We start from the raw sequence: 121,896 nt of genomic DNA on the forward strand, positions 1-121,896 counted from the left end.
GCGCATTTATAACCTAATTAAGTTGCGCATTCTCAATGGTATACCATTGAGTCATTATCTTTCCGACGCCATGTGTCATTTAAAATTGTAGATAAGCAGATAATTCATTTGGCGTTTATTTCCTTCAATCACTCAAAAGCCGAAAAGAAGAACATCTGCGACTTGGGAAAATATAGCACCCCTGGAAGTCCACAAGCATTACCACTGGATGATGTCAACAATGTCAAGATAGTGTAACCAGGTGTAAACCAAACAATGCGCTTCTGGAGAACGTTCTTTATAATAATTGGAATGTAATACTACATATATAATAAGAAGTGGGTATCACAGAAACGTGATTTTCTCTGACGATTTTTTTTATCTTATCAGTCACAAGTTGCAGCACTCGAATATTGTATCCCTCTACATCTATCTTGCTTTTTCTGTTTCTTTTTCTGCATTTGTTACTGTAATGACAAGAAACATCAGGTAACTTCCAATTATTATTTACTCTGTCATACGAATCTAATCGATTTTGCCGAGGACTGATTTTGTTATCAGCAGTGAACGAAGGTTTAGGGCTTTATCTAAGAATATCTCCCAATCGGTTGGCACGAGTTCCACTGCAAAGCAAAGCCACTTAATCTGGTTTATTTTTTGTTCGCCTTGTGACAATTTGATTATTGGCGACGACTTTCTTTTAGCTTATTTATCAAGGGCTTTTGCTAATTGACCAGTAATTGCACAACTCTTAAGTGGGCGCTGGTGTCTGCACTTGACAATACTTGAAACTACTGTTCATTGCACAATTGTGTTGCAACGAGGTTCGGAGGTTCTTTTGAATCAGCTAACATCCACGGTGAACCTGGCTAGGGATTCGTGCAGAACCCAGCCTCTTGTGTTGTTCAAGCGGCTGCATCATTCAACCGCCCATGTGGTGAAGTCTCCACAGATGATCACGGGGCTCAATCCCAGTACTGGTCTATCGGTTAGTTTCCGTCTGGACCTGGGCCTTACCTACGCTAAGGGATTTTGCAAAACCCCGCAAGTTCCTAATCGATGACCCTTCCCTCATCACCAGCCCCCAGTCCTCAGCAGTCTTACGAAAAGAGGCCAAGGACTAGGATCATGACGCGGAAACCCTCGATGATCCCCTTCAACATCTCCGGAGAGTGCTCTGGAGAAGCCATTACACCTCTTGTCTCGGTTATCACGATCCTGTAGGTATCACCCCACGGACTCACGGTCTTCAGCGCAACTTTGATTAATTTGGTAGCGTCAGCCGGTGGTCTCCCATTTCTAGGGTGGACTCGCCATGGTCGCATCGCATGCACGCGAGGGCACCACTACCAGTTCGTCTCCGCTTAAACCGAGTAGGCGATGAGTCCTCACCTCTATCGCTTCGCCAAGGACCTCTTCCGCCAAACTTTTGTAGGCGGCTCCCTTGCGTTCCTTATCGCGCTTCTGCTCCAGGATCATCTTGCCCGTACGAGTGCGTCTGATACTGCGCACATCGGTTCCTAGATCCACGAGCTTCACGTCACGTCGCATCGCCTTCAAGACGTCAGAGTACTTAGACTGTCCGGTCTTGATGACGAGCGCGTCGCCCATGGCACCTTCTCTTTTACGCCTTGACGTCTCTGACTTCCTCTTCCGCTCGACTTTCATTCAATGAGGGTCCTTCACCTGGTTCACCCTACTCTGTGGTTGCTGAGGGACTAATAACGGTCCCAACCCCCTGTTCCCTTCCAAGCGAGACGGGCCAGCCTTTCCAGGCCCGTATCCTTCTGGCACACGTGCTTCTGGCCTTGCGAGCACCGCCAGACAGCTCCTCATCTGACAACTCCTCACCTGACGGCTGCCTTACCCGCTAACTTTAACATTCACCGGTTCCACAGCACTATGGGGCACTATGGCCAAAAATATTTTTTTTGTTTTTCCGCATTTTTTGAAAATATTCTAGTAAGATTAGCATAACATTAGTCAAATTTATGTGATTTCATCACATCTGGAAGGTGTAACTAGTATTTAACCCAGTTAGGAACTACTTATTCCTGAACAATAAACTTAAACGTTTGTTTTTAATTTTTGAGGCAGTTCAAAGGCAAATCAAAACTAGAATAAGATTGCCATGCATAAGATAAAATAGGAGAGGTGGAGGTGGAAGAACTTGTTTTATCAATCAGATATTTTAGTAAAGAATTGCTAATCTACAAAGAGCCCCCCACCTCCAACTTGTGGAACTGAATACTTCAATTTAACTTGAACAGCTTTTCTGGAAATTTAAGTCTTTAAACGAACCGAAAAAAATGGTCTTATTTTAGATATCGATTCACAGAAGTCAATTTTAGACTAAAGACGTAGTCACGTGCTTGCTTCCAGAAATATATGAAGTATTAATCTTTTATTTCTTACGACTTTCAACAGCCCAAAAAGCGTACCCGGTAAAAACCTGAACAACATTTTCTGCAAATTGGCTTACTCTGAAATAGTTAATAGTGTTTTAATTTTTTAATTTTTTTATAATGGTTTCACTATTTAAACAAGTAGTTAGTAGTTAACCCAAAACTAATGGGGTAACAATAATATTCTGAAAACTATTACATTTAATTCCGTTGTCTCAAGTTCTTCGAAATGGTAAATATTCTGATCAAAAGATACAATCACAGACAAACAGACGTCCCACTCTACTCACTTCTCATCGTTACCCTTTTTAACGATTAGTTCAAATATTTTGTAGTTCGCAAATCGCCCGGTCACGGCGCTCGCATCGTTTTTGCTCCTGTTTGACGTTTGGCTTGCCACCTACTGAGTGGTTTGCGTAACACAGCCTGGTTAGCATTGGGCGATTATTTTTTCGTGACGATGATTTATATCGCAATTAGTTCCAAGTGGTACGTCTGTTTGTCTGTAATACAATTTTTTCTCTTCAAATTCACTTTCAATATTCAACCCTCTACTTCCCATGGTTGCTCTAGGAGCATCAGCGATGTTCCGCGAACTCGAAACAAATGGAATTAAATAAATAGGATGCAATAGTTTTGACAATACAATTGTAATCTGATTAGGTGTAAACCCAACTACCAACATACGTTTCAATAGCAGAACTATTGACAAACAATCAAACAACTAATGATTTACAATTGTAAAACTTTTTCGTTGATTTCGAAAACTTTGGCCAAGTTAGAAAAAGTCTTGCACTTTTTTTTCGGAAACGCTTCCTTGACATAGAAATAGTCGTTCAAAATCATGAGAAGGAAAGGATTAATCCTCTATGAAATTGCTTATGTTTGAAATGATGCTGAAGTTCTAAATTTATTCACAAATTCGGTAATGAATTAGCATAGTTTCGAGTAAAGCAAGGTTGTACAATGTACAGAATCGAAATCGATAATTTGAATTAAGCTTGCTTATACAGATTATCGTTAAGTTGTATGAAATTCAAATATGTTAACCAAATTTCTCTCAACAATAATTTTCCCGATAATCATCTCAAATTCCCGGCTTTTTCCCGCTTTTTTCCCGCTCGTTCTGAATTCCCGTCTTTTCCCCGGTTTTACCGGTCCGGTGGCCACCATGTGCTACGTACTTCAACTTTTGAAGTACAGTAGACGTTCGATAACTGCAACATGTGTACGTTTCGCTTAACGAATAATATTCAATAACTGCAAAAACTGGCAGATGTCATAAAACTGTCGGTTGCTGCAGAACGCAGCCAATGTGCATTTGAAAAACATCGCATAGCAGCAAAAGTGCATGAGAAAAACATTGCATCGCTGTTGACATTTCATTATGACGGATAGCAGTGCGATAACTGCAAAATTGTTGCACTTAGCGGACTTGCAGTTAAAAAGCATTGCAGTTAAAGCGTTTGCGCCGACCGAACGTCTACTGTAGCCGTTCTTCTTTAGCAAGATCAAAATTATATTTTGCCTTGATATATTCAAATGCTTTTGTTGCATTGACTATTTGAGATCTTTTTAGATCTAATGTAACACCACAGACAAACAGACGTCTCATCCTACTCAGTTCCCATCGTTTCCCTTTTTTAACGGCTCCGTGGTCGTGTGGCTAGGGTCACCAAGCTCTTAGTCGCATCGTGCTGAGGGGCGCGGGTTCGATTCCCGCCGCAGCTGTCAGGAAAAGTTTTCGGCTGTGCCACTGGGCGTTACATGCTAGTCCGTTGTCTAGTGTCGTGTTTCCTTCAAAGAGCGAAAAGCTCACTGGAAGCATTGAACGTGTCCGTGTCTTTTTGGGCTAGTGCCTTGTAGGAGGTGCCTTTTTGTGCCGTCTCCTTCTTCAGCGCCAGCAGCATTTCCCTCTCATGGCCCTTAGAACCTCTGGCTACGCAACCGTCTTGGTCTTGAAAACCAACGTGCCTGTCACCCCTGCCGTGTCTGCGGGCTGGGTTAGTCTTTTTACTCATATATTTCTTTTTCCATATCTCTTTTCCCTTTACGCGCTTTGTAACCGACTTAGATACCTCGTTACCAGCGTTACACTTTTATGAAGATATGCGAGGATAAGGAATTGGCAACCAGCTGGTTGGATGGTCCCATATGTTCAATCTACAAACAAGCAAACCTAATTTAATACTAGGAATTGCAGTATCAAAGCCATCCATTAGAAAACCAATGATCCATTCACAGACAAAGTCACTTCATTTTACAATTCGATTGCCAGCAATAAAAACTCACTTCATCATTAATCATCTTTTCCGACTCACTTCAATAAATGCATAAACAAATTTGAAATTGCTCAAAGTTTCTTATCAGGTGAGTTCTTGAAATAGCTGAAAACCTCGTCAAACCTCTGCGCAAGATTAGTCGCATGCAGTCGAAAAATCAACATAGAAGCCGCATTCGAAGTTCACACACGTATCGGCTAGAGCTAGAGAGAGCGCTGACGTCGAATGCGTCCCCGTGCGGTTTTAATCAAATGTGGGATCCCTTCATTCGGAAGGAGACTCGCAACGCAACACACGTTGACGAGGGCGGCCCCCGGTGCGATGTTACGCTATAGCGATATCAGCTTATCAGCTCCGAATATCAGAAGAGCTCCGCAATCGATCCGCAAGTTGCGATGTTCGATTTTACACACCTTTGCTCAGTGTTTAACCGCGACTAGAGCCATCCGGGGCGTTCTTTGCTGGTGAAAGAACCAACTATGGATTTCAAATCTCGACCGTGTTCGGTAGTTTCGGTAGTGCTGCTGGTGATATTGGGATGTGCTTTGGGGCAGGCCAGTGTTTTCGAAGGGAGTCAACAGGAAGTTAACGTGAAGGTTCGTTCGAGGCTAGCTATAGATGAGTCAACCGGAGGAGGGTGATCTGATAATGAATCGATTTTCTCCAGAGCTTCCTGTCGGAAATATGTGATAACAGTTCTCCGTTGATGAGCCTCACGGTGAAGTCATTCGATGTGGATCACACGGACCGAAGTTTGGAGCATGTGTGCAAGGAGAGCGCCCATGGACTGCTGCTCTGGGTCAAGTCGGCGAAATTCGGAGAGCTACCGGAACTGGACACCAGTGTGAAGTACATCGGAAGGGCCTCTTTCGACGAAGACTTCAGCGGGTATTGTACGTATGATGCGTCAACGAAGGTTTGCTCGAACGAAGCCGGCGAAGTGGTATGTTTCTGGCGTTATACTTGAATGTAGAGACAATCTTGGAAAATGTTTGCCGAGAATCCATCGATCCATCAGTCGATAACTCAGAAGTTTATCAGCTACATGTTCTCAAATATTCGAACGATATCTCTGTAAAGGTCCATCGATTTACACACAGGTTTACCAGGACTCAAAGTTTTTGGATTCGGTAAAAAATACAGTGCAAACAAGGCTGAAAAATTATGAAATTATGACTAACCGAATATAAAGACCTTCATCTTTATGATTGGATGATACCTCGGGTTAACCTTCCTAGTGCATCACGTTTGGAACAGCTTACTGACGTAGAGCACGGTTTGGGTAAAAAATTACCCTAATGCACAATAATTGTTAAAAAAAAAAAAAAATTAAACGGTGATCCTACTCGAACCTTCTCAGTGTAAGTCCACAACCAAGCTCTAATCGAGGCTGTCTCATGTTGAAGAGAAGTCGATTAAAAGATCAACACCTTCTTGCATAAACTGCAGACCTGATTCGGGATGTCATCGTCTATGATATACAGGGTGTTAGGCTCCTGAGTGCAAACTTTTTAAAGGGTGATAGAGGACTATATTGCATCTTGCTTTGTTTTTAGATTACCGTGCAAATGTTCAATCGTCTAAAATATTTGTTCACACGTCAAACACCAAAGAAAGTAGCAAGTAAACGAACCGATTATTCCATGCACCACCCAAAAAGTGTAACCGACGCTTAAAAGTTCTAGCAGCGAAACGAACCAATGTATGCTAAAACTGGTGGGAACATAAGCTGCTAGTACACAGGGTCAAATATTTGTCCAAAAAGAAACCAATGCTCAAACATCTTGTTTGACTCGATCGAATTTTCATTAGTGTCAAACTGATGTTGTTTCTTGAGTTCTTTCCTTGTCAAATATTTGACCCTGTGTACTACTGGCCATATTGTGACAAAACATTTCTGCAGGGGGTCGAATACGGTGCAAAAAAAGCAATAAATGGTGAAAAAAATGTTCTACGCATATGGTCAAATCTCAATAGTTACGTAGCTATTGAACTTCCCATGTTTCTGACTCTTATTGCCTTAACTGGCTATAACTTGAAAACGGTCAAACTTATCGCAGTTTTTTTTACCCTTATTCGAAAGATTACTGAATTTTCTATCAAATGGCATCTTTGAACCGATTGGTTTAGTTAAATAACAAAGTTTTCTAGAGGAAATAGCTCAAAAGTAGTGTGTTTTAATTTGTTTTTGTCAATTATCTTTAAAAAATGCGTAATAATTTAAAATTCTTTTTTAGGCAAAGTTGTGGCCCCTGTTCCACTCTACAATTCGTTCTTTGACATCAAACTTCTATCTCTTATCGTTTTCTTGCAATTTCGATTTAAACATCTCATTTCAGATCATAAATTTGCAATTGTCATGGTAAGCACTTTTTTGCGCTCTGTGCCGCACATTTAATTCAAAATTGCAAGAAAACCATAAGAGCTAGAAGTTTGACTTCAAAGAACGAATTGCAGAATGGAACAAGGGCCACAACTTTGCCTAAGAAAGAATTTTAAATTATTACGCATTTTTTAAAAATAATTGACAAAAACAAATTAAAACGCACTGGTTTTAGCTATTTTGCTCTAGAAAACTTAGTTATTTAACTAAACCAATCGATTCAAAGATGCCATTTGATAGAAAATTCTTTCTTAAATAATCTTTCGAATAAGGGTAAAAAAAACTGCGATTAGTTTGACCATTTTAAAGTTACAGCCAGTTAAGGCAATAATAAACAAAAACATGGAAAGTTTAATAACTACGTAACGGTTGAGATTTGACCATATGCGTAGATAAATTTTTTTCACCATTTATGGTCCTCTATCACCCTTTAAAAAGTTTGCACTCATGAACCTAACACCCTGTATAAGTTGCCTGTACCAGTTATCATACTCCTAAGGAAAATTATTTCCACACAAATAAGAAGAAGGCCGACGAATGTCGTCTGATTGATGATTGATTTGTTTTCATACTTTACAGAAAAATATAGAAATGGAGACAAAACTACTTTTAGTATTTATTACGGCGTGTGCCAATAATAGGAACCATTGCCGAAATTTTAAGGAAAATTATTTATTTCTATCATAATTTGCGCAGACCATGAAGTTTGAATGAGTGCAATCATCTTTTGTGAACGTGATCTTTTGTTCAAAATTTTTTTCTTGTTGATTTACTTTAACGATGGTTGAAAATCAACTATGGCGAATTTGAGTTACTTATAGCCACAACTGGTACACTGAGCCTACATGAAAATCAAAGAAGTCACCTGATTGGTACCAAGTAGAGCGGGTTGAATCATTTTACGGCAATTGCTTGTAATTTAGAAAAAAATGAGCATTTTTTGCCTAAGGCGATTGTATTTTGTATAACACGTTGAATAAAGTTCGCATGTTGTACACAGCATGAGTGTGGTTCTGACCGTGGTATCAAGCATCAGTAGGTCGGCTCCAGAGGCACGTTCTTCTCCATTTGGAGAATTTGTGCCATCGGCACGAACCCGATCCTGTTCATCATATACATGAGGAAGAGGAAGAGGGAATGAAGGATGGAATGGGAAAAAGGACTGGAGGGGAATAGCATCGTCATTTTATAAGAGGGCTCATAAGCGTACCACGATGGATACAAATAGGGCCCTAAAAAGGGCACTGCACTGTAATTACACATGAAAAATGATAATTTTAATTATTTTCATCCATATTTTCGGTCTTATATCATAAAATATTTTCATTTCATTTCAAAATTTCATTTTCAATATGCAAGGATTTTTTTTATTAAGAAAAATATTTTTTTGTTTCATAACGCTAAATATGTTACTGACCAGTGACGGCAATTGTCAAATTACGGTCGTCTAAACCGACGCCCAGCGGCTCCAGCGTCGTTGATTTGTTTTTGTTTTGATAGTCGTCTTGACTGTTGGAGCTATCACACAGCGGAACTACACAACAGCGGGACGAGTAGCAAAGCTTTCCGGACCGGAGTAAAAGTAAAACGCTTGCGTACGGTTTGACGATCACGAACGACTAATTTATTCAATATTTACATTTTTAATATAAACAATAACATTGCTCGACAACACTTAACATGATTATGGTGCATCCATGAACATAGATGTTGTCTTCTTAACGAGGGGTGCTCGAATGCACACATTACTAATTCCCAACACCCCCTCTCAGGTCGACAACCCGAGTAACTTTACAAACAAATGTCACAGATCCTATCATCAATAGTCCAAATCATCGTCAACATTTAAAACATCTAGGTCAGATCGCCAAATTTAGGCTCCAATTAAACAAAATCATCAAACTAATACAACAACAGTTCTCTCGCACACATTTTCTTCTAATTCTCGCGACTTCATCACATTCTTCCCGTTCAGCGCCATCTTCGGGTTCTCCGCATCAGGTCGCCTGCGTTCACACCAAACATCCAACTCGTACAGCTTTCCTGTATGGTGCCCGACAGCCACTACTTCTTCTCTCTTTACAATTTTCACTCTGTCGCCGGCAAAGTGGACCTGCAACCCGGATCTCGCCACACGATTCACCGAAAACAAATTGCTCCGTAATCCGGGGAGGTACAACACTTCCTTCGCTTCACATCTCTTCATCTTTCCGCCGACGTCAGCAAGCAACACTACATCGCCACAGAATTCCGCCATTATCTTCTCGCCGTTCGCCACAAGCACTGGCACCGGCTGCTCCAATCGTCGCATCACTTTAAACAAACTGGGATCGTTCACCATGTGGTCCGTCGCACCAGAGTCTAGGAACCACTGCATTTTCACCAGCTCTTCTTTTTCTTCCTGCGACGCCATGAAGCAAACGTCCGCACGATCCGAGGTACGTTTTTCTTCAATCACCATGTCAGATTTATTGTTTCGTCGTTTCACAACTTCGTACTCACTCGGATTCATCGGCAAACGCACACGACAGTCGGCTTGTTTATGTCCAATTTTGCCGCACCGAAAGCACTTCAACGTTCTCCACACATGCCTGCTCATCATGGCAACACCCTCACTTTCTCGCTCATTTTCGGCCGCAGGGGCCAACATATTTTTCTTCAGGTTCACATCGAGCAACCGCTTCTTGACAAACGCCAGTGTAACACCACCGGGAAGCGTCTCGATGGCCGTCACTACCGAATCGAACGACGCAGGCATTGTCAGCAACAAATGGCAAATTGCATCAGCCTCTTCCACTGCCGCACCACTCTCCTTCAACTCGCGAATCAAACGATCAAACTTTAACAAGTGTTGCGGCAAATCACTATCAGCCCCCTCTTCAAATTTTAACCGGAGGAGCTGTTTTCGAATAAATAACTGGCCGGCGACACCACAACGCTCGAACACCGCCTTTAGCGTGTCCCAAATTTGTTTCGGATTCGCGCAGTCTTTCACAAGCTCCAGCTGATTATCCGCGATGGCCGAAACAATAATCGCTTTACACTTTTTCTCTGCGGCTCTTCGCGCCACCATTTGCGTTTTCTTCTCCGTTTTCACTTGCGCGGAATCGTCGGCCATCTCACGCAACTCGTCAATTTCACCGATCTCCCGGTAGACACAATCCAGTAGCCCGTACATGTCGAGGACGGTCTCCATCCGGAACTTCCAGTTATGGAATCCGGACCCGTCAAACGCGGCGACTTTCGCTTTCTCGTCCATACCTGGACCCATAGCCTGTTGGAGCTATCACACAGCGGAACTACACAACAGCGGGACGAGTAGCAAAGCTTTCCGGACCGGAGTAAAAGTAAAACGCTTGCGTACGGTTTGACGATCACGAACGACTAATTTATTCAATATTTACATTTTTAATATAAACAATAACATTGCTCGACAACACTTAACATGATTATGGTGCATCCATGAACATAGATGTTGTCTTCTTAACGAGGGGTGCTCGAATGCACACATTACTAATTCCCAACATTGACAACCCGAGCGGCATTCTCAGAAATGTATGCATTCGAAATTCTTTTGACTGCTGTCTGCTGAACTTCAACCACCTACTGATACTCAAAGTCAGTATTTCCAATTTCAACTGATTCGTTTTAATTGAGTACGATTTAGAAGCAAAAAATGCATTTGTTTTGCATCACTCACTAAAAGTAACTATAATGCAGTTAATTTAGGTAACATATCGGTATTTGCATGCCTAAAACCATAATAAATCAATACCAAATTGAAATATTCATATTCGAATTCATCGAGCTGAAGTTCAGCTGAACTGAACTTCAACTACAGTGGATGACACCACAAGACGCCGCTTTCTGTCTCGTCTCTTCTTTGTCATGTCCATTCTCGGCCTCGTGTCTATTGGTAACTGTGTTTGTTCATTTGTGTTCGTTTTCGCCGTTTTCGCACAAGTTGAACATCATTGTGCTGATTTTTTTCGACACTGTTACTGACCCAAGTAACATTTTTAGTCAAATAGACTAGAAGAGGATCTTAGAACCATCATAAAACCAAATTAAAAGGAATAAGGTTATATGACGATTCTCAAAGCCTCTACAAGTGTAATTGGTCAGCAAAATGTTACTTGGGCAGTATATGATTTTAAGTTAAAACTGCCAAAAAACTCTTTACATGAACATTCAAATTATGCGCAGTGCCATAAAACCCAGTAATTAGGGACAACCTCTTGCATATAAAATCATCGCATATGGAAGGAACCAGAGATATGAGTTTACACGCAGCTACATAGATTGAGCGAACGCCGATTGCCAATGAGAGCAGCATCTGGATTTTCTTTAAAATTGTTCGCTCATCAAACCTTTACTGCATGTTACTAAGGGTCTGTTTCAATTGGAGAAATAAAATTAATTTTCACTGAAACTTGACAGTTCGATGATTATTTCCTTAGGAGAACTGTCAAGTTTAAGAAATATCTCGCTGTATTTTCGAAGTACAGAATAAAATTTTCTCAAAAGTGCCTCAATAATGCCTGCAAAGATTATTTCAGTGATTGTTTCAAGAATCTCTGCAAGAATTATTTGTGGAATCTTTTGAGGAATGCCATCAGACATTTTTTTCAAGGAATCGAAAATTGATTCAGAATCTCCAAATGAACCCTCAAAATAATACATTCTGGGATTTTTATATTGATCTGGGCGATGATTTCGGATTTGTTTTGAGGATTTCTTAGAGAAAAACACAAAGAAATTCTAGAAATCTTTAGAAAATTCCTAAAGCGAATCTAAAAAAGTTCCAGTAAAAAAAAAACAAAAAATCCGGGCCGGGATACTTGAATGAAACTCTCAGGCAGTTTCGTTATGGTCTAAGCAGAAATTTGCAGAGGAAATTTTAGGAGAATTTGCGAAAGAACCCTTGGGGAAACGTTTCTAAAGTAATCCTAGAAAGTATGCACGAGGGGAGGTTTCAAAGCAATCCAGCTTTCCACGCTCGCCATAATGGCGGATGCTATAAAACAATTTGACAATATCTGTGCCCCAGCTAACGCAACGACTTATTTCACCCATAGCAACCATTGATAAACAAAATTTTCTCTTGTCAACGGAAAACAGACCAGGCAAAAGATTCATTATCATATTTAATTTAAATTATTCAGTTTTCAAATAAGTATTTTTCTTCTAGCCTGGATAAATTAACTTCTTATTTCGCTTGTTACTGTTGCCTCTCTTAGCCCTCGAGGATAGACACCGGAAACCAGTGAGGACACCGATTAAAACCCCAGGTTGCTGATGTGACCAACGGCAGCCGGTGGCCTGGGCTCAAAAGGCATCTTTTCACGGGGTCCTTGAGAAGCTTTGCGGAGAAAATTTCGGACGATATCATTGAATGATTGTGGGGTTTAGTTCAAGAGTTTTAATTTAATCATGAAATGTAAAATGACGTAGATGCTGCTGGGACGATTCCAACGGCGAGGAGGGCCAGAGATGGAAACCGACGGTGAAGGCTAGCACAAGCACAGACCGTTGATGATGCCCTAGATAGGCTTTGCCAACGAGGGTCATGGCTAGTCAACGCGACCGATGCTGGGAACCTAAACGTAGGCCAGCGAGGATGGCCAAATGGGGTCAGTGAGGGAGGCCGGTGGTGGGGGGAATCCCGGGAGGAATTTCCGGGGGAATCCTGGAATAAATTCCCGGGGGAATCCTGGAATAAATTCCCGGGGGGAATCCTTTAAGAATTTGCCGGGGGCAATCCTTTGACAAATTGCCGGAAAATCCTCGAAAAAATTCCGGGGCAAATCTCGGAAGGGACTCCCAGAAGGGATTCCCGAGGAAATCCCCTAACGGGGAATCTTGGAAGAAATTCCCAGGGAAACCCGGATGGAATTCTCGGGGGAATCCCTGAGGGAACTCCAGGAGGAATCCCTGTGAGAATTTTGGATAGAATCCCTGAGGAAATTCCTAAAAGAATCCCTGAGGGAATTACTGGAGAATACGCCGAAGAAATTCCTTGAAGATTCTTCAAAGGAATTACTGACGAAATTTCTGGAGAGATCCTTGAATGATCTCCAGGAAGAACCTCTGACGGAACTCCTAACGGGCGGATTTCTAAATGATTGGTTGTATTTTTTTTTAGAAAATTCCTGACAGAACTCTCGGAGGATTCTCCGAAGGCACTACTGGTGTAATCCATGAATAAACTCCTGAAGGATACCCCGAAGAAATTCGTGAAAGAATCTCTTGCGGAACTCCTGAATCCACCATGAAATTCCAGGAAAAATCCCTGAAGAATGGCGGGATGTCTTTTGGAGAAGCACTAATTTGCGGACGAGTGTTGATTGGCGCCATGCAGCCAGCAAATTTGCTGCCACTACTCGGGGCTTGCAGTTCTGGATTCCAACAATCAAATCTTGGGACATATCAAACCTCTTTTATAAATAAGTATGTGTCCATTTATGACAAACGCAAACTTAAATGAATGAGAGGACAACGGTTTCATAGATTCTCAACGGTATTGGTGGATGGATACAGTCTCCAGCCTTCGTTACTATCTAGGATGTTACTACATCTCCACATGGACGGACAGTTGTGCCGTTGCTTCGATATAGATGTTCTACGGAAACCACTGTCAACGGCTTCCCATTGCCGCTCTTCTTCGGCAGTCGCCGTCGTTGGCATGCGTTTTGTCTCCGAAGCCGTTCTTCTTTGATGGCCACGGACTGTCGATCTGGATAGATTTTCTCGCCCTCGCTACCATAGACCTTCTGCAGTAACCGCTGTTATCGACCTCCCTCCACCGGCTTCCCACCACCGGCCTCCCTCGCGGTCCTACAGTTTGGTTTTCAGCATCGACCTCGTTGACTGGCCATGACCCTCGTCGGCACAGCCTATCAACCTAGGTCATCATCAACGGTCTGTGCTTGCGCTAGCCTTCACCGTCGGTTTCCATCTCTGGCCCTTCTCGTCGTTGGAATCGTCCCAGTTAATTTGTCCAGGCTAGAAGAAAAATACTTGTTTTAAAACTGAATAATTTAAGTTGGATCTGATAATGAATCTTTTGCCTGGTCTGTTTTCCGTTGTCACGAGAGAATGATGTTTATCAATGGTTGCTGTGGTGACGAGTGTCTTATCCGTTCACATTTATACAGTGCATTCGTCTACATACATGCAGCCGTGCGGTGGCGACAGACGGTCCACGCTCTGCTGTGCAGCAGCCGAACATTTCAAGCATAATTTTTCAAATCGACGTATCTAACTTTTTCACTGATCTGAGTAAATTCATGGTCAATGTTGACGACCATTTTCACTAAAATAGTTTTTTTTAAAAAGACTTTTCATAAGTTTTTTCGTGCTTAACATCACCAGGGATATAGCACGCACTAGGTAAGAAACAAAACCTACTCATTTCATATCATTTTCACAATGAATTTTGATAAAAATACACATACACCGGGTTGGTTAGAGATACGTCATGCCAGATACGTCGCTTTTGTATGGTGCCAGTTTGGTGTATCTGTTACTTTTGATTTTGGCTAGATACGTCGTTTGGTTTTCTCATATATCAAAACGGTGTATCTATCAGTAAAGTTGTAAACATCAAAATAGTTAGATACGTCGTTTCGAATAATATGCTTAGTTAAACAAATTAAGCAATAAATCATCAAACAGTGATGTGGATTCTTCAATTTGCTTTATGAATCATGCATGCAGCAGTTAACCCGGATTTGTTTACATTCTCGAGTTACGTCGGATTGAAAAGTTATGCTTGACTTAGTTCGTTATACACTCTTGTGCTTATCACACGCGGCTACCACAGTTGCTATGGATGAAATAAGTCGTTGCGTTAGCTGGGGCACAGATGCTGTCAAATTGTTTTATAGCATCCGCCATTATGGCGAGCGTGGAAAGCTGGATACCCTTAGGAATCCCCGTTGATATTCCCAAAGGACTTTTCTCCTGAGACCATTTCTAGAGGAATAAACATGAAATCTCTGGAGATTTTTTTCAAGTGTTTCCTGGAGAATACTTAGAATATTCCAATAGTTTCCTGAAGGGATTCCTCGAAAAATTTCTTGAATAGTTCCCTAGGAATTGCTGGAGAAATCCTCCAAAGAATTCATGAAGAAATTCTTGTTCAAAATATTCGGAGAAACCCTCGATTGCTTCTCTAGATGTATTCTTTAAAAAAAAAATCGATAAATTTCCCAAGAAATTCTTGAAGAAATTCCCGATGGAATCCTGGAAGAAATATTCTTTGAAGACGTTCTCATAGAAGCCCTTACATAATTTCTGGTTGGAATAAATTGGAAATCGATGGATGAACTCCTGAAAAAATCACTGACAGCATTCTCCAACAAATGTCTCACAAAATTCCACTAGGAATCCCTGGAGAAATAGCTCAAAGAGTTTCTTGATGGAATCTCTGTAGGAATTCTCTATGGCGTCTCAGGAGAAATTCGGTAAGGAGGATCCCTCAAGAATTCCTTGAATAATTTAAGATCCCAAAGACTGTCTGGATGAATTCCTCAAGAATTCTTTGGTGGTATGCCCCTGAAAGTTATTCCAGCAGAAATTCCCAAAGCAATCCCAACAGAAACTTTCGATTATTAAATGGAGAAGTATTCGATTGAATTCTTGGATAAATTCATGGAGGAATCTCTGAAAAAATCTTCAACGAATCCTTTGGCAAATTCCTTAGGCTATATGGAGGAATTCCTCAGAGAATATCTGGAAAAATCACAATGAGGTTCCTCGGGAAATTCCCGATAGAATTCATGAATCAGCTCCTCAAGGAATCACTGGAGCAATTCTGCAACGAATCCCTTGAATCCCTGGGAAAATTCTCCAAAGATTTAAAAAAAAAACTGGAAAGAATATCTGAAAATACTTCAACAAATTCTTGTTGGTAAACTTGTAAAAACTGCCGAAGGAATCTCTGGACGGATTTCTGCAAGACTCTCTGGTAACATTTACAATGACACTCTTAAGAAGGTTTTTTAGGTTTCCTTGGAGATATATTTCGAAAACTACCAAAATATTATCCAGAATATTTTAAGAAAATCCTGATTAAACCATTGGGTGAATTTCATAATAAAGTATCTGGATGAATTTCATGAACAATTCATGTAGACATTTCTAATGATTTTTAAATGGATAAGCCGAAAAAATACGTGGATGACTTTACATAGGAGATCTCTGGAGGTACTCCCCTATAAGTCACTAAAAAAACAAGTAATTGCTGTAGAACTTCTGCGAAAAATAGTTGAAAAAATATCGGTGGGTGGAATACAGTCATGACCCGCTGGTTGGGGGTTTAATAGTTGGGTGACTTTTTAGTTGGGGCTCCGTTAGTTGGGTTGTCAGCCAACTAAAAAGCACCTGGATGTCAAATTTCAATGTCAAACTGAAAATGACAACCAATGTTACTCTTCCGAGGGGTTAGCAAATCCGTTTTGAGTTTTTCTAAATCTTGGCCAATATGATTGAAAAATAATTGATAATCGATTAATAATTTTCAACATGTAAATACAATCAAAACATAAAAACAAATGCAAAGCATTGTCGACCAACTTGTTGCGCAGTGATTAAAAAAAAGTCATACCCGAAAAACATGTCAGAAAACATTGTCAATGGACTGCAGCAATAAACAAAACTGGCGTTCGATTTGAATAGGCCGAATCTACATAGGAATTACAGCAAACATACGACCTATTCAAATCGAACGCCAGAAAAGTATTGCTTATCTGGAGGTTCATGTGTTAGTCATTTGCTTACGATGATGACTTACACCACTTTCCGCGTCTGCGGAAATCTTGACTTTGTCTATAGGTATACCTGTGAAAGCGTTGTGTGCTTGCATTTTGATCCTGGTGAATTCATAAACATCTCCATTTTCACCAACTATGTATAAATATGTGAAGATAATTAATTCTCGCAAGATATAGATCTCTTGCAAAACGTTCCAATAATGTTGCAAATGGACACAAATTGAAAAATTTAAAATATTTTTACTTTTTATTCTTAATCTAAGCGGTACCAAAACGAACAATGCGCACGCCCCTCAAGAATTTTTTTGCTGCTGTCATTTGGCCCAACCAACGAATCGAATTCGTTAGTTGGGTGGAGGTAGTTGCTCAACGAGCGGGTTCCGACTGTACCTGGAGAGGTTCGCAAATAAACTCTTGGACGAATTTCTGAACAAATCTTAAGAATAATTATTCTCTATAGAACTCTCTTATTCTATAGGAAAATTTTCCAAAGAATCCCAAAAAAATCCTGTGAAATTGTAGGAGAAATTCCCGATGCAATTCATGAGTTTTCTAATGAATGGCTGAGAGAATCAATCGCAGCATTTCTGGAATAATAATTCAAGGAATTCCGCAAAGAATCATTTAAGGTATTTCTCATCGAATTCCAGGAGAAATTCTCCTGGACCTGGATAAATACCTGGAAGAATTTGCTAATGGAACCCGTAGATGAATTCCTGAAGAATACTTTGGAAGAAATCTTATACGAAATCTCTGCACAAGTTTCGCCAAAGAATCCCTAAGTAATGGAAATCCCTGATGGAATCCTGCCAAGAGGATGCTTTGTACAGTGTATCATTACAGAAGCTCCAGATGGAATTCTTGGAGGAATGCCCCAAAGAAGTTCCTGAAGGAATCCGCTAAAAACTGATTGAAATCCTTTAACAAATTTCCGATGGAATCTCTAAGCGAAGTTCCCAAGTAACATCGAAAAAAAATCAACAAATCTCTTTAGAATATAGCAAAGAATCCTAGTAGCAATTCCCAAAAAAAAGTTCGAGAAATTCCCCAAAGAATACCTTTAAAAATAGTGATGGCGAAAAATTTCAATAATTTTCTGGAGGAATCCCCAGAATAGTTTTGAGAATTCATAAAACAAAATGCATGGATGAATTTCTTAAGGAAACCTTAATGGAAGGCATTACCACAGTTATTCTTACAATTTCCGATGGAATTTCTAAAGGAATTAAAAAAAAATCCCTAAAGAAATTCTCAAAAAAAAAATCCCTAGAGATTCCTGGAGGAATTTCTGATGGAACCATTGGTAGATTTCCATCAAACATCGCTGAAAAAGTTCCCATAAAATCTCAGGAGGGATTCTCAAATCTCCGTTGGATTTTATTGAAGCAAACGTTCAAGCCGAAAAGAGAGATGGAATTATTAAAATAGGAGTGTTCATGGTGTGGCTCGGAATCAGTTTGGCTTTCTATTCCACAGAACTGTTACCTGTTCTGTGGCTTAGTTGGTTAACGCGCCGGTCTATCGAATAAGGAGTTGTGTCGAACCCCACCAGAACGCGATTTTTTTTCACAATTTCATCTCTCAATTTGCCAATTTATCAACATTCTGTGTCTTCTAATTTTCAAAATTTTGCTTTTAAATTATTGTTTCTGACTACGCGATGTGATATTTTTGGTTTTATAGATTCTAACCGCGGAAGAAAATCATGACAGGCTTGCAAAGCGACACTGATATATTTTTTTATTTATATGCTTGGAACACATAAATGGGATGCCCCCCATTTGCCTTTCTCCTTGCTACGATTATGTTCCATATGTTTTCTAGGAGGATGAGTGTAAACAATAGTGTAACGGTGTTTTGTAGGCACCGTCTTCTGATGCTACTTTTTTAGCACCGCCACCTGAGAGTTAATCGCTGCTTGACGTAATGTCCACAAGAGATGTCGGGAAAATCATTGGAGATATACCATGACTCCATGCCATGTGGCATCGAAAGACACGTTGTCAAAGGTACCTTCAAATGTCTAAGAAAACATCCAAACAAACCTGCTTTTGAGTGAATGCTTTCTCGATATCGTGAATAAACTTGTGTAACATTCCCTTACAGATAATTTTGATGGATTCTCGCAATATATTTACCACTGACAATTAAACAACACATTACTAACTAACCACCTCTTCCAAATCTTATAGTCCGGCTCGATTGTCATCCTCGGCGAGAAGTACCCGGAGCGGTACGAGCTCCGGGACATAATCTTCAAAAAGTGGACCAACTCAACTCGGCTGGGATCGCCCATTCTGGCCTATGCCACGCTGAAGAACCGTGACCCGAACTACAAGTACATCGATCAGGACATCTCGTATCTGTCGGACACGCGGCTGGAGTACCTGCTGCCGGCCTGGGTCATGTCTGGCCTTCCGCTGTCCGTGTACCGAGGCAAGGTGGAAACCTATAAAACCATTTCCGGCGAGACGTACTACGGCCGAAGTTTCAAGGTGAGTGGAAGTTCTTCGGTAATCTTTGGCGGCCCCGCTGACGATAACAGAGCTGCAGTGGTATAGATTAGGAGTTTTCTTTTTGAACTATTTTTTTGGGAGTTGCGTGTGTATGGTTTCTGGCCTGGCAGGGAACGTCATTGATTGGAATTTAACGATTCAGATAAGGGACAAGACACGGCTACTGCAGATTGGTTGGTTGACGTGGTTAAATGCTGATAAGCGATATCTGCTGCAGTCGAACCGATTTCACAATGTGTCGGTAGATATACTGTGCCTGTTGTTTCGAAAATAACCGGATTCTTATTTATATGAAACATCAAGATAATTTTGCCTCTGGGTCAAACAGATTCGATTGTTAATTGGTGATCTTGACCGTGGGAAAAACGGTATCAAATTTATTTACCCTAGACTGGCTATTTATTACTAGATCTATTAGGGTGAAGGTCTCTTGCGTCCACTTTCTAAATCTAAATAATTTTTCCTCATAATTTTGAGAGTACAAATCAAGAGATCCGTAAAATGTAACTCAATGTTTTTTGTGAATGAGCAAACAACAACTCGACATTGATTTTTCATAAGGGTCTAACTGACTTGATCGATTTCTCTTCATAGACTCTCTCTTTCGTTAATAACTTGATCAAAACAAATAAAATCATTATTCTTTTTGTTTCTACAGCAACATGTAGTCGTCTTCTTCGCATTTCAACCAAAAAATCATTGGAAAACTCAATACACATTCTGTGATAACACAAAGAGAGGATCGATGAAAAGAACTCGAAAATGTCAGTTAGGCCCAAATGAAAAATCAGTGTCGAACTAGCATATTCAGTTTGGTGGCCCACATTTATATAAAAAACCCGATTTAATCCACCTATGGTGAACAGAACCCTTCTTACACTTATTAAAATTATTGTTTATTATTTGTATTTAACATATTCATTTTGAGTGATGGACCAAAAGTTCTAGAAAATATTGTGGATTTGGCATCTAGTGGATTGGTTTCCAAAATATCATCATGGACCATGGACTAAACTACCAGTAATGCCAGACAAAAAAAAATATCCTACTTATTCTGGAATTATGTATCTTTTGTTAACTGCCTAAAGATCTTGAATCGATTAACAAATGGATAAGAAAATCAGCGAGATATACTTTGTCTAATATCTCTTAATCAGTCGATTAAATTAGCTCCGAAGTACTTGGTATTCATGGTTATGGTGCGAAAAGGACAAAAATGATATATCTACTAAGTTAATCAGTTTTGGCATTAGCTAGTTATTTTCGCTGTCCGGTTCTTGCATTTTTCCCACAATATATAAATTCAAAGCTTTCATTTAACATATTGTTAGTTTTCATAACATTCCTGTGTATTTGTAATTTGTTATTTATAATTTTATTGAAAACAACAATACACTTTGTCAGCATTATTTATTGAAAAATAATTTCCCAGAGACTGGTCAAAAACTCGATTTCTCTTCATAGACTCATCAAAACAAACAAAATCATTATTCTTTTTGTTTCTACAGCAACATGTAGTCGTCTTCTTCGCATTTCAACCAAAAAATCATTGGAAAACTCAATACACATTCTGTGATAACACAAAGAGAGGATCGATGAAAAGAACTCGAAAATGTCAGATAGGCCCAAATGAAGAATCAGTGTCGAACTAGCATATTCAGTTTGGTGGCCCACAATTATATAAAAAAAACTAAAAAAAATACCAAGTCTTACCTTCTAAATAAGTTGTTTCGGACTCCCAGAAGCTACGTTCAAAATTTGTGCGAAATTGGTTAAGTCTAAGGGGACGCTCAATGAGCTTGAAGTTTATAAATATGAGAAAACTTAGCCAAATGTGTGCAGAAATCTTAAGTATTTGATTTTTGCCGCTAGGTAGTGCTGTAAGCGTTCAATAATAAAAATCTTTTGTATTCTTGTAGGTTACTATATGCCTGACAATGATTCCTTTACATGGAGTGGAAAAACAACAATGTTTCGCCTCACTTTACCTAGGGTATAACTTTTTCACAGGCGTCGAATCACTTTGCGGTCTTCGACGAAGTTGTTTGGCATTTAGTCAACTACAAAATACCGAAGGTTTAAACTATTGGACTCTTCTTACAGCGTTAGCTAGCGGCAAAAATCGAAAATTTTAGATTTCTGCATACATTTGACCAAGTTTTCCATACAAACTTCAAGCTCATTGAGCGCTTTCTATAGACTCAACCGATTGCGCTCAAACTTTGAACGTAGCTTCTGGCAGTCCAAAACAACTGATTCAAGAGGTGTTTTCATTCCCATTCCAACAATCAATCCGGAAGTACACGCTTTTTTTTATCAAGCTCTGCTATGGGTCATGGGCTCTGATTGTAACTGGAAGTTCATCAGAAAAGCAAGATGCCAGCGAATGGAAGAAGTTCTGGAATTCAGCAAGGCGACGAAAAAGGAAGTCGCAGCGAAGCAGGAAACGTTCGGGTAACGACCGGATCTGTGATTATGCCGGCTAGAAAGAAGCTGAAGGGACGCGAGAACTATTCGGCATGGACATTTGCGATGAGGATGATTTTGATTCGAGAAGACAGAGTGCGGTTGAACTGGTGGAAGGTGAAGTCGTATCAAATGACGTCAAGAAGCGAGCGCTGGCGACGATCTTAGCCTGGAAAGTTTCAACTACAGTCTTGTCCAGGATACGGCGGATGCAGCAGAAGCATGGAAAAAGTTAGCGACAGCGTTTCAAGATACCGGGCTGACGCGGAAAATTGGATTACTCCGGAAGCTGACGTCGATTCATTTGGCCAGCAATTCGAGTGTGGAGGAATACGTCAACGAACGATGACCACCGCCCACAAGCTTGCTTCTATTGAATTCAAAGTGGACGACTCGTGGTTGGTGGCGTTGCTGCTGGTGGGACTTACAGATCATTACGAAGCGATGATCATGGGATTGGAAGCCTCGGGAGCCAACCTAACCTCAGATGTGGCGAAAGCTAAGATCTTTCAAGATGTGAAGTTTGAAAGAGTGTCTACAAGTACAATGACGCCAACGACTGAAGAAACAACGATTCAGCATGCCGTAGGAATCGCGAATAACTGAAGCATGAAGGCGTTGGTAAGGAGGTACGATTGATGTCCATGGTGTTCTGAAGATACCGGATTTGGCAACTAACCTGTTGTCCGTAAGTGCGATTTGTAAGCGTGGGCATACCATGATCTTCCCACTGGATAGTTTTGAACGAAGATGGTGAACTGGTCGTTTCTGGTAGCGAAGAAGGTGACCTCTACCGAGTGAACCAGCCGGAACGAACTTTCTTGGCAAACGGAATCCAGCTTTGGCACACCTAAATCAGGCAAGTTTAAAGCAGCTCAAGGACGTGACGGACGGTGTAGATTTTCAAGGCGGAAAGGTAGCCGACTGTAAGCAAGTTCGGAAATCATTCCCGAAAAGTGATTCCAGGGCATTTGATCTGCTGGAGTTAGTGCATTTCGATATATGCGGATCTGTTGAAGTATGATGGAATATACGATGAAGGCGGTAGCCGATATTCTATCACGTTTGTGGATGACGCTAGCAAGAAAGTGGCCGTATATTTCCTGACGGCAAAAGGCGAGGTTTTGGCGGCATTCAAATTATTTCAAGTGAAGGCGGGAGACCGACAACGGATAGGAATACGTTTCTAACGAATTTCGGAGAGCGCTGGAGAAGGACGGCATTCGTCATCAAAAGACCTGCCCACACACTCCGGAGCAGAATGGCGCGGTTGAAAGGAAGATCCGGACCCTGGTGGAAAAGATAAGGTGTTTGTTGAACGAAGCGCACATGCAGAAAGAATTCTGGGTGGAGGCGATATTAGGGTAACGGTCTTCAACAAGAGCCATATTGGAATCAAGACTCCCGAAGAAATTAGGACTGGAAAGAGACCTAATTTGCGGCACCTGAAAGTATTTGGCACGAGTATGGCGATTCACATACCGAAGATCAAGCGTAGGAATTTCGCCCCAAAAGCAACGAAAGGAACGTTTGTCGGGTACTGTGAGGACACCAAAGGGTATCGATCGAGTGTACTGTCCAGAAAGCAGTAAGTTCGAGATCATCGTGATGTCTGATAAAAATCCAGCTAATCATATTCCAAATGCTATCGAAGACGATGATGAGACTCCTGGAAACGATACGTTTAAGACGTCTATTGAAGATTTTGAAGATGCCTATACCGATCCCACCGCAACAATCAAGACCAGTTGAAATGAGTTAACAAGGGTTGAGGAGCACATGTCCAGACAAGTATGATGATTATATTGCCTAATTCCCTTCCAGCAACTTGCTCCGCCGGCGATACTTGTGCTACGAGCTACGACGAGGTCATGCGGCGACCTGTATCAAGGCGATGCAAGAAGAGTTTGCGTCGTTGAGCGAAAATCATACGTAGACGTGGACTAATCTACCCACGAAAGGACACAAGGCTATCCGGAACAAATGGGTTTTCGCAATCAAGCGAGGACCTGATGGAGGTTTGGAACGATACAAGGCACGGCTAGTCGTTAAGGGATGTTCCTAAAATGCGGATTCGATTACTAAGAAGTTCAGGCCACAGAATTTTATATCCAGATTTTCATGTTTTTCTCGCTTTCCTGGCCACATTTTTCATTTATTTCTTCATTTTTTATTCTAGACAATAAACGCCGTTCGGTACATGAGTCCGGCCACGCTTATCAACGTCACCGTTGTGGGCACCGAGGAGCGAGCCTACCGAGAATTCCGTGCCAAAGTTATCACCATCTACACCGATGAGGAAGGATTTGGATGGTCCCGTTATCTGGCCTCCGTTGAAGGGGCGGTAAACGAAAAACATCAATGCTCGTGACACAACAAATCACAATAATTCTACCTTTTTCAGTCGATCGAAACAGCCCTAACGGAGACGCACGTTGAGTACGGTTTGGTGGCCAACCTGTTCGAAGAATCTCAACTGCAGCCGGGAGCGCCGACCCTGTCACCGAGCATTCCCCACACGGACCACAAATACCCGGGCGAATCGATTCAACCCAAGGCGGAGGGCATCCACATCCACATCACCGAAACCGAACTGACCCAGGTCTATCCGGGTTTCCGTAACTTTGCCATCGGTTGTGGTATTTTGTTTTTCTCCGTTCTGGGAATAGCCCTGCTCGACATCATCCGTCGGGTCATCAAAGATCGACGGGCCAAGCGGTTGCGTACCGGAAAGTACAGCAAAGTCAACGCAAGATAGGAGCCACCCTTGGCCTGGCCTGGGATTTCTTTTCCGTTCTACCCGAATAGACGACGCAGCGTCATACGCCCTCTGATGATCGTTGTTTAAATTATCTAGTTTAATCTAAATACGTATAATTAGCGAATATTATTGCCATGTTTTGTTCATCCTAGTTACATTCTCAATAAATAAATAGTCATTTGATCCTCCTCGACCTCTACAAAACCTTCTTTGAACTTATGTAGAATTTTGGTAGAACATTCCCGTTCAATCTTGCCTTCAAATCGAGCTATGAATACTCGATATATTTTAGAAATAGTTAAACCCTTGAAATTCTTCCACGCTTGGAGAACTTACACTACCCGTCATAAGTACGGACTCACAAAAAGTATTACAACAATATTGCATCGCCCTGACTCACCTCGATATCTCCAAAACCTGAGGACTTACAGAGATGCTGTCTTCAGGAAAGTTATTCAGAAGACCAAAAGTAACAACTTTTCTGAAGGTGGCATTTTTGTAGGTGTTCTGGTTTTAGAGATATCGAGGTGAGTCAGGGTGATGCAATATTGTTGCAATACTTTTTGTGAGTCCGTATTTATGACGGGTAGTGTACATAACAACCATAGAAGTGGGAATAATTAAACATCTCTCGAAATGAACTTTTGAATTGGATTATGTATTAACGAGAATGCTCCCCAACCAACGCCCATTAACCTTGTTTGCTCAGCGGTTGAAACACCCCTTCTTTGACCCACGAAAGGCCGGACGAGGGCGGAGTCGAGACCTCGTTCGCCCTGCCCTGCTTCAGCGACTCCAGTACCGGCCCGTGGATATCCTTGTCAAACCGATCGAACACTATGTAGTTGCGATCTTGCACCGGGGCCGGATCGTACAGCCGGCTCTGGCTGAGCCGCACACATTCCTCCACTTTGCGGAGAAATTCCGACCGGTTTTGGCCGTACAGTTCGTAGGCCACATTGTTGGCGCTCTGCTCGGCCAGCGACATATACTCGTCGAAGCTGGCGAATATGTACTGGATAAATTTGAGCAGCTGCCAAACGTGGTTATCGCCCGATTTCCACTTTGGGAAGGCCTCGGTCAGCTCGAGCGTTCCGTTGTACGGATCGATCAGGGGGTGAAACGTTTCGCTTTGGAATACGACGGTCTGGAATAACGGTGATTTTGGTTTTTGATCAGAATAGTAAACATGTTTCTTATTATAGGTTGAAGATGGACCAGCCTAGGGCTGAAAATTTCGTAATAAAGCAATAATGATAATGAAAATTTAATTTTCGGATTTGTTGAAGGAATATTTATCCACAAATTCTAGTGAGGTTTCCAAAAATAAATAATCCAATATATTTAAAATTTTTGTTTAAATATGCAAAGATCAATCGATTTAGCCAAAACACTAGTAGTTTTCAGAAATTCGAATATTTTAGATGAGATTTAAAATTTTAAAGATGAGAAAACCAATGATTGTAGAAAATAAGTAAAGAATGAAGAATTTACCTACAATTATTAGTACCATTAGTATGCATAATTTAAATCCACAGTTCATCCCAAGTACTGCAATACCCACTACACTCACAAAAAAAAGATCCAATAAGAATTTAGCAACGGTATCAGATGAAATATTGAAAATCTTCAAAAAGAAGCAAAAACTGCAATGTAATGAGAAAATTTTTGAGTGAGCGTTACTTACCGGCACGGTGGCATCATTCGGAAATTTTTCCGGCAGACTCAGCGTGAATCGAAAAACACCATCCTTGTAGGGACCGCTGCGAACAAATATCACTCCAAACCATACTGTAATAAATGAAAAAAAGTTCAATTATTCTTCGAAAAATTTCGGAAGTAATGTGAGGTGACTGCAAAACAATCACTGATAAAAACATTGAGACGTATAAAAACCATCCAACAGACTTGCGACACAATTTGCCGAATCGACAGTTATAGTAATTGGTCAACCCCTTTGGGAGGAATTTCAGAGGAATTTCTACAGTGATACTAGAACTGCTCCAGAAATTACTACTGTAATTCCTCATTTAATTACAGCTGACATTCATACAAGAATAGCTGTTCCCAAGTAACCAAAAGTTCCGCTTCCCATGACAAAATGCACTTTCAAGTTCCGCGAAGTTCAGATAAAGTTCCAAACGGAACTTTCTGGCTGCTTAAGAGGCTAACGATGAGCCTTGCTGGAACTTGGGTCACAAGTTCCGGCAAGGCTAATTGTTAGCCTCTTAAGCAGCCAGAAAGTTCAATTCGGAACTTTATCTGAACTTCGCGGAACTTAAAAGCTGCTTAAGATGCTATGTCGGAACTTCGTCGGAACTTTCAAGTTCATAGAAGTTCAGTTCAGTAGCATTGTGTTTCAATGAAGATTAAATTTATTTCTTTTACAGAAAACAACTGTTTAAGCGTAAACGAATAAAAGACAAATATTAATTTATCAAATCAATGAATACTAGGCTTGAGCAAAAAAAAAAAAATTGCCGCCCATCGGATTCGAACCGACACTCGCTGCGTGAGAGCCCTACGCTCTACCACAGTACTACAGCTGCGATTGAGTGGACAGCAGGTAAAGTCTGACTTGAATCGATTTTCTGTCGGCAGCTAGTTTTGCACATTTGTACAGTAGTGAAGTTAGCTTGACTTTGTCAAGTGTCTTCAGCAGCGCAGCGGTAAGTCGACAGGCTATCACGCAGAAGGATCCAGTTCAAATCTACATAGCAGCGACATATGTGAGAATATAATTATCAGTAGCAATTTCCAGATGTGAATCACAAACCAACAGGGTGTGATTCTGAAAAACACATTTTTGTTTCTGCATGAATTTTGACAAAGTTCTGTCAGAAGCTGCTTAGAAGGCTATCCAGCGTGCTTATGTGAACTTTCAAGTTCCAAAATTACTTAAAAATGAAGCTGCTTAGAAGGCTAATGAGCGACCTCGAACAAGTTGTTTAGCTTATAAGGTATCCTTTTATCTGAACTTTTGGTTACTTGGGTTTGGCTTCGCGCCTCTATCTTCTTCCAGATGTTGTCTGTGATACACTGCTTTCTCCGGATGTATAGCTCACACAAATTATTCTCGCCGGTGGCGATGAAGGCGTGTTTGATGGCGCTCCATTGATCTTCTACGTTTCCACCTTGCGGAATATCCGCAGCACGGTTTTCTAGCTCCTCGACAAAATACCTTTTCATCACAGCATCTTCCAGTCAGTGTGTGTTGAATCGGCGCCCGATTTTCTCCTCCTGTCAAAAGATCCTAGCAATGCGCAGCCGGATCTCGCCGATAAGGAGATGATGGTCGGACGCAATGGCGGCGCTACGTTTGTTCCGCACATCAAGAAGGTTTCGTCTCCATTTTCGGCTGATGCAGATGTGGTCGATTTGATTTTCCGTGACGCCATCACGGGAAACCCATGTGCACTAATTGTGCACTGGTCGATGAGGAAAGTGCGATTCCCCAATCACCATGTCATTGTTGCCACAAAGCTCTGCAAACAGCTCTCCGTTTTCACTCATTTCTCCGAGACCATGGCGTCCCATGACGTGTTCAGTCCGAGTCCTCGGAACCAACCTTCGCGTTGAAGTCATGAGGATTTTGATATGACCTTTGAGTTATCTTTGTCTTGCAACTTGCAAGACAAAGATAACTCAAAGGTCATATCAAAATCCTCATGCAGGCATGGAAATGAGACTTTTTTCTGTTTACCGTTCATCGATACTGGCAGTAAAATAAAAACAACACAACGGCAGCACCAATACCATCAGATGTCGCGCCGACGGCAGTCGAGCAGACGCTTGACGGTTTTCGCTTCCCCACGAAAATTTTTATGAGCAGTCATGCTGAGGCGGGTGATTGCGAAAAATGTCAAATATTTTCAACTGCTAATAACTCACTTGTTTTAATAAATAACTTAATTCGATTTGCACAAACAGCTAGAGCACACTCCTAGCTTTGCGATGCATGTAAAGAAGTTTGTCTAGAAGCGGTTTGAAACGCAGAAAAATGCGAAAATGGGAGAGACAGAAATTTCTGTCGTCGTTGTGCTCGAGTACTGGCGCTCTCGCACTTGGAAACCGTTTCGAGGAAAAAGGCTGCAGGAAAAAAAATGTTATGACATTTATTTTTCGAACAGTTTGAGTTTGGCTGGGCCTGTGATGTTCGTGTGGAAAAATGTCAAATGTACAGCCGGTAACCGTTTTTTCCAGTACATTTCTCATCCCTGCTTGCAACATCCTGTAAAAGTTATCTTTGTCTTGCATCATTCGTTGGCGCTCAACATTGGATCATGCTAATATTTCGAACCCGTGTTCTAAATCTGGCTACAATTATCCTCTCATTAGTAGGCTCCCACTTCTTAAGCGCAGCGTGGGCGTGAGCGCTGAGCAGGAGACCAACTCCATGGTGGCGAGGAGCGTGTGCACCTCGTAAGCCAGAGTATAGCAGAATTTGTCCCGACGCCAATCTGTGTTCTCCAAAGTTCCGCCAACGGACTTCGCTCAGTCCTGGGATCTCGGGGTGTACCGTGTACGTCCTCAATCTAGCTGAAGTGAAAAGGATAACAGTGCCCAGGCTGCACTACCAGCTAAGCACACAACTCTTAGCTGGCGGATTCTTAAGAGAAATTACTGAAGAAATCCGAGCTTGAATTGTTTGAGGAATCCCAGCAAGAGTTCCTGAAGAAATGCTTTAGTAGAAATATCTGAAGGAATCCTAGCAGGATATTTTGCTGATTTTCCAAGAGAAATTCCCATAAAAGAGATACCTTGAAGAAATCTCTGGAGAAATAACAATCCCATCAGGAATTTCTGGAAGAATTCCAAGAAGTTTTCTAAATAGATTTCTCGTAGAAATTTCTCTAGGGACGCTGGAGTTCCTGTGAAAAATCCTCCTAGGATTCTCTTCAGAATTCCTCCACGATTTCCTTGTATAATTCCTCAAGGGAGTTCGCTTGAAAATTTTTCAGGAGTTTCAGCTGTAATTCCTCCAGAGATTTATTTAAGGGGTTATATATGTTGGGGTCGAGCACAAAATCGCTTTTTTAAGGTATGCACACAGCAAAATCTAGCCACCGCATTTTGGATAGAAATTTCTCTATTTTCAACGAATCGTGGCAATCTCTGGCGCAAATGAAAGCTTATTGTGTAAGGAATCGAAAAATATTAACTTCGGGATATATTTTGACATTGTGTTTAAAATAGAGTCAAGGGAACAAGAAGTCCTCGAAAAGTTTTTGCACAAACGTGCTGAAAATCTGACAATTTACATTAAAGCGACCGTCCCCGCAGACCTAAGTTAGCTTTCAAGTATTCGGTTCTATACATCATTGCAACCTGGAAAGGTTGCAGATCAACTTAAGAGCAAGAAAAAATCGAAGTTTGGCAAGAAATACATAGTTTGGTCAACAATATGAATTTGTGGTTTGAAAAACCGAACTTTTAGAAATACATGTACAGCAAATCATCTTTTTCACTACGGGAAATGTCGGGAAAAATGGCTGGCACCCCTTATTCAAAAGCTTAGATATTGTGTATTGATTTGAATTGATTTTTGTCCCCTGTTTTTGGCGGAGAATGCTTGCGTTTGTATGCAGAAAACTATGTAGAAATTGTACTGCATTTTTCCAAAAAACGTAAAATCTCATACACTTCAAAACTCAACCTAATTGAAGAATATTGAGTAACCGTGAATTGGAACCTTCAAAAAATGTCAAGAACGACAGTTTTCATCGAAAAATAAGATTGATTTTGACACAAAGGTGGTAAAAATTTCTTGGCATGCGGTCAAAGGTACTGTGCAAAACTTTACGGAAGGACTCAAGCTCAAAACTCGAGATGATGGATATAACAAGTCAAATCAGCAATGTCTTGATGTTGATTTAAAGTAAATTAATGCTGTTTTACGATGAATTGCTTTTGGTTTGGGAATAAGTTGGAATGAATTATTACTGCTTGATTTTCCTTGGCTAGATTTTGCTGTGCGCATACCTTACTCTTTTATTATAAAGTTTATCTTCTTAAGAATGCTGTTTCAAATTGTCATAGAGATCTAAGCAGCACAAGCAAAGGTATAACGTTTTGCGCCTCGCTCCCTTACGGGCGCGTACTGCATACTTGAAACTTTAAAGACGGTTATCTCGGAATTATGTTTTTCCAAAAACGTCCATGCGGTAACTACGATTGCGAAAACAGTTTTCAACCGATTTCAACCAAATTTTTTTGAGTGTTCGCTACGATCAACATTTAAAAAAATCATATCAGTGTTATGATTTTTTTCATACATTTTTTGCATTAAAAGTGTTTTTTTTTTTGGAAAAAATCGTCCCCATTTGAGAACTAAAAACATTTTTTATTATTCTGATCGTTCGAGGTCACTACAAGGTCCTCAAGTAACGGTTTTCTTTTGGGTTTGTGCTTTTAGTTGAGCTGTTAGACTGTAATCATAGTCACGGCACACCTCTTTAAAGAAAACACGTTTTACAGAAAATATTATAACTTTAGTAATTAGTACTATTTTTTCATGTTACAAAAGTTCAAACTTTTCCTTATTTTCACGCACTTATATACGCACAGCATATATAACCTCCTAAGGATTCTTCTAGGAACTCCTCTTGCGATACATCCAGTAAGTATTGCTAGAATTCCTTCAGGATTTACTACTGGATTTCATGCTGAGAATCCCTGGAACAACAAAAATTCCCAACTGTCTGGAAAACATCTCACATGCTGCCTGTGTTCAAAAAGGGCGATAAAACGGACATAGTCAATTACCGCGGAATAACCTCCCTTTCAGCAGGCTCCAAATGCTTGGAAATTATCGTGAACAACGTCATGTTTGCTTCATGTAGCTCCTATATTAGTCCTGCTCAACATGGATTCTACCCAAAGCGTTCGGTTGAAAGTAATCTGTGCGACTTCGTATCTACTTGTATCTGTGCAATGGACAACGGTGGGCAAGCGCAAATTGATACGGTATACACCGATATCAAAGCTGCTTTTGATACTGTCAACCACGATATCCTACTTGCCAAACTCCTTCGACTTGGTGTGTCAGCGAGAATGTGTGTTTGGCTCAAATCGTACCTCACCAATCGAAATCTCTGTGTGAAAGTGGGAGCTGCGGAATCATTTCCGTTTAATCCTACTTCCGGCGTACCGCAGGGGAGCAATTTAAGACCGCTTCTATTTTCGTTGTTTTTCAATGACGTCACCATTTTGTTAGCCAAAGGAGGATTGCTGATTTACGCCGATGATCTATGTTGTACGAAACGAAGCAGATTGCAGAGAATTACAAGACCTAATGGATTCCTTCGCACGTTGGTGTAACCAGAATTTCCTCATATTAAGCGTCACTAAATGCTGCATTATCTCGTACCACCGAAGAAGATCGCCGATTTTGTACGATTACAAGATTAATGGGCAACAGCTTGAACGTGTGAAATAAGTAAAAGATCTTGGAGTGTTGTTGGATGTCCAATTGACATTTAAGTTGCATTATTCTGCCATTGTGGACAAAGCCAACCGTCAGCTGGGATTTGTTCTCAAAATTGCCAAAGATTTTGACGTCCCTTTGTGTTTGCGCTCTCTGTACTGTTCTCTTGTCAGATCCATCTTAGAATTTGCGTCGATTGTGTGGTCACCTTATGAGGCTGTGTGGATTGCGAGAATTGAAGCTGTTCAACGAAAGTTCGTCAGGTGTGCTTTAAGGACTCTACCTTGGCAGGACAGGCATAATTTACCACCTTATGAGCATCGCTGTGCTCTGCTAGGGATCGAGCCACTACATGTCCGTCGTCAAATCAATCGTGCTGTATTCGGGGCGAAAATAATTCGAGGAGAAGTCGACTGCAGCGTTTTGTTAGAGCGTTTGGGTATCTATGCTCCTGAGCGTGTTCTGCGGTCAAGATCAGTGATCCAAGTAGCATCAAGGAACACAGTTTACGGCGCAAATGACCCAATGAATTCCATTTGCAGAGATTTTGATCTAGCTTACCGTGTATTTGATTTTAACATGTCGACTGAAACATTTAAACACCGATTGTATAGAATGCGTAGATTAAATTAACCCAAGTAACCAAAAGTTCAGATAAAAGGATACCTTATAAGCTAAACAACTTGTTCGAGGTCGCTCATTAGCCTTCTAAGCAGCTTCATTTTTAAGTAATTTTGGAACTTGAAAGTTCACATAAGCACGCTGGATAGCCTTCTAAGCAGCTTCTGACAGAACTTTGTCAAAATTCATGCAGAAACAAAAATGTGTTTTTCAGAATTCACACCCTGTTGGTTTGTGATTCACATCTGGAAATTGCTACTGATAATTATATTCTCACATATGTCGCTGCTATGTAGATTTGAACTGGATCCTTCTGCGTGATAGCCTGTCGACTTACCGCTGCGCTGCTGAAGACACTTGACAAAGTCAAGCTAACTTCACTACTGTACAAATGTGCAAAACTAGCTGCCGACAGAAAATCGATTCAAGTCAGACTTTACCTGCTGTCCACTCAATCGCAGCTGTAGTACTGTGGTAGAGCGTAGGGCTCTCACGCAGCGAGTGTCGGTTCGAATCCGATGGGCGGCAATTTTTTTTTTTTTTTTGCTCAAGCCTAGTATTCATTGATTTGATAAATTCATATTTGTCTTTTATTCGTTTACGCTTAAACAGTTGTTTTCTGTAAAAGAAATAAATTTAATCTTCATTGAAACACAATGCTACTGAACTGAACTTCTATGAACTTGAAAGTTCCGACGAAGTTCCGACACAGCATCTTAAGCAGCTTTTAAGTTCCGCGAAGTTCAGATAAAGTTCCGAATTGAACTTTCTGGCTGCTTAAGAGGCTAACAATTAGCCTTGCCGGAACTTGTGACCCAAGTTCCAGCAAGGCTCATCGTTAGCCTCTTAAGCAGCCAGAAAGTTCCGTTTGGAACTTTATCTGAACTTCGCGGAACTTGAAAGTGCATTTTGTCATGGGAAGCGGAACTTTTGGTTACTTGGGAAGTTAGTTTTTTTATTCATTAAGACCATGTTGTCAGATGAAATAATAAATAAATAAGAAATAAGAAAAAAAAAAACAAAAAAAAAGAATTCCCGAAGCAATCTCTTGTTGAATTCCTGGAGAAATCCATGGATGAATCCTGGAGGAATTCCTGCAGGAATACCTGAAGGAAACTCTGGAGAAATTGCCGGAGGAACACCTGGAGGAATTTCTGAAAGTATAGCTGGAGAAATTCCTCAAGAAATTTTGAGAGGAATCACTGGGGAAATTTATGAAGCAATATGTCAAGGAATTTTTGGATTCCACCAAGCAATTCTAGGAGGTATCTCAGGAGGATATCCAGAGTGAATGTCTGGTGGCTGAACGGGCTCGTTTAGAAGTTAACCATCAATGTAAACTTATTTTCCCGATCACCCTAGATAGCTGTGTTGTGTCGGTAGCGGTTATCTCAATTGGCTAAGGATAACACTACGTACCATCTGTTCCGGGGGTAAAAGTCCACTAAACAGGGAACCCCAATCCAAGGTATCAGGCGACCCGTGCTGATGGATGAATGGTTGAGGGGGTTTAAAATATGCTCGATCTTTAACGGAGCCCGTAACGTAGGTAGATCGCCTTTATGTGTTGTGTTACGGTACAAGATCTACCAAACTGAACCCTAGTGACATCCGGTTTGTCAAGTTGGGGTAATGTGTTTTGGTAATAAGGATTCATGGTACAAAGTCCTTATTACTGGTGACAGTTTTCTAAAATTGCATTTATTCTGCCTTGCTGATAGTTAAAGAATCGGACTTTGCCCACCCGAGACTACACTTGATGTTAGAAAAACAAACATGCTTTACGTATTCGAATGAGTGTAATCAGTTTCGTATCTTTTATTTCCGCCCTATGTTGCTTATCCTTTGACAGATACGCGTATTTCGAATACCACTTGTAATCTTCCTCAGTGTCAGTTATCCACTGAGGAAGATTACAAGTGGTAGTCGAAATACGCGTATCTGTCAAAGGATAAGCAACATAGGGCGGAATTAAAAGGTACGAAACTGATTACACTCATTCGAAGAGGGTATTCTGCTTAGGGCCGATTTCTTCACCTACACGGCTTAACGACGTAAGCCTGGTTTATCTTAAACCACACTTAAAGTTAAGCCAAATTCTTAAGCCAGGTTTAAATATTTGCATTTCTTCACACCGGCTTAGCAAATGAAGGCGATGGCTTAAGCTAAGCCAGGCTTAACGAAATTTCCCATGTCATTCCAGTGACTTTCCAATGGAACCGTCAATTTAAGCCGCTGATATTTTGAAATGCCCGTTATATGCAGTATGAAGTAACAACAACAAAACATCCGTTGAAATTTTAGTATGAAAAGCGGAATCGCTCGGTAAATTTTTCGGATGCAGAAGGAAATTAACAATGATAAACTACCTAGACTGTTGATATTTTACCCAACGCTAGTATCACAAACTCATTGTTTGTTTGTGCTAGTATCGACATTGCAGAAAAGGCGTTACAATGTTGATTTTATATTTTGGTATCCAGAATCGCTCTTGCCGTGACAACTCTGGTTGTGGATCAAACAAATGCATTATGATTCATAATACAACCGAAAACAGTTGCATTATGAATCGTATTGCAATTGGCTTCTTTAGCGGTGTTGAGATAATTCCATTTTCAGAATCTGCATGCAAAACTGAGCCGAAATCCAAATTTTCGTGAATTTTGGTGCCCGGCAACCTATTTAAAAATCAGTTTGAAGTTTGTATGGGAGCGATTTATCGAATCACCCCTTGTCGCATTTTATATTGGGCGGAGCTGTCAAGCAGTTGGGCAGCTGTCAAAAGGTGATTTCGAAAAATCTCTTCGAAAGCGATTTTAGGTATCAAAATGAAGTTCTAAAAATCTGAAAAAAATCATGGTGGTTCAGAAAAAGGTGCTCTTTTGTATAAAATCAAAAAATCAATACATTTTTCTTAATTTAAAAACCCGATTGTTTGGTATAATACGAAAAACTAGTCCGGTGTGATACGGCAAGTATAAATCAAATTTCATAGTACTGAGTTGTAAAAAGATATTTAAAATCCACTTGCGTCATTTTTAGGTAGTGGAACTTATGTATAAAATTTATAAATATAATTTGTCATATAATATATTACTGTATTTGTATAGTAGTAAGTACTGAAACCTAAACTAACTTTTAACTTCGATTGCCCTTACATGACCCGGTTTGTTGAGGAAACGTATTAGTATTCACAAGCTAATCGCATACCAGAGGGACATTATGGGTACTCTTTATACAGATTAAATTGTTGCGTAAGCCATGATTTTTTGCTTATTTGAAATGTTTCATGATTTTGCGAATGAAATAATCAAAGATTGCCTTGGTGATCGCGACGTTTAATCAAACAAATTTAAACTGTTAAGTGAATCCCCCTATTCTTTTTTAAATGGTAAATTTTTAATGTAATACAAGTATTTGGAGTTGAAAATCCGGCAAAAAATTTGGTAATCATACTGGGAAAACCGAAAAAAAAACGGGAATTTAAAAACTGAAATTGAGTGGCCACTCTGAAGAAAAAACCGGCCGATAACATCCAGCGTCACCCTAGGTATTCAAAATAAGTCATGTTTAGAAGTACACCACGAATAATACTTTTTATAGCGTAACTGGAAGGGAGAAAGGCGTCAGTGTCAAAATTGGAACAGCGATGGATGATCTGTCAAATCCAGACAAATCCCCGTTCCAAACAAGCAGGAGACCTGTTAAAATTGGAACATGACGCCACTCCTCTCCCTTCCAGTCACTCTAACTTTTTATATTTAGAATTTTGAGTCAAAATACTGAATATTCGATGGGCTAAACGTGCTTTGAACTAAGTTTTTGTAAGAAATCAGTGTATAAAAAGTTATTGGAAGAGTTTTTTTTTTTGAGTGTCATCCTATGTATGTTTGTTAAAAAATAATATCTCTTGAACCATAACAGACAAAAATATGTTTATTGTGACCTAAATTATGAAAGGGCCGGATTAAAATAAATAAAAACTTCAATGCGAATGTACTTTCATCTTCCAAATCAGGATGTCAAATTTCAAAAAACTATCAACACGGTGCCTTTTTGAAGGCTTTCAATCTAATGTAAAAACTTAATTGTCCCAAAAAACGATGTTGAATATTTTATATTGACGACGCGCTGGCTGTAGATTATCATTTTCTTTATTATCACCTCCATCCGTATCCAAACGATTTACAATTGTATCGTTCCAAGTGTATATGTTTTATAAAAAAATATTTTCTGCTGTTTCAAAAATGTATCCATGAATCAGGTGAAGAAATCCAAACTCTGCAATTTGCGGCTTAAGCCTGGCTTATCTCTGCTAAGCCACCTCAGAGCACCGCTTAAAATAAGCCACGCTTAACGTAAACCGTAGCTTTATTAAACCGGGTTTAGTGGTTAAGCCGAGGTGAAGAAATCGAAAAAAAGTTAAGCCCGGCTTAAAATTTTGCTAAGCCTGGTTTAAAATTTAAGCCCGGGTGAAGAAATCGGCCCTTAGAGGGTTCGAAAAGTCGGCACAAGATGCTTTACGTATCGAACTGCGTACTAACCTATCAAGGACTGTAAAGTTCTGGTAATTCAAGGACTCACGTGCATTCTTATTGTAGAACACATTCTCTAATTTGACAGAGTTTTGCAACTAGCAAAGTTCCGGGTTTTTCTTTGTTGGCCTGGGACTAAATTAGAAGCAAGACATGGATGGGGCTAGAGTTCCGATGCATGGACCACCGTTTTGTTTTTCTCAGAATTCAAATAGATTGTGTTTGATTAGGGGCACTCTTTCACTGGGATTTAAATCTCTATGATAACGGGACCTTTTCATTGCAATCGATTTCTTGCACCTCTGGGATAACAAAATAGGAACTGTACTTAAATCAATGCTTCATTGCCTCTCAATGACAATGGAGTAGTACGACATGCACTAAATACTAAGGATACGGGTAATGCCACAAAAGATCTAAATACTGGTCGCAGTGGCTCACCCGAATAGAAATAAAAATGTCTGGAGGAAGTTCTGGGAAAATTCCTGGAGGAGGCCCTGCAAGAAATCATGGAGGAATTTCTGTAGAAATTTCTGGATTAATCTCTAGATGAACTGCTGTCGAAATCTCTAGAATTCTTGGACGAATCTCCAGAGGAATTCATAGAAGAATTCTGGAGGAACCCTTGCAGGAATTCCCTGGTAGAATTCCTGAAGAAATCCCAAGAGGAAATACTGAACTGCCGGTGGAAACATAATTGTCCCATGTGCATTTTTAGCAATATTGAGATTTTGCAGCCCATGAGCATGTATCGTGGGGTACTATCATATGGGGAAATAAAAATAGATAGTTTGTTCCGAAAATTGTTGAAAAAATGCATGGCCGATTTGTAATATTCTTAAAAGTGGACGTATAAGCGTCACGTTTCATTGGAAATCCTATGGAACTATAAAATCGCTCAATTTCTTGGGTTTGTGCACACGTAAGAACTATTTACACCCACGAGACGCGACAACGAGAACGGACACAACACGTTTTGTTCTTACTAACGATTATAAAGGATTAATAATTACATTTTTTGCCGACCGGTTTCGGGCTCGACGCAGCCCATCGACGGTCCCGTCGATGTCGATGTCCGACTAATTACTATTTACTGGTTGCTCACACGACACACATATTCATACTGTATACAGTACACGTCGAGAAGAGATGAAATTAACTGCATTTTCAGCTTCGTCAAACGGAAGAGGGATGATTGTATGGGAGCATCATCCTCATTCATCAATGGGGAGTTGACAGTAGCTATGTGCATTGATTCCCAAGCATTGAGGTGAGAGGTTTTTCTAAAAGTTTTTAACAGCTTAGCTTGTTCCCAATTAACTGTGTGATTTTCGGCCAAAGCATGTACTGCCACACTCGATTCATTCAGCCTACCATTCTCAACCGCATTCCTATGTTCCCGCAGGCGAACTTTCAATTTATTTATTTATTTATTTATTCAGTGTCGTCAAACAACGTAGACTAGTACATATACATACAGTTTTTGTTTCATTTCTTAAAGCTATAGTACATATTGTTAATAAAATACATATAAGAAAATATATAAATAGTGTATGCTGGTGGATGTGTGTATAATTTGTGCTTTTTAAATATTTTAAGTACTACTACTGATGTTATTTCTTATAGTGTTCAAATATTTCTTTAAATTATGCCGCGACATAGTTAAGTCAATAGTTTCACAGTGTTGATTATAAAAGTTCATGATTTGATTCAAAGGTTCATTTTTGGCATAGTTTGTGCGACTATGGGTAGTTTTAAACAAGTGTCGATTTCGCAATTGCCGTGAGGGTATGTAAAAGTGCGGCGAGTTTGTCCGATGTACACTGCTGGACAATCTTTGCAGGGTATTTGGTGGATTCCAGATTTTTTTTCGGTGGGAATCTTATCCTTGAGATTGCACAGCACGTCCTTCAGTGTGTTTTGACTTTTGTACACTACGTGGAAACCATGGCGCTTCAGAGTGTGTTGAACCGAATTTGTTAATTTGGGATAGAAAGGGAGGCTAATCCCTAACAGTTTTTAACAGCTTAGCTTGTTCCCAATTAACAGTGTGATTCAATCTGTTCTGTTCTCAATCTGTTCTCAATCTGAATCACACTGTTAATTGGGAACAAGCTAAGCTGTTAAAAACTGTTAGAGAACAAAACGTGTTGTGTCCGTTCTCGTTGTCGCGTCTCGTGGGTGTAAATAGTTCTTACGTGTGCACAAACCCAAGAAATTGAGTGAAATGAAGGCTACGACCTCAAAGTGCTTTCGCCTTTATGGCCGACTAATTACAAAGGGATTAGCCTCCCTTTCTATCCCAAATTAACAAATTCGGTTCAACACACTCTGAAGCGCCATGGTTTCCACGTAGTGTACAAAAGTCAAAACACACTGAAGGACTTGCTGTGCAATCTCAAGGATAAGATTCCCACCGAAGAAAAATCTGGATTCTACCAAATACCCTGCAAAGATTGTCCAGCAGTGTACATCGGACAAACTCGCCGCAAATTGAAAGTTCCCCTGCGGGAACATAGGAATGCGGTTGAGAATGGTAGGCTGAATGAATCGAGTGTGGCAGTACATGCTTTGGCCGAAAATCACACTGTTAATTGGGTACAAGCTAAGCCAGAGGTTCCCAAACTTTTTGCGCACCAAAGTTTTTAACAAAGTTTTTTTTTAATTTTGGGCAACATTCACTTTACAGTGTGCAAGACAAAATCGTGAAACACTTCTCTAATATCATGTTTTCAGAATTCAATATTTGGAAAACTAACTATTTTTTTAAACTAATTTCTCAAAGATAGTTTAAATATTTGTAAGATTTCATAAATCATCTCTCTCTCTCTTCTTGACGTAACGTCCTCATTGGGACAAAGCCTGCTTCTCAGCTTAGTGTTCTATGAGCACTTCCACAGTTATTAACTGAGAGCTTCCTCTGCCAATGACCATTTTGCATGTGTATATCGTGTGGCAGGCACGAAGATACTCTATGCCCAAGGAAGTCAAGGAAATTTCCTTTACGAAAAGATCCTGGACCGACCGGGAATCGAACCCGTCACCCTCAGCATGGTCATGCTGAATACCCGTGCGTTTACCGCCTCGGCTATATGGGCCCTTCATAAATCATGTAGATTTTAAAAATAAGAAGAAACTCAGATGTAAATGTAAAACAAGCTGCTGGATTTCAACAATTCAGCCAAAAATTCTAAAGCGTTTGCAATAATTAAAGAATTCTTATTGAATGAAAATGACTACACAGAACTTGACCAAAGCTTCAACTTTTTGCGGAAATTGCAAAGCAACAATTTTATTTATTTTGGAAAATTTCGGCAAACTGGGACACATGAAGAGATTGTAAAGACCTGTCAGGTGGGCTTTGATTGAACTTATTTTCATAAATTTCAACTTAAACCTTTGGGCCTGGATTGGCCATATATAACCCCATTGATGAAACCAAGCATAACTAACTTATTCGAGTTCAGCGTGTTCAGGTTGCGGCAGTACTGATGAAACAGTCCGGTTCAAAAAGGTCAAAGCTAGCTCTTCACACTACCAAACCTGCCTGCCGCTAAGCTGTTCCGAAGACCGTGTAATTATTCTGGAAAGAACGTAAATAACTTTCTTGAAATTAAAAACTTTGGACAAGTTATAGTAAAATCAAAAGCTAAGCTGAAGTTTAAGAATTCCAAAAACAATTTCAAAAACTTGAAATTTTCAAATGTGGTTTCAATTGATATTTTTTAAAAGGATACCAGAAATCCTATGAAACAATCGAAGAGTCAGCAAATATTTAAAAAAAATGTGAGCGACACTAGTTTTACTAATAAAAAAATAAAGGTGTTCTGCAATACAAATAAAGAGTTTGTTTTTTTTTGTTTCGTCACAAAGGCCACGGCGCACCTAGGAAAGGTTCGCGGCGCACCAGGGCGCCGCGGCGCACAGTTTGGGAAGCACTGATGCTAAGCTGTTAAAAACTGTTAGAAAAACCTCTCACCTCAATGCTTGGGAATCAATGCACATAGCTACTGTCAACTCCCCATTGATGAATGAGGATGATGCTCCCATACAATCATCCCTCTTCCGTTCGACGAAGCTGAAAATGCAGTAAATTTCATCTCTTCTCGACGTGTACTGTATACAGTATGAATATGTGTGTCGTGTGAGCAACCAATAGTAATTAGTCGGACATCGTCCCGTCGATGGGCTGCGTCGAGCCCGAAACCGGTCGGCAAAAAATGTAATTATTAATCCTTTTTAATCGTTAGTAAGAACAAAACGTGTTGTGTCCGTTCTCGTTGTCACTATAAAATCGCTCTAAAACAAAAAAATAGTGCTCAAATTAAAAATTGATTGATGTTAGAACACGATTCAGCACTTATATTTCATAGTTGAGACAATTTACTTTTGTCGAACTTTGGACGCGATTTTCTCGATTGTCTGTTTTTGCACATGGAACATTTATGCGTCCACCGGCAGAGAAGTCGTGGAAGGATTTTTTGGAGCAATCCTTAAGGAATGTTAAGAAGTGTTCGTGGAGAACTCCTAGAGTAGCAGTTTCTGTAGGAATCCATGGAAAAAAGTCTGTAGGAATCCATGTCTGTAGTAATATCTGGACGAGTTATTGTAGGAATCCTTGAATGGACTCCTAATGGAGTTTCTTAAGGAGTTCCTGGAAAAAAATTGAATAATTATTTCTAGAACAATTTTCTGAAAGAATTCGTAGAAGTTTCTGCAGCAATACTGCCAGATGGCAATATTGAAGCAATCTTTAGTGGAATTCTTTAAGGAATATATGGAGACATTTCGGAGGAATACCTGCAGACATCTCTGGAGAAATTCCTGAAAGAAGCCTCGAAAAAAGCACTGAATCACCGGAGGAACTTCTAAAGATATCCAAGAACAAATTCCCGGGGAAAAATCTGGTGAAATCCTAATAATCCTTGAAGGAATCTCTGGAAGAATCCATGATGGTTTCGCTGAAGATAGCTATGGGAAAATTCCTGGAGGAATTCGTCGATACATTCTTGCAGAAGCATCTGAAAAGAAATCTGAAGGAATCGTGAGAGGAATTCCTGAAAAATTTCTTGAAACAAGTCCTGAAACAATCGCTATCGGAACTCCACAAGCCGCAAGACGTGTATGGAAAAATCCACGAAGGAGAAAGTCCTGGAGAAGTCTCCTGAGGACCTCCAGGAGAAGTTAAATCCCAGGTTGTTTGCTCTTAGCATTGCGTTTATTTTAGAAAATTCGTGAATTTTTTCCATTCAAAACCTATTTTACCATGCTTGTTATTCGGTAAAATTCTATGATAAAGGTGTTAAGCGGTGCTCCTAGAGACATACTTGGCGAAATTGCTTGTGGTTTTTGAGAAAGAAAAAGATTAATAGTTAGGTATGAATAAAATCCTAAATTTCTAGAAGAGTTTATTCCTTTAGATAGGTACTTTTTTCTGCAACTCTGAATTACATATTGATAATTGTGAGTTGGCTCGAATGAAGAGAACAATTGGGTTGTTTAGTGAATTAAATATTGCCGTTTTCTTAAGTCTAATCGAAAAAGCTTATTTTTCTGAGTATAAAGTGATTTTATTGCGTTAAATAAACAAAACAGTTTTAATTTCCGCGGATAGATTGACAGTTCAATCGATAAAATGACAGTTCGCCCCGAACCAAAAAAAATTTCTCATACAAACTTTAAATGCATTTTAAAAATAGTTCCCGGGCAAATGATGAAATTTTGAATTTCGACTATTTTTGGACGGAGATTCCGATTATGCAATAATCTAGACACCCCTAAAGAACCCAAATATGGTGGCTAGGCGTGGGGCCTCCGCTTTGTCTGACTACGCCCATGGGTACATGGAATGAAGTCGATGGAACAATTCAATGAATGACATTGTATGAGGCTGTGGTGGAACTTCAATAAGTCTTTGAGGTATGTCCAGGAAGAAATGGCGACAAACATATCTAAAGGTCCAATCTGCGAAAGAGAGGCTCTCTTTGTTCCGGCTCTCTTTAAATTACGATGTCATACTGGACATTTTGACAATTTGTGATGTGTAGATCGGAAAAGGATTTTTAATTCTACCTCCCGACGCAAGAAGTAAATCCAAATTTTTAAATACGAGCACGTTGTAATAGAAAGAGAGGAGACTTAAAGAGAGCCTCTTATCTGCACTTAGCACCTATACTGCCGTGAATCGCATATCTGTGCCATTTGCATAGGAAATCCACAAACATGGGACTGATATGCGATTCACGGCAGTATAGAAATGTTTGGCCTGAAATGCTTCAGAATATCCTGAGTTGTTGCTTTCTGTAACGAATTCTGGCACAGAAATATCGCTAAGCTATTCTATATATTCGTAGTTCTACCTGGAAGAACCAAATACATTTTTAATGGACTTGGAAGTTTCAACATTATAAATCAGTGATGATAGAGTTCAACTCAACTAGCGGAGATCAAACAATGCCTGTAATGTTTCAGGTGAATATATAACGAAGCCACACCTCGAATTTTCAAGAGCCCAAATCTGTGGAACCAAAAGACGGATTGCGTTGAAAAGTTGATCGATTGGTGACCCGCTGGTGGTGACCAATCGATCAACTTTTCAGCGCCAATCAATTCCCGATTCTTCAGATTTGAGGCTTCGTTATATATTCACTAGTATGGGACTCGCTTGTATGGAAAAAATAAATCCTCGCTCCAGTCGACTTTTTAGATCCCATTTAGGTCCCATATGAACCGTACAAAATTTCAGCGCAATCGGTGAAACTATAATTTAGCGCAAGCGGTTCAAAGTTTGCATAGGATTTACTATGGGAAAAGTTGCACTTTCAAGCAAAAAATCCCAGAGGTCGCCCTCTATCGCCTCAATTCAAACCGATCATTGCTTCTTGTAGAAAAATCATTTATGAAACTTTCCTTCGAAGACCGCAAAACGATTGGATGCTTGTGGAAAAAGTTATTGATTTATTACCGATTAGTGATCCAACGAACGGCTTTTTGTTTTAGTTTATCAGCAGCACTGCTGCTGCCGTTGTTGCTTGGGGTGGCGGGAGGCATCACCACCCCCAGAAACAGCAGCATCCAAGGCAGTAGCTACAGTGCTGCTAATAATACAAAACAAAAAGCCGTTCGTTGGATCACTAATCGGTAATAAATCAATAACTTTTTCCACAAGCATCCAATCGTTTTGCGGTCTTCGAAGGAAAGTTTCATAAATGGTTTTTCTACAAGAAACGTTGATCGATTTGAATTAAGGAGACAAAGGGCGACCTCTAGGATTTTTTATCTGAAACTGTAACTTTTCCCATAGTAAATCCTATGGAAACTTTGAACCGCTTGCGCTAAATTATAGTTTCACCGATTGCGCTGAAATTTTGCACAGTTCATATGGGACCTAAATGGAATCGAAAAAGTCGACTGGAGCGAGAATTTGATGTGTGTCTCATACTAATATTCACCTTCACAGTTCAATTTGAGAAGCCAGTTTACGGTGCAACTACGGTATACTTACGAAAACTGTTTTCAAACGACGGAATCACATAGATTCCTGCCAAATCCTCGTTTTGCAATCGTTTGCTAAAATAAAGGAAACAAATGAGGCACGCTGAATACATGCGGAAACATAAGGAATAACTTACTATTCGCTTAGTATTTTGTACTCCTGCAGGACGGTCCCAAGCAGCTTGTCGTAAGAATCCAGCGTCATTTTTTTCGGCAAGAATGTTTAGCTCAGCGTTTCAATGAACAATCGTAAAATGTACACTACCATGTAAATAACAGCCTGGGGACTAATTTCAAATCATTTCTAGCTGAATTGCACGGAAATTTCACTAAATTTAATGCATTTTTACAGCAAAAATTCGAAAACTTCTTTGCTACGAAAGATTGTAAATAAACACAAACGGGCTTTGACATTAATCGGTTGGGTGAAACGTTCATTCTTCGGTTACACCGCCCGCCAAGCTACCAACGTGACGGCACCAAACCCCACGCAAACTGTCAAACCCGCGATGAGAGAGCAAAAGTTGTTTTGTCATCGCGGTTTTGGTTCTGTTGAGGTGCATCGCATCTAGTGAGTCGCCGAAAAAGGTTTATTCGCTTTGTTTCGGAACGTAAAGTGCACGGTTTCTTGCAGGAAGAATCGATAACAGTGTCTAGTGCTTGTGGAACGAATTAGATCTGCCGGAAGATGCCATCGGAAACCAGTACGACGAAGGTGATTGTGCACCCGCTGGTGCTGCTGAGCGTAGTCGATCACTTCAACCGGATGGGCAAGATCGGAAACCAGAAGCGAGTTGTCGGGGTGCTGCTCGGCTGTTGGAGGGCCAAGGGCGTTCTGGACGTGTCCAACAGTTTTGCCGGTGAGTTTTTGAGCATTTTGGGTAAATAATCGGCCGGATCCTTGATTTCGGATCCTTTCATTTCGTGGTTGGGATTCGCTCGTTCATGCAAATCAATCGGGAAAGTTGTGCCCAGGTGGTTTAAGAGGCTTCGTTTGAACACTGAGAAACCCGACTAAAATTTATTTTCACTTTTGAGGGGGGCGACACATTCATATTAAATTAGAGTTAATTCTAATGTCTAGTTGTTTATTATTTAAGATGAGATGAGCTATGAGATAATAGCTGATTTTTTTGATCAATTACTTTCTGTAGTAAGTGACATTTGAAGTGATATTACATCTCAACTTCGCACTGCTAATATAAAAAAAGTTTATTGCACAAAAATATATCATCAGCTTCAAAGCTTCGTCGAATTGCAACTAGGTACATATAGACGAGTGCACCGATGAACTGAATTCATCGCGGTCCGAGAATTTTGACACTACAGCGGGGTCGTTCCCAATCAGAATTGTTCAATTCTGATTGGAAATCTTTCACTTCTGATTGGAAGCGACCCCGCTGTAGTGTCAAAATTCTCGGACCGCGATGAATTCAGTTCATCGGTGCAATCGTCTATTGTGAATATAGCCAAAGCGCTTTAGATTTCTACTCAGTTATTTCAGTTCCTTTCTTATGAAAAAAATATGTTAAAAATGTTTTATTTCATTTCTTCACGCAGTTCCCTTCGATGAGGACGACAAAGACAAGTCCGTTTGGTTCCTGGATCATGACTATCTGGAAAACATGTACGGCATGTTCAAAAAGGTCAACGCTCGTGAACGCGTCGTGGGGTGGTATCACACCGGGCCCAAGCTGTGTCAGAACGACATCGCCATCAACGAGCTGATCCGTCGTTACTGCCCTAACTCGGTGCTGGTCATCATCGATGCCAAGCCGAAGGATCTTGGATTACCCACCGAGGCGTACATTGCCGTAGAAGAGGTTCATGACGATGGCACTCCGACATCCAAGACTTTCGAACACGTTCCGAGCGAAATCGGTGCCGAAGAAGCGGAGGAAGTGGGTGTAGAACATCTGTTGCGCGACATTAAGGACACCACGGTGGGAAGTTTATCGCAAAAGATCACCAACCAACTTTTAGGATTGAAGGGTCTCAACGCTCAGCTTAGGGACATCAAAAACTACCTGCTCAAAGTGGGCAACGGTCAGCTTCCTATCAATCATCCAATTGTATATCAGCTGCAGGATATCCTGAACCTGTTGCCGGATATCACCCAGGATACGTTCACCGACACCCTCTACGTCAAAACGAACGATCAGATGCTTGTGGTGTACTTGGCTTCGCTTGTTCGATCCATTATCGCTCTGCACAATTTGATCAACAACAAACTAACGAATCGCGACGCCGAAGAGGGCAAAAAGACTGACGATTCTAAGGACAAAAAGGATGCGGCCAAGGACAAGAACGATAAGGATGGCGACAAAGATAAGAAGAAGGACGATAAGGAGAAGAAAGAAGATGGTAAAGGAGATAAAACGAAAGATGAGAAGAAAAAGTAATGTGTAGGATCAGTTTTGGCAGTTTTTATTTGTCACCCTAATATAATCGCTTACTTTAACTGATTAAAATTGTAATAACACTAGTTAAGATGTCACTTTTGCACGGAAAGAAAACTCCATGAGGCATAAATGTAAAAGAGTTGCTTCTAACCAGCTTTTTAGTGATTAAGTGTAATGCGTCATTATTCCTTTTAATTCCGCCCTCTGAAAGGTACAAAAACACATTACCACAGACAAAATTACACTCCATCGAAGAGGGTATTGTGGATTTACCGGCTACTTGTATTCCACCGCTCGCTTAAGTAGCCGTTCCAGAATAGCTGTTTTCCTATTAAAGTCAACTTAATCGTCAAAAACTGAATGTCATTGAGTAGTAAGACGGGCTTGGTGGTCTAGTGGCTACCGCTTCTGATTTATATGCAGAAGGTCCTGGGTTTGATCCCTGGCCCGCCCCTTTCCTCTCCTACTTTGTATCTTCGTATATGCGTATATATACACTCTAAAAAGTATTCACGTCCAAGTTACGTGAAAAATCACGTACTTACTGGTTATGCTTCTTCCGGTCTGTTTCACATGATTCCGGTGATTCTTACATGGGATCAGTTCAGTTTCACCTTCAGTTCAGGTCACAATGACGTGATTTGCCTGTCTGAAAAAATATGAGTGAAGTTTCATACTGAGTGACCAACATGGCGGCAGTGGACGAGGCAGTGGATTGGCAGCTGTTGTTATCTGAAAACTGTTGTTTTATGGAAATCCGCGTAAGTTTCTAATTATTATTAATTTGTCTATACATTTGGTTGTAGTTTTATATGTGCTGTATTAATTTCTTTCAGTAAACTTTCATATTCATCGCGAGAACAACGGCAACACAGCTGCAGTTTACGAGCCAGCAACAATGGTCTACTTCTTAGTGCAATGCAGATGATTGATTTTTTTGTATAAATTTAACTTTAATTTGAAATAAATTAGTGGAAATGAATATTGTGTATTAAGTTTATCATTTTAAAACAAGAATTACAAAAATCGTGTTAAAGACCTTTTTGAGCTACCTGAACAATAACGTCATTTTCACGTGAAAATCATGTAACCGAGAATCTCTCACCGGTGAGTTCCTCCACCTGAAATTCATGTAACTTTTACATGAAAAGTATGGTGGACGAGAATTATAGGTAATTCTCGTCCACCATACTTTTCATCGTAAAGTCTACATGAATTTTCAGGTGGACCGTCGTATACTAACCGCAGTGTAGCAGTTCCTCGGTTCCAATAGCCTCTCACCGCTGAAAATGACGTTATTGGCATACATATGTATGATTGTCTTCATCCGTGTATAATTCGGCACGCATATTTTGAATATCCGTGGAGAAAAGATTGTATTTTTGCATGGAACTTTGTTTTCTACACTTGTGAGCGGCTATTGGGACACGAGCGGCTACTGGTACACTGAGGGTATATACTTTCTCTCTGCTATCTACATATACAACTCATGTATATTAGCCTGGTACACGGTTTATATGAAAAAATACAAAAAACGGAAAAAACTCAAGCTCCTGTATACTTTTTGAGTTCCACTTTGGTCCCATATCAACTGAGCAAAATTTCAGATCGATCGGAAAAACTATATTTTAGCGCCCGCCATTCTTAGTTTTTCATACGATTTACTATGGGGAAATTTTACACCTGCAAAGAAATAACGCTAGGAGTCACCCCTATAGGTCCCTAAAAAAAGTCAACGAATGATTTCTGTAGAAAACTTTACTAGGAATCAGACCTCTGAAGCCAGCAGTTCGATGATAACGAGATTTTATTATTTATTCTTATTCCGTACATGTTAAACAGCGTTTGCATGCCATACGGTTTTCAGTCAATAACTTTTTTCACATGCCTCAGATCGCTTTGCGGTCTTCGGAGGGTTGGTTTCTCGTAAAATTTCCAACAAAAATCATTCATCGATTTATTTTTAGGGGTTAAGGTGCAATTTGTGGCGATTTTTCTTTCCCTGGCCAAGTTCGCAGGGGTTGACGGTATTAAAGTGAAGGAGTTTCATTTTCAGTAGAGTCTATTCCCAAGCAATAGTTCCAAGTCGGTTGGATTTGAGAAGGTTTTGATGATGATGATTAACCTGGGCTTGTTAGGGGAATATCTGTAAATAAAAAGAAAATCGGGTTAAGTGTTAAGTACGGTTCCTTTGAATTCCACTAAGAATTTGCATTCTTTGACAGATACGTATTTCGACCTCAACTGTAAGGTCGTCTTCAGTGTCTTGTACTTGACTCGACTTTTGATGAGCGTTACAAATCCTAATAAAAGTATTATATGATTTGTGACAGGTTTTGGAACCTTTTACAGCCAGCTGATTTTAAAATGTTGCTTGGGCTCTATTTCCCACGTTTCTCGGTTGATTTTGATTAGTAAATTATTAATGTCATAGTCGCCTTTTCAAATTTTTACAATGGCAGTTGGTCATATTTTCTTTAAATAAAGCAATTAAAATCGACCGAAGAATTAAGGGCATCTCCAGGAGCGTTTTAAAATATATGGGAGTTTTAAAATGCATCTGGAACTGCATCTTAACCATCATCAGCAGGTGTTTCAAATGTATAAATTCGAACAGTTTTGTTTCAAATTTTGTAACTGGCATACGACCCCGTTCTATTTTTGCACAAATTTGAAACAAGATTTTGACGCGTTCTATTTATGTTGTTGCCATGGCAAATCATATGTATGTCCTCTGGGAACATCATTCTACCGAGTCCAACGGGGTTTATGATTTATTAGGTCGTTGACAAAGAAATTTACCGATTTCCGTAAAAAGTATGCAGGATTTAGAACTGCTGTTGAAGACGCCCATGTTTGAGTTCTATTTTTGACAGTTACAAATTTTGCAACCGTTTCAAAAATAGAACTAGAACTGAAACGCTCCTGGAGATGCCCTAATAGTGGGAAGGAGATTTGCAGCACTTAATTGTGCTGATAAATTCGAAGCTAACTTTCGAACACTTAAACGCATTGTTGACATCAATGCGTTCGACGTGACATTTTGGAAAAAAAACTGACTTCTTTTTATTAACTGAACAACGTTACTTGTGTATGACTAGGTTGACATTTCTAGGCTACGCTTAAAAAAATGACATGGTTTATGTAGGGCCGATAGGACAATTGGACAAATTTGAATATTTTTCATAGTATTTGTGGGAGGATGAATACATAATAGTTGGCATGCAATCTTTGCTATTTTAAAATTTTATTTCAATCAACTGACCAACATGGCGTATTTTTGTTTATGTTATAGATGGTATTATGACACCAACAGAAAAATATCAGAAGTTCAGTTACATGTTACATGGATCGACTATAGTTTAACATCACGAAAAAAAATTTCCTTATTGAATGTATAAGAAAATGTTATACATTTTTGCCATTTCGTTTTTCTAATAAAGCACATTAGGATAGCTTATACTGTTAATAAAGGACGGTTAATCAATAGTATAAGTTTTGTCTTATACATTTCATGGCGGAAAATAATATGATTCATTCAGTATTATTATATTTTCTATTATTCAAACTAATGGGTACCCGAAATGGATTTTCGTTTTGTTTTTTTTTTATGAAAAAAAGAATTTGTTATTTTATTGAATTAATTTTATTTAACACTTGTATAATATTACATAAAGGTCATTTAAGTCACAAAGTATTACACCTTGATTGGTTCAGATTCGGCAATCTGCAGCAGGATTGCGTGCTCTCTTAAGTTCTCACCTTCCTGCTTCAGGTGCTTCCGTCCACTTACTGGCAAGATCGGGCCTAAACGATTGCTAAAAAAATCAACACGGTTACCAGGATGTAGGACAACTATAAACTGTTCTTACCTTTTGGATTTGACTCTTTGATTTGGCGGAGGAACTACCGGTGTACGCTAGCCACGGAGATGGAACTATGCGGGGCGGATGGCAGCAACCGAGGCAGCAACGATACAGCCGGCGCTTTCGTGAGTGCTGATGCCGATTATGGTTCTGCCCAAGCTTGCTATTTGATGAAAACATTCGCGAAATGATGCGATTTGCTTTCGACAACGAATACGTTTTCACCCATCCTCGCTTTATTCAATCAACCTCCCATACGAGTAGCACACGAACAATAGAGGTAATAAACTATAGAGGACGAATGTCGCTGCTGTTCCCTTTGTTCTCGCTCGCAAACATGTCGGGTATCTATCTGTCAAACTGCATACTTTTTCGCTTTGACACTTATAGCCCGGCCTATCTCCGCCAGCAAGAGATGTTTCGGCAGCGACGCCAGCGACATTCTTCCTCTATAGTTTATTACCTCTATTACACGAACGGACTCAACACTAATCAGCACCCAGCACGGAGGAAGTTAGGCGTTCGACACTGTTAGGCATTTGTTAGTTATGTTGTTCATCGAAAAATTTTCGAAAGCATAAATCATAACCCCGAATTTATTGTCGCGCTTATCTTAGATTCTCAACAAGCTGCGTTCGAAACGCGCAGCATCAGATCGCGCCAGACCGCGCCCGTATGATTTACACACGGTGTGTACCTTGGCTAAAACTGTTTTTGCAGCCGCCGGGTGGGAGCTGTCATGGATAATAAGCCGCCGTATGCAAATCAAACGGGGCACAATCTTTTCGCGATAAACGACGGCTGGTTAAGATCGTCAGCATCTGAGTGATTAAGCTGGGATGCACAATATGCTGAATGTTCGATTTTTTCACGCGTCATTGACAGTTGAGCAAATGGCAGTGGAAAAAAAACTTTGTTAGTTGCGGCAGCTTAAAAATCGCGTTCGTCGGTCGAGAAAATGAGCAAAATTTGCGCGTCTCAATTAGTTTAAACTCGTAGGAACCATTTCAGTCGTTCCGTCGGCCAACCCGTCAGTTCCTCGTCGCTGCTGCTGGCCAATAAGTTCGGTTCGTTCTCTTCGCACTGTCGCCGGAACCAGTCATCACCAAAACAGTGTCCGATTCCGTTGAGTTTGGCCTCATCGTGTCGGTGAGTCACTTTAATTTTAATTCAATTTCAATTCAGTTTTAATTTAATGTAGATTTAATTTCAATTTAATTTTATTTAAATTTAATTTAATTTTAATTAAATTTTAATTAAATTTCAATTAAATTTTAATAAAATTTTAATTAAATTTTAATTAAATTTTAATTAAATTTTAATAAAATTTTAATAAAATCTTAATTAAATTTTTATTAAATTTTAATTAAATTTTAATTAAATTTTAATTAAATTTTAATTTAATTTCAATTTAATTTTAATTTAATTTTAATTTAATTTTAATTTAATTTTAATTTAATTTAAATTTAATTTAAATTTAATTTAAATTTAATTTTAATTTAATTTTAATTTAATTTTAATTTAATTTTAATTTAATTTTAATTTAATTTTAATTTAATTTTAATTTAATTTTAATTTAATTTTAATTTAATTTTAATTTAATTTTAATTTAATTTTAATTTAATTTTAATTTAATTTTAATTTAATTTTAATTTAATTTTAATTTAATTTTAATTTAATTTTAATTTAATTTTAATTTAATTTTAATTTAATTTTAATTTAATTTTAATTTAATTTTAATTTAATTTTAATTTAATTTTAATTTAATTTTAATTTAATTTTAATTTAATTTTAATTTAATTTTAATTTAATTTTAATTTAATTTTAATTTAATTTTAATTTAATTTTAATTTAATTTTAATTTAATTTTAATTTAATTTTAATTTAATTTTAATTTAATTTTAATTTAATTTTAATTTAATTTTAATTTAGTTTTAATTTAATTTTAATTTAATTTTAATTTAATTTTAATTTAATTTTAATTTAATTTTAATTTAATTTTAATTTAATTTTAATTTAATTTTAATTTAATTTTAATTTAATTTTAATTTAATTTTAATTTAATTTTAATTTAATTTTAATTTAATTTTAATTTAATTTTAATTTAATTTTAATTTAATTTTAATTTAATTTTAATTTAATTTTAATTTAATTTTAATTTAATTTTAATTTAATTTTAATTTAATTTTAATTTAATTTTAATTTAATTTTAATTTAATTTTAATTTAATTTTAATTTAATTTTAATTTAATTTTAATTTAATTTTAATTTAATTTTAATTTAATTTTAATTTAATTTTAATTTAATTTTAATTTAATTTTAATTTAATTTTAATTTAATTTTAATTTAATTTTAATTTAATTTTAATTTAATTTTAATTTAATTTTAATTTAATTTTAATTTAATTTTAATTTAATTTTAATTTAATTTTAATTTAATTTTAATTTAATTTTAATTTAATTTTAATTTAATTTTAATTTAATTTTAATTTAATTTTAATTTAATTTTAATTTAATTTTAATTTAATTTTAATTTAATTTTAATTTAATTTTAATTTAATTTTAATTTAATTTTAATTTAATTTTAATTTAATTTTAATTTAATTTTAATTTAATTTTAATTTAATTTTAATTTAATTTTAATTTAATTTTAATTTAATTTTAATTTAATTTTAATTTAATTTTAATTTAATTTTAATTTAATTTTAATTTAATTTTAATTTAATTTTAATTTAATTTTAATTTAATTTTAATTTAATTTTAATTTAATTTTAATTTAATTTTAATTTAATTTGAATTTAATTTGAATTTAATTTTAATTTAATTTTAATTTAATTTTAATTTAATTTTAATTTAATTTTAATTTAATTTTAATTTAATTTTAATTTAATTTTAATTTAATTTTAATTTAATTTTAATTTAATTTTAATTTAATTTTAATTTAATTTTAATTTAATTTTAATTTAATTTTAATTTAATTTTAATTTAATTTTAATTTAATTTTAATTTAATTTTAATTTAATTTTAATTTAATTTTAATTTAATTTTAATTTAATTTTAATTTAATTTTAATTTAATTTTAATTTAATTTTAATTTAATTTTAATTTAATTTTAATTTAATTTTAATTTAATTTTAATTTAATTTTAATTTAATTTTAATTTAATTTTAATTTAATTTTAATTTAATTTTAATTTAATTTTAATTTAATTTTAATTAATTTTAATTTAATTTTAATTTAATTTTAATTTAATTTTAATTTAATTTTAATTTAATTTTAATTTAATTTTAATTTAATTTTAATTTAATTTTAATTTAATTTTAATTTAATTTTAATTTAATTTTAATTTAATTTCAATTTAATTTTAATTTAATTTTATTTTAATTTTAATTTAATTTTAATTTAATTTTAATTTAATTTTAATTTAATTTTAATTTAATTTTAATTTAATTTTAATTTAATTTTAATTTAATTTTAATTTAATTTTAATTTAATTTTAATTTAATTTTAATTTAATTTTAATTTAATTTTAATTTAATTTTAATTTAATTTTAATTTAATTTTAATTTAATTTTAATTTAATTTTAATTTAATTTTAATTTAATTTTAATTTAATTTTAATTTAATTTTAATTTAATTTTAATTTAATTTTAATTTAATTTTAATTTAATTTTAATTTAATTTTAATTTAATTTTAATTTAATTTTAATTTAATTTTAATTTAATTTTAATTTAATTTAATTTTAATTTAATTTTAATTTAATTTTAATTTAATTTTAATTTAATTTTAATTTAATTTTAATTTAATTTTAATTTAATTTTAATTTAATTTTAATTTAATTTTAATTTAATTTTAATTTAATTTTAATTTAATTTTAATTTAATTTTAATTTAATTTTAATTTAATTTTAATTTAATTTTAATTTAATTTTAATTTAATTTTAATTTAATTTTAATTTAATTTTAATTTAATTTTAATTTAATTTTAATTTAATTTTAATTTAATTTTAATTTAATTTTAATTTAATTTTAATTTAATTTTAATTTAATTTTAATTTAATTTTAATTTAATTTTAATTTAATTTTAATTTAATTTTAATTTAATTTTAATTTAATTTTAATTTAATTTTAATTTAATTTTAATTTAATTTTAATTTAATTTTAATTTAATTTTAATTTAATTTTAATTTAATTTTAATTTAATTTTAATTTAATTTTAATTTAATTTTAATTTAATTTTAATTTAATTTTAATTTAATTTTAATTTAATTTTAATTTAATTTTAATTTAATTTTAATTTAATTTTAATTTAATTTTAATTTAATTTTAATTTAATTTTAATTTAATTTTAATTTAATTTTAATTTAATTTTAATTTAATTTTAATTTAATTTTAATTTAATTTCAATTTAATTTTAATTTAATTTTAATTTAATTTTAATTTAATTTTAATTTAATTTTAATTTAATTTTAATTTAATTTTAATTTAATTTTAATTTAATTTTAATTTAATTTTAATTTAATTTTAATTTAATTTTAATTTAATTTTAATTTAATTTTAATTTAATTTTAATTTAATTTTAATTTAATTTTAATTTAATTTTAATTTAATTTTAATTTAATTTTAATTTAATTTTAATTTAATTTTAATTTAATTTTAATTTAATTTTAATTTAATTTTAATTTAATTTTAATTTAATTTTAATTTAATTTTAATTTAATTTTAATTTAATTTTAATTTAATTTTAATTTAATTTTAATTTAATTTTAATTTAATTTTAATTTAATTTTAATTTAATTTTAATTTAATTTTAATTTAATTTTAATTTAATTTTAATTTAATTTTAATTTAATTTTAATTTAATTTTAATTTAATTTTAATTTAATTTTAATTTAATTTTAATTTAATTTTAATTTAATTTTAATTTAATTTTAATTTAATTTTAATTTAATTTTAATTTAATTTTAATTTAATTTTAATTTAATTTTAATTTAATTTTAATTTAATTTTAATTTAATTTTAATTTAATTTTAATTTAATTTTAATTTAATTTTAATTTAATTTTAATTTAATTTTAATTTAATTTTAATTTAATTTTAATTTAATTTTAATTTAATTTTAATTTAATTTTAATTTAATTTTAATTTAATTTTAATTTAATTTTAATTTAATTTTAATTTAATTTTAATTTAATTTTAATTTAATTTTAATTTAATTTTAATTTAATTTTAATTTAATTTCAATTTAATTTTAATTTAATTTTATTTTAATTTTAATTTAATTTTAATTTAATTTTAATTTAATTTTAATTTAATTTTAATTTAATTTTAATTTAATTTTAATTTAATTTTAATTTAATTTTAATTTAATTTTAATTTAATTTTAATTTAATTTTAATTTAATTTTAATTTTTTTTTTTTATAAAAATTTTATTCAGTTCAGTATGTACAATTACAAATCAAATCATGTAAATACAATTATTACTAAATCTAATTCTACAAAATATTACCCAGCAAGGACTGCAGAGCAGCTGTGTCAATATGGTTATTACTTTCGTTAATACATATGACATAATTGATGAATAGTTTAAGTATCTTGATCTTATCATTTCGATTAATTTTCATTGATGGTCTGATTAGATCCTCAACACTGAATGTCTTACTCGGATAGATTGTTACTAATTCTCGCTGGAGTATACGCCAGGATGACGCAACTCTTGGACATATTGCTATCTTATGCACTAGGCTTTCATTGCAAGAGTTGCAGAAAGCACAAATTGCTGAATCTACCCTTTGCATTCTAAACAGAAGTTCACCGTGAGCAATTTTTTCATTCACGAGAATGAAATAAAAACTCCTTTCGCTTGAAGATAGATACCTTGATTTGATGTTTCGCCAGACGGCCATCCAGTCGCAGTTGAGGTACTTACCTACCACTTTAGGAGGCTCTAGGAGACTCAAAAAGTGCTTGTGCAGTACATCCGATGTAGGGTTATCTTTGATTAGATCTGGGAGATACGAAACTTCTTGACATACCTGTTTTAAACATGGTGAGTTGGCCGGGAGTGAGCTCAGGTTAGGTGGGTTTTGAGTGTTGCTTATGAATGACGTGTAGAAAGGAATTGACGTTGCCTCCTTCAAATGACGACTAATGAGAAGTGCTTTTGACTTGATACTAGGCAATTGAAGATTTAACCCCCCTTTTTCATAAGGCAAAGCCAGTTGCGTTATAGGCACACGCAGAGCCATTCCATTCCACAAGAAGGATCCCATTATCGATGTCAGTTTAGCGGCATGTAATTTGTTCATAGCAAGTACTGATGAGACATACCAAATTTTTGCAGTAATAAAGGTATTTAGCAGCACTACTTTTTGCTGCAGCGTTAAATCCCTCATTTTGTGCAGCCACAAAAGCTGCCCACACTTAGCAGTTAAAGAGTCCCAATTCAATTTTTGCATTAGTCTAACTGAATTGCAAAATGTGATGCCCAAAATTTTGATTTTTTCTGAAGTTTGTAGCCATGACACGGTGCGAGATTCTCCTGCTCTGAGATAGCCGATGTTGATAGAATCTGTTTTGTTCAAGTTCAGCACGGCCCCGGAGCATCTCCCAAATGACTCAAAAAGGTGTTTAATTCTTTCAATTTTGTTTAAGCATGTCGTGATCACAGAGACGTCGTCCGCATACACTACTACAAGATCATCTTGTCCATCACAAATTTGATCCAGTCGGTGCACTAAAGGCTGCAAATAAAGTACGAATAGTAACATTGAAAGTGGATCACCTTGGCGAACAGACCGTTTGATTTGAATTTCTGGAGATAAGTGTCCGTTTATAAGAAGTTTTGATTTGGCGCGAGCATATACTGCCGAGAAGAGATCTATTAACGTTGGGTTGATTCCCATCGATATTTAACATTGTTCGAAATAGGAAACGGTGATCCACCCTATCGAATGCGTGGTCGAGATCAAACGAAATTAATTTTCCTTTAGTTTTTGATTCACGCATTTTGACTATCCTGTCTTTAATGGCAAGAGTCGCTTGGTATATATTTTTGCCAGAATTCGAGCATTTCTGTGAGGGGCTGAGAACTTCACTCTCTTTGAGAATGAGTTCCAGACGACTTTTGAGAATTCTAGAGAGAACTTTCGAGTCGAAGTTTAAAAGCGAGATCGGTCTGAAGCTTTTAACAGTGTTGCCAGAATTTTTTTTCTTGATGAGTATTATCACACCATCCAAAAATTTGTCGGGAATATTTCCTTGTAAGGCTTCATTAAGGATCAGATTCAAGTGTCTATGTATAACATCGAAACACTTTAAATAAAATTCTTTTGTTATCCCATCAGGGCCGGCTGCTTTCCTGGAAGCGCTTGTTTTTATGGCCGTGTAAATTTCTTCAGTAGTTATCTCATTCATACAGTTAAGATTTGCTTCGCTGTTGACTGGAACCGTCCTGTCACATGACCAGACATCATTCACTTCTTGTTCCTGTTCGCTGTACAATGTTTTAAAATAGTCGAAAACAACATTTTCAATTTCTTCTGAACGATCTAAAACACGATGTTCGGCAATTTCTAAACGGTCAATTGTTGTTTTCTTTCGCCCACGTTCAGCCATTTGAAATGTTGAGAGCTTCTCCCCTGAGACACACGTTTCGTTAACTCGGAAAAAGAGCATACTAAATTCACGTTGAAGTTTTAACATTTTACCTTTGATCTTGTTTATGGTGACCAGCATGGTCGCATTTCCATAATATTGGTCGTACGCTTCGCGAAGCTGCGCATAAAGATTTTGGTATTTGCGATTGTGTTCTGAGAACATCTGATTCGTTTTCCATCTGAAGAATGATTTAAGCTTTGGCTTGGCAAAATCTACCCACCAATCTATCCACGAGTTGTATTGACGTCTCTGCCTGGTCCAGTAATCCCATTTGAGCTGCAGTTCCTCTATGTTCTCTGGTGAGAGCACACAAGGGCGAAGAGACCAATAACCTCTCCCTGGCTCCCTTCCCAAGTTAGGTAAGGTTAGTCTCACCGTAACGGCCTTATGATTAGTAAAAGAGCAGACATGCGTGTCCATGCTCCTGAGATTATTGCGAAGACCTGAGCTAACGTAAATTCTGTCAATACGAGATGCCGAATTATGAGTGATATATGTAAACTGCCTATTTCCATCATTAGGGCCCACCCCGACGTCATGCAATTTTAGATGTTGAACAAAATTTTTCAAGGCTAAACTGAAATTACTATCTCCTGTGGCGTCACAGGGTCGAATAACTGAGTTAAAATCTCCACCCAGGATAATGTGATGTGTGTTGTGTCTAAGATAGTGCGATAGAGTAAAGTTAAAAAGCTCTTCTCTCTGAGTGCGATTTTGAGACCCGGAGTGAGCATAGACATTTACGAGTGTGATCGACTCATTCACTCTGAGAGCAATCAGACGTGAATTCAAGCTTCGCTCTACGTTTGAAAATTGAATATGGTGCTTTAAAGCTATTGCTGTTCCTCTACGAGCAACATCAATATTAGACACGACGTTGTAGCCTGGCAAATTCAGTTTGTCATTTTCGACTTCTTGTAGGAAGATTATGTCCGCGTCCTGCTGTTTGATAAAATTGTAAAGTGCGGAAGTTTTGGTCTGATTAGTAATGTTATTGATGTTAATGGTTGCAATTCTGTAGCTGTGCCTGTCCACTTTCAATGTTTTTTCGGCCTTCCACGACCACGTTTGGCTATGACGAAAGTGTTAGTCTCGTTAGCGTTGTCAGTTTTGTGCTTACCAACCAGTTCCTTTGCCGGCAGTGGAGTGGCGACCACTACCAACTCTCCGTTCGGATTACACACTATGGACTTCTCCAATACATTACCATTACAACTCTCATCGGTTGACATTGATGATAATTCACCAATCGAGGCTGAACGTTGATGATCCTTCGTGCCCGAAGCAGACAGTGCATCCTCATCCTCAACTGGAATTGAGGCCGATGTCTCTCCGACAACCGAAACATCTATCGGTGGTGGAGCCGCCGATACTTCTTGCGCTGGTAGCGATGGAAAAATCGCTGTATTGGATGTTGATGGTACTGGATCTCCTACTTGTGCTGACGTTGTATTGACATCCGACGACGTACTCGGCTGCCCTTCCATACTGTTAGGTGCGAATCCTTCGGCCGAGCCTCTCACCGCTCCTGCATACGATCCTCTCTTGAGTCGATCGTTGACGCTGATCTTCTGCGCCAACAACTTTTTATTGTGCACGCATGATATGCCTGTGTGCATAAATTCACCACAATGCCGACATGTGGGTCTTTGTTTTGGGTATTGTACGTAGGTCGTTTCCCCTTCAATCGTTATGTACGATTTGATCGGTTCTCTCAGAACCATCTTTACTTGGCGTATACCCGTAGCCATCCCGGCGTAGTGATGTTTGTCACTCCAGAGGAGCTCGCTCACCGAAAGAACCTCTCCATACGCTGCCATGTGACGGCTGACCTGTTCGTCGGTGATGTGTTCAGAAAGGTCATACAACCGTACATCTACACCGCCGTCCGCCATCCGTATTCTGATCTTGTATTTCACTCCTTTCGCTTCGTAGTCGTGTTGGTTATCGTGTGTCTGCACAATACGCTGGGCCGTGTTTAGGTCGACGACCTTGACAAAAGCACACTCGTCGGTGTGACTGAGCTGTAGTCTTACCATCTGAGCTCGTGTTACACCGAGCTGTTGAGCGACGAACGCGTGTACCTCCTCAGAGGTTGGCTTCTTGGGAAGATTCGAGAATTCCACTCGAAACGTGTTCTCACGAATTTTGTGAGTATTCATCCTGAAACCACTGGTTTTGGGATGACTTTTAGAAAGAGTACATCCGGCACTTGAACCGGGATTCTACTCTAGCACGGGCCGACCGTGATGCCACTTATTCACAAAAAACTCGACCGTATGCTTGCGCTCCGAATCGACACACGTTAACACTTCGGCAGTCGAAGGCCAACTGCTTTAAATTTCAATTTTATTTGAATTTGAATTTGAATTTGAATTTGAATTTGAGTTCGAATTTTAATTTTAATTTTAATTTTAATTTAATTTTGATTTTAATTTTCATTTTCATTTTCATTTTAATTTTAATTTTAATTTTAATTTTAATTTTAATTTTAATTTTAATTTTAATTAAATTTTAATTTAATTTTAATTTAATTTTAATTTAATTTTAATTTAATTTTAATTTAATTTTAATTTAATTTTAATTTAATTTTAATTTAATTTTAATTTAATTTTAATTTAATTTTAATTTAATTTTAATTTAATTTTAATTTAATTTTAATTTAATTTTAATTTAATTTTAATTTAATTTTAATTTAATTTTAATTTAATTTTAATTTAATTTTAATTTAATTTTAATTTAATTTTAATTTAATTTTAATTTAATTTTAATTTAATTTTAATTTAATTTTAATTTAATTTTAATTTAATTTTAATTTAATTTTAATTTAATTTTAATTTAATTTTAATTTAATTTTAATTTAATTTTAATTTAATTTTAATTTAATTTTAATTTAATTTTAATTTAATTTTAATTTAATTTTAATTTAATTTTAATTTAATTTTAATTTAATTTTAATTTAATTTTAATTTAATTTCAATTTAATTTTAATTTAATTTTAATTTATTTTTAATTTAATTTTAATTTATTTTTAATTAAATTTTAATTTAATTTTAATTTAATTTAATTTTAATTTAATTTTGATTTAATTTTAATTTAATTTTAATTTAATTTTAATTTAATTATTATTTAATTTTAAATTAAATTTAATTTATTTTAATTTTAATTAATTAAAATTAAAATTGAATTAAAATTAAATTAAAATTTTATTAAAAGTTAATTAAAATTAAAATTAAAATTAAAATTAAAATTAAAATTAAAATGAAAATGAAAATGAAAATTAAAATCAAAATTAAATTAAAATTAAAATTAAAATTAAACTTCGAACTCAAATTCAAATTCAAATTCAAATTCAAATTCAAATAAAATTGAAATTTAAATTTAAATAAATTTAAATTGAAATAAAATAAAAAAATTAAAATTAAAACAGGCTCCGATTTTTTTTTATTAAATATGTTTCGTCCAGCTTTCATTTGAGGCAGAAGTGCGGTTGTAGTAGTGAACGCCGATAAAAGTTCACTACTACAATCACACTTCTTGCTCGGATGACAGCTGGAATGAAAACAAGCAGCATAAAATCTATGCCTAACATTCGTCTAACAGCCCATACTAAAACATGTCTAACGTTAGTCTAATGTTAGACTAACAAACATGTTTCGAATTTGCAACATGTCTAACAAAAGTGTGTCATATCTGTCTAATTTTAGACTAACATTAGGCAAAAGTGAGACAAAAAGTTAGCCTAACATGCTGGCCAGTTAGTCTCACATTAGGCTAATGTTAGGCTAACCCTCCGTACTGGGCAATAGTTGACTCTTCCTTTTCGCCGTTGAGCCGTTGCGTTCTAGCCAAGCCTCTCTTTTCATCGCTTTCGATGCTTTTCGACAGCTTATCGCGAAGCATCGTTGGCTGGAAGCTTTATTAGTATGGTATCGGTACATGCGAATGTTGCTTCTGTGTGCGTGTCGAGCATTCATGCCGTAGCTTCGCAAACCAACCTATTCGGTATGGTTCGGCTGTTCGGGCCTGAGTGTCGCGGACTGACTCAATATGCTCTCTTAGCGGGAGCCAAACATCGGGAGCCAAACATTGAAGATTGAGGTTATGTTAAACCTTTTTGAACCTGTGTGATTGATTGAAGAGTATTGTTATCTAGGTGCTGCGGATGTAATCAAAACTGTTGTCACGATATCTCCATTTGCCGCTGTCAAGCCGTTGGAAAGCGAGTAGAAGGGTAAACATTGTGTTGAGCCTATTTCAGCTAATTTTTTAACAACTATCCATCAAAATTTCCATCGCGAATGAAAAATAATAAACTTTTAACACAAGAACAAAATTGGAATAAAGGTGGATTGATCATGTTTACCATTTCCGAACAGCGTCGCGACGGCGTATTTGACAACCGCGCTGAGAGAGGTGGTTGCAAGAAAATTGAACGCTCGTGCGTGTTTACAAGCTGTGTGCCGGGCAGTGTTGCGAAACTCATGCTCACGAGTAAAAAATACTCACTCACCTTACTCATTTGTGAGTAATGCTCACGCTGTGAGTTACTCACGTATGAGTATACTCATTCGTGAGTAATGACGTCATACTCACTTGTGAGTATTACTCACTTGTGAGTAATACTCACGTGAGAGTATGACGTCATTACTCACGCGTGAGTTACTCATTTTACTCACGGTGAGTTTAGTGAGTAGTTTATTTTTGTTGGTTTGAAATGATGTTTTCGATTGTTCTGTACTTCAATAGTGATTATTTATAAACTAGGCACAGTTTTCGAGGAAAGGTGGGTCTGCTCGAGAGCTTTGGCACCATAGGCTAAAAATTCTTATTGTTTACCTACGCATGCAAATGAATAACATCAATAAGGAAATCTCTATATTTCGCCTCACTTTGTTAAGGGTATAACTTTTTTCGCATACGTCGGGTCACTTTGCGGTCTTCAATAAAGATGTTTGGCATATATTTACCTCGATATTTATTTACCTACATTCAAATAAAAAATGGTAGGGTCATTCAATTACAGCATCTCCTAGCTCCAAACATTTAAAACTTTTCTTCTTTGCATACATTTGGGATACCAGCTTTTTACGCTATGATGAGGGGTGATTCCATTTTGACAATTCTTGCCGACAGCCCTTGCAGCATCAGAGCTCATCAGAGTAGGTGAAAATTTCAGTTCAACTCCAGCAAACTGTCAAAAATTTTCACCTTAGATGTTATTAAGTTTTACATGAGTTTTTCTGTATAAGTTATTTAAATAAATGTATTTTCTTTAATTTTAGGTATGTGATTGCAGCCATTTGTAATACCACAATTAATGGAGTCGAAAAAGTAGAGGAAATATCATGAGTCGACTTCAAAACATCAAATGATTCTTATGTCCGCAACTTCATCAATCAATAACACCTAACCCGCTCCTAACGCTCGGCCGAATGAATTTCCCGTCTCATTTTTTTCGTAAGGAATATAAAAAAATATATGGGAACTAGTCGGAAACTTTGTAGTATAATACCTATCCCGTCCGAGTTGTTTCAATATCTGAGATTTCCAAAGGGAATTATCCAGAATAGTTAAATTGATATGGTCAATTACATTCTAGAACATCTTAGTTGCGGACAGAGACGTTGCGGGAAGGGATTTTTAGAGAAACCTTGCATAAAATGCCAAAGGTTATCACAATGCAAGACATGATGACTTTGGGAACCTAATTTCAAATGCGTCACATGGACATAGTGGGTATGATAGAAAATTACCACTTTTCTTCAAACGTCGGGATTTTCAATAACTTAAATCGTCTTCCAACAGTCAGACCTGAAAAAAAATGGTCTAAATCTGTAGAATTCACTGCATATATCGATATCATAATAGGGTCTTGCATGGGTTGTGGATTCAGGAAAATAGAGAGACCAACACCAAGGATTAGAAAAACGGTCAAGGATTCCGCTAGATTACTAGCATGGTGAGTGTCACAATAGGAAGCAATCAGTGAAGTACTAGATTGAAAGTAGTGAGCTGGATTTTTGTATGGTGAGATGATCAGTTCTCCATTTCTTTAATGAAATGGTACAAACAGCGTGGGTTATATGATTTCTTGACTAATTTGATGCTATTTGAGCAAAAGTTTGGGTAACTGTGTTGTTGTATTATTTATTTCTTGCAACTTCAACAACACAGTTACCCAAAGTTTTGCTCAAACAGCATCAAATTAGGCAAGAAACCATATAACCCACGCTGTTTGCACCATTTCATCGCAGAAATGGAGAACTGATCATCTCACCATACAAAAATCCAGCTCACTACTTTCAATCTAGTACTTCACTGATTGCGTCCTATTGCAGGATTTTTTTTTCTTCTGCAGAGCGGGTTGGATTTGTAGTCGGTTGATGACATTGTGACTATTTGAACGAAACCATTCGGATCTTCGACGTCAAGTTCCTTCCTCTACAAGTTTTATTCCTTTTATTGTGGCTTTGTAAATGGTCGGCAATCTCCTAAAATTGTAGAAAAAAACTTTTAATTCATACAGAAAAACTTGAAAACATCCAAGGTGAAAACTTTTGACATTTTGCTATTGTTGAACTGAAATTTTCGGCTACTCTGATGAGCTCTGATGCTGCAAGGGCTGTCGGCAAGAATTGTCAAAATTGAATCACCCCTCATCATAGCGTAAAAAGCTGGATATAGCTAGTTTATATTATTGTGCAACAAGATAGGACATGTAATGGCCAAATAGTGGTTGAGTATTCTCAGCAATGGTTGTAAGTCCCAATTCTTCGCCTATTCCGGTCACTGTTACCGATACCGGAAGGAAGCACAACGGAACGTCAGACCATACTGATAATGAACAAAACCGATTATCCAACTCCAAACTGCAAAAACATTAAACCAGTCTCTTGGTGGCGGTTCAGTCTGTTTATACCACAGTCCTGCAAAGAGTGAAACCGAATCTGACTATCGAACTGTCAAATCGGCTACCTATCGAGCACACCACACGCTTCCGTAAAATTACCCTTTTTTAATCGCTATCTCTGTCAACCCCCTGAAGAAAGCGTTAGTTCTTGAAGCCGCCGCCTTTGGTGGGGCGCCACGGGTTCGTTTACGAAATTTCAGTCTGCCTTTCAATCTGCTACGTGCGGAAGCGAACTACGAAGATAAATTCGTGCATTTGAGAAACAATCGTTTCCACATTTGTTCAATGTGTTTAGTTTTCTTTGTTAAATTTACAAGACGCACAACCATGAAAATACGCTTCGTCAACGCTGAACTCAATTATATGTGAATGTCACGCCTGCTTTAACAGAACAAATCACTGTTTTCAGCTTAATACAACCGAGCAACCGACCATTCAAATCAGCACCACGTCCTGCCAGAGCTGCGAAATATCAGTCATGTCAGTTGACTACTGATTTTGCCCCACCGTCACTATCACTGTAGGACGATCAATATCATAACGATAGTGACCGGCAACGACTTGATACTGATCCGCACTCCAGAGCACTATCATAGCAACTGAACTGATATTTTAGCGATTTTAGCCAAAACTCAAAATGTTTAATGACCAACATACAAAACTTGTTATTCTGTACCACATATTCAAATTTCATCACTTTAAGTGTTTATTTTGATTTTTAAACGAATTTTAAAGATGGCCTATCAGTGATATCTACCCGCCATCGCAATCAGTCCAATTGGAAAAGAAAAGTGACGGAGACTCAATAGAGCACACGCTGACTTGGATCGCAGTCAGCCTATCAAAATCGGCGGTTTACCTACCATTTATAGTGAGAGAGAGCAACTCTGCGTCCTGCACCAAATTTTTGACATCATGCCAGTTGGATTTGGATGACAGCCGTTTCAGAGGGTTGACCTCTGTCACTCTACAAGAGGTTTAAGTTCAAACAAAAGCCCTCAGGCTGAGCTGTTGGGCTCAAAGGGGACCTCTTCAGGACCACCTTAACGGAGCGTTTAGAACTAGTAGTAAGTTACAATAGAAAAATAATAATAATAGAATTATTGACAAGGAACCTTGTCTACTGATTCAATCAAGGATGTAATACATTCGCTCCAATAAAACATACACACTCAACCATGAATTGCCTGTTCAGCACTTTTTTGACGAAAATAGAACAGCATAACTATTTCGGTAGCTTCGGTAATCGATTTTAGTGAGGCTCAGTACACCACCTGTCAAAACCGGAAGCAAAAGGTAAACAATGCAGTATAGCTGTATTCAGCTGTTCTATTTTTGTCAAAAATTTACCGAATACGGTATTCCAAATTAAGTGTGTACCATTTTAATGTTTGATAGGATTCCAAGCCTTTAGATAAATTTTAGAATACAGTATGAATATGAGTAAAGCATACTCGTGAGTGAGTATTTGCACGTCAAAACTCACGAGTGAGTGTGAGTTGTACAGCGCTTACTCAAACGTGAGTAATACTCACGGTGAGTTTAAGGTGTACTGCTCATACTCATGAGTGAGTTTCACTAGTTGTGTGAGTACTCGCTCATTTCGCAACACTGGTGCCGGGAGTGTGTAGGTGTGTGTTAGCCAGCTTGAAAAATAAAACCGCTTCTATCCGCACCACCTAGGTTCGGGCGAGCGTGTGACGGCCCAGTCAGATGTGTGCAAAATCGTTTGTGATTTACATCATGTTCGTTTTGCCACCTCTTTGCTGCTGGTCATCGCTGATCAGTGCACAGTTCAATCGCACGCGATAAACATACAGTTGATGAGTTGTGATGAGCACTAGTGAGGTGATCATTTGCATCATTGGCTGCCAGCTTCATCTCTGTCGAGAAGTAAAATTTCATGAGCTGCATCACTGATAAATATAATATCGTTATAATATTTACCATAATTACTAAACACTTTTTACTTTTGATACCGATACACCTCTAAATCATATTTTCGATTAGCGCGAAATAGAACACAATGGCGTCCTCCGTTGAAAATAGATCGTCACGTATTGGTTATGATTGAGTAAATATTTCAAAACAAGAACGTATAAAATGTATTAGTTAAAACTTATAAATTTTGGTCATAACACAAAACTTATACATGGTATAAGGATATGTTATAACTGATATAAAGTTCCCAAATGAGCACTATAAGGTTATGTTATAAAATAAATAACAGCGTTTCTAATGAAAAACAATAATTGAAACATATGAATAAAATTATTAAACTTTTTTTCGTGAAGACAAACACAAACCGTGTGACCATAACACTATATAGGCAAATCCTGACTGACTGACCAATTGAAAACTTTCCAATCTTCTACCGTAACTTTCTGAGTCAGTAGGCAACAGTGTCTTAATGGATATCATTTTCCGCGTACGGCTGGCAAACTGCTTCTGAAAGATTACGTTCTCTTTTCTATCTTCGGGTCTAGTGTAGAGGTTTCAACTTTATTCAGAGTGCAGCTAGAAACCTAGCAAAAAAAAATTGTGGAATCGAGTTCAGTTCTAGGCCTACTGGCGACGGAGATAGTCGAGTGACTCCGTAGCTTAAAGGAATAGAAGCGCCCGTCTAGCGAATTGGGAGTCGTGAGTTCGAGTCTCACCGGAGTACGTGGATTTCTTTTCATAATTTCAAATCTCAATTTTTTCATTTGTAATTTTCCACATGGCTTGGTCAGCCAGGGCAAAATCAAGAAATTAACATCAAGAAAGAATAGTTTCACCGCACTGGTTGACTATCGAGTAAAGACTAATTCAGTAACAAATTTTGAAAACGACGTATAATCAATGGTGTAGCATTGATCATACGTCGTTTTCAAAATTTGTTACTGAATTGTCGTTTTATTACTTGAAGCCAAGACTACCAGCTGTCCCGGCAAACTTTGTCTTACCAAGCTGTGGTGGTTTGACAACTACCCGCATAGAAATTTACGATTTGTGCTATCGCTCATATCATAAGACGTCCATTCGTGGAATGATTACTACAACACTAGTAATAGTTTTATAATTTGATGATAGAAATTGAAAAAATGACATTATTGAATACTATTTCGGTATCATAGCACTTATGATACTATCAATAATACATTAATCATTACTAATAATATCGTTCTGGTAAGTTGGAAAGTTTTGTGGACTTTTTTTTTAAGTAAAAGCAATGCAATGGCATAAGTGTTACTGTTTGGTCATCACTGATAAAATCACACACCTTTGAGTACTTCTGAGCACCAAAACCTGCAGTGAATGCACTATTTTGCTCATGCGAGGAACACTTTGTCACCAAAAACTACCACACTAAAAGGCTGTTTTCGAGGCTGTTTTCATGCCAGCAGCTGTCGTTCCCTAGCTTTGCAAAGCACTCGAAAGTTTATGAAATCAGGTGAAAGCTTACCTTTACTGGTTGCCATAGCGTCATAGCATGCTGAAGTGAATAATTGAATTGTTCCTTTTCACGCAAAATTCTTGTTTCACAGCTCCCCGAAGCCGATGATTTTCACCAACTGCTATTTCACCTTCACAAGATCACCGAGTTTCAACCTACCGCGAACACCGATTCAATTTGGCGTACTGCGTAAATACCGCGCAAAGAGTTAGCAATGGTCAACTTACACGGTTCGATTCCCGGACAAAACAATAAAAAACGCTGGGGATGTAAACAACGATTCACATAATCGTAGAAAAACTTGACAATGTCCGAGAAATGGCCCGCAGGAGTGTGCTTTTTTTCGATCGGTAAAACAGATTTGGTGAAATATTTCCGTTTAGTTTTTATTATTCACCGAATCATAAAGTAGATGATAAAGTGATTATAACATGTACGATAGTGTAAAAGTTTTGTTCGAGAAATTTGGCGTTTTTGAATGGTAACGATACTTAACAACCCATTCGGTCTATCATTAAAATTCTCAAAATGATAACTGCTATCTCCAATATGATTAGTTGTATCATCGATTTATAATCCAGTTTATGATAACATGAATAACACAAGTTTACAAAATAAAATGAAAGTCGTGAACTTCTGTCAACGACCAAAATTTTTAAAGCACTATTTAGTGCTGATTTCGAAACCGACCTTCAAAAAAATTAAAGTAGAACAGTTTTTGAGTTTTAGCTCAATATCGAGTTTTACAACTTTTCAAAATATGTAATTTACTAAAATTCAAATATATTGCGTATTGTTCGACCAATTTTAAATCTTTTTCCATAAATTGAAAGCTGAATGCAATACCATTCGATCATCTGAATACAGGTTTTGCGTCAGATTGATGAAATTCAAGATATTGACGATTTTTAGGGACGATCTTCTTAAATTTTAGCAAAATTCCCAAAATTTTTTAAAGAAATGTATTTTTTTTAATAAGAAAAAAACAACTTAAAAATTCTTTCTCGACGTTTATTTGACATATCATATGTAGGCGAGTTACAGTAAAAATTTCAGCTCAATCGGATCATTGGTTACTGAGATTGAGATGTTTGAAGTGAGCGACTTTGCTTAAAAATAGAACAAAAATCGATTTCAAATCATCAACCTTGTATGGAAAGTCGAAAAAATTTCCGCTCTACTGTATTTTTTTTCTTTCGCGTTTTCGAACTCAGGGCATGATTCTACACCAAAAATGATCATCAGCTTACCGAGTTCAAAAATGCTGTAAACTAGTGTAATAGGAAAAGCATACACAGTACAATTGATGTATGATACCGTTTTATTCGGGTATATATATGATTTTCTTCCCAGGTCATAAAATATCAGTAATTTGTGAATTTTCTTATTTTTTAAATTTAATTTCGTAACTTTTTTCCCTTATCCACTTATCCGCGAGCGGTAATGGCGGCGGCGGGCATGTCTAACCGGTTCGGATTATGACGTTTCTTGGGGGAAAGTCAAAACAGTTTCATACTCCTCCTCACCCCTCTGCCCACCGTTTGATGGCGCCAACCGATTGCGATCCCCACGAAACGTCAAAAATTCGAATCGGTTATTTGTGCCCGCCGCCGCCATTACCGCTCGCGGATAAGTAGATATACACAACCACCATGAATACGAAACAAACTATGCAAGAGTCATACTGATCGGCTCATCCATGAGTGAGTTTTGTTGCCCAAAAGGAACTTCACACTCATTTTTATATATAGAAGATAGCCGGGCCGCCACCAAATCGGACGCGTCGCACAATCAAGTCGCGACGCGACCCAACTTGCGACGTTTTTTGAATCATGTCAAAAGTAGTGTGCATCCTTCCCGTTGTTGTCAGCAACACAGCGCACTAGATGCGAAACAGTTGCGACACTTGTGGACCAAGAAAATGGCAATTCTTGATTGAATGTCTGTCTTGAGCCAACCAAATAGACAATAGATTAATCCAAATTGAGTTGCGACATTGTTAAGTAGGCTGGAAATCATTTTTTGCACCACTGGTCTCTTCGGATTTCAAGCAAAAGTATAATACTTCAAGTTTCTACGTCAACAGTCACTGTAGAAAAAAATCGGTAAAGAATTTCTTAAGATTTTTTTAACGCGAAATAGGCTCCTAAAGGCCTATCTCAATTTCTGCATAATTCGATCAAGCATTGATTAAAACGACATGTTTACTCATTTTTTAAGTTTTCCTATTAGGTAAAGTCCATAAAACATATTTTCAAAATTTTTAATAACTTTTGCAACACTCCTTGTTTAGCACTCAATTTTGGGTAAATTTTGTTTACCGTGTATGTCAAACAGGAATATTTGCTGTCAAAAGTGAGCCAATGTGATGTCTTTTGCAACCCGCCGTTTCACTTTCGTTACGTCAAGGTTGACCTGGAATGTCAAACAAGACCTGATCATCATTATTTTATTTTCGAGTTTATTAACTATTCTGTCATTTTTTAAGTTTGGAAAAATTACCATTGAGATCAGAAAAGCATGCTCCTTCGTGTTATGCAGCAAAACCGGGAAAATATTTTTCATTTTAGGACCCTATTGGGCTTCAAGACCTAATCAAATCAAACTCAAGCATTGTTTGTTTCGCCCTGCTGAAATGTTATCGATTTCGCCAAGTTTCCGTGTAGATTTGGTGCGGCGTAGTCGACCAAGATGAACACTCCGCCGTAAGTCGACGCGGTTATGATTTTCTGACACTTGGGCGTAGTCGACATTCCAAATGAAAATATTGATGCTGCTTTTGCAGTAATATTCATACATTTTCTGAAATTTTTGTAAAATTTTACGTTAAAATTCGTGTTTAATCCTCTTGTTTCCGTTCTTGTATCGACAAACATCGCTTAGCAAAACTAAATATGGGAGAGGTAAGCATACTAAACCATTTAAGGTGAATATATGACGAAGCCACAACTCGAATTTTCAAGAGCACAAATCTGAAGAACCGAATGTCGGATTGCGCTGAAAAGTTGATTGGTCACCACCAGCGGGTAACAAATCGATCAACTTTTCAGCTCAAACCGACATTCGGTTCTTCAGATTTGTGCTCTCGTTTTCGTTTTTGTCTTGAAAAACAACACGTAGGAATATTAAATATGGGAGAGGTAAGCATACTGAACCATTTAAACGCTGATACATTTCCATATCAAATTTCACTTCAAATTGCTTTGCTTTGTGCACCAGCAGCCTCTTCCACAGGACGACCGTCGACTTTGGATCGGGAACCTGGACAGCCGCGTTACCGAGTAAGTTGCTTTTCCTAGTTTTATATTCTCCATGGAGATAGATCCGCCCTTGTCGGAACATTGTTTGACCGTTTCTCTACTTTCTTGCCATTCCCACTATCGGTATCAACTATTGAAAATTGCGCAAAAATGCGGCAAAATTGAAAAGTTCGACATGCTGTTCCATCGATCCGGGCCCATGGCCGGATATCCCCGCGGGTATGCCTTCGTGACTTACGAAAGGGTAAGGTGTTTATTGTTTTGTTTAATTTTGGTTTTGAAGCTAAAACTTCCTACTTTCCAGCAAAAGGATTCGGAAGCGGCCCTGGAAGTGCTCAATGGCAGACGGGTCGGAGACAAACACATGGTAGTTCGGTGGGCCAAAAACGTCAATCGGGACGAGATGGAGAAGACCAAACCGAAGCTGCAGATTCCGGCGCTGGCCGGAGGTTCCAAAGCCGGCCCCAGTGGACCGATGAGTCAGCAAACCAAGATTCAAGCCTTGGAAGCGAAGCTGAAGATGATGGAGAGCCGGTCGGATGATTTGATTATTAACAAATCGACCACGGTGGAGCGACCCATTATCGAGAAGTATCAGTATAACAAAAACCAGCCGCAGCAGCAGCGGCCGGATTCTTCCAAAATGAAGCGCAACATGACGCGAGGCGGGGCCGGCGGAAGAAGCGGTCCGTACAAGTCGAGTAGGTTTAAGTGAGGCGAAGACCGGGAGAGTCGTAAGTAGATAGCAAAAACTGTGTCGGAGATTTCTTTCGCTCCCATCTCGTAGTTCTTAGACAAAATGTTCCGTTTCTTACTCATTACTTTTAGAATATTTAATGAAAATTATACTTAGACAACGATCTAAAACTACAATTGAAAGCCAACCTAGAGGAGGCTTCGTTTTCGTGTCCCGGAACTGACAAAGAACCATCCTCCTCTGTCTCTCTTATTCCTTCATTTGGTATATGTACTTGCCTCGCATGTGCTTCGGTACAGGAACCACGGCGGGGCAGGGCAATTGGCCGGGTACTTCGCAGATGCAGTGTTTCGCACAGCCGACGCCAAAGTTGGCCGGATTGTCCTGCTTTTCGGCGAACTTGGCTTCCGCTTTGAGGGTTTCTCTGTGGAATGAAAGAGGGAAAAAATCCATTAAAGACCAAGTTTGGAGGAGTCGAGCTCGAATATTGAGTTTTAGCACTTCCCCAATCCCAACTAGGCCCGACTCGTTTTATGAAGTCTGTTTCGACCGTTTCGACCCACTAAAAACTCATTCTCTCTCTTCTTTTCCTTTCGCGGTACGTCCGTTAAGGATGCGGATGACTTTAAGAGGGTATTACCGTATACCTACATGAGTACTCTCTATTGGTTAGCGTTCCATCAGCTACCTCCTTAAGTTGTCCTCTCTCCCCTGGAAGCTTGGGTCCTGATTAGAAATCTAGACTACCCGTTGGACTCAAGCTCTCGGATGGGGAAGGGGACAGCTCAATTAATAACAATGAAAGTGCTTAAAGAACACAAGTTGAAGAGTGGCAGGTTTCAGTTGAAACATCGAGAAGACCAGGTTACCATGTTACAAGACATGGACCGCTCGCCAGATATATCTTCAAGAATGCTATAAGAAAATACTTACTGGGTCTTTCCGATAACTTTCACCAAATGCTGCATGATTTCGTTTCGGTCTTTGCTATCGATGTCTATCAGTATTTGTTTTCCATCCTCTGAAACAACAAAAGGTTAGAGTTGCACCAGCCAATACTACGTATAATCAAGACCGAGTTACCGTAGTAGCACTTGATGAACGGCGACGGGGTCATGTTTTTGAATGTGACCACCTGAACACTTGGATTTTTGTACTGGATCTGCGGAATGTTCCAAAACACGAAATCTCTGTAGAAAAGAACATAGAAAACGGTGAGATAAAATTACGTAATCGAAAATTGTTGTGAAGGCCCCTGCCGACTCGGGGAGACCATTCCGTGACATGTGAAACCCACCTCGCCCCTTCGTGATGATCTCCGTAGGTGTTGTAGTTGACGCTGAAGACCCTGATCTTCTCCTTTAGCGCCAACCGGCCGGCACTCAGATACTGGATCGATCGGCGAACCGGTGCTTTTCCTTTCATGAACGGCATGGTGGCGGGTTGTGAGGCGGTTTCTTAAGCTGGTAGGAGGTAAACTTAGTTGGAACCTATTCACGCTAGCTGGCGCTGGTAAAAGCAATACTGAAACTTCTTAATTTAATTGGAAAGTTATTGAATTTTTAGATTTTTTGCAAAATTTTTACAAAATGCAACAGCGAAAGCACGTTTATGTTTACGTTTGAAGAACTCGGCCCTCGGTCTGACGTTTGTTAATCGATTTTGGAAAAAGGGGATTCATTCATTACACCGACAATGATAACATCGAAGAGTGCTTCACAAAAACGACAAAAACTATCCACTCTGGCGTTCGATTTGAACAGGTCCTATCAGCATTGGAATCACAGCAATCATACGACCTATTTAAATCGAATCACTCAGAAATAAATCAGGCCAAACATGTCTAAAGGTCCTATTTGCAGAAGAGAGACTTTCTTTGGTTTCCCTCTCTTTCGTTAATATCTCAGCTGTTTATTTCTAGCATAATTTTTCAAATCGACGTATCTAAGTTTTTCACTGATCTGAGTAAATTCATGGTCAATGTTGGCGACCATTTCACTAAAATAGTTTTTTATAAAAAGACTTTTCATAAGTTTTTTCGTGCTACACATCACCAAGGATATTGCACGCACTAGGCAAGAAACAAAACCTACTCATTCCATATCATTTTCACAATGAATTTTGACAAAAATACACATACACCGGGTTGGCTAGAGATACGTCATGCCAGATACGTCGTGTCACGCACGGGGCCCGAAGAACACCGGGCCTAGCCTATCCTAGAGAACACTACGTAACCCGGTGTTACGCCGCGAAGGAAGCTCTTCGGTGTGACACGCCCTTGATGTAAGTGGTCAGTGAGATTGCGATTTCCAACAACAGACTTGGCTGGTTGTTGTGAATCTAGCTCTAAGTCGAATTAGCCTTGGGAAGGGCCTAGTACCGCGTTAGTTTAGGGGGGCGGCCTATGTTCCGTCTTCAGAAGGGTAATTCGTCCAAAGGGCTTGTATCGTCTAAGTCAAGGTTTTGCCTTTGGAATAGAGAAATCTCTCGGTTCACCCAAGAGAAGTATCTAGACCTTAAGCGCTAGACTTTTTCCTTCAAATAAGGTTGGGAAGGGCCTAGTACCGCGTAGTTTAGGGGGGCGGTCTATGTTCCGTCTTCAGAACCTTATAGAATCAAAAGTCGTTGCGAGGTTTTCGTGAATTTCGGATTGAGGGACAACTTCACCCGAGCGTTTCCAACTCGAAACTTCTGTATTTCCAGCGGCGCAGGCCGCTTTTATAGGGCATGTGGGTCTGGCTACCCACACTTACTTCTAAAGACAAAAAGAGAAGCCAGAATTCTTATTATCTTATTTAAAAATAATATTTTCCCTCCCGCACTATCTGACTTCCATAAGTACGGTCGCCTTTTTATGACTTTCCACACCCAGAGCCTGATCGAGTCATACCCGATAGATGTACGCCGGTTCTACATAATCAACCTACGGTGCATCGATCCTAGCGCTATCAGACCCCCTCACCGCAAGACGGTTGCGCATTCTGTTCCCAAGTCTTTTTTGGGAATTTTATTACCTTGCCGGCGGTCGTCCCTTTGGCCCTTTTCTGATTATCGCTGCCGGTTCCGTGGAACCTAAGCAAGACGAGGCTGGTGGATTGTTTCAATATTGATCAGCTACCTACTGGTAAGCCGACTTGCCACCTAAAGGGAACGCATCTCCGCCTACTGACAAAGGGTAATTATCGCCGCAATTTACGACCTTTCTATTTATGCTCATTTCTCTTGCGCTTAGCCGCCGGGTGCTTCCATACTATCCCTTGCGCATTGATCAGTGCAACCGTTCAGGCTGTGTAAGTGCATCAGGATTCTTGACACGATCCGATAGGCAACCAGCGTTCATCTATTTGTGTTATTTTTGTTCTATTCTTTCTTCCTACCGCGCGCGGGTGTCGCTCTGTCGAGGGTTGGCGTACTAACAGTGTCAAATAGCTAGTTCGGGAAATGCTAGAGATGGGACCTTTTTCCTGTGTTCTTTACTTCCACAGATTCGGGTTGATGTCAATGCACTTGCTACCGTTGCCCATATGTTGGGTCGGGTTTGTTTGTTTTTCCTTTTCCCTTTCCGGGTGTGTCATTCTAGGTTACTGACCGACGGAAGGTTGATCAGTAATTATTGCAAATTTTAATTGCGAATTATGAAATTACCGCGTCCGCGACACGTCGCTTTTGTATGGTACCAGTTTGGTGTATCTGTTACTTTTGATTTTGGCTAGATACGTCGTTTGGTTTTCTCATATATCAAAACGGTGTATCTATCAGTAAAGTTGTAAACATCAAAATAGTTACCCGCATAACAAATTACAGTTTGTCTGAAACTCCAAACAATGCATGACCTTTATCTGTTGAGGTAAGTGTGTGGCAAACAGTTGCTTTAATGTTGAAGAATATGAAACTCAATTTGTTTGACTGTAAATCACGGTATATTTAATCCATACCAGGTGGTAACAATATATTATATTGTACAGACATTTTTAAACGATATGAGTTGTGAGGTATGGTTGCAATATGAAATCACCCTCTGGCAAACGGTTTGCATTTATGTTAAGCTTCACACTTACACACGTGAATTTCACCACATGTTACTGATGTTGAACAGTATGACAAATTGTTGCATGCATCGGTATATGTGAGTGAATGAAAACTAGCCGATGAGATGCTTGCCGTGGCAATTTCCATAACAAAGAAGTCTGTGCAAGCAGCGAAAACAAACGCGATTTGGTTTTTGTTTTCGATTTCGTCAATAAAAATCCTGTTTCGCAGAGAATCGGTCATCGTTTCCAAGGCGGCCGTCAACGTCTTGTTAGGTAAGTTTTAGCCCAGCGTAAAATTAATAAGAATCTGAAAAAAAAGTATTTTTTCTAGCCATAGTAAACAACGCTTTTTATCCGGAGGAGTTTACGTCGTCGGAATTAGCTGCTAGCTGTCCAACCCGACGGCATTGCTACGCCGGTCATGGAACATGCATTCCCATCATTAGTCGTGTCCCCAGCACTGTTTGTCCATCCACGGTGAGTTATTTCTACCCGATTTAACCAACGATATTGGGTTTCTCATTATTGTTTAGACTACTGTGATAATTTGAGAATCCACTGAATCATCACTTCCCAGCGAAATTTCACACTAATCAAACTTATTTTGTTTACCGGTTATGCATCCGACGCCCCTGACATGAACTCAACCGAACTTGTGTATGCCAGCCGCGGCGAAGTCGTGTGCGAAATTCGACTGTGATGATAATGAATTTCGGCCGAGTCTAAATGGGTGCAAATGTCGCAATATTTAACCTGCAACAAAAGGCTCCTCCTCGTGCTCCACTTAGACAACAAGCTGATATCGTCCATTTATGTCTTACAGGCATGTCCTGGAGCGGTTTCGGAGTTCATCCCTAACGCGGTAGTGCTTCCATCGCTGGTATCATCACAGTGCAAATCAACCCACCATAGATTCGCGTTGGCCCAGCTCAAACTCTTCCAGAAGAATCCCGGATGCTTTTCTGCTAAGTGCTAACCGCAGAAGGCCAGTTAGGAAACATCTAGCGATGATGTTGGAGAAGCTGTGGGACGACTGCGAGGAAAAACGTTTTCTAGCATATTTAATTTTGTTATTTTAATTTTTACTTTTTTCGAAATTAAATAGAAATAGGAGAAAAACTAGTTGTTTTTTTTATCATATATAAGAAAATTGACAACAAACTGTAAGAGAACTATGTATATACCAAAAGACTATGGAACCATAATGCACAATAAAGCAATTATTACACATACAGTGCTTATTTTTATTCCGATTTTATGGGTCAACTGTTTTAGAACTGTTTGCTTAACTGTAAATAGGGCAAAAAATGGATAGTATATCGACCGTTTGGCAAACTGTAAACGAAAAATTTTGTTCGAGAAAATGAGCGATTTCTTATTGTAACATAACTTAACCGCCTATTCCACATATTGTAATTTGCTCAAGAACCATCTATCACACTGTTGAAACCGTTTATGGTAGTGTTGACTTATTGTTGCTTTGGATGTTCTACCATACTATTGAGATACTGTAGTGCATAGTTCCGAACAGTATGGTGCACAGTACTAGTATGGTTCATGGTTATGCGGGTAGATACGTCGTTTCGAAAAAGATGCTTAGTTAAACAAATTAAACAATAAATCATCAAACAGTGATGTGGATTCTTCAATTTGCTTTATGAATCATGCATGCAGCAGTTAACCCGGATTTGTTTACATTCTCGAGTTACGTCGGATTGAAAAGTTATGCTTGATTTGTATTATGATTTTCTCCTTGCATTGAACAGTCAAAACAATCGTCTTTTGATTTGCACTGCAAAAATAGTTGAAAAGTGTACCATTACATTGAAATAATAAAGAGAAAGTGGACAAAGAGAGCCTCTCAAATGCAGATAGGACCTATTGAAATGTTTGGCCTGAAATCTAGATTGAGTTTAAATTATTAGTGATGAATTTATTTACACTGAGCCAAAACATCCTCCTTTTAGCGACTGAAAAGTGATTCGCATGCGCCCCATTACGAACATCAGTCGAAAATCGGATGACTGTCAGACGGTAGCATCCGAGCATGGTTGACGCTACCGTATGAGAATCATCCAAACATTAAATTGAACTCCTTCCAAACGGAGGTGCTGATCTTTCTGAAACTAAATGGATATCTGCTTGAAGTTATTGTCTGTTCGGAAAAAAACTAGAAAATCAGCTTCGGTGAACGACACGTCTGCCTTCTTCCGAAGTTCATAGTATGCCACTACCGGGTGGTCATGACGAAAAATTTTGAAATAAATCATGTTTTGTAACTATAAATAAAAGCTTCAAATAACCTTTTGAGTATATTGAATACTCATTTTCCTAAAAGTAGTAACGTTATAAAATATTTCATTGCATTTTCGACGCGATTTTGCATAGTTATAAGAGAAAAATGTCTAGTTATGCAATTCATGTGTCTCTCTGATCAGACAACCTTAAAACGCTGGTGCAACTAGGGTTTATTTACATTTTCCAGCACTCGCTCCATCGACTTTTTCCGAGATTGTTGAAGATTTTAATGTTCTACCGGTTCTACCAAATAGAGCAGCGCTTTGCGGAAACTTCTTGTACGTTTATTTCTTTTGCCCATCTTTCAGGTATTTGCTGAAGCGATAGTCAATTCTCGTTAGGGATTTCCCGAATAGCCAGATTGTGCTTCGAAATCCTTAGAAAGTTGTACCCACACAAACCGTATTGGATTCACCTACCGTTGTCGCACACTGGATGATGAATACGGAGCATTATAATGATGCTGCTGTAGGTGGTTAAAGGTTTCTATTTATCCATTTCCATGCGTTACGAAATAAGAATCACATAAAATCCCACAAACTCAGACACTAATTACTGAGAAATTACGGTCAGCGCTTTGGAGAACCAATGTTTTGCCTTTTTTATTTACTAAGAGCACAGATGACAGTGACAACAGTGACAAGTAGCTTGACACTTGGCTACTTCGGAAGAAAAGTTCAGTTCGGAAGTCCAACCACCGAATTCTAACTTAGTGCTTCGCCGACAATATCTGACTTAATCACCGATTTGTGGATGAATGGTTTGTTGAACATTTAGATTGAGTTTAAATAAGGGCGAAAGTAACATGAGAGTTCTCTTCATCGACTCTCTCTTCTTCAAATTAAAGTGATAAGATGCAAGTCGACAATGATTTTTCATAAGGGCTGACTTGATCGACTTCTCTTCATCGACTCCCTCTTTCGCTAATAACTTGATCAAAACAAACAAAATCATTATTCTTTTTGTTTCTATAGCAAGATGTAGTCGTCTTCTTCGCATTTCAACCAAAAAATCTTTAGAAAACTCAATATACATTCTGTAATAACACAAAGAGAGGATCGATGAAGAGAATTCGAAAATGTCAGTTAGGCCCTAATTAAGAATCAGTGTCGACGTATGGTTGAACTTTTTGGTCATAAATCGCTAGGTTGCGATGCAATCTAGCGTTTAAGTGTAAAAAAGTTTGATTGAATTTGCATCTTGTCACTTTATTGTGCATCCCAGCTTAATCACTCAGATGCTGACGATCTTAACCAGCCGTCGTTTATCGCGAAAAGATTGTGCCCCGTTTGATTTGCATACGGCGGCTTATTATCCATGACAGCTCCCACCCGGCGGCTGCAAAAACAGTTTTAGCCAAGGTACACACCGTGTGTAAATCATACGGGCGCGGTCTGGCGCGATCTGATGCTGCGCGTTTCGAACGCAGCTTGTTGAGAATCTAAGATAAGCGCGACAATAATTTGCAGAAGAGAGAGTCGATGAAGAGAACTCTCTCATGTTACTTTCGCCCTTATTTAAACTCAATCTAGATGGGAAGATTCAAAAATTATGTCCATCGTTTTTCGGGATTTCTAGACCCCCCCTCCCCCCTCTGTCACGCAATTTCCCTATACCCAATACACGTACTGTCACACTTTTCTAGACCCCCCCCCCCCCTCCCCCAAATGTTGGACGTAATTTTTGAACGTTCCCGATGTGATGCTGCAGCAAACATACGACCTATTCACATCGAACGCCAGAATTTACATTTTTATTTTTGGCATCACTTCCAGTTCGTCGATTACACCGCTCGATCGATAAATTCATCCCTCTTCACGTTCATTCGTGTTCCGACGCAAAACGTCCTGTTTCCTCGCTAGCGCTGCAGTGAAAGCACCATCAGAGTGTCCAATCGTTTCTCAAGAGCGTGTGTTCCAAATTAGTCGCAACTTTCGAGCGCAAAAAAGTCTGCAAAACAGTTCAAATTCTCGTCGAAAATATCGCGAATCGGTAGTTTCCGCGCGGGTGATGCTTTTGCGGTAGCAGGTTCCTTCCGGCCGCTGTTGGTTCTGGCGGAAAAAGTCCGCAAACGAGTGTGCAGTGTTGACGGGGAGTCTGGACGGTCGACGTCGACGTTCAGCGAAATCCACGACGAAAAACGCAGATCCCCGAGTTGTGAGGTTAGAAAAGTGGAGTTCATTTCTGGGTTCGTTCGGGTGGCGCAAGTGAACAACAACAACCGCGTCGCGAGTGTTCGGGGTGTTCATCTCGTCGGGCCGTTTGGCTTTGCATCAGCTGTCGACTGTAAATATTTTGCTTCACGGACGATAAGGAGTTTGTGGTGTTTTTGCGGTGTTCCGCCGAAGGTGCCACAGTAGCACCGGGTAATCGAGACTTTGAACAATGGCAGCACCACAGGATCAGGCGGAGGTACTTCAAGGCCGAGATTTGGCGAGAATTTTTCAAGTATGGGAGGAAATGCACAGCGTCCCTGGGTACGACCCGGAGCCGGTTGTTACAAGGTAAGATTTAAATGAAGAGATTTTTTTAGATCAGACAATCGATTGTTGGAATTGTAGTTCATACTTGCCTTGCCTTACCGCTTATACTAAGGCCTGAGCGTCTTCTGATATACATAAGAGTCGTCTCCATTCTATTCGGTCTATGGCTGTGAGTTTCCAGTTCCGCACTCTCCGAAGGATCCGCAAATCGTCCTCCACTTATCGACCCACCTAGCACGCTGGGCACCACGTCTTCCTGTACCGGTCGGATGGCTCTCGAAAACCATTTTAATCGGGTTGCTATCCGACATCCTGATGATGTGACCCGCCCACCGTAGCCTCCCGATTTTCGCGGTGTAGACGGTGATTGGTTCTCTCAGCAGCTGATGCAGCTCGTGGTTCATTCGCTTTCTCCAAGTCCCGTCTTCCATCTGCACTCCGCCGTAGTTGGTACGCTACATCTTCCGTTTGAAAACTCCAAGGGCGTGTTGGTCCTGTGCACGTAGAGTTGTTTCATGCCCATAGAGGACTACTGGTCTAGTCAGCGTTTTGTAGATGTGACGACTAACTTTGTTCGATTGTAGAGTTCTGCGGAATCCATTGTAAGCTCGATTTCCTGCCACAATGCGGCCCTGAATGTCATTGGAAGGTGTAATTGTCGGCGGTTTCCAGTGAGCTCAAGTACACGAATTCTTTAACCGCCTTGAATTCATCACTGTCGATAGAAATTCGAGGTTACGGGCGCGGTGATTCCTCCCTGTACCTAGCCATTTGCCATCATGTCTTTTGTTTTTGACACATTAATGACTAATCCGATTCGTCTGGGTTCATTATTTAGTCGGATGTACGTTTCAACCATCGTCTTAAATTTGCGAGCTTTAATATGAGTACCATCAGCGAAACCAAACAGCTGAACGGACTTCGCAAAAATCGTCCCACTCGTGTTTATCCCCGCTCTCCTTATTACACCCTCTAACGCAATATTGAACAGCAAGCACGAAAGATCATCACCTTGCCGTAACCCTCTGCGAGATTCGAAGGGACTCGAGAGTGTCTCTGATACTCGAACTACGCACATCACTCGATCCATCGTCGCCTTGATCAACCGTATCAGTTTCTCCGGGAATCCGTATTCGTCCGTAATCTGCCATAGCTGTTCTCGATCGATTGTATCATACGCCGATTTGAAATAGATGAATAAGTGATGTGTGGGCACGTTGTATTCGCGGCATTTCTGCAACACCAGTTGCTGTCCTTATCCAACAGTGTGTTTTGGCTATGTGAGGTATGCCTACCTGCGTTCCATGAGTGGAAAACGAAATCTTCGCCGATACGAACGCCACAACCAACCGAGATGAACCAGACGTTATCTGAACTGAAGTCCAAAGTCGTAGCAATTTTCGACTCACTTTCATCTCTAACGCCACCTTCGGAATCATCAATGAAACCATTCTCTACCTCCACTAGTACAAGTAGTGTTTTTGATGGAACGAACCAGGATGCTGAATGCGGTTCGGTGAACTCCTGCTCACAACCTCAACAAGATAAAAACAGCGATGCGCCAATGGAATTTTCGTTATATTTGTCAAACATTGAACCGACTGTTCCCGAAAACGTTGTGAAACGAATGGTTTCTCGATGCCTTGGAGCCCCGATAGACGAATGCAATAACATTGTGAGATTAGTATCAAAATGGGAAAATGTGAGAAATTTTGATTACATTTCCTATAAAATCGTGTTAAAAGAGAAGTGGAAAGAGTTAGCTTTGCATGCATCAACATGGCCCGTTGGTGTAAAGTATAGAGAATACTGTCGCAGATCACATGCATGGAATCCCAACCGTTAAGATGTATTCAATGGTATAAGTTTGTTATTAGAAAATTGATGAAGCTAATTGTATTTGTATTTGAATGATAACAATGTAGTGGTGGACCTTAAATGTAATGTTTTTGTTAATTGGATTGTTAGATTTTAAGTGAAATGTGTGATTATTCAAAATGTTCATTAATTGTTATGTTGTTTCAAATGTCTGTTAAATTTTGATTGCTATTTTCATCATTATATTTTAAGTTAAGCATCCTTGGGGCCTGATATGGCCTGTTGATGAATTATAATAAATAAATAAATAAACACCTGGCGGATCGCGAATATCTCCGTTATAAGTAGCACGTTCACCCATGAATCCAGTCTGATATTGCCCTATAAACTGTCTTGCAATCGGTGATAAACGGCGGCATAAAATTTGAGAGTACCTTGTAGGCAGCGTTCAGTAGTGTGATCGCGCGATAGTTCCCGCAATCCAACTTGTCGCCCTTTTTGTAGATGGGACACACGATACCTTCCATCCACTCCTCCGGTAATACTTCCTCCTCCCAAATCTTGGTAATGACCCAGTGTAGTGCTCTCACCAATGCTTCTCCACCGTGTTTTAATAACTCATTTGGTAGTTGATCTGCTCCTGCGGCTTTGTTGTTTTTCAACCGGCTAACCTCCTCTTCAATCTCTTGGAGGTTAGGGGCTAGAAATCTTTCGTCCTGCGCACGTATTCCTAGATCTGTTACCGCGCCACCTTCGGTGCTTGCAACGTCGCCATTTAGGTGCTCATCGTAATGCTGCCGCCACCTCTCGACCACCTGTGACAAACTGTGACACTTTCTCTCTAGTCCAACAAAGCTCCTGCAACGCCACGATGTCGAAGTTGCGGGGATGTTATTCGTCGTAGATTATCCTATCACATCCTACGCAATCGAGTGACTTGCAATTCCATGTTCCATGTTTAAAATCGTAGTTCTTTTTTCGCCGCGTGGGTCTTTGTCGATTGTATGAGTCGTATTTTCTCCTATGTTAATCCTAATGGGGATTTTTGCGGGTGGTTTATGGGGCCTACGCCAACACTCCTGTCTCGCCGGAGGGCCATCGTGCCAGTTCTGTTTTGCGTTTCAACAAAAGACCATGCTGATGGGGCTACTGTATCTAGCTGGGCATGATGCAGCATTTCTTACTTAGCCGCTGGATAACAGAACAGACGCTGTTTGAGCCGCACCTCCTTGGTGAACAGACGCTCGGGTCGTACCTTCTCAATCTAGCTGAAGTCAGAAGGACAACAGTGCCCAGGCTGCACTACCAGCTAAAACTTTCACAATAAAATAATAGCATGAAACGAGCTCACCAACTTATATACATATGTATTTCTTGGTTGTGCTACTTTTCCCCGAATGTCGGTTCCCCGAATGTCGTTTTCCCGAACGCCGATTCTCCGAATGCCGTTTCTCCGAATAACCCTTTTCCCCGAATCACAACCTTCTTTATTTTATAGGCGATTCTTTCGCGTTCTATTGCTCCTCAGATCTGCTGAAACACTGCTTAATGAAGAAGGGTAATATGACTCCTTCTTTCCATTGCTGCTCGTTCTTTCCAGAACGAAATTGACTCTAACGGCTCATTAAATTATGATCGGTTAACTTAACGAAATTCCCTCTAGGCTAAAACAGCTAGGCAGACACTTTCCCGTCTATTGAGCGATAATGGATGAGTGTCTCTTAATAATACAAACAAACTTTCATTCATAACTGTATTACGAGTTTCTGCTTAAGATACATTTGTGGGTTTGTTCTTAAACTAATTGTGACTTAACAGCTATTACTCACGGGCCCGTGAAGTCATAACGTTAGCATGCATTGCATTGCCGATCTTGGCGCACTGTTGTTGCTGCTCGCTCGCTTAATATCGATGAGAGATCGAACTGTCTAGTCCCGTCCGCACGCACCACACTAAATGTACTTTCATCGGCCTATGAGCGATTCTTCTCCGAACCAACAGTTCGTCTCGGCGTCTCTAACTACCGCTCAATCAGCTATCTCACTCACTACGTCTCACTTCTCGTCCAAGCTCCCTGGTGCTTTCCTACCGAGCCGTGCTTATCGCGTCTATTCCGGTCTAGCACTTCACGTTGCTTCCAAGGTCAAGGCCGATGATGATCACAACCGCTGCTGAACGCCTGCGAGCGTGAACAAAGAGCCCTGTCGAGACCACACTGTTAGTCATCTAGTACAACCATTACAAATTCGACAACTTACCCGTTGTCGGGGCTCCTTTTGTTCGTGGATTAAAGGCCTGGTCTTCTCCGGCTTCGTTGGCTCCTTGATTGTCTAGCCGCGCCACAATTCTCGCGCAGTCGCGTCGTTATAACCGCCGTTGCTTTGGCCAAGTTCCTAGGGAGATAAACAACAGTATGAGCATCTCCATGCCGATTAATCCCTTTACGGTAGCTCACGTGGATTGATTTTGCTACTCGCACTGCACGTACGAGTGCGCGCGCCTTGGGCGCGTAGGTGGATGGACAGTAGGCCAGATCCAGAATCCAGATTCAGATGTGAGGTGGGTCGCGGGAATGCCTTTCCCGTTCAGGATATCTTCTGCTATCTGTGAATAATATCTGTTAGACACATCCTCTTTATTGGAGGAATTCATCCACTTACATCACGGTTTAGCGGAGGCAACCAGATCCGCAGAAGCCTGATTTTGGTGGGGTTTCCACAGGGTTTCTGCCAAACACAAATCGTAGATAAAGATTAACTGTGGTCTCTCGAACATCGTGTTCTAACTTACTTGGCTGATACCGTTGTCCGGCCATGTTTTTTCTTGCAGACCCGAGCCTCACGATACTGGCGCTTGTGCCGTGTGGAGAATGAATGGCTGCAGCTTTTGTGCTGAGACTGTTTCCGATCCACGGCCTTCGGTTGGGTGACTGTGTACGTGTGGACGGACTATTGTACTTTTCGCACATTCGAAGTACTAAACGAGGGATATTCATCCTTCGAGTGATTTGGCTGCTCTCTGTTTACAACTATCTTAACTATAACATTTCTTTTGTTTTACAATTACAACACAGACAAACAGACGTATCACTTGGAATCAAAATGCGATAAAAATCATCGTCACGCAAACATAACCGCCCAATACTAATTATACTGTGGTACGCAAATCCACTGAGTAGATGGCGGTAGTGAGCAAACGTCAAACAGGAGCGAAAGCGATGCGAGCGCCATGAGCGAGCGATTTGCGAACTACGGAATATTTGAATAATCCGTTAAAAAGGGAAACGATGGGAAGTGGGTGGGGGCTGGCTCACCAACACTTCCGGCCCGCTTTAGTGCTTTATGCATCATTGTGGCCAGGTGTTGTTCTAGTTTTTCCAGCTGTATTGTAAAGCATGAGCGGTGATCCTTGGCATTCTTGTGTAAATTGGGGTACTCGGAATGTTGATCGGTCACCGATTATTGCTGGCAGATGCAGTGGAAAGTTTGTCTTAATACGTATCAATCGTCTTTGACAAACGAGAAAAACTGACCTCACTGATTACCTGTCTCTGAGCCAAATTTGGTATAGAGTCTTCAGTCTCCGATTAATCGCTTCATGTTGGATGGATGCTTTTAATCCAATGGGTTACATAGCCGCTATCCGAATGAAGAGAGTAATGTTCCGCGTAATATATCACAAATCGAAAGAGGTACGGTACATTACGTGGAGCAGATATACTGAATTGGGTACCAGACCAAGTCCCTGCTGGGTGGCACGAAATAGGTGAGCCATAGACAATAGAATCGTCAATGTCGTAGGGCATAGTATGTGACTATTGTCGAAACAACACTGTTTTTGGTCATTGTCCAACCAAGATCATAAGCGGCGTCTACTTACACTAAGCGCATAACTATGTTAGGGTCGAGATTAGGATGAAATCATTGGTAAAATATGATAACACTTTTTAGTTTGTGTAGTTGAACTAGAGTTAACTTTTTATTGAGACATTTTCTGTAGGTTTATTCTGGATTACAATACATTAGCTGTCCTTTAACTGAATTATTTTATAACAGTAAACAACTTTATTCCTTCTTGATAAAAGATGTATTAACAAAAGCATTTCAATGTGGACAAAGTATTGCCAAACTATACATCTGATCAGATATTTTTCCGGTATTAAATTTGGGGTGGAGAGTTAAACACTTACGTAAAATAGTTTTAAAATGTCAGACAAACATCACATGAGCACAGCTACCAATGAACCAAACCTTCTCTACTGTTTTCTCATTTTGCCACTTCCTATCCTCAATTGAACTTATCTGACACTAGTTAGGACTGTCTGTGGAAGATCCGGGTTTCTAATTCTGTGTAGGACTTGTTAAAACGGGATGCCTGATATGTACTGCGGACAAATGGGCTGGAAGTACTGAGCAATCACAATTACTGTCGTACTAATCATATTAAATGCATGCTTTTCTACTTACATCCCGAACGTCGCCAACCGGCAAAGAGGACATGACGAAAAAACGCGAGCTGGCCCTAACAAAAACTAGAAAGGCGATGAAAATGGTCACCGATGCAACGATATGGAAACAAAATAGATGAGAAATTATCGACCAAATCAAAATCTATGAACATATCGCTAATGTTCTTTATCATTCTTTCTTTTTCTCGTTTCAGCAACAAAATCGAAACTTCTCTACTATCTCTTCATTTTCTGCCTCTTCCCATCCTATTCCCACATCTTCTTATATCCTTTACCCCATCTATTGAATGTATCTGACACTTGTTGGGACTGGTAACGCCAGCGCCTGCCTGTGGAAGATCCCGGTGTGCTAATTCGGTGTAGGACATGTTAACGGGGGAGGCTTAGTAGGTCCACATCGCCTACAAGCAGATGGGCTGACAGTTGTCGGCCTGGGTGTGGACTGAGCAATTACAAAAGGGAAACGATGGGAAGTGAGTAGAGTGAGACGTCTGTTTGTCTGTGATTACAATTTACCATAGGCCTAATTCTTATTCACCTATTCAACTTTCCCATCATGTATCAAACTTTTTGAACAACCTACTTCCCAGGACCATGAAAATGTTGTAGCAAGTAATTATTTCGAACAAGGATGTAATGTTATAGTCTTTTCGGGGAACTGACTTTCGGGGAAACGGGCCATTCGGGGAAAAGTAGAACAAACGTATCTCTTCATTTGTCAAATCTAATTGAACGCCGGGAAGCACGTCGGTCAATAGAAACAATACCGAATCACACCGAATGGACAAGAGAATGACGCATCGTTGTCACTAGACCAGCGCCTAGAACTAAATCACGAGGGTATTGAGAAAAAAGTCCATTGCACCGGCGAGCACGTGGGAAAACGAATCCCACTTGTTCAAGTCTCTTCTTCCTATTCTCTAAGTTACGGCATTCCAATTCCACACAAAATCGACATGTTAAATAGCAATCCCGCATGTATTAAAGAATATAATAATAAACATAATCCCGTTTCAGATTAGCGGAAATCTTCGAAGAGGAAACCGAAGTATACATGCGCAAGGACCCGGACCCGTTCGATGAGCGACACCCGTCGCGAACGGATCCCAACAGTGAACTGGGTCGCATGTTGAAAACCCTGTTCCGAAAGGACCACTTTATGACCCGGTTGGTGAACGACTATCTTCGCGATAATTTCTTCACGCGACAAAACATCCAGCAATGTTCGCAGCCGCTGAATATCGCAGCCTGCCGGTTGATACTGGTGATCATGCCGGGGCTGGAAACGTCCGCCGTGTTTCAGGCGGAATTCGATCATCTGATTACGAGGCTGTATGGGTGGGCCGAATCGAGCCCGGAGCCGCTGCAAAGCTATGCTACCGGGCTGCTGGGAGCTGCAATGGAAGTGCAGGAGATTGCGGTCAGTTTCCGGGAGCAGAACATTCGCTTGCTGCCGATCATGCTGAGGCGATTGCATGTGCTGCAGCTGGCACACAGAAATCGAGATCGTTTGGCGGAGGCTGGCGAAGGAATGTCCAGTACGGCTTTCCAGCGGATGTTCCAGGGCGAAGCTGCGTTGATATCGCAGAAAAATTCCACCGAAGGTCAGAACGATTCCGTGATGTTGGATGGCGAAGGTGATCTGGCCGCTGCCGATGAGGAGAGACCATTCGCCCATTTAGGGGGACCTTCCGGGAACGGCGGTGGGATCCCTCCGAATGGGGTCTCTTCGGTATCGAATTTGAACACTCTCTTTCAGAATGAAAGCAGCCAGAACACTCAGGATGCCCAGGGACGGCTGGCCCATCGGAACATGATCCCGATCTTCCCGGCAACGATTGCCACCAGCCAGATGTTGATCCTGCGGTACCTTACGCCGATGGGAGAGTATCAGGAATTCCTGCCGCACGTTTTTGAACACAATGCGATGAGTCTGATATTCCGCTACATCGAGAATCTGGACGCCAAGGACACCTGTCTGGCGTTCGAGGCGCTGAAATATCTGGCATCGTTGCTGTGCCATAAGAAGTTTTCGCTGGAGTTCATAGCCAATGGAGGTCTGGAGCGATTGTTGAAGGTTCCTCGACCCAGTTTGGCCGCCACGGGGGTGTCCATTGCATTCTATTACCTGGCGTATTGTGAGGATGCCATGGAAAGGATCTGTTTGATGCCACAGAAGATCATCACGGAATTGGTGACGTACGCGTTGTGGTTGCTGGGATGTACCCATGACTCCGGAAGATGCCACGCGACGATGTTCTTCGGCCTGAGTTGCCAGTTCAAAACCATGATGGATGAGTTTGATAAGCAGGACGGTCTGCGGAAACTGTACAATGTCATCGCGGTTCTCCCCATCCTGATGCCGGGGGACGAGTATCATCTGAACGACGACGAGGAATGCGCTGCCCGGCAAGTGGTTCGACATGTTTGCGTTGCCTTGAAGAAGTACTTCGAGAATCATCTGTACTACAAGTACAACCAGGTGACGCGACAACAGTGCCCCTCGGGAACGTTGGCCCAACCGGTTTTCAAATCGGTGAAGAATTCCGCGGAGGTTCTTAGCGATCAAATAAAGACATTGCAGGAGTTACTTCCGATGAAGGCGAGGTGGTCACCGGTCGACGAGTTTCTGGATCTGGGCGGTGTTAATTTACTGTTGCGTATCATCGCACTGGCCTACGAGTGGAACTACAGCGGACGGTGAGTAATTCTTGTTTTGTCTCTCAAGGATGTCAATTCTCTCATTTGGGTCTACCCCGGCATTATGCCATTTGGCATATAGACGTTCGTCATTATGGTCATTAGGCATAATGTGATTTGGCATTATGGTTGTTCATCATATTAGCCATTTGGTATAATAGCAGTGGCATTGGCGAATGCCTAACTACAAATCGAGGAATTTCCTGAACAAATTAGCTAGCTACTGATTGAAAACGTTTTCAAAAGTTATTCCTTTCTATTTTCTATTGAAAATGGAACGAAGGGCGGAAGTCTGACGAAACGATTGTTACACCAAATGACTGCCAAACAGGGTAGACCCAACTCATTTGGCATCCATCCAATTTACTTTGAACATGCTTATCAAATGTTAGTTTTTCCAGTGGTGAGACGGTCCGAGCGGCTTTGGATGTGCTGAACGTATGCTGCGTGATTCCTCGAGTGCATGCCGTCTTTTGCGAGCGAATCGAGTTTCCCGAAGAAGGCTCCGCTGCCGGAATTAACATTGTGCTGGGAGCTGCCGAAGGTGAAATCGTTGCCGACGCCGAAGTGCAGAAGTCGGCTCTGGCCGTTTTGGTGCACACAGTTTGCGCTCCGTTGCATCGGCCCAGTGGATCACTGGCGCGGTTCGGGTCGGCCAAGAAACGGATGCCGAACAAGCACTCCGAGGAGCTACTGCAGAAGGTGTGGGAGAGCGTTCGGTCCAATAACGGAATCATTGTGCTGCTGTCGCTGATGTGCGTCAAGACACCGATCACCGATGCCGATTGTATTCGGGGGATGGCCTGCCGGGCGATGGCAGGACTGGCCCGGTCCGAAACTGTGCAGCAGATCATTGGAAAGCTGTCGCTGTTTGTCAATGGACAATTACAGAGTAAGTATTTTAACGTTATTAAAATAACATTCTATAGCTGAATTCAAGCAAAGTTGTGTGGTGTTGCGGCTAAAGAGCAAATAGTTCACTGGAAGTATAAAACGTGTCCGGGTTTTTTAGAAGTTGAACAATTTGCAAATGTTTATACAAATCGGTAATAGCTAGTCAATATTCCTTCAGGAGCTCCCAACAATACATCAAAAAACAAACACCTACCTATCTACCTTGGGTTATCCTTCTCGAGACTTTACGATCCCCAAGCTGTTTATGTTGTCCACTTCACGGGAACCGTCATCGTCACAAGACACACACTCTCGAACAACTTCACATCTGCATCAATCAGTACCTCAGTACTAAGTCTAGTGGTCCTGCCTCTGTCTCTATCCCCAATCATGTACTTCGTCTAGGTCGAGTTAATCGTCAAGCCCTGTCAAGCATATCTTTGCTGTCTCCCTCTTCAGAGAATCATAAGCTTCCCAAGTAACCACGCTGCCGAAATCGTAAAGCATGCATAAATACGGTGTAAATAAAGCTAGCAATGTATGCACAATTGAAGCGAGCTGCTCCCAACGTGATGCAAAAGGTAGGTTAAAGTGGACAACGGCCCCAATATACTTGCGTTCTAGCTAACATGAATTTTGCTTTATTGGGGCCCCTTGTCCACTTTTCTTCAAATTCAATTGTACATACAGAGTAATGCTAGCTTTATTTACACTGTATTTATGCATGCTTTACGATTTCAGCAGCGTGGTTACTTGGGTTACTACACCGCGTCGTGCATTATTTCTACATAATAGAAACCCGTCCGAAGATTTTTTTTTTCAAAATGTCTACATAATGTTTTCGAAAGTTTTTCTTGTCTAACTGGAGTTCTTCCAGTAATTAATCATCCAGTTTGTCTATACTTATTAGCAATCTTGAAATGTCCTAGATCTCTATTCCTCTAAGAATAAACCTTCAGCTGAGATGTTCCGAGTACATCCTTGTCGGAATCTCCCTAAAGATTATTTTATATACTCGTATTATTCATATACTCATATACTCATTTCAGAGCATAATCCTATAGAAATGTCAATGAACGTATTCCCGGAAGGAACCTTGGAAGAATTTTTGACGGTATTCTCGTGAAAGCCTATCACTGGAGGAAACCCTCGAGTTATTCCTGTGAGTATTCTTGAAGGGAATGCCTGGAGAAGTTCTTGACGAATTTACTGTAGGTATTTCCGAAAAACTCTCAAATAATGGAATTTTTGAAAAAAAAATCCTGGAATTTATTCAAAAATAAATGTTTGGATGAATTTAAGAAGAAATTCCTGGTCTATTTTCTAGAGAAATTTCGGGAAGAATCCCTGGGAGAATTCTGAAAGAGTCTTCCCTTGGTGAATTCATGGGTGCTCGATAACTGGGCGATAGTCCAGTTAAAAAGCAGTTGTCTGCCATAAATAAACGACATTTAAGCTCACATTTTGCAAATAGATAAACAAAACACAAACCTCCGGCTCAGGAAGCTCAGTCCAGTTATCGAGCGGCACTCGTCAAAGCCCAGTTATCGAGCGAAAGCTGTACTTATATGTTTAAAGTAAGTCATAGTGACTTCTGCGCAACCAAAACCTTCGCTGCCATGACTCTTTTGTAGCATATGTGTTGCTTGGAAGAATCCCTGGAGGATTTATTGTTCCACTTATTGTAAGAATTCCTAATGGATTTCTTGCGTAAACTTCTGAAGAGATTGCTGGAGGGACTGCTGAAGAAATCTCTGGATAAATTCCTGGCTCCTGTATGCATCCTTTTAAAATTATCTTCCAATACTATTCGATAAGAGAATTCCTCCAGAAATCCTTGAAATATTAAAAAAATCATCAGGTAGTCTTGGACAAAATAATTCTTATGTACATCCCTGGAAAAGATGATTGGAGGATTTCTGAAATTTTTGAAGGAACTGCTGAATGAATTTTGAAGAGACCTGAGAGGAATTTCTGAGGAAATCACTCAAAGAACTCTTGGAGCAATCCTTGGAAAAATTAACGGAGCAATCCCTGGAAGATTTCCTGGTTAAATCCCTGAAGAAACATCTGGATGAATACCTGGAGGAATTCCTACAGGAATGCCCGAAGGAATTTCTGAAAGTATACCTGGAGGAATTCCTTGATAAATTCTGGGAGGAATCGCTTGGAATACCTAAAATAGTTTCTGAAGAAATCTCTTGAGGATTTTCTAAATAAATTTCTGGGAAATTGCTTGGAGCGATTTCGGGAGAAATCCCCGAAGGGATTCCTAGAGGATTCCCTGAAGGAATTCCTAGAAAAATCTCTAGAGAGAATCCTGGAGGAACTTCTGGAATAAATCCCTGGCGTATTCCCTGGAGGAATTCTTGGATGAGATCTCGCAAAAAATCTGTTATAACCGTAAAAAAGAAGTAAATGAAGACATTTCTAAGATCAAGTAAATGCGACCGGTTGTGTTCATAGTTGTCATAGAACTGACTCTAATATCTTTATTAAACCAAACGAACTCAGATCCCTTAGAAAGGGGTTCGGCTATTTTGCCGAGTGGATAATGCCACTACAGTCCTTATCCCTTAAGTTTTTGCAAAAGCAAAACATGTACATTTATACTATTTCGAAAGATAAATAAAATATTGTACAAATTTTTCACAATACAACAATTCGAAAACAGATTTTTTTTGTCATTACATTTTCTTCGAGTGTAGTTGTCTAATTGCGTTTGTTCATTACTGTATCCGCAACTACATAAATGAACTTCTTCCATCGCTGCTTCATCCTTCATCAGGAACATGTAAAACCTCGGCTTAGGCATAACGAGCTGTAGCTCTCCTCTCCATATACGTAATCACAAGGAAACCGCTAAATTTGATGTACAAGTCAAGGCACAAGTGAATCATCCACTCCAGGTTTTTGTAGTAGTGTCGTGATCGGGCACTGTTTCGTAGACCCGCAGCAGCTTCCTGGCAAGACGGAACACCTTTTTTCAAATGATACACTTGATCCGACTTGAACTGCACATGCATAAAAATCAACGAAAACATTACTTATGTACACCGACGGCCTCGGGTGAAAACAAAACGCAGTGAATGATTTGCTTGATCCTTCCTCCGCTAAGCATCTCGCAGAACACCATCAGATACGAAAATAACAACACGCTTGGGTTGGGCCGATTTTACCGCTTCATTGCCACAGTTGAATATCATACGTAGAAAATCCACATCATCGCTCCGGTCGGTGAAATGCAAATGGTCTTCAAAAATGTGTGCGTAAACGACAAATATTGTCAAAAAAATGGAGAACAAAAAATATCTCCTACTACAATTCATCATTGAAGACAAAACCGTACCAAAAAATGCACTTCTGTTCCGTAAAAACGTCAAAATGGCGAGCACAAAAATAAGAAACAAAAAGGGGTTTTAGACGCCCTGCTACGTCACAAAACAGAAAATTTAATTCATTGCAGTATTTCACAGCTATATTTTAAAGAATAACTTGGTACGGAAAAACAAAATCACACTTCAATGGAAAAAATATAAATCATAAAAATCACGCCAAAAGCACAAAATTACCGACGGTCGTGAATATTAAAAAAAAAGGTCACACACAGAAAAAATCGACTTCAATGTCATGTTAATAGTACACAATTACTGGTGGACGTGAAAAAAAAATAGTTGGATACACTGACCCACTATCACAAAAAAAAAAACACGCTTAAAGTAGATACAAATGCACAAATATTAATGTGAAACGCACGACATGACAAAAAAAAACACTTGCACGCTTTATCGCCAATAAAAAAAAAAACTTGCATGGAAAATTCACGCCAAAAGGTAGCATTTACCAGGGGTCGTGACGCCCATCGCAAAGTTTAACACACATTTCTCCTCGTCGACACTGTTATAACCGTAAAAAAGAAGTAAATGAAGACATTTCTAAGATCAAGTAAATGCGACCGGTTGTGTTCATAGTTGTCATAGAACTGACTCTAATATCTTTATTAAACCAAACGAACTCAGATCCCTTAGAAAGGGGTTCGGCTATTTTGCCGAGTGGATAATGCCACTACAAAATCCAGGAGAAATTGTTAGATGCATTCTTGTAGCAATTCCTGGAGGAATTTTTGGAGAAACTTACAAGGAATTCTCGGAAGAGTTTCTGAAAAAAATACCTTGGGAAATTCCAGGAAGATTTCCTGGGAGAATCCTTGGAAGAATTTCTGGAGGATTTCCTGGAGGTATCTCTGGGAAAATCTTTGGAGAAAATCGTGAAGAAATCCCTGGAGGAATCCCTGAATCAATTCCTGGAGGAATCTTTGGAGGAATTCCTGGAGGTATGTCTAAGGAATCCCTAAAAATTTCCCAAAAGTATTCCTGGTGAATTTCCTGGAAGAATCTCTGAAGTCTGAAGGAATCCCTAGATAATTTCCTGAAAGAATTCCTGACATAATTTGTGGAGCCTCGTAGTCGTCCGGTTAGCGTCACCAAGCTCCTAATCGCACCATGCTAAGGGGTGAGGGTTCGATTCCTGCTTCGAGCGATGAAACTTTTCGAGAGGATAGTCTCTTCTCCGTTTACACTGGTTCATTCTCTGTGTGTCCCTTGTCTAGTGTTATGTTTCATTCAGTCTGTACAGCCTCTGACTGAAGGCGGTGTCCGCGTCTTTTTTGTATAATTTCTGAACGTTGTCCAGGAGCAATTTCTGAAGAATTTCCTGGGGTAATCCCTGGAGGAATTTCTGGAGAAGTTCCTAGACAAATTCCTGGAGAAATGCCTGAAAGAATTTCTAGAGGTATTCGTGAATTGCTGGAGGAATCCATGAAGGACTTCCTGGAGAAATCTCTAGACGAATTCTTGAAAGAATTACTAGTTGAATTTCTGGAGGAATCTAGAGGAATTCTGGGTGATTTATGTATCTATTATTTTGTATTCTGAAAAAATCCCATGAGAAATTCCTGGAAGAATTCTAGACGAATTTCTGGAGAAATCCTCGAAGGAATTATTGAAAAAAATTGTGGAGTAATCCCTGGAGGAATCTCTAGAGAAACTCCAGGAGAAATCTCTAGAAGAATTCTAGGAGGAATCTCTGAAGAAATTCGTGAAGGAACTGCTGGAGGAATCCCAGGAAGAATTCCTGAATAAATCGTAGATAGGATTCTTGGAGAAATCCTGAAGGAATCCTAAAAAGAGTTCGTGGAGGAATCCCTGTAGCAGTTTCTGTAGGAATTCTTGCAGAAGTTCCAGTTTCTGGAGGAAGTACTGGATTAATTCCTGGAGGAGATCCTGAAAGAATTCCAAGACAACAAATCTCACGATTTGCGATCGTGATCTCCGATTTTTTGCGGATATTCATACGTGTGAAGTAGCTCCTGATTATCACCATCCCCCTAGTAGCAGCGAATGTCACGAGCCGTAGACGATGGTAACGGAATGAAAGCTTTCCAAAGACTGCCACAGATCGAAAGAAATTTGCATCACCACAGACTATTTGGACCTCTTGTTTTGAACACTCTCTCATTCTCAACACAGGAGATTCGATCGCTTATCGGCTATCACCGAATAACACGCTCCTTCTAACTTCCTCGATCACTCTGAAGCCAACTCCACGTTCTGCCCTAGTGCCTTGTCGCCGATTGTGGTGCTAGTTCATTCGCTTATTGCTTATTCCCATTTTCTCCATCTTCTCTCATAGGTCTAATGCGCGATCCGATTCTCCAGGAGAAGCGGGCCGAGCACGTCCAGTTCCAGAAGTACGCTCTGGAGTTGCTGGAGCGCGTCTCGGGCAAGGCGAAATCTGCCAACAATCAACTCGACACCTCACTGGCCGACATTCACAAGGCGAATGTGGTAGCCCAGACCAAAATCCAGTTCAACGAGCAGCAACTGCTGGAGTTGATCCATCAGCATCTGGTCGCTCGCGGCTTGACCGAAACGGCGGCCACTTTGGTGCGGGAAGGCGGAATCACCGTTCCGAATCCCATCCTCCAGCAGCACCAGCAGCCGGCTAGTTTAAGTAGGAATTTGCATCATTCTCCTTTCACCTTCCGGTCACCGAATCCGACCAACATCCAGCGCTCTAGGATACGAAGTAAAACCAGCGACGGCACGTTTAGTCACTCCACGGCGCAGACCAATCTGCAGGCTGCGTTGGCGGCTGCCAGTATAGATGGTCCCACCAATGGTAGCGCCGGTGGCGAACATTTGAAGGTAGATACCACAGGGCAAGGCAGTTCCGGCCAGGAGTCACCACCAGTAGACCCATTCACGCCCATCAAGCTTATCAAGAAGACAACTGCGGGAAGTGTTAGCGCAGGAGTGATAGCCGGAGGCAGCACCACGCATGGAAGTAGTCTTACCACTCCGTTTGCATCGTCTTCTAGCTCCAGCCATCAGCGTCCACTGCAAAAGCAACTCTCGGCAACGACCGACACCGCTTCGTTCCTCGTTCCGGCTTCGACGTCTTCCAAAACGACTACCGCGGAAGTACCGGGCAACTCCGTCACGCTGGACACGATCATAACCGAGTACCTCACCAACCAGCATGCCCTGTGTAAACACCCGATGTCCACGTGTCCCCAGTTCGATCTGTTCGTACCGCACAAGTGTCCGGATCCGCGTCCAAACCGGGCATCCGGCATGAGCATCAACTTTGCCACACGGTTCTTCAAACGGCATGCCGGATATTCATCGCAGCGATTCGACCGGCGGCTGGTGCATTCAAACTTTTCCGCTTCGCGTGTTCTGCGGCCTCAGGATTCGGAGTTCTTCTTCACGTGTTGCGATTTCACGGTAAGTTCTCCTAAACTCTGACCCGATCACAGATTAAGATTTCTACATTTCAACCATTTCAGCCTTGTGCAACGAAACTGATCACCGGTTCGCACTCCGGCGAAGTCAAGATCTTCAACCTGAGCGACAGCAACGAAGAGTTTAGCTATTCGTGCCACGAGTCGTACGTGAATTCCATCATCTGTAGCAAGGACGGTCGATTGCTGTTGACTTCGTGCGCCTGGCGCGCGCCAATGTCAGCCCTGTGGAACATTGAAAACAGTCGGTTCACGCAGAAGCTCACCTGGGATGAGGAGGAGTACGTGGAGTTCCCGAACCTGAAGCAGGACAAGGTTCTGGCGACCACTGGAGAGGTAAGTTCGGAATGATTGTGTTTCTCAGGCCCTCGCTGAGCTGTTCGCTAAGCAAATACCATTTCAACATGCGATCGGTTGATGCACAAAAGCAGACATTAGAATTAATAATGTGGGCTTATATTCAGCAAGACCATGCTGAGGGTGACGGGATCTTCCATTTAGCCTTTTAGTGTCATGTAACCGATTTCAACAATGTTCGCCACTATCTCGCCCCGCAGGTCGCCACCATCTACGACATAAACACGGGTCAGAAAATCCTCTCCCTGGTGCCAAGCATATACAACCAATACACGAAAAACCGTGCCACATTCTGCCCGTCGGACGAGCTGATCCTTTCGGACGGTGTCCTGTGGGACGTATCCTCCGGCAAGGAAATCCACAAGTTCGACAAACTGAACCAAACCATCTCCGGGGTGTTCCACCCGAACGGGCTGGAGATCGTGTCCAACACGGAGGTGTGGGACCTGCGGACATTCCATCTGTTGCGAACGGTTCCGGCGCTGGACCAGTGCCACGTGAAATTCTCCCCGCAGAATGTGATATACGGTATCTGTCCGGAGGTGGAGACGGAACCGAACGCGGACAACCAGTGTTTCGAGTCCAGCTTCCGGGTGCTGGATGCGTACGATTACAGCAGCATTTCGACGGTGGACGTCAAGCGGAACATCTACGATCTGGCGGTCAACCTGTACGGTAGCCAGATTGCGATCGTGGAAAATCAGGGCGGCTACAACTCCGTGCAGGAATCGGTGGTGCGCATTTACAGCGTCGGCCGGAAGAAGAACACCGAAGACGACGCCGAGGAAGAGGAGGAAGAGATGGATAACAGCGAGGACAATTCGATGTCGGAAACGGAGTCAGTCGGTAAGTTGTCAAGTTCGATGTTAGTCATCAATCATTCATGAATGAATGTGTTTTGTGGGTATGTTTGTGTATGTGTTGTATTGTGTAGAACGGCGGGGTTCGGGTGTGTTTAACCTTATTTTCTTATACTTTATAGGTCAATTCTTCCAAAACATGATCAGCAGAAATCTCATATTAATCCCAACAGTATTAGAACATTACTGAACTTTTGTATGGACTTGTTAATAGAAATTAAATAAAATATTTGTGTTTCTTATTATTCAAAATTGATGAATCACTGTTTTGGAAGAAAACGATCTAGTGGGAACTAGTATAACAAGTTTAGTAGAACTCTACGTTATTGGGAGATAGCTACATTCTAATAACAAACTTTTAACTTTGATAATAAACAACACATTCCATGGGCGGCTAAAACTGGGTATAGCGGTCCTTCAGTATCCATCTGAAGGAATAATATAGTTCCCAATGCGAACACTAGCTCCCTACCCAGTAACTCCGATCCCTTCCTTCACGCGGCGCCGGCCGGGGTGCGACCATCCGAAAGGTAGATTAAGCGCGAAGCTTAGGTCGTATGCTGACAGGGAAGGGGGCCCCCTCACTAGGAGGGATAGCGTCGGCACTAACCAGCGGTGGAGAAGAGTGACAAAAGGATATTAACTGCAATGGAGATACTGCAGGAGATCTAGGATCAACAAAAAAGGATAGATAATAGTCAGTCAGTATTATTATAAGGGTTTATTAAGCAGCAATTTTAGAGTCAACAGTTAATCGGTGTCATCAAACCCCAAGAAGTCAGGCAGATCGTGCGCACTAAACCCCTCAAACAAGGACTCGTCGGAATCGGAGGAATAGTCGTCGATATGAAGCAGGTCGATTTCCGGGGTGTCGTAATCGCCATCCGCTTCGGGAACTGGCTCGGATGGCACTTCCTCGCACATCTGGGGCAGATGTTTTTGGGCAAACTCCTTGAAGCGACCCCGATCTTGAGCCAGCCCACGCAAGTAATCAGGCGTGACACCGGAGCACGCAATGTCCTGATCGACACAGGTGGCCCAGTTAAAGCAAGGTCGCCCATGTTTAAAGGGCCCAGGAACCTGGTACTCAGAGGCCAACTTCAAAATGTCCCCGTCGTCCAACCGCTGCAGATGGGCCCAATAGAGCAGACGAGCCATCCGAAGCTTACGGTTTATTGTATGCCGATCCAAAACCAAATCAATGTCGAAGGCCCCGGGACCGCCCAAGGATGGAATTCCGGCCGGATCTTCGGAGCTACGTCGGGAGGCGTAGTAGAGACCAGAGACCATCAACAACTCCATTTCGCGCAGCTTGTCCCGATTGCGCTTGGTTATGGTCGAAACCTTGAGCCCGTAAAACACGATCGGAGCTATGACCGTGTGATAAAAGCGCACGCTAGTCCCCCAACGCAAACGGTTCTCCCTTACGAATGCAAGCAAGGAATAATAAACCTTCATTGCTTTCTGCACTCGATCGGCGACTGTCTCTCGCCGATTTAGGCAGCTTGTGAGGTATAGTCCCAAATATCGCAGTTTGGCGACCACTCTCAGTCTGAACTGCCCAAAGACCAGGTGCTGCGGGGGAGCACGATCAGCTGAATAATACGGATCGCGTACGAGAACTTCAGTCTTGAGCACGTTGAGCTCTAAACCAAATTCCCGCAAGCAAGGCTCCAAATGAGAAAGCAAGCGCGCGATCTGTGATGGATCGGTTAGAATGGCCAGAATGTCATCAGCGTAGACACGAAGGCATGGCAATCGGATACGATCATGCTGCCCCAAAAACAATTCAGGCATTCGACGCTGGACCTCCAACAGCGCCTGATGAAGCAAATACACAAATAATTTGGGCGACAGTGGGCACCCCTGTTTAATGCCCCTAACCTTATTAAAGGTTCCAGTACGCTGGCCAAACCACTGGAGGGATGTCCGTTCGGTTAGGCACGCAGAGATAATACGATTGATGAGGTAAACAGGCACGCCAAGTCTCAGGAGTACGTGTGGAACCTTGTGCAAGTCAATCGTATCGAAAGCCTGCCGAACATCGAGGGAAATAATATAGGTAACCCGCCCCCGTCGCCACCTTTCATCAAGGATCTGCCGCACGATGAAAACCTGATCCTCAGCAGAACGGTTACGATGATACGCATGCTGGTAGTTGGGCACATCTCCGAGATACGACTCTAACTGCTCCAACAAGTAACGGGAATACACCTTATAAAGAGACTGGCACAAAGTAACACGTCGATAGTCATCGGGCCCCACAGGACGCGGCACCTTTGGAATAGGGATCTGGAGAGTTTCGATCATACTCGAAGGCACACGGTTGTGTTCCCAAACCACCCGCAAGAAACGGTGAATCTCGAGGAAGAGCTCATCACTTCCATAGCGTATAAGCTCAGGACGGACTTCGTTGGTCCCAGCGGCGGTATTATTACGCAACAACGAAACCAGCCGCTCGACATCCTGCAATGTAGGCCCAGAATTGCGCGGAGGCCCGTCGGACTCGGGTAGTAGAGGAATATCTTCAGGACTGGAACTTGCGAGCAGCTTGGTCTCCCAAGCACGAATAGCGATGTAGTGAGAACTTTTTCTGCTGGCCCGGCGGCGATATTGTCGGAGATAGCGGTACGTTAACCGGATACGATCCAACGGAGGATAACTCTCAAGGTTCTCAAAAAAAGATCGCACCTTGCGCTCTTGATGTTCCTGATAGGCTCGCGCCTTTTCCACACGAGCCTCCTTGAAAAGCCGTTTTTTCACTGGGTTATGACGATCACAGAGAAACTCCCTCTGGACTCGTTCAAATCGATGACCAGCCCGGACCCGGTTAGGAGTGCGCGGCGATCGAGGAACGCGCAATGTTGCATTGGCAGCACCCAAGATCGTTTCGTTAAGACGAGAAAACTGCTGGTTGGGATTGTGCCCCACGTGATCAACAGGATACTCGTTTAAGAGGGCGGAAATTTCACGATGATAACGCATTTTGGCCAAAGGATCAGTAGTCAATAGACCGACCTGAACGGACGCAGATACAGAACGGGAAGGAGTCGGAGCGGTGATAACAACACTGTCGGAAGCAGTAGAGTCACTAGAAGGCTTAACGGTGATCACAAGCAGGCGATGATCTGAAAAGCAATCTTCGACGTCGACACAGTGACACCGAGGCGTATGGAAACGAGAAATTTGCGGCATGATGATATGATCAATCTAGAATAGAGATAATAAGGGAAGATCAGAGATTAGAGATTTCAGATTTCAGAACATTACCTGAGAGCATGAAGAACCGCGCTGCCATGTACACAACACACTCCGGCTGGGCCCGAAAGAACTGCAGAGCCGGTAATTGTGGACGTGAAGCAGTTCCCTAAGGACTTCACCATTGGGATTGCTTTCTGAATGATAAAGGAAAGATCCGATGCGAGATAGTTCAGCTGGCAGAAGGTCCTGATATCCCACATGGGCGTTGAAGTCGCCGAGAATAATGACATTGGCGCGGCGTTGTGGACTGAGCAGCGACAGGTAATTGATCAGATTCCCGATTTCAGGATCAGCACGACCACTGAGTGAACGAGCGTAAATGGAAATGATGGTGAGCATCTCTCCAAAAATTGGAAGCTTCACCCCACACATACTGTCGGATATACGGAAGAAATCGGCTTCCTCGAATAGACTACGATGAATCAGGATCGAAGTTCCACCGCCCATCCGGGGGCGAGTGTCTAACTGCTGATTAACGTTGAACCAAGCATAAGCAGCGGTCGAGATGGTACAACTCGCCAAACGGGTTTCCTGAAGACAAGCCACTGCGACTTGATTAGAGAGTAAAAACTGGTCGATATGGTCTCGGTCGGAGGATTGCGAACAGCCGGACACGTTCCACGTACCGGCCTTGAAAACATCCGGTGGTAGTCCTAGGGATGGCGGTACAGAAGGAGTACAGTCACTGTGCTGGGAAACATCGTAGGCATTGACAGGAGGCTCCAGTTGAACCGTTTGAACGCGAGAGCGAGGGAGCGGATCAGTTCTCAGGGTAACCCGATCAGGTTCAGGTCTCAAAACGGTGGCTTAAATAGGAACGCTAAATCATGAAAATACCAAGAGCAGCCTACAAGGAACAACTAACCTGACGAGACAAGTAGATGGTCTGCTCCTGCGGAAGAAGCCTCAACATGGTTGATCTCAAGCAGCCGCGTACCTAGAAGAAGAATCATTAGGCATTGTAACAACGGAAAGGGGTAACCTACCTGCACCGAAGCGGAAAACACTATCGTAATGAGTGTATTCGCCCCCTGCTGAAAGTCGATGAACAATCCTTAAAGTCCTACGACGCCCGCAGCTGTTGACCACACAAGTTGAGGACAGCTCACGGAACACTTCGATCCGAAAATCGAAAGTTCTGGCCACCACAAGGAGAGTATCTTCTCCCCCCCAGAATCCAGGCAGCAGCATACAACGGAGATAAAACTCAACAAGCTGAGGAATGGTCATTTCACTGCAATGCGGGATCAGACCTTGGTCTATAAACGCTGACACAGCTTGAGCATAGAGGCGATCTGTCCACTCGGCGAGATGCTCCCGAAAGTAACCAACCACCTCCGTTCGCAGCATCCGATTATGGTCTCGCATGTTCTCAGTGCCTGGTACGGCGCCCCAAATCTGGTGGCTGAGTGAGGAGTATAGACAGTCGCCATCTCCTGGGATCAATAAAGCTTGCACCGTTCCCCCATCTTCAACAGACACGACCTCAGTTGCCGCCGGCAAACTGACAGACGAAGGCAGCTCGGCCGGTATGAAGGAAAACGGCAGATCACCTAAGGAACATAGCCAATAAGTGAACGCACTACAAAGAATACCACCCTGAACAACTTACCTGAGCCTAAACTGAGAATACTATCATAATGAATATGAGAATGACCCTCAGAACGACGACGAAAAACTCGCAAGGTCTGATGGGGTCCACCATCGTTGATTACGATTGTAGAAAACAGCTCACTATATAATTCAATACGAAATCCGAATATGGCGGCCACCACGAGGAGAGTATCTTCTCCCCCTCGAAATTCGGGTTGCAGCATAGAACGAAGGTAGATTCGAATCAGATCGGGAACGGAAAGGTCATCACTTTGTAGGAACAATCCTTGGCCGATTAAAGCAGGTAGGGCTTGGGCATACAACCGGTCGGCCCACTGGGAGAGGTTGTTCCGGAGGTACTCAACCACCATGGCCCGAAGCGTACGGTTATGAAACTGATCGCCCTCAGATCCTGGCAGCGTGCCCCAAATTTGGTGACTGAGCGAAGAAAACAAACACTCGCTATCTTCCGGCACAAGAAGAATCTGCAGCGTTTCGCCAGTGACGATTGACACGATTCCAATCGACATCGCTCGAAAGATGCACGCTGGCAGTAGACCACGCAAACGGAAGTACAACGGGAAATGGCAGGAAAGCAACTAATAGATGCAACAACGAGAAATCAGTTCGATAAATGGCGACACCAATGAAACTCCGAGAACTGCCACAACAGCACAACAACAAGAAGAACGACACACGAACGAATGACATTAACAGGCGTCACTTTTTTGTACACGGAGAAAAGCGGGAAATGGAAACGCAAATTAATATTCGTGAATGGAAAAGATATTATGAATTCGGTTGGAGATCGAAAAATATTTTTGTTTATTTTGGGATGTTTATAACTTATATCGGAAGTGACGTATATGATAGTGCATCATTGAACGCACACAGCGCACTACACCCGGTACTGAAAAAAAAGTGTCGCTAGTCAAAACGTCGCTATTCGGTTCGGTGCTGGCGCCATAATATTGTTCGTGCAGTTGAAAATCAAATATTTGACACGCGAAAAGGGAAATATTTCTCTCCTACAGTCTGTTTATAACACAGTCCCGCAAAGAGTGAAACCAAATCTACCTATCGAACTGTCAAATCGGCTACCTATCGAGCACGCCAGCAAATTGTGAAAACAAAGTCGGGCGAAGAAGAAGAACAACAATCAAAAGAAGTTGTCTTTGCGTGTCTCTATATATACAGTCTCTATTCTCTCCTAAACCATGCGTCGGACGTACGTTGGGCAAATGGCGCTGGATAGAGGACCAGATCCGCTGCCCATTAGGTTTCACGTATGGATTTGGAGGAGACATATCGATTGTCGCGTGTGGGGAAACTTCGGGTTTCAACCGCGAAGACAGTAGAACATTGGTCATGCGTCTTTAAACTTCGCAGGTTTCGATTCCATTAAACCACTAACAGCGATGCAATGAACCAGAATTCAGGCTAAACATTTCAATAGGTCCTGTCTGCATTTGAGAGGCTCTCTTTGTTCACTTTCTCTTTCAATTATTGCAATGTAATGGTACACTTTTCAACTATTTTTGCAGTACAAATCAAAAGACGATTGTTTCGATCATCGTTCAATGCAAGGAGACAATCATAATACAAATAAACAGCTGAGATATTAAGGAAAGAGAGGGAAACCAAGAGAGCGTCTCTTCTGCAGACGGGACCTTTAGACATGTCTGGCCTGAATTAGTTTGATGCACGCAACCTACAAGTGGGCAGAATTAACCCGTTGGAGAGCACGTATGTCCCTCCGTGCAGGGGACGCAGGGTTGTTTTGAGTAGGGCAGAGTGGATGGAAGAGCAGTGCAAAATGACATCACACGATCCAGCGCCGGCCTACACATTTCGCACTGAAATAACGATTTCAACGATGGGGTAAAAGTGTAAACAACTGTTAGTTAGAAACTGAAAGGAGAATGTTAACTCAATACCCCCAGACCATACCTCCCACACCACCCAACAACTACATACGCCCCAACAACAGCACGTACACACTCACTAAAGCCGCGGGGCCGGAGAGATGAGCGGCCCACCTTTGTTTTTATCTGTTTTTATCAAGAAATTTCCAGATGAAAAGAACCAAGGTGAAGGTTCCCTCATCAATCCTTCCGGTCCACCTTAGTGTTTTATGCATTATGGCGGCCAGGGGTTGTTCTAGTTTTCCCAGCTGTATTGTAAAGCATTAGCCATAGTCTCGAAATATCTATCGGCGACCGGTTATTGCTGGCAGATGCAGTAGAAAGTTTGCCTTAATACGTATCAATCGTCTTTGACAAACGAGAAAACTGACCTCACCGATTACCTGTCTCTGAGCCAAATTTGGTATAGAGTCTTCAGTCTCCGATTAGTCGCTCCATGTTTGGTGGAGGATTTTAATTCAATGGGTTACACAGCCGCTATCCGAATGAAGAGAATGATATTCCGTGTAATATATCACAATTCAGAAGGGATGCGATACATTGCATGGAATGGAGAGGCTGAATTGGGTACCCGACCAAGTCCCTGCTGGGGGGCGCAAAACTGATGAGTGGCAGACAATCGAATCGTCAATGTCGTAGGGCATTGTCGTAGGGCATATTGTCGAAACAAAAAAACTTTAAATGCCCAACCAAATCATCAGCAATATCAATTTGCCTCAAACGCGTTCCAGTGATAGGGTTAAGATTAGGACCAATTATAACAATACAATTTCACGTTTCCATATGAGTTTGTTTAGTAGTTTTATAGGTAACATCTTAATAAGAAATTTTCTGTAGGTTCATAACTTGCACTCAACGAGTTGAATGTTATATTGCTTCACAACTGTAAGCAACATTATTACTCATTAATAAAAGGTTGTATCATCAACATGCACTTACTGAACGAAACATTTGATCAATTAACACCATTTAGGTATAAATAGGTAGCAGAACAAAACTTTTATTTTTAAAAGTAGTTATCTATGTTAATGATAGAAGCGTAGCGTAAAGTGAGACCACTTGTTCCAGATCCCGAAACGTTTCACACTGAATGAGGAATGGGAGTGACAGTGCGAACAAAAGATCTGAACTACTAGGTGTAGGAAGAAGTATGTTGATTCCCCCTCCCCTTTCCCAAAACTCTGTAGAATTTTGATACAACTTCACGAACTGTTTACTAATGCTGCGGGGCCGGAGGATATGAGCGGCCCACCTTGTATTTCTATTACATTTCACCAGACGAGCTACACTTGAAGACGACAACGAGTGAGGAGGCCAAACCGATGAATGGATGAGTGATAGTGATGACCAATGATCGCGTCAACCCACCGTTGAGGACACCAAGCTGGAATCGCCGCGCATGTCACATGAGTATCCTAACAAATTTTAATGACCCTCTCCTTCCCACGGTTGCTCCGGAGCTACATTGATTCATTAAAGACAAGCCAGTTTAATATCACACAATGGCATGTGAACATAATAATTAAATAGCAGCAACAATTGAATTCTAAACAATTAAGAACGGTAACGGTAGAATCTGCCATGAACAATGAAACTAAGTTTACTATCAATTAATCTGCTTTAAAGCTAATTTCAATTAGATTGACTGAAATTTACACCAAGAATAGCAATCTTGGCTCAATCAATAATCATACCAGTCGTGGGAAGGAAAAGGGTAAAATAACGAACATTAATCAGCCTTCTTTTACAGCCGCAAGAGATCATCCACAATCGAGCTAGCTCCCTTAACTCTCACCTCCTCCTTACATCGGTAGTAATATTAATAATTGCGAGAACTCACATATCTTTTCCGTCCCATAGTTTCACTTAACTGATTAGTGGATGACCTCTTGGCGAACCGCATCTGCTGTTTCTAATCCGGCATTAATTAACTACGTCACAACTCACTAATCAAATTCTTTTTACAATTACAAGTTGGCTAACGAGCGTTTTAGCGGAATTAGATAATAACTACTAGACAATTCAACTCTAAGTTTACAAAAGCATAAAAACTAGTAAGAAGAGCTTAGTCCTATTAGTTCTAGTAATAGAAGCTCGGTACTAGTACTGGTACTACTGCTCGGCTTGTAAATAACTAGGTTCTATGAAAAGTAATCATAACTAGACTCTGTTACCATAATTGCATTGCAGAACGCCATTGATCTAGAAACAGCAGTGCGCAACGGATCTATTGTCTTACCAAAATGAAACACACACCGTCCCCTAAGGATCGGACACTTGTGCCGTAGGTGAAGGTCTAGTCGGCTAGACCAACGGTATTAGAAACTCACTTTTTATTAAGTCCAGAGTTTGTAACATCGTCGTGTTTCATCTAGTAGACGTATCGCTCAGCGGAGGGGAAAGCGCAGATAGGCAAAGGGGCCAGAGGATGCGTTGAGATTACAGAATTACAGAATTACAGATAATAAACAACACATTCCATGTACATACAACATTTTAAAGTAGCAAGTAAATGGAGTAGCTGGAATACCTACTCAAAATCATTGCATAGCGATTGTTGGTGTTTGTTTCTTCTAACTCGCTGAGGACGAAAAATATTATTGCAAAATTCCTAAGTAACATCCCCATGGCATATTTTGCAATCATAACTCGTTTTGTTATTGATGAGTTATTTTGTATTTATTTTATTTTTGACAAAATATTGATGGACAGCTAATTTTGTTATTAATTTGTTAGAAATAAGAACTACAAAAAATAAGTAACTAATAAAAGTAAGTAAAGAAAAAAAGTAACTAATAACAAATTTTGTTATTATAAGATCAAACGAAGGACAAAACATTTCTGAACTTACAATATAGTTTTTTCCAATCTTAAGAACGAAATTTACAAATATGATTATCTTTTTTGAAATAACTTATTTTGTACTTACTTTGTTCTCAATAACTCTTTAATAACTTATTTAGTTATTCTTCATTTTGAAATATTTTGTCCTTGGTTTGTTCTTATAAAGATAAAATTTGTTAATGAGTTATTTTCCGGTACAAAGTCAGTCATTATTTTTGTTCTTTTAACTCCTAACTCCAAAAAAAAAACAAATTTGCCATTCAGCTATTCATTTTAAATGGCAAAATTTGATCTTTATTCACTTAGAAAATTATACCGAACTCGGTTAAATTTGAACCGAGTTTTTATCTGCTGAGCTCTCGGTTGGCTGTTCGGTTGAAAATGAATGAACCGAGTGTTCGTTACAAATTTAAACCCTAAACGTCAAACTTACCGAAGTGGTCGGTTTGAGCTAAAGCAAAAAAAGAAACCGAAGATCGGTTGTTTTGGAATATCTTCGGAGCTTTTGGACCGAGAAGTCGAATAAAAATAAAACCAATTTAATTTCTTTGCATATTTTATTAATCACTCATTTGAATCCATTAAAAGGTTGCATTTTGTTTAAAGCGATACGGATTCCAATACATTTTCGTTCGAAATGTTGGCTGGTTCCATATTACCGGAGGAGTTCGCTCGCATCCGGATGTTGCGCGGGTATCAACTGGAACAAAGTAGGAAAAATAGAATCAAGAACACGTTATTTTGAATATAGATGGTAATATTCAAATTATAAAACCACTTACCGTCATTCTCAAGCGTACTCCTTCTGTATTCGCAAACATCGAGACTAGTTAATCCACAAATCACTGGAAAATTTCAGCGTGACAAACGTTGAGTAAAACAAACATGGCTGACCGAACGTTGAGCTCGCCAGCACAGTGAACCGAGTTTTCTCGGTATCTGTTCACCGAATTTGTATATTCTCCAGAAGAACCGAGCTTTTCGGTAGTTATGACATATGAATCTGTCATTTCTAACGAACACTCGGTTCCAATCAACAAAATATCACAAACATACCGAATCCCTCGGTTCATCAGTGGCAACCGATTAAGTTCGTTTAAAAATTAAACCGAGTTCGGTATTAAAAACTAAGTGTGTAGTTAGTCTTCAACCGGGAAAAGAAGGTCCCTTCACTGGCGTTGGGTAGTAATAGGAAATGAGGACTAAGGAGGATAGCTTTTGTTTACCAGATATTTGTAGCATATTTTCAGCAGAAACGTACAGCCTCCTGACTGCCGTATCTAACTGCAACGAGAATCAAGACACGATCATACTTACTGATTCCGCTAGTTCTCTAGACGCCATCCAGGGATCCGTAGCCATTCGTAGATTCAAGCAGTACAGAACATCTCAACGGAACAGAACTTTGCCTTTTGCTGGATCCCAGGTCACTGTGGTATCAATGGAAATGAACGAGCAGAAGCACAACAAGCAAAACCTTGACATTCTGACACCTGTCCAGGATGTCATAAAGATCATGAAGTGGAATATTTGGTCAACACGGGAGAACGCCGTTTGAGGGTTGGTACGGGACTAAACCGGACATGAACATGTTCCATGTGTTCGATTCAGAGGCGTACGTAGTTATCCCATTAGAGATGGGGATGAAGCTGCAGTCAATTGGAAATGCCTACCGCTTGGTCCAAAAGGCATACATCGACAAACTGGCTGCACAGTTTGGACTTCCGGATGCGAAGGTTTTACGAATTCCTAATGACGTCGCATATCTACAGTAAAAGGAGGAGTTGAAGAGTCTACCGCAATGACAAGTTCAAGAGCCTCGTCTGGGGTTTGCTGTACCTATCAGTGAATATCCGGCCAGGCATCGCTAAAGACTGGACTCGAAAAAAATTAAACACTCAAAATAATGTATAACTTTTGATTGCGTTCACAAAAATAGCTGATTTTTTACCAGGAATAGCATGGTATGTGTAGTTAATGCCCTAAAAATTTCATCAAAATCGGTTCAGTATTGGCGCAAATATTGTCGATACAATAAAATGTGATTTTGGAAATTTTGGGCCTCCATTTTAAAAATTGTTTAGGCTATAACTTGGTTGTTAGCTCATCAAAACGTCTGAAAATTTGACTGTAAGTTCTTCAAGTAAGTCATAATAAGTGGTGAAAATTTCATTATAATCGGTTCAGTAATTTTTTTAACAATTCAAACAAAAAAACGGCGTTTTCAAATTTTGGGCATTTTTTAACATTTTAAAATCAGTGTGCATTATTTTTACTGTAGTATTGGCAACACTGTCCCGATTTTTTTTGAAACTTTGACAGTGTAAAATCGTTGTGTTAATCTGTTCTCAGTGAATATTTCAGCCATTTCGATTGAACATTTTAAAAGTTAGAGCAGTTTGAATGTCACTATACCAAAAACCACATCTGCTTATTGTGACATTAAGGTCAAATCAAATTGAATGAAATTTTGATACAATACCCGAGCAAAGCCTGATAGCAAATTGAAAACTAATTTTGATGCTGTGATATTGCAATTCTTGATAACTCAGGTTGTTGTCGTTTTGGTCGTTTTAACGGTTAAAACATCAAAAATGAGAGCAGAAAAATGTTCCTGTGACAGCAAATTGAAAACCATTCCTGCTATCGATGATAGCAAATTGATAACTGTTTTTGTTATCAGCGCAAGAAAAATGAAAAATCGTAAAATGTAGAGTTTTTCGGTTGATATCAAATCCTAAATGCAATAATACAATTGCACTAACGATATATCCCTAGAATTCCTTCACATAGTTTACTAAGAGCACCGCCACGGGAGTCCCTATCTGGGTCCCTATCCCTATTTCCGGGCCCTGAATAGGGACCCATCTTCACACCGGCGGTATCTAAACGGGAATGAAAAATAAGGACGCGACATGGGATAAGCGATGGGTTTCCACATTTGGGGACCCACTCAAATCTTGCACTGAGTTGCTATACCGATGGTTTGTGTGACGTCACTTTCTTTATTTATATTTTGCGGTGAAGTGAGCTGAGCAGTGGTGTGGAAAATAAACAGCAGTGGATCAATAAACCAAGAGATGAATATTGATGCACTTTGTCTTACGTGACTAGATGTTTTCCAGAACCCTATCACAAACAAACAGACGCAACACTAATAATTCCCACGTACACCGATTCAACGGTTTTATTTAAAAATTTAATAGTTGGTCAACTGCCCATCTGTGGCACTCGTAGTGTATTTGTTCAAGTTTTACATTCGCTCACTATTGTCACACCTAGTTTATGATTGGCCACTCTATTGGCCAAACTCAGTCCTTTTATACCCCGGACAGACATGTGATACGAGTGTGATTCCTGTACAACGGTACGCAGTGTCTAGAAAATTCTAACAAGACTGACTTGAACTGAGAGAATTTTCAGTATTGTAGTATTTAAATATTCTTTTAAAAATAAAACGACAAGAAATGACTAGAGGGAGACCGGAGACTGCTTGTTCACAAATGTCATAACGCTTGAGGGGGTGGGTGGATGTCCTTCATGGTGTTACAGCTCGAACAAATAATTTTTCTTCCCATACAAACTGTGTTACGAAGGGGTGGGTGGGTGTCAAAACAGGTCAACTTTGGCGTTATGATATTTGTAAATGAATCCTGACCCAACCAGCAAATCCAGGCTGTACTACGTCCGATTTTAATAGTGGTTTCTGCTTTTAGTGGTGTTGCATATGCGTACACGTTGCATTACACGAACACTACCTGTGTTACTGGTGCAAAATAGTGAACAAAAATCAGCTGTTCCCGGTAAAATCCAACCAGCATTATTTTCAACCAGTAGATTTGCATAAGTGTTCGTGACGCAGCGCTGCGAAACCACAATGCACTTACTTTTAAGTAAGGACCACTTTTAGCAACGCACGGTGGAAGATCAATATGTTTTTGAGTCCCTAAACCCAAAATAGAAACCACCGGTGGAAAAGTGGGGTGCTAACCCAAAATAGCACCCGAAAAGGAGCGGTATAATAGGGATAGCGATGAGGACTCCCGTGGCGGTGCTCTAAAAGATTTAAAAACTATTGTAACACTAAATATTCACATTAATTCAAAATGACAGCAAACCGAAAGCAAAATTTGGAATCAAATTAAGTAAAGATTAAATGATATCAAAATGTGATATCAATTTGTTGCTGAATACAAATCATGTTTTCGATTTGTTGTAATTTTGTTGTTGGGCTTTGCTCGGGTACATCTACATACATACATTTTGTTCAGAAAAAAAAATCATTGAAATCGGTTCAGTATTTTTGGCTCTACAATTTTAGGTAAAAAAAGTGATATTTTTTAAAGTGTTTGTTTGGCCCAAGATTCTCAAATGGTAAAGCTCTTGTTTCGACGATATCTCCGCCAACACTTAACCGATTTTGATGAAATTTTTATGGTATTAGCTACACATTATGTACTATTCCTGGTCAAAAAATCAGCTATTTTTGTGCACGTAATCAAAAGTTATACATTATTCTTTGTGTCTCATTTTTTTCGAGCCCAGTCTTTATAAGCACATCGGTTCTTAGAAGGCAGATGAGCAAGCCAACGAATGCAGATTGGACGGAAGCGAAAAGGGTTCTGCGTTACCTGAAGACGACAAGTGAGTTGAAGTTGGTATTAGGTACCACCAAAGAAGAACTTCAGGGGAACGCGAACGCAGACTGGGCCGGAAATCGAATTCGTGCTACCTGTTTCGCTTGAGTGGTGGCTTGATTTCATGATGTTCCAGAAAGCAAGTGAGCGTGACACTATCATCGACTGAAGCGAAGTTATATTTCGTTAACTGAAATTTATCGGAAGCTGTTTCGACTCAAAAAAAAATGAAGCATGATAGCCAGAGTACAGAAACTAGTGCAGATTTTAGAAGACAATCAAACTTGCTTGAAGGTGTTGGGGGGGAGAACCAGTGTTGGTAAAAACTCAAATTCTCAAATCTGATTGAGTTGTTTCACGCGCGATTCTTGACTCGCCAAACTCACCGCCGAAAAAATCATGCATGAGTTGACTCGCGATTTCACTCATTGCTTTATTTCTTGGTGTTATTATTATTTACATCAAAGTTTTTAGGATTATATGATAGAACAAAAGCAAATCTAGCGTACAATAAAATTGAATGCCGTTTAAATTGATTTGGATTCGTTTTACAAGCAAATGAGATTTCAGCGCTTTACTCGTGAGAGCGAGATTTTGCATGAAAATCTCGCGCGTGAGAAAATGATTCAGAATCGCGCGCGAGTTTGCTCACGCAGGAGCGGTTCATGAGTCTGCTTTGAGTGTGATTTTGCCAACACTGGTGAGAACCAAGGGTGTGACCATTCATTTGCAAAGATTAACATTCACTTGCTATTATCTCAATTCAGAAGCATGCTATCGAAAAACAATGTATGGATGAATTTAACCTTGTAGTTTTATCTGAAAGTTTACCGAATAACATTGGAGTAATTTACATTCACCGCGTGGAGAGTTGCCTTCACAGCTCGCTCACGACTTTGGTATACGTTTGCGACCCCAATGTTATTCGGCAAACTTTCAGATAAAACTACAAGGTTAAATTCATCCATGCATTGTTTTTCGATAGCATGCTTATGAACTGAGATAATAGGAAATGAATGTAAATATTTGCAAATGAATGATCGCACCCTTGGTGAGAACGCAAGACTGAAGTGATCCAATCACGTCACGCAGAAAAATATATTTTAAATTCTAAAAAAACGACTTTGAATCAAAAATAAAATAGCATTGATCCACGGCCTAAGTGCAATTTTTATTGAATCAAAAACAGCGAGTATTAGCTTCAAAGCATTTATTTTGTTGTTTTTAAGTCCAGCTGTCAAAGTGTAAAATATTTGATTCTAATACTAATGTTCATTGAAACAAATATATTACTACTTTATTTCAAAAATATTTATTTTTAAATCAAAAACAGTTTTTTTGTGTCAAAAATAATACTATTTGATAGTAATATACTTCAAAAAGACCATAAAAATATGTATTTAATGGATTACCTGCTTTGAATTGATTGCGATCTTATAAATACTGAGAGCATGTGATCAAAATGCTCCCATTAGTTAAAAGATCGTTTTCAATCAAAGCAGATAATCCAATAGAATTGGATAAAACTTTTTAGGAACAATATTTACTATAGTTTCCTAATTACATAATCTTAATGAAAGTTTTTAGAATTTTTCAGATTTATATTTTTTGCAGTTGTCTTTTGTTGCATCAGCAATAGCCGGCGGAGGTGGGTGGAAGCGGCGTATCAGTAGGTCAGCTCCAGAGGCACGTTCTCCTGGAAGCGGCGTAGTTGCAGACGCAGATTCGGCGGAAGATTCGCTGGATAGCGGAGGAAGATTCTGTAAATCAAAAAGGGTTTCCTTAGAAAACATAATTTTATGAACAGTAGATGCTTACCAGGTATTTTCTCCATTACAACAACGAACGACTGTAGAAACGACTACAGAGTGAGTTCCTCGAGTTCCTTGCGCTCGATTATCCTGAACTGGTTAGCTGTGTAGCCGTTATTTAGAAGGATATGAATTTTAGAAATAAACAACAAGTTTCATTTCATTGTACTTACCAACAAAGGCATCAAACGTTTGAAAAAATATTTTACGACCTCTTTTTCGACAATTTCGTTTTTTATTTTGTCAGTTTTTAACAATGAAAACAAAATGCCGGCGGATCAACTTGTGCAAAATGATATAGGGTGGGGCGGGGCAAGATGGGTCACCTAAGGATGCATCACCATAACTTTGTAAATACAAATCGTATTGGTTTGTATTCGTCCGCTACTCTTCAATACACTAGTTAGCTATGCTAAAAGTCGATAAAAAGATCATTAAACACAAAATATGATGTTAAACAAGCAGTTTTAAAAAGTGATAAATTTTGCGCCGTGAAAAAAGGGCGGGGCAAGATGGGTCACCTTTTAGGTAATTCACATTTTCTCAACGAAAAACGTCAAAATATAAGATTTGTTCCGCATTCATATATGCTCCATATCCATACTGAGTAAACAAGAGCTATTAGTAAACATTTCATAAATTTATTTGGAATATAAAAAAACTTTACGATTCTAGTGGTCCTCAGGCGACTTGAAAATCGATGTTTTCACTAAAAAATTATCTTAATTTTATGTTATAATTTTAAGCGTTCATTCCGCTTGATTGAAGTCAGTTATGAGATAGTCTTGTAATAAAAAAAAAATAACTTTTGAATGCTCCAAAAATACGTTCAAAATTGAAGGTGACCCATCTTGCCCCGCGGCCGTTTATATGGAGATTATATGGGATGTATCGCATAAGAAAAATGGCTAAAAACCATTTTATTTTTCATTTCTAATGAGAGTGAATAATTTTTCAATCCACGCCCCAAACTTTTGTATATTCATGCTGGTCATCTAACAAAATTATTAACATAATCAAAACATGAGCAATGCGCCCGAAAATGGCACTGACCCATCTTGCCCCGCGACCCATCTTGCCCCGCCCCACCCTATTTATTTCAAAGTAGTTATTTTTTTAAATCAAAGACACAACGGCCTTGTTTCTAATACATTTATTTTAGAATCAAAGTCGCTTAGTATTAGCATCAAATATTGATTTGCTTTGATTTAAAAAACAGTAATGAATTTGAATCAAAGTTGTAATGCATTTGTTTCAAATATGCGACATTTTTCTGCGTGGTGGACTCCAAATATTACTTCGTGAAGGACTTGACAGAATCATGCCACAATGTGACGTACTCCGATCGGCGGACATCCTAACAAAACCATTGAGCAGGGTGAAGTTGGAGAAAAGAGGATTCAGGTATCAATAGCTCGACTCCAGAGGCACGTTCTCCTCCATTTGGGAAATTTGTACCATAAAAAGAGGATTCCCAACTAACATTTTCAGCGCTATAAGCTTCAGTCATTTGCTTTCTGTTGTGTAACCATCGAGTAAAAGCAGTTAACGCTGAATAAAAGGAAAGCTAGTCAAATATAAATCATAAGCTAATACACGACTGCAAAACAAGCACCATACAGCTACCAAACTCGGTTTTCATAAATCCATTGCTTGTCACTGGGGCTGCCTTTACTCCACTCTATTCCAACTCCGGGAGATTTCCCGGAAGATGTGAAAACTTGAACACATCGAATAGGAGTCCCCACTAACAAAACAGCTGCTAATATACAGTACAATTCGTTATACTGACAAATCCCCAAACCAGCAGCGCTTTAAAGGCCGTTATGCGATTTCATTACGGCTAGAAGCTGTAATAAAGAAACTGTTAGTTTACCAACACGGCTTGTCGGATATAAACATTATTGTCAAAACAAACTTCAAGCGGGATATATAGCTACTACACAAATTCTTTACAGCTATCCATGTCTGTGCTGTGAAATTATTTGGGTTGCTTTTATTGCACTTTAACCCTCTAATACCCAGCCCCGCCTTTAGACGGGGTATAGTTTGAGCATTTTTGTAATTTTTGTTTCGTGGAAAATCAAAACTTTTATATTTTTGGCTGATATTTAGGACTGTTCTGTATATCTCAAAATGGTTTTTGGTGTATTTTAAAACGTATTTACACTTTTTAAAAATCATTCAAAAATTGATGTTTTAGTCACCTTTTAGAAGTCAATGTTTATTTTGTATTGATTCGCTACAATTAACATATTTTAAATTTTTCTCAAATCATTCTATCCTAGTTTAATAGTTTAAGAGAGTAGAATACACTCTAAAATTATTTTCCTTAAAATTATACGGAGAACAAAATTTCCCATGAAAAAAAAATTAAAATTAAAATGTTTCCACAATAATCATAAAATCTCAGAATGTTTCCGTCTCATAAAATCCATACCCCAAAGAGGCTTCTAGGAAAAATATAAAAGTGTGGGGATGTTCAAAAATAAAAATTAGAAAAATCAAAAACCGAAATTCACGAAATCGAGTATTAAAAAGAATCATCTTCCAAAACATGTTTAAATTGATTTTAGATGACGAGAAATGATATTTAGATCAAAATCAAAAATTTGGGTATTAGAGGGTTAATTCAATGCCGGAAGATTTGCCGGAAGATGTGCAAATCGAGTAAGAGTCCCAGCCACTACAACAGCTGCTTTTATACAGTACGTTTTGTAATGTTGCCAAAACACAAAACAGCAGCGCTTCGTAGCCGTGTAAAGAACACTCTTTCAGCTAGAAGCTGTGAAGAAGAATCTGTTGGCGCAACCACACAGCTTGTTCAATGTAAACATTATTGCGTTTGACGTTTCACAAGCTTTTGCAGCAAGATGAAGTTGGGTAAGGTTCCTTGTGGCACTATTATGAAGCCTTGTCTGGAGTAAAACAAAACGGGCTATTTTCTATGTTATTATATAAATATACACACTTAGAAAAAATGACGGATTACGGTAAAATTTTACCGTAATCTCAACAGCTGAACGTACGGTAAAAAGTTCGGTGATTTTTCAAACCGTTATCAAAGTTATATTAGGTACTGTGAATCTCAGGAAAATGCATCTGCCAAAATTACCGGAACGTTCGGTACTTTTTACAAATTTACCGTAAAAATCGCAGAACGTTCGGTATGTTTGTTTACAAATGAATTCTCAATACATATCAACTTTTATATTGTGAGGGCCCCAATAAAAATGTATTATTCATTGCTGATAGGGTGAATGATTGTGACATTCTGTGTATGATCAAGATGATAACCTGAAAGGGTTGTTAAGCACGTTGTATCATATTTTTCTATTAGGGGGGGAAGTCGTTCTCGTCCATAATATTGCATGGTTCTGTGTTATCAATTAACGGCATTTCGGAAGATTCGCTATACGGTAATTGTGCTCATTCTGCGAAAGTCGAAGTCGTATATCGATGTGAGAAATCTCGATTCGAATGAAATGACTCACCGTGTAAATGAAATGGAGAATCACCTCATTCGAGTCGAGATTTCTCACCTCGATATGGGACTCCTACTATTGTCACATCACTCCGTTCGCAAAATAAGCATGAATATCAGATCCATTGTCGACATTTATGGCACAAATGTCCCAAATGGAGGATAACGTGCCTCTGGAGCCGGCCTTCTGATACCAGGCCCCCCTCCCCTCGTCGGCTTTTGCCCATACAAAAGATTCGAAATTTGTATGAACCGTAAACTCCTTCCCTCTCTCTACGTTATTTAGAATAGAGGTAATAAACTATAGAGGAAGAATGTCGCTGGCGTCGCTGTCGCAACATCTCTTGCTGGCGGAGATAGGCCGGGATATAAGTGTCAAAGCGAAAAAGTATGCAGTTTGACAGATAGATACCCGACATGTTTGCGAACGAGAACAAAGGGAACAGCAGCGACATTCGTCCTCTATAGTTTCTTAACCCTTTCCTTCCCATGACTTTGAACGACTATTTCTATGCCAAGAAAGCGTTTCCGAAAAAAGTGCTTGAACAAAAGTTATTGCAAATTGGTCTAATTTTTCGAAATCAACGAAAAAAAATTTAGTTGTAAATCAATAGTATTTTGATTGTTTATCAATAGTTCTACTATTGAAACAAGTAGTTGGGAGTTGGGTTTGTCTAATGGGATTACAATCATATTCTAAAAACTGTTGCATCATATTCATCTGATTTCGTTTGTCTCGAGTTCGTCGAAAATCGATGGTGCTCTAGAGCAACCATGGGAAGTAGAGGGTTAACTCTATTTTATTTAGAGACGGACCTTTATGTGATAGATGGTGGAAGATGATCTGAGTTCGCACTTTATAGGCGGAATTCTTGTAAACAAGGCAAATTACTTCTTCCTTCCCACCCTTCGGTAACTGTTCCGTTCTCCAGATTCTGACTATCAGTCGTAGCAGACAAATAACCAAACCTTCCGAGTTTATCTTGCTGAATTCAGCTGTCTTCTATTACTTACTTACCAGTCACCTTATTGTTTTTTAGCTGTTGCAGGGCATCTCTTCACTAAGCCAGGCATTTTGTTGATTCCCTTGGTCCACCGTTCTAGTGTAGACATTTCTTCGGTTGCCTTGATCCTCCGTGCCTGCGCTCCCTGCGCAAATTCAGCTATTCATCGAAGTGCTGCTTCCAACTTTTCGATCATCTTAGTTCCATTTCTTCCGGATAACGCGGGTCTGCTACTTTTGCTTCCGCATATAACGGTCCACTTTCTGTCGGGTCCCATGCTGCAGCATGACCGCTCACGCTGCGTTCCGGAAGATATATAATGCTTGTGGTGGTTACTTGGGTTCCATAGATTTGTAGCATTGTTCAATAAATAATAATCAATATTATCGAAGCTTTTAGAGTAATTGATACTAGTAGATAGCGATATTTTTTAGTAAATAAGTTGTTGAATCTAACCCCATGTATGCATAAGTGAATGTGTGTGTGTGTGAGTGTGTGCGTGTGAATGCGGTATGAAACTACTATGAACTTTGCGATATTTCTGTGCTTAGTGCGTATGCCTGGGCTCGCTTTCGTTATCCGGTGCACAAAATTCCCCCTCATTCTGCCTATTCCAGTATTTCACGGCGCTCGCGGAGAAAACGGTGGTCAGCGTCGTCGGCGGAGACGGGGAATGCGTATCAATGTATTCGATGATGACGAAGATCTCTTTCAACCAGGTTCTTCCTCGTCCAGCGACGATGACGACGACGAGGACGAGGACGATGACAACGAAGAGGACGAGGATGGGGACGGCGGCGATGGCGAGGACGACGACGGGGCCAACAATAACGACGACGACGAGGAAGACGCCTCGTCCTGGACCACGACCTCCGATCTGGAGGACTTCCTATTGATGTAAGACAGTCAGTCAGTGGTGGTGTTGATGGGCTTGAAATTGAATGTATCCAGATGAGCGGTCAGCTGGTTCCTCCTCGCCATCTCCCGTGTTGTCCACTGCCGGCACGTGCAAACACTTGAAAAGTAAGTCGCTTCCTCGTAACTGCTACTTCGTGACAATTTAGAACTTATGCGTTCTTCTATGGTACGTCACTGTATATAGATGTCTTGTAGTAGGATAAAGGCCGGATTACCTTTTCTCTATTAAGATCAAAAAGCTTTAAGTTTGATGTTCGAGGGATTTGTTTCGAAAAGTAAAATGTTTGAAAATATGTTCAAGTCAAAATTATTATTTATACAACTGTTAAAATATCCGTCACAAAGTTTCGAGCATTCGATGTGATTGCATTTTTTTTTCGTACTGTGTAGGCAGGTGTAGCTCGCGTTTTTTTACTTCTTTGAACAGACGACAGAGGGATTTTACGTTTTTCTCCGTTTTCTTGAACGTGTAACCACCTAAGGGATTTTTGTCGCCGCGAGCAAACCCTTCTGCCGCACTATTTCGGCATAACGGCGTTGTATAATCGATTTGTACATGTATAATAGATTCTAGCTCAATAAATAAATTTCATATTAAGATACACAATTTCAATTTGAAATATCCGAAAAATCAGGCAGGTCTCTCTCTCTCTCTCTGGGGAAAACGCCCGTAAAATTGAAAAGGCCGCATCAACGATTTGTAAGCCTTCTGAAATCCGCCCAAGTAAAATGAAACGAGCTCACCAATTTATCTGAAAACCTCTTTTTATGTTCATCGAATTCGAAACATTATATACACGAACGTGCGCGTGTCGATCCCCAGCAT

The 121,896-nt window shown here is 39.5% G+C and overlaps 7 protein-coding genes across 10 annotated transcripts; 5 read left to right on the plus strand and 2 right to left on the minus strand.

Annotated features, from left to right (window-relative positions):
• The first annotated feature begins 4,876 nt into the window (after positions 1 to 4,876).
• Positions 4,877 to 24,772, plus strand: LOC109424463 (enolase-binding protein). The gene is made up of 5 exons (XM_062860378.1): positions 4,877 to 5,262; positions 5,334 to 5,609; positions 19,018 to 19,320; positions 23,987 to 24,151; positions 24,212 to 24,772. The coding sequence occupies exons 1-5, from the start codon at positions 5,146 to 5,148 to the stop codon at positions 24,563 to 24,565; spliced, it is 1,215 nt and encodes a 404-aa protein (XP_062716362.1). The 5' UTR covers positions 4,877 to 5,145; the 3' UTR covers positions 24,566 to 24,772.
• On the minus strand, positions 24,639 to 45,024 carry LOC109424465 (protein crossbronx homolog). Its single transcript, XM_062860379.1, has 4 exons — positions 44,782 to 45,024; positions 44,655 to 44,719; positions 26,256 to 26,359; positions 24,639 to 25,715 (listed from the first exon to the last, which is right to left on the minus strand). Exons 1-4 carry the CDS (start codon positions 44,847 to 44,849, stop codon positions 25,260 to 25,262), a joined length of 693 nt encoding a protein of 230 aa, XP_062716363.1. The 5' UTR covers positions 44,850 to 45,024; the 3' UTR covers positions 24,639 to 25,259.
• A 62-nt stretch (positions 45,025 to 45,086) lies between these two features.
• Positions 45,087 to 47,129, plus strand: LOC109424464 (26S proteasome non-ATPase regulatory subunit 7). Of its 2 annotated transcripts, XM_019699598.3 has the most exons (3): positions 45,087 to 45,215; positions 45,279 to 45,504; positions 46,205 to 47,129. In XM_019699598.3, the coding sequence occupies exons 2-3, from the start codon at positions 45,333 to 45,335 to the stop codon at positions 47,044 to 47,046; spliced, it is 1,014 nt and encodes a 337-aa protein (XP_019555143.1). In that variant the 5' UTR covers positions 45,087 to 45,215; positions 45,279 to 45,332; the 3' UTR covers positions 47,047 to 47,129. The 2 variants fall into 2 exon arrangements, with proteins under 2 accessions (XP_019555143.1, XP_029716859.1); XM_029860999.2 differs by having other exon boundaries at positions 45,159 to 45,504.
• A 24,912-nt stretch (positions 47,130 to 72,041) lies between these two features.
• Positions 72,042 to 73,052, plus strand: LOC109422373 (probable RNA-binding protein 18). 2 transcript variants are annotated; one of them, XM_062857090.1, is made up of 4 exons: positions 72,042 to 72,059; positions 72,139 to 72,200; positions 72,349 to 72,423; positions 72,484 to 73,052. In XM_062857090.1, exons 3-4 carry the CDS (start codon positions 72,355 to 72,357, stop codon positions 72,892 to 72,894), a joined length of 480 nt encoding a protein of 159 aa, XP_062713074.1. In that variant the 5' UTR covers positions 72,042 to 72,059; positions 72,139 to 72,200; positions 72,349 to 72,354; the 3' UTR covers positions 72,895 to 73,052. The 2 variants fall into 2 exon arrangements, with proteins under 2 accessions (XP_062713074.1, XP_062713073.1); XM_062857089.1 differs by lacking the exons at positions 72,042 to 72,059; positions 72,139 to 72,200 and having other exon boundaries at positions 72,209 to 72,423.
• On the minus strand, positions 72,982 to 74,505 carry LOC109424468 (small ribosomal subunit protein mS25). The gene is made up of 4 exons (XM_029860980.2): positions 74,174 to 74,505; positions 73,960 to 74,066; positions 73,810 to 73,897; positions 72,982 to 73,300 (listed from the first exon to the last, which is right to left on the minus strand). Exons 1-4 carry the CDS (start codon positions 74,308 to 74,310, stop codon positions 73,126 to 73,128), a joined length of 507 nt encoding a protein of 168 aa, XP_029716840.1. The 5' UTR covers positions 74,311 to 74,505; the 3' UTR covers positions 72,982 to 73,125.
• Positions 74,506 to 76,670: 2,165 nt separating this feature from the next.
• Positions 76,671 to 77,886, plus strand: LOC134290719 (uncharacterized). The gene is made up of 3 exons (XM_062857901.1): positions 76,671 to 77,183; positions 77,242 to 77,387; positions 77,734 to 77,886. The coding sequence occupies exons 1-3, from the start codon at positions 77,033 to 77,035 to the stop codon at positions 77,884 to 77,886; spliced, it is 450 nt and encodes a 149-aa protein (XP_062713885.1). The 5' UTR covers positions 76,671 to 77,032.
• Positions 77,887 to 81,065: 3,179 nt separating this feature from the next.
• Positions 81,066 to 121,668, plus strand: LOC109422375 (protein mahjong). Of its 2 annotated transcripts, none has more exons than XM_029873706.2 (7): positions 81,066 to 81,712; positions 88,995 to 90,677; positions 91,079 to 91,569; positions 97,263 to 98,359; positions 98,422 to 98,712; positions 98,934 to 99,579; positions 120,770 to 121,668. In XM_029873706.2, the coding sequence occupies exons 1-7, from the start codon at positions 81,594 to 81,596 to the stop codon at positions 121,051 to 121,053; spliced, it is 4,611 nt and encodes a 1,536-aa protein (XP_029729566.2). In that variant the 5' UTR covers positions 81,066 to 81,593; the 3' UTR covers positions 121,054 to 121,668. The 2 variants fall into 2 exon arrangements, with proteins under 2 accessions (XP_029729566.2, XP_029729568.2); XM_029873708.2 differs by having other exon boundaries at positions 120,872 to 121,668.
• Positions 121,669 to 121,896: the final 228 nt, after the last annotated feature.

The sequence above is a fragment of the Aedes albopictus genome, chromosome 3 (assembly GCF_035046485.1).
Source record: "Aedes albopictus strain Foshan chromosome 3, AalbF5, whole genome shotgun sequence".
NCBI lineage: Eukaryota > Metazoa > Arthropoda > Insecta > Diptera > Culicidae > Aedes > Aedes albopictus.

What these genes read in the sequence shown, in the direction of transcription:
- LOC109424463 (XM_062860378.1), top strand. Translation starts at nt 5,146, where the DNA reads ATGGATTTCAAATCTCGACCGTGTTCGGTAGTTTCGGTAGTGCTGCTG. An exon ending in AACAGGAAGTTAACGTGAAG is followed by an intron (nt 5,263 to 5,333) that starts GTTCGTTCGAGG and finishes GATTTTCTCCAG; the next exon opens with AGCTTCCTGTCGGAAATATG. An exon ending in TGGCCTCCGTTGAAGGGGCG is followed by an intron (nt 24,152 to 24,211) that starts GTAAACGAAAAA and finishes TACCTTTTTCAG; the next exon opens with TCGATCGAAACAGCCCTAAC.
- LOC109422375 (XM_029873706.2), top strand. Translation starts at nt 81,594, where the DNA reads ATGGCAGCACCACAGGATCAGGCGGAGGTACTTCAAGGCCGAGATTTG. An exon ending in TGTCAATGGACAATTACAGA is followed by an intron (nt 91,570 to 97,262) that starts GTAAGTATTTTA and finishes CTTCTCTCATAG; the next exon opens with GTCTAATGCGCGATCCGATT. An exon ending in TCACGTGTTGCGATTTCACG is followed by an intron (nt 98,360 to 98,421) that starts GTAAGTTCTCCT and finishes CAACCATTTCAG; the next exon opens with CCTTGTGCAACGAAACTGAT.
- LOC109424468 (XM_029860980.2), bottom strand. Translation starts at nt 74,310, where the DNA reads ATGCCGTTCATGAAAGGAAAAGCACCGGTTCGCCGATCGATCCAGTAT. An exon ending in GTTCATCAAGTGCTACTACG is followed by an intron (nt 73,898 to 73,959) that starts GTAACTCGGTCT and finishes TTGTTGTTTCAG; the next exon opens with AGGATGGAAAACAAATACTG. An exon ending in AAAGTTATCGGAAAGACCCA is followed by an intron (nt 73,301 to 73,809) that starts GTAAGTATTTTC and finishes TTCATTCCACAG; the next exon opens with AGAAACCCTCAAAGCGGAAG.
- LOC109422373 (XM_062857089.1), top strand. Translation starts at nt 72,232, where the DNA reads ATGGAGATAGATCCGCCCTTGTCGGAACATTGTTTGACCGTTTCTCTA. An exon ending in CCTTCGTGACTTACGAAAGG is followed by an intron (nt 72,424 to 72,483) that starts GTAAGGTGTTTA and finishes CCTACTTTCCAG; the next exon opens with CAAAAGGATTCGGAAGCGGC.
- LOC134290719 (XM_062857901.1), top strand. Translation starts at nt 77,033, where the DNA reads ATGCTTGCCGTGGCAATTTCCATAACAAAGAAGTCTGTGCAAGCAGCG. An exon ending in GGCCGTCAACGTCTTGTTAG is followed by an intron (nt 77,184 to 77,241) that starts GTAAGTTTTAGC and finishes TATTTTTTCTAG; the next exon opens with CCATAGTAAACAACGCTTTT. An exon ending in GCACTGTTTGTCCATCCACG is followed by an intron (nt 77,388 to 77,733) that starts GTGAGTTATTTC and finishes TATGTCTTACAG; the next exon opens with GCATGTCCTGGAGCGGTTTC.
- LOC109424464 (XM_019699598.3), top strand. Translation starts at nt 45,333, where the DNA reads ATGCCATCGGAAACCAGTACGACGAAGGTGATTGTGCACCCGCTGGTG. An exon ending in CGTGTCCAACAGTTTTGCCG is followed by an intron (nt 45,505 to 46,204) that starts GTGAGTTTTTGA and finishes TTCTTCACGCAG; the next exon opens with TTCCCTTCGATGAGGACGAC.
- LOC109424465 (XM_062860379.1), bottom strand. Translation starts at nt 44,849, where the DNA reads ATGACGCTGGATTCTTACGACAAGCTGCTTGGGACCGTCCTGCAGGAG. An exon ending in TACAAAATACTAAGCGAATA is followed by an intron (nt 44,720 to 44,781) that starts GTAAGTTATTCC and finishes CCTTTATTTTAG; the next exon opens with CAAACGATTGCAAAACGAGG. An exon ending in CGAATGATGCCACCGTGCCG is followed by an intron (nt 25,716 to 26,255) that starts GTAAGTAACGCT and finishes CCGTTATTCCAG; the next exon opens with ACCGTCGTATTCCAAAGCGA.